We start from the raw sequence: 144179 nt of genomic DNA, 5'->3' as shown, positions 1-144179 counted from the left end.
TGTTACAAGATCTCAGGTGAATAAACGTGCACAACGTTTTTCTTTTCAGTTCACTGGAAAATGTATTGCGCACAGAGTATAAAATTTGGCGTGTAAAAGATAAGGGTAACAAAAAAATATTTTCAAGCGTTTTGCAAATAAATATGATGATGTTTTCTTACTCAAACCTACAATCTGAAGTGATTCATAAAAATGTTGCAGAAAAAGCCATGGACAATGATCAGTGAGCATGTCATCTTTTAAATAGCCAACACAACGGATAGAAAGCTCAGTACATTGTCATTCCTTCTGATCAATCTTTTTTCTTTTCAACATGTTTCAATAGGTGTGAGCTGTAATCATTTCAGAAAGGTACTCGGAGCACATGACTCATTCTTCTTGATTTTTTTTTTTCTTTTTCAACTAGAAGGCCAAACCTCATCTTTGCTATGAGAGAATAGATCACTTGAAAGTCTTCACATGAAGAAAGGATAGTGCTTTGTTTCCCTCTACTGGCACTCAGTGAAACTACCATTTCACGCCACGGTTTGCTGTTTGCATAGTTATACATTTGTGCACACAACTGAAATCACGCACTTGTTTCAATATACCACAGGAGTGACAGCACCGTGTGATCAAATGAAGAAGAACAATCAAAGAGATGCATAGACTGAGTAGAGGGAGTTGAAACAACAAGGAAAATAAAAATGGGGAACTAAATGGTGTGTAAATCCTGTGCGCTGGAAACGCTGCAGGGATCAAAGTACTGTATGGCATTCGCCCTAAATAGAGTAGTTGGCAGCAGAGCATGGGGAGCATTTGTTTTTTCTGTGCCTGTTCTTCAGCAAGGATCCCATTGGGGATGGGCTGTCAAGTGCCAAGGGATCATTTTGATGTTAATTGATAGGTTGATAGAGACAGACCAAGCGATAAAAGACTTCCTGCTGAGTACTCTGCTGTGCAATTCCCCTTCCTATATTGTGTCCCCAGAAATCTCAATTTATCCCAGAAGCAGTGTCTCAGCATGCAATGGGATGGACTTTTTCTTTTTTTCGAGGAACATTTTATTTTCGCAGCTCAGTTGCCAAAGAGAACACATCTGGGGAAAAGCTGGTCCTTTCTGTAGGTGCTGCCCTTGAAGGAAGTGTTTATATGTGAACTATACCCTTGCTTTTTTTCTTCCCCTCACATCTGAAAGGACAAGGCAGTAGTTCGTACATAAACACACATTTGTGTATATTGTGTACACAAATAACGCCATGGACACACTGCTCACAAGGCTACTGGCAACACAACCCCTATGTGATGAGCTGATGCTACGGTGGCAGTGTGAGGCCAAGGTCACACAGTCTTATTCCTTTATTCCCTTAATCCCCTATGTTGGCTGAGTGAGAGGCCTGCTAATGGCCAACACTCTCCAAAAGGGAGTGACGGCGTTGGCATGGACTCTTGAGACTCCCACAAGCTTCTGGTCCATGAAAAGAGCATTACATGTGTTCTCTATAATCAATCAACATGGCTAATTAGGCCCCAACCAAATCCCACAGAGAAGCATTAGGGGTGGAACCAAAGGTGCAACAGTCACAATCATCAGTGTAGAAAACCGTTAAGACTTCTGGGAAGTATTTGGCTTTTTTTCAATTTATTTTAAACAGCACAGGTCATAGCTGATTACTTAAGAAAAATATCAACTAAAAATCAAAAAGAATTCAGAAATAAATCAGTGCTGGGAAACACATTTACTTAAGAAAACAAATATGATCTTAAAAGCGGAATTTTCTCTTTGTTGTAAGAAACCAATAACATTTGAGGAGGAAAAACCTGTTAGACATGGCCGCCTCAAACAAATGCTGTGCTTCCTGAAGTCTAACCCATGTAAGTTTTAATTCTGTCTTTGTGCTGTGTGACAACTGTTTGTGATCTATTGTCTGCAGAGCAGTGACGTGCGGTGAGGTTCATGAATGGGATGAACTGACTACAAGAGTAAGCTTCTTTCTTCTTGAGCAATCTTCTTTGTCCTATGACAACGCAAAACCTAAGGAGATACAGGATTCATTCCTTCCACTTCGCTGTGCTTTGAACATCGCAAGGCTCCAGGGAAGGCAAACCTACCAACAAAGTTCCTACAGTGCAACTCACCTGTATTGCAATACCTGCGGAGGGAATGTGTGCTTTGTTCTCAGGGGGGGCGCATACTTACTTCCTGAGTGCCATTGACCCTCCGTTAACACCGCTAGGTATCCAGGTCAAGCCACTCAGGGCAGAAGAGCTGGGGATCAATCCACACCGATCAGAGCGAGAACCAGCCACGATGTTCCGCTGCCTTTCTCCTCCAATCAGGGTCCAAGGGCACTTGAGCCCCTGAGCACTTACACCCTGAGTCACCTTGACCCTTCGTTAACACCGCTAGGTATCCAGGTCAAGCCACTCAGGGCAGAAGAGCTGGGGATCAATCCACACCGATCAGAAAAAAGGAAACAGCCACGATGTACCGCTGCCTTTTTCCTCCAATCAAGAGCACTTCAGCCCCTGAGCACTTACACCCTGAGTAGCCTTGACCCTTCGTTAACACCGCTAGGTATCCAGGTCAAGCCACTCATAGGCAGAAGAGCTCAGGATCAAGCCACCTTGATCAGAGTGAGAACGAGCCTGCAAAAGTATCCTCCTTTCTTGAGCAATCTTCTTTGTCCCAGGGAAGTCAAACAAAGTACCTAGAGGGAACTCACCTTAATTGCAATACCTGTGGAGGGAATAGCTGAAAAAGAAACCCTACTCTACATCGCCTAGGTCCCGGTGCATCCTCGGCCTAGTCACCTAAGCTGGACTAGGGGACGTGAATATTAGGGCTAAGAATTTGGAACCTGTTCCAGGTCTCCTTTTAGAGTCTAATATTAACGCGTGTGGTGCAATGTGCTGTTGCATGGGCGAGGCTAAACCTCATAGAAGACTGAGCCTCGATTAAGGTCCTTCCGCTCTGGACCACCACACCCTGCTTGCTTTGTTCCCAGGGGGGGCCGCATACTTACTCCCTGAGTGCCATTGACCCTCCGTTAACACCGCTAGGTATCCAGGTCAAGCCACTCAGGCCAGAAGAGCTGGGGATCAATCCACACCGATCAGAGCGAGAACCAGCCACGATGTTCCGCTGCATTTCTCCTCCAATCAGGGTCCAAGGGCACTTGAGCCCCTGAGCACTTACACCCTGAGTTACCTTGACCCTTCGTTAACACCGCTAGGTATCCAGGTCAAGCCACTCAGGGCAGAAGAGCTGGGGATCAATCCACACCGATCAGAGTGAGAAGCAGCCACGATGTACCGCTGCCTTTTTCCTCCAATCAAGAGCACTTGAGCCCCTGAGCACTTACACCCTGAGTAGCCTTGACCCTTCGTTAACACCGCTAGGTATCCAGGTCAAGCCACTCATAGGCAGAAGAGCTCAGGATCAAGCCACCTTGATCAGAGTGAGAACCAGCCTGCAAAAGTATCCTCCTTTCTTGAGCAATCTTCTTTGTCCCAGGGAAGTCAAACAAAGTACCTAGAGGGAACTCACCTTAATTGCAATACCTGTGGAGGGAATAGCTGAAAAAGAAACCCTACTCTACATCGCCTAGGTCCCGGTGCATCCTCGGCCTAGTCACCTAAGCTGGACTAGGGGACGTGAATATTAGGGCTAAGAATTTGGAACCTGTTCCAGGTCTCCTTTTAGAGTCTAATATTAACGCGTGTGGTGCAATGTGCTGTTGCATGGGCGAGGCTAAACCTCATAGAAGACTGAGCCTCGATTAAGGTCCTTCCGCTCTGGACCACCACACCCTGCTTGCTTTGTTCCCAGGGGGGGCCGCATACTTACTCCCTGAGTGCCATTGACCCTCCGTTAACACCGCTAGGTATCCAGGTCAAGCCACTCAGGCCAGAAGAGCTGGGGATCAATCCACACCGATCAGAGCGAGAACCAGCCACGATGTTCCGCTGCCTTTCTCCTCCAATCAGGGTCCAAGGGCACTTGAGCCCCTGAGCACTTACACCCTGAGTTACCTTGACCCTTCGTTAACACCGCTAGGTATCCAGGTCAAGCCACTCAGGGCAGAAGAGCTGGGGATCAATCCACACCGATCAGAGTGAGAAGCAGCCACGATGTACCGCTGCCTTTTTCCTCCAATCAAGAGCACTTGAGCCCCTGAGCACTTACACCCTGAGTAGCCTTGACCCTTCGTTAACACCGCTAGGTATCCAGGTCAAGCCACTCATAGGCAGAAGAGCTCAGGATCAAGCCACCTTGATCAGAGTGAGAACCAGCCTGCAAAAGTATCCTCCTTTCTTGAGCAATCTTCTTTGTCCCAGGGAAGTCAAACAAAGTACCTAGAGGGAACTCACCTTAATTGCAATACCTGTGGAGGGAATAGCTGAAAAAGAAACCCTACTCTACATCGCCTAGGTCCCGGTGCATCCTCGGCCTAGTCACCTAAGCTGGACTAGGGGACGTGAATATTAGGGCTAAGAATTTGGAACCTGTTCCAGGTCTCCTTTTAGAGTCTAATATTAACGCGTGTGGTGCAATGTGCTGTTGCATGGGCGAGGCTAAACCTCATAGAAGACTGAGCCTCGATTAAGGTCCTTCCGCTCTGGACCACCACACCCTGCTTGCTTTGTTCCCAGGGGGGGCCGCATACTTACTCCCTGAGTGCCATTGACCCTCCGTTAACACCGCTAGGTATCCAGGTCAAGCCACTCAGGCCAGAAGAGCTGGGGATCAATCCACACCGATCAGAGCGAGAACCAGCCACGATGTTCCGCTGCCTTTCTCCTCCAATCAGGGTCCAAGGGCACTTGAGCCCCTGAGCACTTACACCCTGAGTCACCTTGACCCTTCGTTAACACCGCTAGGTATCCAGGTCAAGCCACTCAGGGCAGAAGAGCTGGGGATCAATCCACACCGATCAGAGTGAGAAGCAGCCACGATGTACCGCTGCCTTTTTCCTCCAATCAAGAGCACTTGAGCCCCTGAGCACTTACACCCTGAGTAGCCTTGACCCTTCGTTAACACCGCTAGGTATCCAGGTCAAGCCACTCATAGGCAGAAGAGCTCAGGATCAAGCCACCTTGATCAGAGTGAGAACCAGCCTGCAAAAGTATCCTCCTTTCTTGAGCAATCTTCTTTGTCCCAGGGAAGTCAAACAAAGTACCTAGAGGGAACTCACCTTAATTGCAATACCTGTGGAGGGAATAGCTGAAAAAGAAACCCTACTCTACATCGCCTAGGTCCCGGTGCATCCTCGGCCTAGTCACCTAAGCTGGACTAGGGGACGTGAATATTAGGGCTAAGAATTTGGAACCTGTTCCAGGTCTCCTTTTAGAGTCTAATATTAACGCGTGTGGTGCAATGTGCTGTTGCATGGGCGAGGCTAAACCTCATAGAAGACTGAGCCTCGATTAAGGTCCTTCCGCTCTGGACCACCACACCCTGCTTGCTTTGTTCCCAGGGGGGGCCGCATACTTACTCCCTGAGTGCCATTGACCCTCCGTTAACACCGCTAGGTATCCAGGTCAAGACACTCAGGCCAGAAGAGCTGGGGATCAATCCACACCGATCAGAGCGAGAACCAGCCACGATGTTCCGCTGCCTTTCTCCTCCAATCAGGGTCCAAGGGCACTTGAGCCCCTGAGCACTTACACCCTGAGTTACCTTGACCCTTCGTTAACACCGCTAGGTATCCAGGTCAAGCCACTCAGGGCAGAAGAGCTGGGGATCAATCCACACCGATCAGAGTGAGAAGCAGCCACGATGTACCGCTGCCTTTTTCCTCCAATCAAGAGCACTTGAGCCCCTGAGCACTTACACCCTGAGTAGCCTTGACCCTTCGTTAACACCGCTAGGTATCCAGGTCAAGCCACTCATAGGCAGAAGAGCTCAGGATAAAGCCACCTTGATCAGAGTGAGAACCAGCCTGCAAAAGTATCCTCCTTTCTTGAGCAATCTTCTTTGTCCCAGGGAAGTCAAACAAAGTACCTAGAGGGAACTCACCTTAATTGCAATACCTGTGGAGGGAATAGCTGAAAAAGAAACCCTACTCTACATCGCCTAGGTCCCGGTGCATCCTCGGCCTAGTCACCTAAGCTGGACTAGGGGACGTGAATATTAGGGCTAAGAATTTGGAACCTGTTCCAGGTCTCCTTTTAGAGTCTAATATTAACGCGTGTGGTGCAATGTGCTGTTGCATGGGCGAGGCTAAACCTCATAGAAGACTGAGCCTCGATTAAGGTCCTTCCGCTCTGGACCACCACACCCTGCTTGCTTTGTTCCCAGGGGGGGCCGCATACTTACTCCCTGAGTGCCATTGACCCTCCGTTAACACCGCTAGGTATCCAGGTCAAGACACTCAGGCCAGAAGAGCTGGGGATCAATCCACACCGATCAGAGCGAGAACCAGCCACGATATTCCGCTGCCTTTCTCCTCCAATCAGGGTCCAAGGGCACTTGAGCCCCTGAGCACTTACACCCTGAGTTACCTTGACCCTTCGTTAACACCGCTAGGTATCCAGGTCAAGCCACTCAGGGCAGAAGAGCTGGGGATCAATCCACACCGATCAGAGTGAGAAGCAGCCACGATGTACCGCTGCCTTTTTCCTCCAATCAAGAGCACTTCAGCCCCTGAGCACTTACACCCTGAGTAGCCTTGACCCTTCGTTAACACCGCTAGGTATCCAGGTCAAGCCACTCATAGGCAGAAGAGCTCAGGATCAAGCCACCTTGATCAGAGTGAGAACCAGCCTGCAAAAGTATCCTCCTTTCTTGAGCAATCTTCTTTGTCCCAGGGAAGTCAAACAAAGTACCTAGAGGGAACTCACCTTAATTGCAATACCTGTGGAGGGAATAGCTGAAAAAGAAACCCTACTCTACATCGCCTAGGTCCCGGTGCATCCTCGGCCTAGTCACCTAAGCTGGACTAGGGGACGTGAATATTAGGGCTAAGAATTTGGAACCTGTTCCAGGTCTCCTTTTAGAGTCTAATATTAACGCGTGTGGTGCAATGTGCTGTTGCATGGGCGAGGCTAAACCTCATAGAAGACTGAGCCTCGATTAAGGTCCTTCCGCTCTGGACCACCACACCCTGCTTGCTTTGTTCCCAGGGGGGGCCGCATACTTACTCCCTGAGTGCCATTGACCCTCCGTTAACACCGCTAGGTATCCAGGTCAAGACACTCAGGCCAGAAGAGCTGGGGATCAATCCACACCGATCAGAGCGAGAACCAGCCACGATGTTCCGCTGCCTTTCTCCTCCAATCAGGGTCCAAGGGCACTTGAGCCCCTGAGCACTTACACCCTGAGTTACCTTGACCCTTCGTTAACACCGCTAGGTATCCAGGTCAAGCCACTCAGGGCAGAAGAGCTGGGGATCAATCCACACCGATCAGAGTGAGAAGCAGCCACGATGTACCGCTGCCTTTTTCCTCCAATCAAGAGCACTTGAGCCCCTGAGCACTTACACCCTGAGTAGCCTTGACCCTTCGTTAACACCGCTAGGTATCCAGGTCAAGCCACTCATAGGCAGAAGAGCTCAGGATAAAGCCACCTTGATCAGAGTGAGAACCAGCCTGCAAAAGTATCCTCCTTTCTTGAGCAATCTTCTTTGTCCCAGGGAAGTCAAACAAAGTACCTAGAGGGAACTCACCTTAATTGCAATACCTGTGGAGGGAATAGCTGAAAAAGAAACCCTACTCTACATCGCCTAGGTCCCGGTGCATCCTCGGCCTAGTCACCTAAGCTGGACTAGGGGACGTGAATATTAGGGCTAAGAATTTGGAACCTGTTCCAGGTCTCCTTTTAGAGTCTAATATTAACGCGTGTGATGCAATGTGCTGTTGCATGGGCGAGGCTAAACCTCATAGAAGACTGAGCCTCGATTAAGGTCCTTCCGCTCTGGACCACCACACCCTGCTTGCTTTGTTCCCAGGGGGGGCCGCATACTTACTCCCTGAGTGCCATTGACCCTCCGTTAACACCGCTAGGTATCCAGGTCAAGACACTCAGGCCAGAAGAGCTGGGGATCAATCCACACCGATCAGAGCGAGAACCAGCCACGATGTTCCGCTGCCTTTCTCCTCCAATCAGGGTCCAAGGGCACTTGAGCCCCTGAGCACTTACACCCTGAGTTACCTTGACCCTTCGTTAACACCGCTAGGTATCCAGGTCAAGCCACTCAGGGCAGAAGAGCTGGGGATCAATCCACACCGATCAGAGTGAGAAGCAGCCACGATGTACCGCTGCCTTTTTCCTCCAATCAAGAGCACTTCAGCCCCTGAGCACTTACACCCTGAGTAACATTGACCCTTCGTTAACACCGCTAGGTATCCAGGTCAAGCCACTCATAGGCAGAAGAGCTCAGGATCAAGCCACCTTGATCAGAGTGAGAACCAGCCTGCAAAAGTATCCTCCTTTCTTGAGCAATCTTCTTTGTCCCAGGGAAGTCAAACAAAGTACCTAGAGGGAACTCACCTTAATTGCAATACCTGTGGAGGGAATAGCTGAAAAAGAAACCCTACTCTACATCGCCTAGGTCCCGGTGCATCCTCGGCCTAGTCACCTAAGCTGGACTAGGGGACGTGAATATTAGGGCTAAGAATTTGGAACCTGTTCCAGGTCTCCTTTTAGAGTCTAATATTAACGCGTGTGGTGCAATGTGCTGTTGCATGGGCGAGGCTAAACCTCATAGAAGACTGAGCCTCGATTAAGGTCCTTCCGCTCTGGACCACCACACCCTGCTTGCTTTGTTCCCAGGGGGGGCCGCATACTTACTCCCTGAGTGCCATTGACCCTCCGTTAACACCGCTAGGTATCCAGGTCAAGACACTCAGGCCAGAAGAGCTGGGGATCAATCCACACCGATCAGAGCGAGAACCAGCCACGATGTTCCGCTGCCTTTCTCCTCCAATCAGGGTCCAAGGGCACTTGAGCCCCTGAGCACTTACACCCTGAGTTACCTTGACCCTTCGTTAACACCGCTAGGTATCCAGGTCAAGCCACTCAGGGCAGAAGAGCTGGGGATCAATCCACACCGATCAGAGTGAGAAGCAGCCACGATGTACCGCTGCCTTTTTCCTCCAATCAAGAGCACTTGAGCCCCTGAGCACTTACACCCTGAGTAGCCTTGACCCTTCGTTAACACCGCTAGGTATCCAGGTCAAGCCACTCATAGGCAGAAGAGCTCAGGATCAAGCCACCTTGATCAGAGTGAGAACCAGCCTGCAAAAGTATCCTCCTTTCTTGAGCAATCTTCTTTGTCCCAGGGAAGTCAAACAAAGTACCTAGAGGGAACTCACCTTAATTGCAATACCTGTGGAGGGAATAGCTGAAAAAGAAACCCTACTCTACATCGCCTAGGTCCCGGTGCATCCTCGGCCTAGTCACCTAAGCTGGACTAGGGGACGTGAATATTAGGGCTAAGAATTTGGAACCTGTTCCAGGTCTCCTTTTAGAGTCTAATATTAACGCGTGTGGTGCAATGTGCTGTTGCATGGGCGAGGCTAAACCTCATAGAAGACTGAGCCTCGATTAAGGTCCTTCCGCTCTGGACCACCACACCCTGCTTGCTTTGTTCCCAGGGGGGGCCGCATACTTACTCCCTGAGTGCCATTGACCCTCCGTTAACACCGCTAGGTATCCAGGTCAAGACACTCAGGCCAGAAGAGCTGGGGATCAATCCACACCGATCAGAGCGAGAACCAGCCACGATGTTCCGCTGCCTTTCTCCTCCAATCAGGGTCCAAGGGCACTTGAGCCCCTGAGCACTTACACCCTGAGTTACCTTGACCCTTCGTTAACACCGCTAGGTATCCAGGTCAAGCCACTCAGGGCAGAAGAGCTGGGGATCAATCCACACCGATCAGAGTGAGAAGCAGCCACGATGTACCGCTGCCTTTTTCCTCCAATCAAGAGCACTTCAGCCCCTGAGCACTTACACCCTGAGTAGCCTTGACCCTTCGTTAACACCGCTAGGTATCCAGGTCAAGCCACTCATAGGCAGAAGAGCTCAGGATCAAGCCACCTTGATCAGAGTGAGAACCAGCCTGCAAAAGTATCCTCCTTTCTTGAGCAATCTTCTTTGTCCCAGGGAAGTCAAACAAAGTACCTAGAGGGAACTCACCTTAATTGCAATACCTGTGGAGGGAATAGCTGAAAAAGAAACCCTACTCTACATCGCCTAGGTCCCGGTGCATCCTCGGCCTAGTCACCTAAGCTGGACTAGGGGACGTGAATATTAGGGCTAAGAATTTGGAACCTGTTCCAGGTCTCCTTTTAGAGTCTAATATTAACGCGTGTGGTGCAATGTGCTGTTGCATGGGCGAGGCTAAACCTCATAGAAGACTGAGCCTCGATTAAGGTCCTTCCGCTCTGGACCACCACACCCTGCTTGCTTTGTTCCCAGGGGGGGCCGCATACTTACTCCCTGAGTGCCATTGACCCTCCGTTAACACCGCTAGGTATCCAGGTCAAGACACTCAGGCCAGAAGAGCTGGGGATCAATCCACACCGATCAGAGCGAGAACCAGCCACGATGTTCCGCTGCCTTTCTCCTCCAATCAGGGTCCAAGGGCACTTGAGCCCCTGAGCACTTACACCCTGAGTTACCTTGACCCTTCGTTAACACCGCTAGGTATCCAGGTCAAGCCACTCAGGGCAGAAGAGCTGGGGATCAATCCACACCGATCAGAGTGAGAAGCAGCCACGATGTACCGCTGCCTTTTTCCTCCAATCAAGAGCACTTCAGCCCCTGAGCACTTACACCCTGAGTAGCCTTGACCCTTCGTTAACACCGCTAGGTATCCAGGTCAAGCCACTCATAGGCAGAAGAGCTCAGGATCAAGCCACCTTGATCAGAGTGAGAACCAGCCTGCAAAAGTATCCTCCTTTCTTGAGCAATCTTCTTTGTCCCAGGGAAGTCAAACAAAGTACCTAGAGGGAACTCACCTTAATTGCAATACCTGTGGAGGGAATAGCTGAAAAAGAAACCCTACTCTACATCGCCTAGGTCCCGGTGCATCCTCGGCCTAGTCACCTAAGCTGGACTAGGGGACGTGAATATTAGGGCTAAGAATTTGGAACCTGTTCCAGGTCTCCTTTTAGAGTCTAATATTAACGCGTGTGGTGCAATGTGCTGTTGCATGGGCGAGGCTAAACCTCATAGAAGACTGAGCCTCGATTAAGGTCCTTCCGCTCTGGACCACCACACCCTGCTTGCTTTGTTCCCAGGGGGGGCCGCATACTTACTCCCTGAGTGCCATTGACCCTCCGTTAACACCGCTAGGTATCCAGGTCAAGACACTCAGGCCAGAAGAGCTGGGGATCAATCCACACCGATCAGAGCGAGAACCAGCCACGATGTTCCGCTGCCTTTCTCCTCCAATCAGGGTCCAAGGGCACTTGAGCCCCTGAGCACTTACACCCTGAGTTACCTTGACCCTTCGTTAACACCGCTAGGTATCCAGGTCAAGCCACTCAGGGCAGAAGAGCTGGGGATCAATCCACACCGATCAGAGTGAGAAGCAGCCACGATGTACCGCTGCCTTTTTCCTCCAATCAAGAGCACTTCAGCCCCTGAGCACTTACACCCTGAGTAGCCTTGACCCTTCGTTAACACCGCTAGGTATCCAGGTCAAGCCACTCATAGGCAGAAGAGCTCAGGATCAAGCCACCTTGATCAGAGTGAGAACCAGCCTGCAAAAGTATCCTCCTTTCTTGAGCAATCTTCTTTGTCCCAGGGAAGTCAAACAAAGTACCTAGAGGGAACTCACCTTAATTGCAATACCTGTGGAGGGAATAGCTGAAAAAGAAACCCTACTCTACATCGCCTAGGTCCCGGTGCATCCTCGGCCTAGTCACCTAAGCTGGACTAGGGGACGTGAATATTAGGGCTAAGAATTTGGAACCTGTTCCAGGTCTCCTTTTAGAGTCTAATATTAACGCGTGTGGTGCAATGTGCTGTTGCATGGGCGAGGCTAAACCTCATAGAAGACTGAGCCTCGATTAAGGTCCTTCCGCTCTGGACCACCACACCCTGCTTGCTTTGTTCCCAGGGGGGGCCGCATACTTACTCCCTGAGTGCCATTGACCCTCCGTTAACACCGCTAGGTATCCAGGTCAAGCCACTCAGGCCAGAAGAGCTGGGGATCAATCCACACCGATCAGAGCGAGAACCAGCCACGATGTTCCGCTGCCTTTCTCCTCCAATCAGGGTCCAAGGGCACTTGAGCCCCTGAGCACTTACATCCTGAGTTACCTTGACCCTTCGTTAACACCGCTAGGTATCCAGGTCAAGCCACTCAGGGCAGAAGAGCTGGGGATCAATCCACACCGATCAGAGTGAGAAGCAGCCACGATGTACCGCTGCCTTTTTCCTCCAATCAAGAGCACTTGAGCCCCTGAGCACTTACACCCTGAGTAGCCTTGACCCTTCGTTAACACCGCTAGGTATCCAGGTCAAGCCACTCATAGGCAGAAGAGCTCAGGATCAAGCCACCTTGATCAGAGTGAGAACCAGCCTGCAAAAGTATCCTCCTTTCTTGAGCAATCTTCTTTGTCCCAGGGAAGTCAAACAAAGTACCTAGAGGGAACTCACCTTAATTGCAATACCTGTGGAGGGAATAGCTGAAAAAGAAACCCTACTCTACATCGCCTAGGTCCCGGTGCATCCTCGGCCTAGTCACCTAAGCTGGACTAGGGGACGTGAATATTAGGGCTAAGAATTTGGAACCTGTTCCAGGTCTCCTTTTAGAGTCTAATATTAACGCGTGTGGTGCAATGTGCTGTTGCATGAGCGAGGCTAAACCTCATAGAAGACTGAGCCTCGATTAAGGTCCTTCCGCTCTGGACCACCACACCCTGCTTGCTTTGTTCCCAGGGGGGGCCGCATACTTACTCCCTGAGTGCCATTGACCCTCCGTTAACACCGCTAGGTATCGAGGTCAAGCCACTCAGGGCAGAAGAACAGGATCAATCCACACCGATCAGAGTGAGAAGCAGCCACGATGTACCGCTGCCTTTCTCCTCCAATCAAGAGCACCTGAGCACTTACACCCTGAGTCACCTTGACCCTTGGTTAACACCGCTAGGTATCCAGGCCAAGCCACTCATAAGTAGAAGAGCTCACGATCAAGCCACCTTGATCAGAGTGAGAACCAGCCTACAAATGTATGCTCCTTTGTCCCATTACAACGCACGACCTAAGGAGGCTGGATATATTCATTCTCCTTCCCTGTGCTTCATACACCACAAGGCCCCAGGGAAGGCCAACCTGTTGTTGTAGTTGTTGTTGTTGTTGCCAGAGGGTCACTATTTCAGAAACTTCCTACACTCACGGTACCCATTCAGTCAGGTTCCTGGTGGCTCCCTCTTGTGGGTCCCTTTTGTACTACCACTCATTCTCCAGCAGTTACTCCTGGTAATTTGGATAGACTTTCGAGCAGCCCCAGGTAATTTGGATTTACTTTCGAGCGACCCTGAGCGTGGCTTTATTGGATTCCCGATTATTAGTCAAATGTATTTTAATATTCTCTACCCTAAGTAGTGTGTCTTCAAATATGGCTGTGTCCTTTGTCCCTGTTGAGTACAAAAGTTGCTTATCCATACCATCCACTTATTTTACTTGTTTTTTAGCCCCTGCACTTCTGTTCTAATTGATTTTAATGTTTACTGTCAATTTGATTTGTCAATTACTGTTCATTGGTATTGTACTTCTATCTTTATTCAAACGTTTAACTTTCACATTTAATTCTATTCCTGTACCTTAGTTTTGACATTTGGGGATCCCATTTACTGTGCTCACTTAGGATCACTGTATTCTCGAGAGCATCTACCTTTCTTACCAGAAGGTCTATTTTTTGGGTGTCCCTTACACTGACGGTATCAGGATTTTTCCAAAATGGCCGCCACGCCGTCCGGTCACCCTCGGGCACTCCCTGGTGGCTATCCCTAACATTGCGCCCGATTGAATTTAGGTTGGTAGGTTTATTTAGATTTTTTTAGGTAGTTTTTTGGGGGGATTTAATTCTGCTTTTTAAAAAAATAGGATTAGGGTTAACCAAAATTAAATTCAAATTGGTCATCCTTTATTTTTAATATTATTGTAATAATTGCACATTCACAATATAAGAATGCAAGAGACGTGCGGACAAACACGACGTTACAGACAGATGACAAAAAACAGTAGATTTTCAATACATCAGTTTAACTGTGGAAATGTGTTAATATAGCCACAGTGTTTGAACATTTAAACAGCGACATAAAGACAGAGAGCAGTTCTGTCTAACTGCATAGCCTGTCAATATAGGCAGCCGTGTGATTACGCAAACCTCAGAGGAGGTTCGGCAGGAAGTTGGCTCCTCCTCGCAAACCTCAGAGGAGGTTCGGCAGGAAGTTGGCTCCTCCAAACGAATTGTCTTTGGTATTAAAATAACTTTAACTAATTAACTATAGTTGCTTATCCATTGCCTACCATCCATTCTTATAATTTTACTCATTTTTTATCTCTTACACTGTAGGTCTAATTGATTGTAGTGCTCAGCTGTTAATTTTATCAATCACTGCTTATTGGTATTGAATTTCCTTTTTGATTCAAACATCTAACTATGCCATTTCATTCTATTCCCGTACTATAGTTTTGACATCTGGGGATCCCATTGGCAGAGTATCCCATTTGCTGTGAGCTCTTGTGATCACCGCAATCTCCACAGTATGATTCAAGTGCAGCTTTTCTTACCTGAAGGTCCTTATTTTGGCTGTCCCTTGCACTCACGGTACCAGGATTTTTCCAAAATGGCCGCCATGCCGTCCGTTCACACTCGGGCACCCTCTAGCGGCTATCCCTGGCATTACGTCTGATTGAATTTAGGTTGGTAGGTATATTTAGATTTTTTTTAGGTAGTTTTTTTTTTTGGGGGGGGGGTTAATTCTGCTTTTTTTTTTTTTTTAATTAGGATTAGGGTTAACCAAAATTATATTAAAATCGGTCATCCTTTATTTGGAATATTATTGTAATAATTGCATATTGACATTATAAGAATACATGTGACGTGCGACATGCACGTTACAGACAGATGACAAAAAACACTAGATTTTCAATACATCAGCTTAACGGTGGAAATTTGTCAATATAGCCACAGTGTTTGAACACTTAAACAGCGACATAAAGACAGAGAGCAGTTCTGTCTAACTGCATAGCCTGTCAACATAGGCAGCCATGTGATTACGCAAACCTCAGAGGAGGCTAGGCAGGTAGTTGGCTCCTCCGAGCGAATCTTCGGTTTTAAAATAACTATAAAAATTCAGCGATTTTGGTTCAAAATGATACAAAACTATTGAAATTAAACGGAAAATGACTTCATAATAAAAACAATTGAATTTGTTTTTCACCTTTTAATGATGGCAGAGGAGGCGTAGCATCCCTTGCCCCCTCTGCTGCAGAGTTACTTTTTTTTTTTGTTAGAGATAATGTATTAAGCCTTTATTGAGCAAGTTGCCGAATTTGGTCACTTTTTTTCTGAACTGGTTATGCCTGGTTACATTCATATGCAACCATTATGCAAAGATCAATGTGACAACTAAGTATAGTCAAATACTTATAGTCAAGACTTGGAGACAATCAGCCACAAACATATATGATATTCACACATATGGACAATTTAGTTCTTCCATAAAATTTAAAACGAGGATTTGGATTGTGGGAAGAAGCTAGAGTATGCAGAGAAAATGCATGCAATGCTGGGTTTGACATGCATACAAACTACACAAAAGTCAGAGCCAAGATTTAAAACAATAGACATGACAAACACAGCCCAATTACACATAGTCTTTTTTACTTTCATTTCATCATCACTGATTTACAGTTAATTATTATGCGTATACTTAGTTTTCTGGCTAGGGTGTCTAAAAGACATCGTAGCCATCGGGTGGGGGTGGGGAACCACAGTATAATTCAGAACGTGTCCACTATAAATCTATTGTCCGCTGCAGAATAGGCAGTCTTTCAGTCTTTAGCAGTGACACAGATATGATTATAAATGGAGCTGATACACTTCACATCATTTATAAAATGATTAACTTCTGTAGGATAAACCTTGGCATCTGTGATAGAAACGCTCTGGGTTAGTACTGGCATGAGGCCAGCATTCATCACTTTGGTGTACCAATGTCATTCAATCTGGAGACTGCCAGGGTGTTAAGGGAGTAGAAGTCATTTGTGTCTGACTTTGCACTTGCAGTACTGTGGAACCATGCTAAGCACGCCTGCCACACAGTCAAAGGATCTGTGTTCAAAGTTAGAAAATCTTTGTGTGGCGCATGATATCCCTAGTTTTCTCTGGGTACTCCTCTGAAATTCCAAAATTATGCTTCTCAGGGTAATTAAAGACTCTACATGGGTAAGCAGTGACTTAAAGACTCTCAATGGCTGAATTAATGAGTGGGAGTGCTTGTTGGTCAATAGTATCTGTATAATTGGCTGGCGATCAGCTTGGACAGGTTGCATTAACCCAGGGGTGGGCAATTGTGGTCCTCGAGGGCCAGTGTCCATGTTTTATATGTCTCCCTGCTGCAACACACTTGATTCAAATGATCAGGATTGTTATCCAGCTTCTGCAGACATTGCTATTGATTTGACCATTTGAATCAAGATGTGTTGCAACAGGGAGATACGTACATAAAACATGCAGTACAACGGCCCTCGAGGACTACAATTGTTCACCCTGCACTAACCTGTGACCCAAAAGAGGACAAGACATATAGAAAATAGATGGATGGGGTAATTAAAATGGTAATAATTTGATAATTTTGTCAATCACAAAAACAATCACATACAAAAATCACAAGATATTGGCTACCAAGTGTGCATGTAGAGAAGACAACAACACAGTATTTGTTAAATTTGTTCTAGTATCATAACTATTAAAGCTTTCTTTATCATCATATATATGTTGTTTTTTTTTCAATTTAACACTGATGTCAGTCCCTTCATCAGGAGTGGAATTGTAGAATGTGGACAGGTTTTGCATTGTGAATATCCACAGGTCACGTCAGTGAAAGCTCCTTATTGTTTTTTAGGTGAAAGAAATGTTCCTTATTCAACAATTCCAGGGTAATTCAACACACACAAATAGGATTTTCTCAGTATTCCCTATTGCAGTCCTCAGATCAAGCAATCTGTCCTCTTGGTAGCTGAGAGGAGTCAGGCAGCCGAGAAAATGGTTTAGATTAAAATGAGGTAATGGCACATTTGCAAGGTCTTTTGTATCAGCAGTGCTTGCAATTTAAGGAGCTGCCATACCGGCAGCCTCTTAAATTGTCATACACAAGTTAATATTTCATTGCATGCCGTGCAACAGGGATGGAAAGGATACTCATTGTACTGATTCTTCCCAGTTGGTATCGTGGATTCGTTGCACATTGAATATTCCTCCACCATTCCAAGCTTTCAGCTGCCACGCTGCCTCTCAATACATACCAAAAAGGAGTGTATCTTAAGCAGCAGGAAGGCATTGGCGTGCGTGCGTGTGTGTACGTGTATGTGTTCATGTGTTTACAGTCAAAGTCAAAAGTCAAAGTCTCTTGCTTTCACTGGTTCTCAAATGCTATTTGACATTTTCATTAGTGTGGTTTGTTCATTTGTTTCTGTTTGATGCACATACAAAATGTTGATAGAGTAACTTATATTCATCCGTCTGGAAAGAATTACAAAGCTATTCCTAAAGCTTTATTTAAAATAATAGCAATATATTTAATTTAATTTAATGCACATTTCAGGACATTCAAGGTCAGAAAGACCATTAAATACAAACACACAAAAAAAAACATTAAAAACAATAAAAAAAATTAAACAAAGAAAAAAAAGATATCTCTGTCTCTATCTATTTTAGTTTCTTGCAGCCAATCAGATTGTCGATTCGCCTCCTGAACTCCTTCTCACTACACCTTGAATCACTACACTGTCAGTGACTGTACAACATAACAACCATGCAAATGAACAGGTAAAAATTGGAAATAGGCATGAAATTGGAATTAGGCTCTTAGACCTGCAGTGTAAATACAATTAATACAGCCTCTAAGAGCTGTTTTTTTGTGTCTTGAATTTCATTTCCTTTGCTCCCTCTGTCACCACTCAGAAGAAATGTGTTTCTCTCCTTCCACCACACCTTTACCTCCACCTCCACCCCAAGGCTGGGTGACAGAGCTAAGATGAGGGAAGGAATGAAAGGTTCTGATTGACTAAAATGCTGAGATTGAATCCTGTGCTTGCTGAAATGTGAAGTGTGATGTGTGTTTATGTGTGCACAGGCACACTGGGGCAACGTGTGATGTTCGGTTTATTGCATCAAAAGCTCATTTGTTTGTATTTTAAACCTCATTTCAGCTTAGATGAACCAGTTTTCACACAATGGCTGTCAGTGACCCACTTTGACTCCCTCCTTCTAATATTTCCTCACTGCACCCCCCTTTTGATCCATTACTGTTACTCTGCACTGGATGGGTGAGATTTAATGGAATATGCCGACAAAGTAGTTCAGTGAGGAAAACACAAAGTCTGCTATTTGGCTGTGTTACTCTCTCTTCTCTTGCCTCAGGCACTGCTGTGCCGTACGTTTGCATGTTAGTGTTGCTTGACACCACTCTGACAGCACTCAACACATCAGAAGGACTTAAGCTCATCTAGTCCGTCAGGGGCATAAACATTAGTTGTTCTAACTTAGTTGCTTGCTTTGGCTTATGTAAAAAGAGAAGCACCTGAAGAGATAACATACATATGGACAGTGCCCCAAATTTACAACAGGTGTCTTTCTAAACTGTGTGGCGTTAGGAACAAATATGTTCCATCTCAAAACCTTTTTCCACAATAGCCTAAAAGAAGTCGCAGGTTTGAGAGCATTTGCTATTGGGGGTCAGAAGTTTTTCTTCTGCTTCCTCCTCCACGGCTTAGGAAGAAAGGGGGAGTAGATGACGACCAAACTGATTCTCCACCAACTGACCAGGACAAGCTCTGAGGTGGACCACCTTCTCACGGGCGTTGCCATGACGACTGTGACTTCCTGCAGCGCTTCATCTTCTACATTTCTTTCTTTCATAGTGTCACATATTACTTTGTGTTTTTTAAATGTTGCCCACTCGGCATCCATTGCAGCCCAGTTGGATACTCAGATCTGCGGCGGTCCCTTCTCAAGGTTTGTCGTTTTCCCCCAGTTTGGGTTTTTTGAGTTTTTCCTTTTAATTCTGGGGATAATGATCAGGGGATGTCATTAAAATGTGTCCACTGTAGGCATGTGAAGAGAAGTTTCTGTGATTAAGGGCTGTATATGTAAATAAATTTGACTTGACTTGGCTATGTCGACCAGCAGACTTGCAAGCAAAAGGCAGAGGCCAACATATTTTATTAACTAAATGCTAATCCTCACTCCCACGCTGTTGCATCTGAATTTCACTCACTTTGTTCAATTCACTCACTATCCACAGTCCATCCTTGTCCTCTCTCCCACTTACTTCTCCCCCACCCTCACCCCATTCATTCCTCCTCCACTTTTTGCTATTGCGACAGCACAGCACATGGATGGGTAGTAGTTTTCCTGTGTGCCATCCATTATTCCTAGGCAGGAGTGCATTAAAGATTCATCTCTGCAGCTCAACCTCAAAGGAAAGACTGCGACCTCTGGTATAGCTGCTGAATTATGGAGACGGCCAATAAAGATGTTTGTGTTTGATGTCATTGTCAGCTCTCTCCTTCACAGGTGAATGTGGACAGATGACATGGGCACACAGCTGTCACACAAAGTTATCATTACAAGTTATCATATGCTGTATATATTCATTTCTCTTTAACACTCTCCCTTTCTTTCTCTAATCTTTCTCTAATTATACACGCACACACGCATATATATATATATATATATATATATATATATATATATATATATATATATATATATATATATATATATATATATATATATATATATATATATATATATATATATATATACACACACACATATGTACGTATGCTCTGTGCTTTCATTTTCTTTCCTCTGCCACTGGCTCCCTCTTTTTGTTCCTCAAACATGCACAGTAATACATGCAGAAGTGCTTGAATAAAGCAAAATAAACAAAACAAAAAGAGACAAACAAAACCTTATCTCTAAAATGATGATGATGGAGCAAGTGTGCAAAAATAATCTTGGCTGTCTCCACTCTGCATAACAAGTGACTGTCTGGCACTGTAAATTTCACAGCAAGCATCATTCCAATCCTCCCTCAACCAAGCTAAAAGCGGCTTGCACTTGCAGTCCCGGTAGCTCCGGTCGTTTATACTATATATGATCGATGTCAAGGGGAGGGCCCAACTTCATTTGTCTCATGCATTAATAATTCACTCACAGAAGAACAGAAGAAGACTCAATTGTAGGTATATTATGACTTAATTTTCCTCATGGGACTAAAAGTATCCATCCATCCATTCCTAATGCTGATACAGTATGCCTTGTCCATCCATCCACACATCCATACATCCGTCCATCTGTCCAAGATGTGATCGTGCCACTGAGGCACGTAATCATTAAACCGTCTATATTGCTAAATTACTACTATGATCAAAATGTTTATGCTTTATGTTTCAAGCGGGATGAAATTAATTTCAAATATAAAGTTAATACTGTTACTCAAAATTGCTGCAGAATCACGAACAATCAAAAGCCGTCTGCCTGACGTCCTGTGCATGATGACAAGATCAAGGCAGATACATCCCGAAAATATCCGATATGTATCCGATCAAGAACCAAGGAAAGTGGCCCAGGTCAGAAGCCGTTCAGACTGTCTTAAAAAAATCTGAATTGAGCTGCAGTGTGAGCATAGCCTATGTCAAGGAAGTAGTCATCATTCGAACATTTCAATTTGAGGAAGGAACAAAAGTTTGATTGTTTTTGGTAGCTAGAATTATTAATTTGGCTATATTGAGATGAATAAAGAAAGGTTACAGGCGCTTACTGTACATCTTAATAAGCGACAATGATCCTCATTCATCAAGGAACACCCACAAGCGTGCTTCCAAGGGACCTGCCACTTATAAAAATTCGGCAGCTTGTCGCCATTCATCATTGACTTCTGGAGTATAACAAAACCACAACATAACAAAATAAGACCCAACAGGTAAGTAAAACACATATAATTATCATTTCTATGTTGCTGTTTGTAAAGATGGGGTGCTCAAAAATTGCTTGCGTATAGAATGCCACTCTACATACCTTGCTGGAAAGCGTCACCAGCATAAAGTATGTCTTTCTATCGTGTTGATTGGTTTAGTGATATTGTAGTAAAGGATATACTGCATGTGTATGGCAGCAGGAAAAAACAAGGCTTTTCAGGTGATTAATGAGGTGTGACCAGTCCCCACCATGGTGATTGAGTGAACTCATTTTTTCTCATGGGATTTCAAGGGGAGGAACACACATCAAAACATTGACTGCTCATCCCCCAGTGGATTACCTGGCCAGTCCTTCGAAAAGTGCACATGTTGACAGGAGACCGGTAATGGTGCGGATGTGTTGTATTAGTGATTTGGAAAGAGGAACATTTGTGTCATACAATAAAATGAAGTCAGAGTGGAAACTTCACCAGTCAAGGGCACGTGCTTGTTGGAGGACACCAGGTAGAGAATGTTGGTGGGGGGATGACAAGCAGTGCAGTGAAGGGGTACCAAACAAAGTGAGAGTGTGAAGAAAGTGATGGCCATGTTGTGTTGTTTTTGCGCATCGGGAGGAACAAGGTGATAAAAAGCAGCATTCCTAAAAAAAAAAAAAAAAAATCTATCATGGGGGAAACGAAAAAAAAATTCCGCACCAGTGGTGACTTTCTCTTTTTGAAGGTGACAAAGACTGTGAAAGAAATAGCAAGCAAAGTCATCCTTTGTATGATTGATTGCCTGGCCTTAAATATCTTTCACTGGTGGCTCATCGATGTATGTAGTATGTATATACTGCATTCATGAGGGATATTATCTAACAGTTGAATCATACAACTCTTTCACTGAAATGGTTGCCATTTGCACATAAAAATAAAATAATAAAAAAATATTTGCCTTATTCCGAAAGGTTTAGGATCACAAACGCAGCCATAAACCTACAGTATTATGTTGCATGCTAAAATGCCAGCTGCTCAAGTGAATTTTCACAAAGGCTGTTAAAGATTTTTGTATTTCATGCTTAATGCAACATAATGCAAAAAAGGAGTAGCAAAGGAAGATAGGCTTATGGCCGATCTACAGCTCAATAGAGAACTTTTACGCCTATGCACAAGTTAAGTTTTTCATCATATTACTACCATAGCGTAAAATGAAAAGTATATTTCCTCTGTAGCCCGTTTTTCTAAGGTATTAATTCTACCATCTAAAAATGTAGACGCGAAATATATGTGATATCTGAAGCAAAGAACTACTTGACAGTACTTGCCCTGTACCCCAGGACCCTTGCAAAAATGTCTGTAATCGAAGACAGTAGACCTTCAAAAGAAAATTAAATTCATCACATCACAAGCCCTCCAGTGTCTCAATGGAAGGTAATAAATCATTTTAGACTTGTGTGACCCCTTTAAAATAACAAGGTTTGTCATTCTAAGTCCATTACCACCACCATCAATTGTGCATAACGTAGCTTTGATCTACCTTTAGATGATCATAAAAGTTTAATAATTGATTAGAGCACACGTTTAATTCCCGATATGTTGCCTTTTTCACTGGAAGAGCTTCCTCTCAGAAGCTAGTCTTAGTGGAACTTTGAAAGACATTAGAAGCACTGAATGCTCCTACTTGCCCTTCTTGCGCAAGAAGAAACACTGGCTCTGCTTGTGTTCTTGGTCTTCTGTCTTTTACTGTTGTATAGCTAATTGTATAATTGTCTAATTGTAATAACCCTCCACCAACAAATTGTTCTATTGCATCCCTAATACGAAAATACTATATAGTCAATAGTCTCAAACATCAGTTTAACTATTAACGATTAACTAACAGTGAAGCAATGAAATTTAAGGCTGGGTCCGAAAATAGTGTCGATACAGTGCTTTATTAAGGGTTTGTGCCATTCTATAGGGGTGTCTAAATGTCCAAAAGAAAAAATGTCATGCATTCAAGCTCACCCACTATTCTCTTGAAAAATTTGTGAGCATCGATGGTCACTGAGCAAGTTAGTATAGACCACAATGCATTGCGAGCAGAAAAGACTTAATGCAAACCCAAATATAAAAGCAATGAGGACACAGATTTATTGTACCTTTTGCCATCTCATGAAAGAGCATATAATTTTTCTGCCTATCACTACATGCAGCTTGCATGGATATACATTAAAAGATATATTTCTGGAGGACAATTAATTCATTTACTTATTTATTTTGTATTTGATAGTAGTAAAAATTAATGGCTGGAACTGTATTTGACTTTAAGTACACGTAGGTGTCGATTTCCAATAGTTCGCACAGATGCATGTGTATACATGTGCCAGGTGCCTGTTCACGTCAGGTCCTTCGGGAGATGTTCCTCTGGGGGACAATTTTAGCTTACACCTGCTCTGTCTGTTTCATAGTTCTGCCTCTATTCAATGTCCTTATCTGTGGAGATGCAACCAAGCACACAAAGCTTATCTGATTTCTTCAGGGCAATGCCCATATATCGGTGTTTGATAGAACTATCTCAGTAGCAATCATATAAGGCCAGTGCTGCTCTCTGTTGTTGTCTCACCAGCACAGCCAAAGTTCCCCAGCTAAAAAAAAAAAAAACCTGTGAACAATCCACTTATATCAAATAGAGAGAGTCTGTCTGGAATGAAAAATCTGTGAGAGATCCATTTAAAGGAGCTGATCCCATCCCCGGTCCATTTCCCAAGTACCATCATTTAGAAATTTTGGTATTGTGGGATTTTTGCATGATAAATTTCACAGTATGATGCTGGTACCGGAGGCACGGTGGCCAATGGGAAGCACGTCCCCCTCACAGTCCAGAGGGTGCGTGTTTGATTCCACCCTGTGTGGAGTTTGCATGTTCTCCCCATGCCTGTGCAGGTTTTTTCCAGGCACTCCGGTTTCCTCCCACTTCCCAAGAAGAAAAAAGATATATCCCCTACAAAAATCTAAAAAGGACAAGACATATTTTCAAGTCCAAGCATCTATGCCATCTATGACCCTTTTAAACAAGGTAATTGCAGTGTGATGCAAAATAGAGGCTTTAAAGTGTTGATGTAATTATTGATACTTGGGTTGCTTTGACGAAAACATATCACAAACATGTAATTAAGACACCTGGTATGTATGATAAAATGTGGAAATGTATCTCTTTCCAACAATACTCACAAGACAGACATAAACAAAATAAATCACCTCTATTTACCCTCTGTCTCAAGGTCACATAATGAACCGGAATATTGACTCATCTTGTAATTGTTCCTGACAGCGTTTAACAATTGTGCTTCATAATGAAGCAGATACAAATTACCACACAGCAATGAAACTTCTGCAGAGTTTAAAGTCAGCAGACTCACCATGGTAAATCCTGGTTCCTTAGTCAGAGCAATTAAGCCAGCTGTAAAAACAAAACATGAGCATGGCAACACTTCAGAGGAGGACGTGCAAAATTCTCACCAGCCAGAGTAAAGTATAGATGAGTCATACGCAAACATCTACAGCTGTGCTTTTAAGTCTACTGGTCCTTTCATGTCTCAGATGGATTTACAATCATATGCAAATAGCAGAATAAGTTTGATGGGAAACAGAGTGTGTCACGAGACTGACTACATATACGTAACTTACCAGGAGAATGGTCAACGTTGATTGCAGACTTGTCCAGTTATGTTTTTTACAAAAATAGCTGTTGAAAAAATGAGGGGCTTTAATAGTATTGTTAATCTCTCTTGGTTTTAAAATAAATTGATGAACAAATTGTAAACCAAAGTTGTCATGATGTGATGGAATTGTGTGTTTGACAAGACAATTTTGAAGGCTGGGCATGGGTACAACTGTGCTAGATAAAATCTCATATAGATATTTGTTATTGTTTTTTTAATCACTTATTTAGTAAGTCAAGATGAAACCATCCTTCCAGCCCTTAGATTGAAAACTGGTGCAGTCCTGTTCATCATCCCTGTGAGTGAATGACAGATATAAATAGATGCTACATGATTACTTTCTCATTTTCTTTAATTTTATCACCATTACAGCCTTGTTGGTGGTCTTCATACTCGTGGTAAAAAATAGATTTGCAGAAAATTCTCAGATTTCTGTATGTCCTATGCTTATTGTATGCTTTTTATGTTGTCAAATGAATTGTTGAGATTTTTTTTTCTTATTCTTGCTTGTGAATCTCATGTCAATGTGATTATTATTCTCAAAAACGAAACCAAATCTTTTTAAGCACTACAAGGGAAGCATTATTTTCCCATTGATTGATTGATTGATTGATTGATTGATTGATTGATTGATTGATTTTTATCTATTCAAATTATTGACCGATCTAAAATATTGAAAGGAGCGTGTTCACTTTGACAATGCAATGTTAAAGAGACCAGCTGGCCAGGATGGCCCATTTTTCACTTATAAACTCTCTTATGTATTCTTTGATATGGAAAAAGATGTTTGCTTGCATTTTCAATTTTATCAATTTGTTGGGGAGAAATAAGAAAATAACTATTATAGTGATCCCTCGTTTTTCGCAGGAGATATGTTCCAGAACCACCCATGAACAACAAAATTTGACAAAATTGAAACAATATATGTTATTTAGAAATTTAAACACCATTATAGTGAAATTTTCACTACATGGTATTTCTTGTTGACTGTTAGAGGGCATGGATATATTGCAACTCAATTAGTGTTTTTTTCCTTGTCAAGCAATGCAACATGTCCGCCTACAGAATTACCACACTACACTAACCCGGGGGACATCATGCAGAGCGAAACCAAAGTACGTCACGGTTGAATATCCTCTTGCAATGTGGTCCAGTACACCAATATTAAAGCTTATTAAACCCTCCTCAATACATTTATGCAACATAAACCTTTTCCATTTCATTAATAACCATTCCCACACTGTTCTGTGCATGTATTGTACCTTTACAATAAATAAAAGAACAAAAACATGATCGACACGCATCCCGACTCCTTCTGTACCGGTTGGTGCGGGTGGCCGTCTGCCGCCTCCTGCGGTTGAACTCGGTCACGTTCGCAATGACGCACGTTGCTCAGAGGCACGCCCCACGCTATCAACGTGTATTTAAACGGCCGTCACTTATAAACCTGTGAAGTCGTGCATTCGCGAAAGGTGAAGCGCGAAGTGGCGAGGGATCACTGTACTTTGAAAATGCCTCCTTTTCCTCCAATATGGCCATATTGTATCGGATTTGCTCTCAAAGGTACTCTGGTTTCACTGGATGAATTTTTTGGATTTTGTGTCTTGCTTAAGCTCTAAAATGCAACAAATAAAACCACAAGTATGGAGGCAAAACAAAGCCTGTGTACTCAGCCTTTTGGTTTAGTTACGGGTTAAGTCCTTTCTCAATAGAAGCATTATATTTCAGATATCATGGCACATGATCATAGCATTTATTAAGAAGGTCCACTCTATGCCCTGCTGAACTGATGCTCCTTTGTCCTTCTTGGAGCACATCAGAGATTAAATACGTGACTTCTTGAAAAGGTAAACATAATCCTTGACTTTGACGTTGAAAAGTCCTGATTGCTTTCGTTGCTGTGTTGACTGGTTGTGGATGTGGGATTCAAAGTCTTGTCCTGAGGGACGAAAGGGGGACATCAGACAGCACAATGCCTGTCATCCTATATCCATCCTGTCCCATCCCCTTTCCCTGTCATCGAAGACTGGCTCATAGAAAATGACTCTTTTCAGGGACCCTTTATGCAGGATCATTACGGAGATACGACTGGTGGAAAACCCACAAATCCAGTTATTTCTATGAAGAGTTAACGATATGACCACGTGGTAGCTGAGAAAATAGTCCACTCAGTGTAATACATTCCCACCCTTAACCTCTTGCCATTGCAGAAAAAAGAGATTTAAGATGTTCACGGTCTTAAAATAATAGCCTAAATCATATTTTGACCAAAAATACGTTTGTTTTTTTTTGAAGCCCAGGATACTGGCCACCTCTGATATAATTGGCTCCATCCTGAACGAAACAGAAACGATTCTACACATGAAATGAAATTATTTGCAACACAAAGCTTGTTATGTCATCACACAAACGGTTTTGCAATATTTGCTTTAAAAAATCACTCCATGAGTGGGTAGTAACTTGCGCTTTCATTTACCCTCCAAACAGAGTGTTGCCATCTGGATATGAAGGTTAAGACTTGGTCAAAAAAATAAGTCGATATATGCATATATAAGTACGAATGTCTGCGTTGGCATATGCCTCTTACGAGTAATCTTCGTAAATCATTTTGCCAAAACAGGCATCATGACAACACGCAGTTTTGTTGGCTGTGCAAAAATAGAACAAGGGGGCAGTAGATCAGTCTCTATAGCTGAGGCCTATAAGCAGGCTTAAGATGGAGTGTGGATGATTATTTGGTGGGGGGAAAAAGGAAATCGGGACTGGTTGCTGGGGAAAAACCAATCGGTGGACGTGTCTTTGAGCGAACTATCTAAGCCAACGTAAGAGAGATGTGCAGCTTCTTAAGACTGACACAGTGTACCTTGTTCAGCCATCCACTACAGTATTTAAAGGCATTTCAGTCACAGATGACAAAGTCCAGACAGGGGTAGGCTGTCATCTGCAGGCCCTGTTTTTGTTTATGAGCTGTTAGAGTGAACTGCAGGGTCAGTCCAGATGTGGCATCGCCATAACGCTACATGGACAGGTCACAAAGTGAACAAAAATAAATCTTAATGAACCTTTAAAGCCCTCTTGTCTGTCCTAAGGGTGGGAGTGCCATGCCTTAAGAAGTAATGTGAGGGGACAGTGGGAGAAGTGGTCTGCCAGCAGGGACAATGAGAACAAGCTGAATGGCTGTCACTGTAGGGTAAACCCTGGTGATCATGCTCGGACGTGACAGATGCTGTTGAGGTGTTAGTATACTGACACACGTATTATCGGGTGATTGTTGAGTGTTTAGTTGGCTGTTCATAGTCAATAAGAGCAAAAGATTGATTAACATGACATGCAATCTGGGGATGTTTCCTTATTCATCACAACTCTTTAACTGTCAGCACCAAATCATCACTTCTTTCATATATCATCACATCAAGTCTTGCCAGCTGTCCAAAAAGTTGTTAGAAGTCCTTAAGTGATGTTGTCACCTTATTTGCAAAGATCACCAAATGCAACAGTGTTTATGTTGTCAATGGAGGGCGGTGTGGTAAAATACAATGACAAGCCAAGTTTATTTATATAGCCCAGAAACATCTCAAAGGGTTTCACATGACCACACTTCACAAATATTAGCGATATAAACTGATCATAACCCCCAGGAGGCAAGGATGAATAGAAGTGGATGAGAAAAGAGCTGCCTCATTTGTAGTGAGGTGTATTATTATACATACAAATTTTGACATTTCAAAAGTTAGTATACTCTGATTTTAGTTGGGGTCTAATAGATAGAGTGATTTTCACACAGCTTTATGGGCTTCAAAGGAAAGAAAACAACAAGTTTGCAATCCACTGACCATTGTAAAATGTTTATGCTTGGCCTGGTGTTATCAGTGCGTGGAGTCGAAGATAAGTGCAACATGGTTTGACCGTTTGGCCATAAGAAAAACACGGGTGAATGATCCCACAGGCTAGAGTGGTAGAACAAAGACACAGGAGTAGGGAGGATCTCTCTCTCTCTCTCTCTCTCTCTCTCTCTCTCTCTCTCTCTCTCTCTCTCTCTCTCTCTCTCTCTCTCTCTCTCTCTCTCTCTCTCTCTCTCTCTTCCTACCTATCTATGTATTTATCTGTCCGTCCATCCATCCATCCATCCATCCATCCATCCATCCATCCATCCATCAAGTCTCTTCCTACTTACCTATGTATTTATCTATCTGTCCGTCCGTCTGTCCATCCATCCATCCATCCATCCATCCATCCATCCATCTATCCATCCATCCATCCATCCATCCATCCATCCATCCATCCATCCATCCATCCATCCATCCATCCATCCATCCATCCATCCATCCATCCATCCACTCTCGCTCTCGCTCTGTGTGTGTATGTATATATATATATATATATATATATATATATATATATATATATATATATATATATATATATATATATATATGTATATATATATATAAATTTCCCCACAAAATGTCCTAAAAAATAAGCTAGTTTATTCATATTTTGTTAAAATGGCTTGGCCATGAGAATTTCCACCATCAGGGCCACAGCAAAGAAAAATGAAATTATATTAGGCCTTAATCACCCTCTATTGTCACCTTCATTTCTTTTCATTGTCTCTTCACTGGATTAGAGAATCAATTCATCACTTAAGGGTGGAGAGTCGCAGCTTTGTGACTTCACCTCTGTAGTGCTCCCTTCACCATTATTCCTCCTCAATCAGAGAATGTGTGAACAGAGGACCAGCAAAGATGGGCACCGTCTCGGCAGGCTGTGGAGGAAGGTAATTTTTGCTGTCTCACCTCAGCGCTTTCCTCATTCTGGTCTGATTAGCTCCAATAATGTATCCCAGACTTTTCAGCTGTTCAAAAAGGACAAGAGAGTGAAAGGAGGTGAGCGAGAGGTCCATGATGTGGAAGAACACATCCTTTCAGTCACAGTTCTTCCACATCGTTAATCTTTCTTTCCTTGTCAATGTCTTGAGAATTTTATTACTGTGGTGGTGTTTTGGTGATTAGGATGGTCATTGGGTATGGACGTATTTCTCAATACAAGCCTCTTTTATAGCAAGATTCCTTTGAGAAATTTAAAACGGCTGCATTTTCTTTGTGAAGTAGTTATAATAAAATTTAGATGACAAATGCTACAGCCACACGTGTGCCAAAATGGTAACAAAAGATTGCACATAGGTATCTTCCCTAACAGAAAATCTATTGATCTAAATCAATCTAAAAAAATCTAAATCTATCTATTGAACCTGTTTCCATCTTTTTCCCAAGAATTTAATCAAGTATAATTTGTTAGTCAATAACAGATATTAAGTCTTGCACCCAGAAACATAGACATGCAGTTTAAATTTAAAATAGGAAAATAATTTGTATCTGATGTTTTGAATTACCGGAGTATATAATAACAACAATAATAAATTATATTTATATTGCACTTTACATGGTAGTTTTCAAAAAGGGAAAAACAAGGCACTCCGTGTCCTGAGGATCTATTTATGTTTATGGTTCCACAGATTTATGCACAAGGCATGCAAACGCTCCAAAAACATCTAGAGAAATGTTGACCATGCATCAAGAAGAAAAGAAACTGGTGAATTGCCTCTACTACAACGTTTTAAAGTGAATAACAACCTCTAGCACATCTCTAAGGAATATTCATGATAGATATAAGAAAGGTGCATTTTTAGATTCATTTCACCACCTGCTGAATTCAAGGTTAATTTCATAGACAGCCTATTCTATTTTCAGTGGGGACCTGTGTGTGTCTGTCTATTGCCATTATGGAGTTGCACCATAGCCACTGTTCTCTGACACAATTTCAACAGGGTAGTCAGTGGCCATCAACCATTTTCCATTTCCTTCAGGTCATACAAAAGCTTTTGACATGTTCATTAAGTTTGCGTGATCTCGCTACCTTCGACAGCCTTTCTGGCACAATGCTCACACATAATTAGTTACGCGTACAGCCTCCAGAAATGCTAATTGTTGCTCTCCTCCCCTCACTCGGTAATTTCTTTCGATAGTCTTCAACATCCTCCTCCTTTTCCCTCATTTGGTCGCTCTGTGGGTGGTGTGAGCTGCCACATTTAGACTGTCAAAGTTTTTCGGAAAGCTCTCAGTGTCAGTTTAAATGTGCATGCTGTGGACATACACAGAAGGAAAAAAAGAAGTCCTGAGGGCCCTATTTAAATGATGAATAGAAGAACTAGTGCAAAATGGGATTATGGGATGTTATTAATTATTAAAATTAATATAGCCATGTACAAAGTGGAGCTCAAGTAGGTTGTCGTAGTCTAATAAGGTATACCTTCTGTGCACGTGAGCAACGATATTTAAAAGGACCTTTAGAAATACTCAAAATAACCTTTAAATAACAAATCTATGTCGTCTCAAATGTATGTTTTATGCAGTATTTTTCAGCATCCTCATACAATTTCACGAGTTCTTACTTTTTGTTTAAAATGTTATTTTACAGGAGCAGATCAAAAAAAGAGAGCCAAAGACAAAGAAAGCAAAATGCTCAAACCACAATCTAAGTATTTAATCAGATTGCTTTAATGTCTTCCCGACGCTGTTCAAAGCCCTTAGGGAGCATAGCACAGCATATTTGGATGCTGTCTAGGGATTGCATTATGTTGCTTGGAAGTATTAATCAATTATGTAGCCTTAAATTTTTTTTTATTATCATTCAGGATCTTCCTGCCTGCCTGCCTGCCTGCCTGCCTACCTACCTGCGTGTCTGCCTACGTTCCTGCCCTCAGCCCTGTGAATGCCCAGCCGTTTCCAGGCACTCATTCCCGGCTTTTTCTTGGTCACTACCCCCACCCAGACTCTCCTTCCTCCTCGGCCCTGCCTCTCCATTGCTACTGCCCTGTCCGGAACCCCATTCTTCCGCTTCCCTTTTTTTCTTCCCCATTTTTCCCATTAAACAAAGTTTGTGTTGCACCTGGTTATCCTGTCTTGTACTTAACAATAAGGTTGTTGGGTTGATATTATTTTTGCATTTGTTGACTATTGTTTGTTTTGTGTTTTTTTTTTTCATTTGACTATGTCCAGAAATTTTAATATAACTTTGTTGTACTTGTTTGAGTACCCCAGAAAGAATAGAACCTCAGGATGACAAGCGGCTACTTTGTGGAAGCTTATGGGGATCCTGATGAAACATAAAACATGAACGAATAAAGAACATTATATTGACATTGAATTCTGACTTTTTACGTGCTTGAATTTACTTTTCATTTATTTATTTATTATTCATGTGAATAATTTGCTGTGTATGAAAGGGTCATAAAAATTTGATTAACCACTTATGATGATTCATCTACCCTAAGTATATTTTGTTTCTATAGGACATTGTGTAATGTTGCAAGTTCGTAATTATTATTTTACATGTTCCATCATTTCCCAAAGAATTATTTATGAATCTAATGTCGTTTCATCATCATTGTCAAATGCAGCAGATGAGGTTGAGAATCTCTGATCGGGAGAAAATTTGGCATCGATTTAAATCAGGATTATTCGGCAATGTTTCACCTGCAGTTTGTTATGCTCTCCCATTGTAGACAATTAGTCCCATCCTTTCCCTTGACTCCTTCCCAGCTGTCTTTCATTTTAGTATTGTTCTGTTATTATCAAGACCTTTGGTGTGGTCGATGCTTGGTCTGTTCCTTGTCATGTGTTAAATTGATGTTGTAGCCTGCACTTTTCTTTTGGGACTTTTCATTATTTTGCTGTCCAACTGTGACTTTTCAGATTTTCATTTTGCCTCGATAAACTTCGGTACTCTAAAAGTGGGAATATTGTGCAAATTGCCATGAACAGCAAAACATGCCACTTTACGAGTTAGATCAGTCATGTTGAAATGATCAGTGGTTTCAGGTCTCCTTTCTGTTTCTTGTAGTACTAGGAAAGGACAATGGGACTGATGAGCTGCTCCCCGCTGTTTCTACAATAACCAGAGAAAAATTCTGGCATGCCAAACCAATTAAACATGAACCACATTTGTGGTCTGGGTTTAAAACCCTTGTAAACCTTTCTGCACTACCATCTTTTTGCAGTAGCTATCGGTATTTACTTTTTCCCACCAAATGATGAGCGGAGCATTCTGCTTTGTTGTTATTTTCTTTTTTGCAAATTCACCCCAAAAATGATTTTTCAGCATTCAGAAGATATTTTTAGGTGTTGACAGTTGGTGGCAGTTTTATATGTTATCCTACCACCACCTGCAGGACTGAAGTATGACTGCACAGACTTGAACAGAGTGTGAGCTTCTGGTGGGGTTCTAGAATCTACACAAGCTTTACTTTTATGCCCAAAATTCTTGTGTTCCATTTTACATGTCTGTTATTTTAAATCAAATTAAAAAAAAAAATAGAACGTTCATTGCAAAAAACAAAACAAGGACTTCAATTTACCTCTGCAACTCGCTTATCAAGTAATGCAAATAAACCTGTGGAATTTTAACAGCATCCACCCACTACTATGACGGCCTTGGTTGCTTGGTTGGCTTTCTCGTATTATGATTATTTTGTATGGGTGTACCAAAGATTCCGACAGTATATGAGGCAAGAGTGTCACCTATGTGTCGAGGAGGAATCAACACCCTACCTGATCAAAGCGCTTTCCAGTTCTAGTATGTAGTACATGGGAGTTAGTTGCGTGTGAGCGGATGTGTACGTGTGTGTGTGTGTGACAGGGACAGAGACAGGACACGCTAGATAAAATATTCTAATTTGAATAAATAGCACCAGAGCAATGCAAAGCAATAAAAAATCACTTTTGTGAATAATTCATGTTTATCCTGTAACATGTCTCAGCAGTGTAATTACATAGACACTGTTGTTTGACAGGAAAGAAAAAAACACAATTTAGTTGGTAAAAATGATCACATGTAGCGGTAATTGACACTAATGAACATGATTTTTCCTACTTTGCCTGTGGATCAAATGCTAATCAAAATGGGAAGTATGAAAGACAACACCAACAGGCGTGACATAAGCAGTTAATGAAAGACAGTAGGCTAGTGGGACAGGAATAGACATACTGCCGCTAATAAGTTCCTGTTCATTAGAGCGTGCAGATTCCTTGTATCTTGTCTGTTTACGCTTACTGACAGCCTCGACAGCCTATCCCGTCAAATGCATACTTTTAGCTGCATCCTAAAAATGCAAATTCGTCAGTGTCACCAAATATTTTGAAAAGCTTATTTTGGTAACTGGGTTGGTGTACTATTATTGGGTGATGACGTGAGTCTCTACAATGTGTGACTCAGCGTTTAAAAACAAAAGGGATTGGTCTTTCACGCCAGCAATTTGAGGACATTTTCTTGTGTCTGAGTATATCACTGCCTGTGGTAGGATGAGTCACAAGAAGTGGAGTCAATGTAACAGACTTCGATCTCGTTCACGCTGTCTCTCCCTGTCATTATCACCCAGTGGACCTCTGAAAAAGTCGACCAAAGAAGCACAACAATCAATGAAATCAAATGGGGAAAAATGAAGGTCCCATTGTCCTGTGGCAAATAAATTATTTAAAATGTGCAAACAAATAATATCAAAAGAAATGGAGCCCAACTGGAGCTATAATAAGTAGTGCATCATATCAGTTCACTTGTAGAAAGACAGATTTAATTTACTTCAATAAATTGTGGTCCAGCATTCATAGTGGGCAGATGTTTAGTGGGCCAGCGTCTTCAGGGGCCGGTGCGATTAAGCCTTTAAAAGAAATGCAATTACTCAATACTTCATTAATTTCTTTCCTCATTTTAGACAGTGAATTGAAGCAATCAAAAAGACTGTCAGCTATTCGGGAAACTGGAGTAGCACGTCTAAATATCAATTTTCTGACGTTTGTTAATCGGATTCATTGCCTTCACACCACAGCAAGCAAACAACACGGCTGAGAAATCATTGTTTATCATACAATCCGGACCAGAGACATGGTGACATGAAATATCCAGAATTGTGTTCAACAGTTTCACAATACAAGGAAGAACAAACGTCAAAATATTTTGTTCAGTCATCCAAAAGAACTGAGGTCAGAAGTCACAGTTGTTGGATGAGCGGGCTTGGATCACACACAATCTCTGTTGAATGCTTCATCCCAAATATGATGGGTCAGTGCATTGTACAGTAGTTCTTCTTCGTGAAACTTATTTAACTTTATACGGTAAACCGTACTTTATGCACTGGAGCACAATCATGCTTGAAAAGAAAATGGCTTTCTACAGACAAAGCCACATGCATAGAACTGTCAAAAGCATCTAGACAGGAACAAAAGGTTCAAACCACGAACTGGCCACAAATGATTATTACTATATTGTTTATACAACTTAGTTTGTAGACATTGTGGTCATGTTGAGTTGTGGCTGAATGGAGATTGAAAGAAATGCAATCTTTTAAGTTTGTAAATCAAGATTTCAAAATATGCTATTAGTAGTCTAGCATGTTGTGGTTTTCTTTTCTTTTTGCCTATTAATACAAGTGTTTCTATAAGAGCAAGGAAACATGACTGAAAGAAACCTCTATGTTTTCCACACTGCTGAAAAATCCCCCAAAGAAACAAAACCACAAATTCCTGTTGAACAGTTCAAGCCTGCTTGAATTCACTTGAGTTTGTGGTGTACAAAAGTAAAATACCTCCTTTACTCTGATACCTTTACTCTGACACCACTTAATTAAATGCTGTGCAATGAAGGCCTCAGATTTTTGTTGTGGAACATTAGTGAACAAACAATATCAGAAAGCCAAAGGAAGGCACAGGAGGGATAACGTTCAGAAGATTAAAGCATCCAAAGAACTGTTCACTGCATCATCCAAAAATTGAATGACAACACAAGAACTCAAAACTAACCATGTAATGGCTGTCCACAAAAATTAATAGGTCAGGCAAAGAAAGCATTTATGAACGAAGAATCTACATAGGATAATTCTGGAGGAGCTGGGGAGATCCTAATCCTAGTTGTGAGTACTAAAGCCTATACCAGCAGTCATCGGGCAATAGGCGGGGGACACCCTGAGCTGGTTGCCAGCCAATCGCAGGGCACACGGACACGAACAACCATTCGAACCCGTGCTCTCCTAACTGTGAGGCGGACGTGCTAACCAGTGCTCCACCGAGTTGCTGGGCGACAGGCATTGTTTAAAAAAAAAAAAAAAAAAAAAATCTCATTACCATTCGCCAAAATCTTGAGGAAACCACAAACGTGGAAAATTTTGGCCAGATGTTGTACACGAGCAAATGCCGTCAGCCACAAATTACCTTTGCCCAATTTGAATATTTTTGGAAAACCAGAAAAAAACCCACCATTTTTATAATCTACTGTTATTTTTAAATTGGGGCTTTTTTTTACTTTCGCTTGCTTTTTTACCCATGTAGTTGAAGTTTATGTAACAATATAAATAAAAAAATAGCAATACGTTATCTAATAATATTGTTTTTGTTTTACAAACACTGCAGACTTGTTGACGTTGCAGAAAGTACTTTATAGACTGTTGGCTTTGGACTTTATTTTAGCTCACACACTGCAGCAGTGCATCATGAAGCTATTTTAAGATATGATATGTAAGATTGTATTGTGGTGAGCTCATTCATTGCGCTCGAGAAAATTTACTTGCCAGAAAGAGCTACTGTTGTCACATAGCAGGTTTTGAGTAAATTTCCAGAGCACTAATTCACAACCAAAAACTAAACTCAAAGCTGACCTAATATTTTCACCACTTTTAGTGTATCGATGAAGTGACTTTTAAAAAGTAACCGAAAGCACCCCATGTATCAAGATGACAACATAATTGTGACCTTATAAGGCATAACACATATTTCTTTCTTAAAGTTCAAACATTATTTCAAGAACTTACATGAGCAATTTCATTTTACTTCTGTGGAGTTGGATGTGTGTCAGATACAGTAAGTCTCTTCACAAGTGCGTGCTTTTCCACTTGAGATAGCGACTGAAAAGAAAGTGGGATCTGAGCCAACAGGGAATATAAAAGCATGAACGTGTGCCAAGTGTGTGCAGGCGGGTCTCTATGCAAATATCTACCTGCGTAGAGCAAGCAAGATCAACCTATTGGAGTCTAAGGAAGTTTGAGGAAGTTAAATATTCATTGTTGTAGGAAGCACCTACGGTTAGCAATTCAAATCCTTGACTTATTTTACTGGAGACATTTACGATAAGTATATTAGTAATCTGCCAGAACTTTAATGATCATTCAACAAAGGTGGAAGTGAGATCTCTTGCAGGCCTGGTTGGACCAATTTGCTGCACTGGTAGGCTGCCCAAATATGATTGGATTTTATACTGACATCAATTGAAATTGAAATAGTCCAGTCTTATTTATTTTGGAAAAAAATATTACATTTATTTATGTTGTGTGTGTTTGGATGGACGGATGGATGGAAGGACGGACAGGCAGGCGGGCGGATCGGATGAATGGACGGATGGTCGGACGGATGGATGGGTTGGGTGGGTGGATGGGTAGACGGATAGATGGTAAAACTAAAAGGAATTTGTAAACACAATTTCCCAATGTCCGTCAGTGTGCCGTTGAGCAATTCTATCAATGATTAAGTATTATTATTAAGTATTAAGCTACCATGTCAGGGTACATGCACGCAAATATGTTCAAACATTGTTACTTCTGTCACTGAGTACTGAAAAAACTGACAGTTATATTATAGTGTTTTCTGACACCTGTTACTCAACATGAGAGACCATTAAGTGCGATTTACTTCTTCAGTACAAACAAGTCTGCTCTGTTGCATTTGCTGGGGAATTTTGCAAACAGCAAACAAATGAGGATCTTCTTTGGAATAATGGTTTTGTTTTGGTAAAACCGCAATTAGTGTGATTCGTTGTGGAACCAGATTTGCCAGATTTGCCTGTTTATGATGGTGAAGTTGAAGGTGAGGGTGATACGTGAAGGCGTGACCCAGACCTTGAAGGCAGAAGGGAAGAGTAAACAAATGTGTCATAGTTCTCATCAGGTTGTTTAATTGAATGACAGTGTGATAGAATTGCATGCAGGTGGAACACTATTTACGCCATAACTGACTATGATGATGATGAAGATTTTTTACATTTAAACCGTATGTAGATAACAGTGTTTGAAAGACTTTACGCTCCCCATCCACTTCGTCAAGCTCATCCCAGGGAGACAGTCTCTCCAGCGCGTCCTGGGTTGTACCCGGGGTCTCCTGCCGGTGGGACATGCCCGGAAGACCTCCAGAGGGAGTTGTCCAGGAGGCATCCTAATGAGATGCCCGAGCCACCTCATCTGGCTACTTTCAATGTGGAGGAGCAGCAGATCGACTCAGCTTCTCACCGTATCTCTATGGGAGAACTCGGACACCCTGCAGAGGATAGGAGCGTAGATCGACCAGTAAATCGAGAGCTTTGCCTTTCGACTCAGCTCCCTCTTCACCACAAAAGACCGGTACAGAGTCCACATCACAGCAGACGCTGCAACGATCCGCCTGTCGATCTCATGCTTCATCCTGCCTTCATTCATGAACAAGAACCCTACTTGATCTCCTCCACTTGTGGCAGGATCTCATCACTGACCCGGAGAGGGCATTCCACCCTTCTTTGACTGCTTATTGTTGGGCCAGCAATAAGACTTCTCATTTTGTTTTTGTTACCTGTACAAACTTCAAAAAATCCATAAAAGATATTCAAAATTCATGACTATACGGTGTGTTGCTGAGTTATGTCACTGTTTGGACTCTTTGAATGTATCTTCTCCTGCTGCATTTTGACTATGATGAATGTGTGTTGCAGCAATATGAGCATCACTTCAAACACCACTCTCGACAGTCACCTAACAAGTAACCACTGGGCTTCCATCAACTACTATCCTGGTGGTGAGACAGATGACTCACACCAGTGCACACATATTGTATTTGTCTGTAATGAAGTAATCAAAAATATATGCAAATATATTTTTGTCCCTGTCCCCTGTTCCAATAGGGACGTCTGGGTACACCAGTAGTAACTCATGGCTTCGTGATTCCCAGCCACAATTCTGGAGTAAATATCAAGTGTGGGAGTGGCTGCACCATGTCATGGACATAAACCAGATTGATGCCTCCAACATCCCCTTCCAAAACTTTGATATGGATGGCCACCAGCTCTGTAACCTGACCTATCAGGATTTTCTCCACGTTGCAGGAAGTCTTGGGCCCATTCTTTTCCAAAGCATATCAGATCTCAAGTGGGCCGGTGCGTGTCTTCAAAGTGTGATGTGAATTAAAGCCATAGTCAGAAAGGGCTTTCGCTGAACTTCGCTATAAAGAGATAATTGCAATGGCTGTGTAGAGAACACAGGGTTTAATTAATAATCTAGCCAAGTTTACATGAATAGTCTAATGAAATCCCACAGGCTTTTTGTTTAAATTTGAGGGTGCCATCCACGTTTAAAAAAATAATGAATTATAAATGGGGCCGGCCCTAAGTGAGATGTTATACAGTGCCCCCACCCAGCAACGATTTACATAGGTCTACAAAAAAAAAGTCAAATTAAAAAGAAAAAAACAAACCGAAAAACGGCAAATTCTTATCTTTGACCATGACATCCTTACAATCTTATAATCTTGGCACTGATTATATCTGTGCTTAAGGGCATTCTAAAGAGATTCCAATTGTCCTAATTATTCTTATTATTATGTTTTGCAGTTGACAGTTCCTGTCCCTTTTCAGAAGACAGCTATCCACAAACAGGTACACTAAATATATAAGTTATATGTTTGATTTGATTGTATACAAAATACGTACATTTATTTCATCAAAGTAGTTACCAAAGCATTTTTCAATCTGTTACCTTTTGCTGTATTGACAGATGTCTATGACTCATCAATCCAACCTCATGTACCGGCTGTCTCACTTATCCCTTCCAGCCCTGGTAAAGAATTTCAAATATACACCTAAATCTCAATTTTACTCGCTTCGATCTTACATTGCTTTCTAACACGGTTTGGTCATGGACCCGTTTTTTTGTTGTCATAAATATATTTTCAATGGATGATAGAAGGACACTACGTAGCTAAATGACTGACAGATCAACCTTAGCGCTAGTGATTCGATTAATTTAAACAAGTTGTATAACATGTTCACATATATTACAAAATTGCATGGAAGAAAGATTCACCTAAACTCTGTTTTACAGAAATGAAAATGCCCTACAGTCATCAACATCAGGCCAAAAAACACAGTAAGAAGAATATAAACCCTCATTCACAAATAGACAAAAGTATTGGGACAACTCTAACTGTTCATCTTTGGTCAGATCCTAAGATCATATATTTATGGCTCACTGGTCCTTAACATATCTGGGTTGTTAAAGGTTTATTGTATAGACTTATTAATATATACGTACTGGTATGATATACATACCAGCATTTTGGTCTCTCCAATTTGCACGCCATTTGAAGTTTTTATATTTCTAGTACCAAGTACCATAGAAATTTAACATCTGTCACTATGTTCCCTTTCCTTCTGATTTAAAATTATAAATGTAATCATAAAGGTTGATAATAATTGAATGCGGAGCCCTTTGTCTAATGATGTATGTATGACAAAGACTTTGTACTGAATATTTAATCCAAGTTGGGGATGAGATCCTACTCCAAATAGAGGACTTCAATTAACTTCAGAATATGTTCATGAGGGAGGGTGGCATAGAGCTGGAGATGGACACAGACAGCTTGGTGCAGTGTCTGCACAGATGCAGGCTCTGTGGCAGTCTGTCATGGTGAAGAGGGAGCCAAGCTTAAAGGGGAAGGTCTCAATGTACCAGAGGGTCTTTGTTCCCACCCTTATTAATGGTCACCAGCTCTGGGTTGTAACCAAAACAACAAGATCACAGATACAAGCAGGTTAGGATGCATCCTGGATACCTCCCCTGGTGACGTGTTATAGGCATGTCCAAGCAGGACGAAAACCCGTGGGTAACCCAGGATATGCTGGAGAGACATGGGCTGTGTGCAAATTCACAAGCTGGGTCCTCTGAAGGCCACATTAAGCCTGTCCCAATTTGCCACGGTTTATGTGGTCCACAGACGCTGAAAGAAAACGAGGAGCCTTTGCAGGCGTCGAAGGAACCAGCCTGTCAATAATTGCATGGATGGGTTTGGTGTGGATAAACTTGAGAACCCAGTTTATCCCTCTCAACTCCGACCCAGATAAACTAGAAAACAGAGCTTTCCTAAGCCAGCCGTATCTCATTGAGTTGCTAATCTTAACAATTGGTGACCCCGACAACCATGTTCACGTGTTCTGCCGCATTGGCAAGTCAAAAGAACTTTGGTGACATGTTTTACAACCGTTTGAAAATGCTTACGACTGTATTGCAAACATTTGCCACTGTTAGCAAGACTGTTGATTCGCAAGGAACGTTTGAGCATGTTTAAAATTATTTCCTTACAAGAAAAACTGTTTGTGACCTGTAAAAGCATTGTCGATCATGTTTGCAACCTTTTACAAAGCCTCACAAAACCAAAAACTTGCTATAAACAGTGACATACGGGCTTCAGAATCCCCATGATGACGACGCCCACCATCTGCATCTGCCCCGACTGAGTGCCCAGGACGCTGCACGCACGTTTGCCTGTTTTGATGACATTCACAGTCTATTGGCTCGCACCGTTGTCTGCGAATTGCCTGCTGAAATGCCTTTACGCCAGTTTGTGACCCTGTGGAGGCCTTTTGTGTGTTTTGGAGTGTTCTGCGTATTTGAGGGGTGTCTGTGTGGCGGACCTCTGAGGCTCTGTGTCTAAGTTTATATTATTTAGGCCTCTGACCAGCAGGCCTGCAGTTAGTTTTTTTCCCCTTTGTTACTGCGCACAGTCTTTGTTGCGTTGCCTTTGATGACTTGTATCTTGTCGTACTCATTGCTTTCCTTTGTTGGCACAATTGTGAGTGGCAGCCTTTTCTCTGAGCCTATTACATTTTCACTCATGCCATTTGTATGGCTTTTATATACTCACTCTGCGGTATGAATGCTGCTGGAACATTGAATTTTCCCTCTTGGGATCAATCAATCATCATCATCATCATCATCATCCGTTTAAAGTCCGTTTTCCAATCAATCAATCGATCAATCGATCAATCAATCAATCAATCAACCTATCTATCTATCTATCTATCTATCTATCTATCTATCTATCTATCTATCTATCTATCTATCTATCTATCTATCTATCTATCTATCTAAGTGCCTTCACAAACATTTCTGCGTTGACTATAAGCATTGTGAGAATTTGTTAAATGTCACTGATGACAGAGGTGACCGATTGATTTACGCAAACATTCAACAGAAATGTTGACAAATGCAACATTCATTAGCTTCGTAAGCATTTGTTGCTCGATGAGACATCACCTTTCAATCCAACATTAATGACCTCTGACTGCAAATTCTGCAAATTCTAGACAGAAATGACACTTTTTACAGCAAATTTAAATTGTCTTCTGTTTAAACGTATTTCATTTTGTTTTATGGTGCAGTGTCCCAATGCTATTGTCTATGTAATTATTTCATTTGGTTATTCATTTCAACCTTTTACATAGCAAGTTCACCAAACTCTTCAATATTGATTTTTCCCAAACAGATCCAAGGGGGTCCCATTTGTGGGAATTTATCAGAGACATTCTACTGCATCCTGACCGCAATCCAGGACTGATCAAATGGGAGGATCGGGCAGAAGGGGTTTTTCGTTTTCTTAAATCAGAGGAAGTGGCACAGTTGTGGGGCAAGAAGAAAAACAACAGCAGCATGACCTATGAGAAACTGAGTCGGGCAATGAGGTACATCAACACAGTCAACATACTGACCAATAATATTGCTATTGATTTTAATGAGTTGGCAATACTTGGCTGACGAAATTATTATATTTGTAGTAAAAATGAATAACTGTGCAAGGTTAATCCGAAACACACAACAAATAGCACTGCTCAAGATGTTCTTTAAATGAGAAGAGAATAAATTAATAGTCGTCCTATTTGATGTTTATTGCCATTAATACTCACTCAAATACATAATTATTCTCTTTAGTTCTGTAGTAATTTTATTCTCCCTGTTAATTTGGTTGTTTCAGCAATAGTATAGTTATATATTTACATTCAAACGATCTAAAGGCGTGACCATAGTTTCATCACAGCTCAAACTTTCTTTGTAGTTGTGTTACTTGAAAACACACAAAATCGAGTCTGGTTCCCCTAAGGGCCAATTTTAGGTACAATTCTTTTTTCCCCATGGTATCAGCTTCCACAATTACAGAAAAATTACACAGCTTTACATTGCTGTGTCTACTGATGACAAGGTCAATTAATACCCTTCTTAACTGCATCTCAGAAATAAAATCACAGATGGTAATAAATTTTCTCAGGGCGAGTGAGAGAGTAACTGCTACCTAAACAAAAGAACTGAAAGAACTAAACTGTCACAATATGTAAAAAAAATTAAATTAAAACATGAGGATAATATTTTGCACTCATCCTAATTTTAGTTCACACATCGAGAATATGACTAAAATAGGTTTTTACCATCTTGAAAGCATAACCTGCAAATTATCCTCGTTTCTTTCAAGATAACACGGAAGTGCTGATGCATGCTTGTATTTCCTGCCGTTTAGAATATTGCAATTCCCTGCTGTCTGGTCTTCCAAAAAAGATTATCTCCAACCTACAATTTTGTTAAAACTCAGCAGCTTGTGTGTAGGAGAGCACACTGGCTTATGGTCACTGCATTGGTTCCCTTTATAAGCTGAGAATCAATTTCAAGATTCTTTTACAATTTTTCTAACCAATAAATACTTTTTGGGCCATCATAGCTATCTGATATTAATTTTATATCATCATCCCTCTGGCACCACAATAATATTTTATTGACCCATTCATTCATTCATTCATTCATTCATTCATTCATTCATTCATTCATTCATTCATTCATTCATTCTCAAATGCGGTTGTTCATTTAGTAATTTGTCTTTTCTTTGTCACAGATATTACTACAAAAGGGAAATCCTAGAACGAGTAGACGGGCGCAGACTGGTGTACAAATTTGGTAGGAACGCAAGAGGATGGAAGGAGTCTGAGAAATAATGGAATTATTTTATAGACTTGAATGTTGTATGATTTTAGTCAATTTTATGTTTTTTTATTGGATAAATGTGAGATTCTGACTTCGTACTTTTGCGGAAAGTGAGAAACTTTTTTATATATATACTATAACACATTGTAGACCAGATAGTCCAAAATGAAGACATGTGGCTAATGATGACTAATATTGTAAATGAGGCTACTTGTGCGAAGGATGAAAATTTCTGCATGAAACATGTTGTAATTTAAATGATTTTTCTTTTTGCCATAATGCATTTCTTTTAGTGCGTGTATGTGAATGTATTTTTATGTTTGATATAAATAAAACTGGTCATTACGATTTATCCTTCTCAGTGATGTGGTACAATGTTTCATGGCGGGACATATGGGAAAGAAACTTGTAATATCATGGCTCGAACGACACCCATGTGCAACTGAATGACTGCACCTTGTAGAAATTCTGCCAACCTGGTTGCAGGCCATCTCTACCATGGTGACAAGATAACCGTAGAATGAACAGAAGCCACTTGTGCTACTGTTGTCACATGCAAATTTGGTTTCTAATCTCAAATTTGATTTATCTGGTTTCTATAACCCTTCATTTGTATAGTGGGTTTATGATTGGCACCTCATTTTATTAACTGACTGCTTCAAATCTAGCTCACATCAGTGTTGCACCTGTGACATTTGCCACTTAGTCTTCATTGTCATCTCAGACAAATAAAACAGTGTGAATACCCACATGCATCTGTTTTCTATAGGACTATCACTTATGTTTATTATGGTCGCTTCACCCGCAAATAACTCATTGCAGAACTAATCTAATTTAACAGTAAACCTACTAGACTGCTAAACATACATACCTACATCTATCGATTAACCTTATTAGGATGTATTAGAGCCTATCCCAATGGACTTGTGATGAAAGGCAGGCTATACCACCAGCCAATTACTGGACTGATAAACCTTTTGTTCAATGAAGTTAATAGAAAGTAGATGAATGTAAAACCACGTGATTGAGAACGGAATGACAGTCAAGTGTCTTTGTTTCCGAATGGGCTGAGATAGTATTAGAGATATATGATATATATTATTGTCCAACTCAAAAAATAATAATAATTCTCATCGCGTACATTACTGTACTTTTGCTGACTCGCTGTGATACTTCTTGGTTGTCACTTTTGATAAAACCAATTATATTTTTAGTGAACACACACAAAACCATAGCTGTTATTGCAAGTTATGTAAATTTGTTACACAACAAGTTATACAACTGCAAGCAAGCACTCTACATTAGGCTGTATCTTTACACACACACACACACACACACACACACACACACACGCACACGCACACGCACACGCACACACACACACACACACACACACACACACACACACACACACACAAAAAACAGGGACAGCAGTAACAAGGACCATCACGAACTGCCCCATGAATGACAACAGAAACAGATTTGGAGAAGCAAGATCATGCTTTTGTACTTAGGAACATTTAAGAGTTCATTTTACAAAAGTTTATTTTTACAAAAGTACTTTTGCCACCTTGCTCCCCCCATGAGAATGTGTTTAAGGGAGTGAAACATATACTGTAAGATGGTGTTGGCCCTCTTGTACTTAGGGATGTGCGAACTACAATAGCAGTGCTGCAAACCTGTGCACAAAGTCACTGACTGAGGTGCGTCAGGAAGAACTACGCAGCAAGAAGACCACCTAACCTGTATTTCAAGTATGTACAGTACATGAAACAAAACAAAACAATGTGGTGTTATTGCTCTGCTGCTCTTATTGTCAAATCTGAGTCCACCACTATTAACCAAACTGGCAGAGCCAGATTGTAGGTTAAGCAAATAACACAATTCTAACGTGTTAATTGTTAAACCTGTTAAGTTTGTCCATGGACATCAATGACCAGTAATGCATGCTAGGCCCAGGTGAAAAAAATGTACTCAAACCGGTCATGAGCTTCCATGAATCATTGAAGAAGGAACAAAAAAACATTTTAATGTCAGAATTTCATTGAAAATGAATTGCATTTTGTACAAATAAGTCCTATTTAAAGGAACAGTTCCAGCAAGGTGGCGGCATGGTAACGCACTGTTTTGTATGTTTGCCTCACAGTGCGGAGGTTGTGAGTTCAACATCTGGCTCCGGCCTTCTTGTGTGGCGTTTGCATGTTCTCCTCATGCCTACGTGGATTTACGTAGTGTACTCCAGTTTCCTCCCATGTTCCAAAAACATGCACGATAGGCTGACTGAAAACTCCACATTGCCCATAGGTGTGAGTGTGAATGTTTATGTATTCCCTGCAATTGGCTTGCAACCAGTTCAGGGTATTCCCGGCCGAATCAGGTGGGATAGGCTCCAGCACGCCCACGGCCCCCGTGGGGTCAAGCGGTATAGTAAATGGGTGGATGGATGGAAGATTTAGTATTACTATGTATGCATTATTTTTTTAAATGTGATTTTCATTGTCGGACAGCAATCTGTCTCTGTTTAGATACATATTTTCAAGATCTGGGCAATAGGAATATAGAATAATTAAATTCATCAAGATGTTGAATGCATATGTTGGTTTGATGCTTAGATTTAAAGGTTTCCCAAATATATGTAATATCAATCTATGGGAGGAGGGGTGTGAATGGAGCAGGGGGGGGGGGGGCTGATGTAGAGTAGTTAATGCAATTTAGCCTTGGTTTATCACTTTAGTATATGCATTAATTTATATTAGTTTCTTTGCAAACCTGCCACATCCAATATGGCAGTCGCGCTAACCCGTCGAACAAGACACCTCGAGGTTTTCATGCCTTTACGTTTATGGCCCGAGGCCGGAAATGCCACTTGTAAACCACGCCTGTCCATTTGTCTTCAAAGTAATCAATGTCAAACCAAACACATACTACAACTTAAAATTATTTCCCTTTGTAATTTACTATGCTTATAACCATATCATAATACAGCATTATTCAATTTTCTGAAAATATAAAGATTTTGATCAGGCACAGGCAAGTCTCTCCCAATGAGGGCATCAACATGGCGGCCTCCTTGCGTCTGGGTCGTCAAGGAATCTTACTTGGCCTTAAAGTATCTAATCTTAACAATTTTTTGTGGAGCACGCAGTCAGCACAGGAGCATGCCAGACATTTCTTTCAGTCTCCATGGGTCTTTGGTGAGTGATGTATTATGCCGTTTTGTGAAAGACGACAGCTTGGCAAGTGGTGACCGGGCGCAATAAGGTTATCTGACAGTTGTATTAATAGTAACTACAGTTCTGTAAACCACTTAATATAAATAATCGATTTACTATCTCACTTCTGTGATAAAAACTGACAGTTCAACAAATCCACGCAGGACAACGTTATACAGCAAAAATGTCAACAAGGTGTACACTTTTTTTAATGATAGTACTGTAGAATCAAGTCGAATTGCTGATAAATATATATGAAATTGTATATCAAAGCAGAACACGTCTCCATTGCTAAGGCTGAGCAGTTTGAAATTCTCCAGCCACTGGGTCTGTGTCTTTGGGATAAAAGGGAAACCATTTTTATGCAGGAAAAAGCCTGCATGTTAAAGAGAAAAAATATCAAAAGTAGAATCAAAGACAGTTATTGACTTCTCAGGTTTGTGTTGAAATTTTCTCTGTGGTGAAGTAACATGTCTAACTACCTATCCTTATACAAAACTGTCACTCAACTCGCATCATCCATTTACATATTACATTGTTAAGGTTCATGGGGAGCTGACACCTTTCCCCTCTGACTTGAGGCCAAAGGCACATAAGACAACTCTGTACATCAGGGGAGTCAAACTCATTTTTTTTCGCGGGCCGCATTGTAGTCATAGTTTCTTTTGGAGGGTCATTGTGACTGTCAACCCAAATAAATGTATCAGCACCTCATATTATGTACAGTATAAGGTACAAAACAAACTGACAAATAACTCGTTTTCAAATCAGACTAGTAAAAACTGGTCAAATGTTAAAAAAAAAAGATATTTTTAAAACTGAAGACAATTTGCAATTCTAGTAAAGACGCACGATTTTGATGCACAATTTGTCTTCGCAGGCCACATAAAAAAAATGTGGTGGGCTGTATCTGGTCCCCGGGCCTTGAGTTTGACACGTGCTGTACATGAACTGCTCCCCACATTCCCAACATCTGAGATCAGTCACTCCCACACACATTCGTTCAACTTTTGAACATAACCTCTGTGATGAAGATTTGATGCGAGTACAAAAGAGAGGTTTATAACCCAGTTGGAGCTAGAAATGTAATAATAATGGCTGTGTTTCAAAATGACTTCAAGCGAAGATTAAAGTGATGCTTTTTCTCCCTCCATCGAGCTTCACATTTCTAACTTTGCATTGTATCAGAATGTCCTACAGATGGCAGCAGAATAACACATTAAATGTAATGCTCTGCCTCCCACAATGGAAAATGATTGTCCTAAACAAACTTTAACTCCATGTTTTAAAATATTTAATGGTGCTAATAATAATAATACAATTCGTTTTATTGAATAGAATATATGTACAACAAAGAAAATAAAATAAGGTTTAAAATAAATATTTTCTTATTCACAAAAAATAGTTGGATATCTTAATGGACTTTAATGCACTCGTGCCCCATTTTCATATGCCAGTAACGATTTTGGTCTGTTCTGGAACATTTTGCATCGCATAATGTCTGCACATCTTTCAGCTGCATATCCATGTGACATTTTTATTTATTTTTTTACTACAACTGAGAGCTCTTTTATCCAATTAAGATCCGGTCACAGCGGTAACCGCTGAAAAACATTGGGCTCATTGTGATGTTGAGATGGGTTTCGAAACAAACAATTTCCTAGGCAAGCACATGAAAGAGTCACTAAAGGATGGATCATTGGTGGCAATGCTGGGCAGTGCAGGCTCACTGACGTCACTCAAACCCCATGTGACACTCGTACTGGTTAACGGTTACAAGATTTAGATGCCTCTGTTTTGCCTTTTGTAGACAATGAGATGAATCACATTTGAGGTTTTTCTGCCTATTGTTCGGTTTAGGCTTGCCGTTGCCAGAGCTTTTTGTTTTTTGGTTACAAGAAGGACAACAAACAATTACTATGTAACACATAACTTGGAATGACACTTTTCTACCAGTGGTGCTTCGAACTACAGACCACTGATTATTGGCAAATGTTGATCACTGCCTTTCAGCCACGGCTTGTACTTCGCAGCCTGCAGCCATAGAGACCAGCCTGCAGTGTAGCGTGCCCTCCCCCTTCACGCTGCATGTTACAGACCAAACCAAACAAACCATACAAACCAATAATTAAATCGTAATATGTTTGTACATTTTCTGCTTTGGAAAAATGAATTAATGTCTTGTTTTATGTTATAGTGTTAAAAGTATGGCTATAATGATTTTTAAATCTGATTCATTACTTTATTTGGAAAATAATAAATTATTAGAATAATGGTAGTAAAGAAGAAGTTATTCTTCAAGTTTCCAATCTAAAATACATTGTTCCAGCACAATTTTCAATGTATGTTAGCACATAATGTTGTGTTCAATTCCCAATCATATTATCTTTGGGGCAGTTGAATGTAGAAATTCCAGTGTGCATCAAATTTTCTTTTTAGGATTGTGCCATTCACAAGCACCGAGAGCGCACAAAAACAGAAGGGGTGTTCCATTACAAACAAGGAATTCTGCTACTGCTCAGTTGGTTGGTCTTTCTGTGGGCAAACCTTATGCCTGGCACAGTACTGTGAGCTGGTTGAGCTATAGTATAGTTGTGTCATGAATGTTACTGTCGTACCGCATTCTTACTATGTTTTGATGCAGTCTTTACCAATTCTCAAAAATCTTGAAGCTTCCCTGTAGCATCTACTCATTTGTGTTTTTCTTTTTTTTATACATATATAGTGGACTACTGCTATTCACAAATGATAGGGACTGGGCCAGTCTGTATAATTGACACCCGTTGTGAAAGCATTGGAATTTTTTTTTTCAACACAAAAATGTCTTGGAAAAAACTGGGATTAACCATCAGTAAATGCGAACTACCCATATTTAGAAAATTAATGAAAAAAAATCTATCCACGTGCCAAACTGCGCTTATGCAGGGGTCCACTGTATCATGTTCTAGACAACTTTTTTTTTGCATTTATCTTGGTTCAAAGTTTTAAAACCTATTCCATAGTTTTAAAGTCTATTTCTGCATTATCTTCAATAACCTGTTCAAATTCTGTCTAAATAATGCTGTGACTGTGATCATCTTTCTGTTTGGTAGGTGTTGCTCCTCTCAATGTACAAATGCCAGCTCTCTCACCAACCATGGAAGAGGGAAACATTGTCAAATGGCTAAAGAAAGAAGGTAAAAAGGAGTTACAACAAGTGCCAAATAGATGTCTTTGATCACAAACTTCCCTTCTAAGGCAATTATATTACCACAATCCCAAATTTTAATATTGCTTTTCAGTCAGTTGTCAGTGCCACAGGAGGGCCAAACCCCCAAACTGTGGTAATATTTACAGTTGCAACCACTGGTCAGCAGCAGCATGACACTAATCATCATTCTCTATGACAACACATCACTTTGTGTGAATCATGAGCTCATGCGTTGTTGCATTTATCAGCCTTGGTGATAAATTGGCTTATGGAAACCCAGAAGTCACTATTCATTATTGCTTAGCGACTCATCCAGGCACGACAGAAGGATCCTCATTTATCATGAGGCAACTGATTTCTAATTGACTCCTTAGCTCCATTGCCATTTGCTTCTGTAATGTGCGTAAAGATGTACATATGCATGTCATAGGGAAGAGAAATTGTGATTGACAACACTTCTGGCCCTTCGTGTATTAAGTATTGGTAACGACAGAGAAAGCCGGGGATTTTCAACAAGTGTCTTATATAAATAAATGTATAAATCTCAGCGACGACCATAATAAAAGTAATGTGCAGTGAGCATTAGCAACACACAAGTAATAATAAATAAAATGGGACCACTTACCACTTAAAGTTGGCAATGCGATGAGTTACACGTAAAGCTTCGGAGAAGACATGACCCGCAAAAAAAAATACTGAAAAGGGTGACGCAACAAGATGTCATCAACAATAGCCCAGTAGCCTCTAGTGGCCAGAGGAAACCTCGACAGCAGCTTTATTTCCTTTAAGAGCCAAATCCACTGCCTTTAACTTAAAAGTGGCATTATGTGCATTTCTTCTGTCCACCATAATGAGGGTTTGTGTATAAAAGCTTCCTTTCTCCAGTAATGACCGTCTTGATCTCGTTCTGTCTCTTGTTTGTGTCAATTGTGTGGCGGTCACATATCCCTCCTCCCAGCAAAGCGGTGCCACACATCAGCGGTCCACAAACGTTTTACTAACGAGTGTATATGTGTATTAGACATCACAAAAATCCATAGATACGCCGCACTGAACAACAAGGCGCAGGGTTCAAAGCTTGGCTCCTATCTTTTTTTCCTCTACCATAGCTTGTCAGTGCTAATGGAATCCAGTGTGCAACATGTGCATGTTTTATCATTGCAGGTGAGGCGGTGGCAGCAGGCGATGCCCTTTGTGAAATTGAGACTGATAAAGCTGTCGTTACTATGGAATCTAATGATGACGGTGTCTTGGCAAAGATCCTGGTGAGAAATAAATGCCCAAATCAAACATACCATCTTGTTTACCACAAAGCTGTAGATATTTTCTCTTTGCTGAGACAAGATAATTTGTTGTTTATAATCCTGTCCAAAAAGTGTGTTCTTTTGTGGCATTTTCATTAAGCTTTCCGTGCACAGTGACAGTACATACGTAAAACTATTTTCTTTTGTGGCAGACGTTTCTACTCAACCCATCCATTCCTCGTTGTCTTGTGTTTGAATTTCAGTAGCTTTCCAGAGATGGAGCAATTAGTAGTCTTATTGACCTTTGTAATTTGACCACCTTTTTTCCCTATTTTAATCTTAGCGTGTATGTTAAAGGATGGATTATTGCTTATCACACACTGAAGACAGATATTTTTCTTAAGTGACAGAACGTGTCTGAGCTGATGAGAATATAAATGTTTTCGGCTTATGTCATTATGACGCTGTAAACTGCTACCGTGTGTTGATTAAAAAAGGTTCACAACAGGCTAATTGAAACCATTGGTTTCATGCTATTCTTTCCCCTTTCCACATTCCCTTACGCCCATCTTTCTTTGCTACAGTGGGGATGGTAGTTTCCATAGCAACCACTGAAAAATTGGGGGTAGGGTCTAGAGAGCTGAGGCAGGCAGAGAAAGGTGGCCTGTATAAACCCCCTTAGCTAAAAATGTGATGTGAATAGTTGAGAAGAAATCCATCAACTCGAAGCACTCATTCGTTCATTAATTAATTTATTCATTCATTTAGCTTTAATTAGCTCTATTTTTTGCTGAACCATATAATGTGTTAACTATATTTCTGTTGCTGTGGTTTTGTGAAATTGTTGGGTTTTGTTTTTTCTTTGCTTGTTTTGTGTTTTTCATTATATTGACAACCATACCATAGTTACCTACATTTGACCAAATGCTAATGAAAATTATCATGGGCATGCTCCAAAAATGGTTATGGGTAACCAATACCTGACTGTGGCTCTTGAGATCCTGGGTTGGCCTAGGTGGATCATTTGTGCTGTGGCAGCATATTACTAAATCCTATCATACTGTTACTGCATTGCTCTGCCATGACCCAAGGTTTTTAATCTTGAATCTGTTGTGGGTACAATAAATCACAGGGGTTTGTAATGACATCAAAATACAAAGCTTCACTTGAACTGTACATGGCAGTGTGTCACTGCTATGACCATACTTGTCAACTGTTGATGAGATTAGCTTGACTGATGAGGACCTTTGTCAAGATGGCAGCCTTGCTGCATGATCAAGCATTTCCTGATTAGTTTGCGTGCATTTCTCTTCAAGACAAAATTGTTTTATAGACTTCAGATTTCATTCTGGTTCTACCACCATTAGTTACCTCCTCAATTAAGAATAGTGAGCCCGTTCCTGATGCAGCCATGCAAGTCCAAGCCATGACATTCCCTCCACCATGCTTCACAGATGAGCTTGTCTGTTTTGGATCCTTCACATACTTTTTGCCTTTCCAGCAATATGGTAGAAGTTAATCTTGGTGTCATCAGTTCATCAAACTTTACTTTTGTGGCTCATCTCTGAATGGCAAGTAGCAAAGTAACGATCTGCCTAAAGTTTGTCATTTTTTTATTGTTTTGTGAAGCGGATGCTTCAAGAGTGGGTTGTGTCTGCATTGACTGCAATCTTTTTCATTCATTGTCCGCTGTAATTACTCAGTCAGCAGAGGGTGTTTATCATAGCAAACAACAAATAGACATTTTCAACATGCATGACTAATTTAACACCACTCTTAAGTCTTTAGAAAGCAGACCTTACTTGGACTCATTTGTTCCACACTCTTTGCAAATTTACTTCATGCTGTAATGACTCACTCCAAGAGACGGCTCACGAAATGGATACCTTTTGAAAACTGATCAAGTGTAGCCAGAGCATGGCCTTTCATTTACAGACTGAACCAGTAATGATTGATTGGCAATGTCCAGTAGACTGTGGCGAAAGTAGTAAAAGGCACACAGTGTATCTAGATTAGCTCTTAACAGGAATCTTGAATCAGTGGTGACAGCAATCATAAAAAGTAGCTCATTACACTACACAACAACCTAGTAATAGTATTCCATCTCAGCATGGTTTAATTACATTGTGCCACAACACAGCACATCATTTTGTTACTGTGCTACCACTCAATTGAAACAGACATTTCTCCCGCATTTCAGATCGAGGAAGGAAGTCGCAATGTGCGCCTGGGAACTCCTATTGCTCTTATGGTGGAGGAGGGACAGGACTGGATGCAGGTTGAGATTCCCCCTCCATCTGCACCTCCACCTGCTATACATGAAGCTGTGTCCACCATTGCTCCCCCTTTGCCATCTTCTCCACCAAAAGCAGTCCCAGCAGGATCGTAAGTGTGTTGTCATAATACCAAATTTTGACTTTGATACGATACACAACGTAAAAAAATATGGATTAAAAGCAACCCAATATGGGTTAAAAATTGGACTGTTTTTGCACAACCTATTTATTTTTTACATAACAATCAAAAACTTTTTTTTTTTTTTTTTTGCAAAACACTCACAGTTAGGTCAAATTAACTCCCTGGGTTGGTCCAATTTTCAACCCAGCTGCTTTAAGCGTGTACCTTCATAAAGTAAGTACCCCAATGCAGATACTGAAATGGCATTTTGGCAATCAAACAATCAATCAATCAATACAATCTCTAGATTATGTGTAGCCAACACTTTCCAACATAATGTTTATTGTTTTCAAGTAAATGCAAATACTACAGTATAGTAATCGTGGTGAGAGGTAATGTGTCTTGTGGTTTTATCACATCACCGAAATAATTATCTGCCTTATTAGTTATTACAGCTGGCAATTACCTTTTCCCCGTCATAATACAGTATACCTTTTCTACAGATATACTTAGACATCCTGAATTTCAGAAATCCCATACGCCCTTGTTTATACAGTAGAGACAGTAGGTGCAGGACCTGCTACAGGGCAAACAGTATGTGTTTGTTATGCAAACATTTTACAAGGGCTAGTCGACTTATTGAGATTTGAAAAGTCTGCATAAACTTGGTTCAAAGTGGATTGTATACAAACAAAACTTAGATGATTTACATTTAGATTTGCATGAGTGCAATTAGCTTATCTGGTAGCAATTGTCCATAAGAGAATTATTGGTCAAATTTGACATGATGGAAGGCCATGAAGAAGAAAAAAAAATATTCTTATCTTCTTGGTTCATTTTCCTTCAGGTTACGACTAAGCCCAGCAGCAAGACACATCCTGGACACTCATGGTGTTGATCCAAAACTGGTCACACCTACTGGACCAAGAGGATTAATCACTAAGGAGTAAGTATGAGTAGAAAAATTGTCTTTACTTTGTCAAAAAATTGTCTTTATTCACACCATTCCATCCAAGTATATGAGTGAAGGGAGGAACACTCCGAGACAAAAAATAATTGAAAGATCTTGGACTAAAACAGTCTAGTGAAGTCAATGGGTCGCAGGCTGAATGCAGTTGTAGTTGTTTAATACATCGAAATGAAACCCAAATGTCTTCAGTGTTCAGCGGGATTAAAGAAATTGACCTAGCTGTTCCGATACTTTTGGTGCGGACTATAACTGAATGAAACCACCACGTCTACCTGAAGCACAGAATTTCATGTATTCCCTAATAAACCGTAATTATATTAATAAAGGAGTGTTCACAAACAATGCTGCACTTCTGAACTGGCGGCAGTGGGGTCAGTGCCTTGCTAAAGGGTCCATCAGGTTGGCAGGATGTAGACTGGCATTTCTCAAACAGCGAATTGTGTGCAGTGGAGCTTGAATGGTGAATCTGCAGTTTCCATGCCTAATCTTTTTGGTCTATTTTGGCTCCAACAGAGATGCATTAAACATTTTGAAGACGTCTCCCGAGCCAAAAACAACACCCGTGACTGCTCCACCTTCTCTGAGTTCTGCCAAAATCGCATCAGCTATTCCACCACCATCAGGCAGCAGACCCAACATACCTCCTCTTTCTGTACCAGGAAAGCCAGGCGCACCGGTGGGTTTTAAACATGTGTTTAAGACATACATCTCCCACTGAAGGTCAACAGTACATCTATGTTGATCATAGTACGTCACGCTTCTTTCTGGTTGTACGTATGTGGGTCATTCAGTTTATGGATTGATTTGGGGTTCACAAGTTTGGGATACAGATGCTGGCTTATGCACAAATTACATTTCAGAAGGCTGTTTGACTCAAGAAGTGTTTCGCAGCAAGTCGTTAGTTTCTGTTGAACAAAAATGGCAATGTAATGAACAGTTAGTGGACACATGAACATCTGTTACCAAAATAAGTGACACTGTGAGGATATGCGTATGATTTGGTTTCAAAACCCATTTAGCTATTTTATTTCACCATGTAATTCTCTTTAACATGATCTTTATATTAAATGTAATGGGCCTGCAAGTCAATATCAATGACTGTTCAGACCTAGCATCAATTTACTGTAACAGAGTTGTCTATTACTTTGCTAACCTGGTCCATTTTCTGATTGATGTCAATTGGATTATGTCAGCATTAGACTGCTCAGCGTTCTGGTTCTTGTCGCCTGATTTCCCTGTTGACGCTCTCTCAAAGTGCTATTTTCCCCGCAGTAATTGACTGGATCTTGATGTCTACAATCTTATTCCTCAGGGCACTTTCACAGAGGTTCCAGCCTCAAACGTCCGCCGTGTGATTGCTCAAAGGCTAACACAGTCCAAAACCACCATCCCCCATTCTTACGCCTCTGTTGACTGTGACATGGCTGCAGTAATGAAGCTTCGTAAAGACTTAGCCAAAGGTAAAGAAAAAAAAAAAAAAGTGTACTTGTCATTACACTTATCGCCTCATGTGACTCATTTGACAAAGAAGCAGTCTGTAGCACTAGCTCGAAAACATTGACACATACTAAGTGCTTCGCCACACTGGTTTGAACTCTCATTCCACACGCCACACAAATGTATTCTGCCAAAGACAAAAATGAAAGGTTCCTGTCAGACTGATTGAAATTGATTTGGCTGTTTTGGAAACCCTTTTTTAAAAATCATAACATGAAAAAGAGCTATTAATCAACATCAACAGAAAACCTGATGACTTTTTTTTAATAAAAACAAAGAATCCCAAGTGCCAAAGAATGTTAAATAATCACATGTTCTGACATACATCTCCCAAAGACAAGTGTCACTAGTAGAAGTAGAGACGAAACACAACTTTATCAGGATTATTGGATTAGATTGATTGTTTTTATATGTAATAAAAAGGGTTTCAATATTTTGGCACGCAGTACACTACTGCAAATTAATATGAAGTATATGCATACTCAAGAAAACATGGGGAGTGCCAGAAACTTCATAAAAATATATGAATAAGGTTAAACAACATATTTTTCTGAACGGCTGGTGAATGAATGAAGTCCTTTCTTTCCAAGCATGTGACGATTTTCAAACAGAAAACATTTGTCTGTTCCAGTTACAATATCCTCTTAAAATAAAATCTCTAGTGATTTACACATTTGGGCAGTTGTCAGTTTCCTTTTACATAACCTGCTCTTGAAAAAATAATCTATCTTTGATTTTCTATCAATGGGCAGATGGAATGGCCATTCTGAACCCGTAACAAGTGTTCTGTGTTTACTGAGGGATTCTCTCTCTCCGGTTGTTATCGCGGACTGTCTTTGTTCAGGATCGTGCAATTTCACGCTTAGTTCAGTAATCATGCTGCACACAGCATTCATAATCGGTGACTCTACTCATGGACTCCAGTGGGTGCAAATGCGGGGCGAATCCTTGCCTACCAGCGTCGGACATGGGCAAGAGTTTTGATTGGTTAGGATCTTAGTTTAATGCAAGAGTTGTGTTGTATTTGTGTTTACTTTGCGTGTTTTTGACAATCGCGCCTTTTTTCAGTTTCTTGAACACATCAGCCAACCAGAATCGTACCCTGAAGCTTACTTGGGCAGCCCCTCACCAGCTGTCTGGCTGTTATTGTGTCACATTAAAATGACTGTGTTTTCTTTGTCTTTGCAGATCAGATCAAAGTTTCTGTTAATGATTTCATCATTAAGGCAGCTGCTGTTACACTTAAAGTAAGTATTGCTCATTGAATTGACTTCTTAACATTGTTGTAGGGTGTTGAGCCTGCTTACACATGTATAGTGTGGCTCAAACAAACGCTATATTTGGTGACGATTAACTGAATTGTTTGAGGCTGATGCTGATATTTATTTGAAAGAACAAAAACCATTACCAACTAATCGGCCGATTGATTCTAAGAATAAAGACATACATGGTAGGACGATTGAGCACTCCAACTTGCCCATCGGTGCAGTACGAATGGTTGTTCGTCTAGTATGTGTGCTCTCCAATTGGCTGGCAACCAGTTCAGGGCCCCCCGGCTACTGCCCGAAAGTCAGCTGGTTTAGGCTCCAGCATGCCAGTCACCCTCGTGAGGATGAGCAGTTCAGAAGATGGATGGATCATATGAACTTATTTTTTGTCACTTCCAACAATTATATGAATTACCCTGAGTATGTGTGGGTCATCCATACTCTATAGGTCTTTCCATGTTCAATTGCAGCCAAATTTGGATGAAGTGACACATTTAATTGTCATTGTTGTGACACTGCCCCGTTCCTTTGTGACGATAGGAGCTACCAGATGTGAACGTGACATGGTCAGATAACGGACCACGGCCTCTTGACTCTATTCACATTTCAATTGCTGTTGCCACTGACAAAGGACTCATTACCCCTATCATCAGAGATGCTGCAAACAAAGGAGTTCAGGAGATTTCTACTAATGCAAAGGTACATTTCTGAATCTCAATCACTGCTCTGTTACCGACCATCATTGTAGCGTTATTGTGTGGCGGACTTTCGGACAAGGCCTCTCACCAGCAGGCCTGCATTAAGGGACAGGTCTATGTTTGTTTTTTTGTCTTTGTTGCTTTGTTGTCTCACTTGTTGGCAGTCAGTAAGAGCGTAAAGACGGTGTTTTTTTACATCAGCCACAATATACATAATTATTTGTGATTTCATAGGATTGAGTGTGTCTTGCCAGTGGGACATTAACCCATGTGAAAATGCCATTCCAACTGTCCATTTTTATTTGTTTAGAATGTTTTGTTGATTTTTTTTTTTTTTTTTTTTGCCTGTCTAGTCTTCTTTGCGCACAGCTGCAAACCAAATAAACAATAGAAAAGTACTTTATCTTAGTCATAAGCAACCACCTCGTCCGAAATTTATGAACACAAACAACACTCAGCTGTTAAACATTCATGCATCCATATTAATTCTGTGTATCCATTTCAAGGCCATGGGGTGGTTGAGCCAAAGACAGACTACACCTTGAACTGGCCACCAGTTGTAGAGCACATAAAGACAAGCATTCACACTCACAATCAGACCTACAGACAATTTGGAGCAGTCATTTGGCCTACCGTGCTGGTTTTTAGAATGTAGGAGGAAACCACAGCAATAAGAACATTGATCTATTAACATTTTAAATTTTGAATACGGTAATTTCTTGACTATAAGTCGCTACTTTTCTTCCATGTTTTAAACTCTGTAAATGTAACATTGTTATTTAATGGATTTTTGCGAAATGGCTTTATGTCACCTATAGGTTAACAGATACTCTTTTCAAATGTGACCAATGAAATTACCAAACAACATCACAGTTGACCAATAAAACTGTCCGGGTCCATGCTCATACTGAATATAGTTTCAGTGCCGGCTATAATATTTGTCCATACCAATGTCAAGTCTTGAAATTTTCTCCAAAAAGAAAACAAAGAATATTTTTTGCACATATTCTTGGGTAGAGATAATCACATTCTTTCGTGTATTGTGCTTTCTCCAAGGTTACTCCACTCCACTCTGTCACGCTTTGGTATAAAACTCTGGCCACAATAATGTTTGTTTTGTTTGCCAGATGTCTCATCTTCCTCTCTGGCTCATGTCAGTTCCATTTCCTCATTTTAGCAAGACACAAGCTGATGGTTTTCATTTGTCTCTAAGCCTGCTATTTGACAGATTGTTGTTGTCGATTTTGAACACCACAAATTTGTTTCCGTTTTAAAACATGTTTTGTATTATGGTTCATTAGGTAGTCATTCAATAACATTCGGTTATTCTGAAGCATTATTCTATCTTTAGTTATTTAGTCTTCACCTATATTGTTTATATGATTTTGATTATGTTTTTACATGTTTATTATTTAATTTGTTGTTTTAATTAGGTGACTACTGTGTACTTTGTGACACACCTCCAATACCACTGTCTGATAAATTGATTTCTCGTATAAAATTCAATGGTCTAAAAACGGCTGATGTATGCTTCGTAGGCACTGGCCCAGAAGGCTCGAGACGGAAAATTGTTACCTGAAGAGTACCAGGGAGGCTCATTCAGGTAAAACAAAGACATACGTGTTCCAATGTTTTTCTTCTACTTGTCATCATATGAGAAATTCTCGACTTTGAACCAAATATTGCATTGGAAGACATGGGCCATCATCTCATCATTTGCAGAAAATTTGGAGAGGACTGCCCCACATGGTGTCCGAATTCATGGTGTCATTTGCTCATAAAAGGGTTTTCTATGTCAGCCGGGAGCAATGAATACCTATGGAGATGCATCCTGAGATTTGCATGCTCTCATTAAGGCCCGTGGAGTTGTGAACGTCATAGTGCTTTTGGGGAAGCCAATTCGTGAAGAAAACAAGTCAATAAAAAAAAAATTGCTGTTCTAAACGTGCATTAAAACTCAATTGATGTTATATTATTTTAAGCTTTGTTGTTTTCCAGTGTTTTTTTTTTTTTAATTTAGTTTGTATATGGGTTTTTTTTGTTGTTGAGTTATACACCGTTTCTGCTTTTCCTTCATGTGTATTAACTGTGTTTCATATTTCTCCCTATCCTACACCTCCCTCAGTATTTCCAACCTGGGGATGTTTGGCATTACTGGCTTCAGCGCTGTGATCAACCCTCCACAGGCTTGCATCCTGGCCATCGGAACCTCCAGGGCTGAATTAAGATTGTGTGAGGACAACCATACTGTGCGTACCCAACAACTGATGAGCGTCACGTTGTCAAGTGACGGGCGGCTTGTTGATGACGAACTTGCATCCCGATTTCTTGAAAGATTCCGTGCCAACCTAGAGGAACCGCAGCGCATGGCTTTAGCCTGATGAAATATGCAGAAGGATAATTAAAGATAAAACATAGACACACTTGCGTGACAAAGTCTGCCCTCTGCCTCATTAATCTGTACCAAGTGTTAGTATAATAGGTGCAAGGTCTCCTTTGTTGTCATTGGCAGTCACCGGGCTTTGCGATAAAAGAGTCAAATTGAGCTTCTGTTGGTGATTGAGGGATATTTCAAACTGTTAATTTGCATACACACACACACATATATGTCAGTTCTAATTGTCTGTACACTGTCCCAATCTGTAAATGTACCATAACTGTAAACATGTTTGTAATATTTATTTCATCTACTTGCGACGTTTTCCTGTAATGTTCAGATTTTGATAATTTATTGTTAAGAAAACAAATAAAAAAACATTATAATTTATCAGGTTAACTAATTCCAAAGTCCCTCATGCCAACACATAGAAATCAGTTTTAAGTGAGATGCTATAACGTGCAAATAAAAACTCTGTTACTTAACTGCTATTGCATTTTGGGGACTCCTGTCTTTTCAGTCCACCATGTCAAGTTTAGTACACACTAACAACAAAATCACTGATATCTGTGTTTTAATTAGAATACAAAGAGAATGGGTCAAGGAGAATAATTTCATAGAAGCCAATTAGGATAATTTTCCATGCAAGCATACTGGTCACTCAACACCAGCAGATGTTTATAGTTGCCCCAAGTGCACCAAACAGCTGTTAGGTAGAGATCTGCATCCGGGTTATGCTTATTTGATGACATATCAAATCAGGCAACGCTGTAATATCACATTGAGCGTTATTCTGGTTGCCAGTTTGATAAGAAAAAAGACTGAATGATATTTAGATCACTGCTCTTGATAAAATCACACTTTGATGGCTACCATTGTGCCCTGGATGCCCAACACTTCATCCCCCTGCATGAACATGTTGTGTTTGTTTATTGTGGTCGTCAGAATACACAAATAGAAAACAAGGTAAGTACTAGGAATTGAGTCACAGACACGGAATAGCATAATTAGTGATACACGATTTGATTAAATCTGACCAAACCAAATTAGTTTTCATCCAATGCAGCAAAGGTATTGTCTGTTCCCAAGGCAACAAATTACCTGCCCCAAGCCAACAATGAACGGCATTTCTCTTCTGCTTAAATGGTGTATTTTTCATCAGTTTCACTTCCTTCTTTAAAACGAGTTATTCCTTGGTGAGTGAATATTAATGAACTCGATAATCCAGCACTCTCGTGCTCCACATGTGGCCAGCTCCTAGGGAAAGATGACAATTGCCATGATTCCAGAGATCAAGTCAAATGCTGAGACTAACACAAATGTGGGCAATGGCAAAAAATAAATTTCTGTAAAAAGTGAAGAACTCACACTTAGATGAAGTTCTTAATGTATGTTATTATTTTTGTTGCGTATCACATTGCATTATAGTGAGAGATTTTGCAAATGTATTTGGCTAAATTAAGTCCAAGATAGACAATGCACTTCTAGACAGCTGCAAGAATTATTTCTTTATTTGTTCATTATGACACAATACTATAAACTAATTTAGAAAATCATCCAAAAACATGAAGCCATAGCCAGTAGCTACTACCAGCAACTAACAACAGTCTCATACACAATGAATAATGAGACATTTGCATTGAGACAAGGTCTCTTTGTGTGTAAACTTTCCATATTTTTCCTTTTTAAAATGAATATCACTGAATTTGAGAATTCTGACTTTTTGTGTTGCAGAAGATCAGGATTAAAACATATCAAAAAGAAATACCACCAGATTTGTTCTGGATGATATTTTTTGATGAAGGTTACAAAGATCTCGTCGGGCTCAGTGAGCAGTCGAGGTCACACTCATGGTCACACAGCAGGGATCAGTGTGGAAGCAGTTGCTTTGGCAGCAATAATACCAAATGCGTGTGTCTGTTTTGACAATATTGGAGATGTTTCAACTCAATTACCAAATGCAGGGTGATCTCAATGACATATCTTGACTGCCCATTAACTGACTGGCAGGAAAGATCCAATTTAAGGGCTGTTTGAAAGATATTTTTAAATGATAAGGCGTAAATGTGTTTACATTTGTGTATGTTGCACTGCATTATACAGTGATCTTTGTTCGAAAGATATTTTTAAATGATAAGGCTCAAAATGATAGAAGTAAATGTGTTTACATTAGTGTACGTTGCACTGCATTATACTGAGACCTTAGTATAAATGTTTCACCCAGTGTATTCCCACTCTGACGCAGCCTTGTGACTGCTCACACTGCCCCAGGATTGGTGGGAAAGTATTCTTCATCTGCGTGATCCCACGAGCAATGTTTGCTCAACCATTGTTGACAGGATTTCCTCCGCTTAGTCCCCTCACAAACAGCACACCTTTTTTTTGTCATGACAATGCATCAGTTTCATTGCATATTGTAATGTTGTTTCACGTATGAATGAACAAATTAATTTCAAATGATCAATGTTTATATGGCCTGCGCTGATTCAGAGTGACTGAAATTGGGGGCAGGGGGGTCTATGACGCAGGGCATTCCTGTTGACTGTACAGTGTTCAAACATGGTGGCTCTCCGGTCCTAGCAGCCAAACCCGGGCAAGGCTCTTGGTTTGTTGTCATTGCTTAAAGCCTAGTCTCAGTCTACCCAGTCATGCTCAGCCTTAAACTTTAAGGACACTCTTAAACCAAGCTAAATTTTAACCATGAAGTAATAATGGGTTTCATGTTTTGCTCAACACTGAAAACTGTTGCTCACTAAAAACTTTGCTGACCATGGTATTGTGATGACTGAAATGTAGATCATATTCCAGAGGACTCTGGAACTCTGTGCAATGAAGCAATTTGAAAAAAAAAAAAAGCTCTACTTTTCACAATTTAGGTCACTGTAGGCTACTTCTGGTAGGCAAAGCCAAGTGAGGCAAGTTGACCAGCACAATCCCATCATTGTTTTGTCGCATGACACGACTGCCCGTCGTAAATGTGCACAGTACATGCCTTGAAAATATTTTCAATTTTTGCCACCTCCCAACCTCTCTGTTTTATTTATTACTTTTTAAATTGAGAATTTACAATGTATGTTCCACCAACTAAAAGTAACTTGTAATTGTGCAGTGGAATGGAAATGATACATAATTTTCAAAAAATATTAGGCAATTGAAAATCTGAAAACTGAGGCGTATGTGCATTTGTATTCTGCCCCCTGCATCAAAATTTTACAGAGCGGCCTTTCGCTGCAATATATGCAAATCCACAAGTGACAAACTACAAATAATTTTCAGGGTGGTTTTGTAATGATATGCAGGGCAAACATACTGGACAATACACCATTATTGGAAACGCACACTGCAATAGCTTAAATGAAATTTAATACAGGTTTAATTTGGTTCTCCCTTGTGTTTTACAATATGTTGTACCTATTATTACTGTTTCGTGGTCCTACATCAGGGGTGTCAAACTCATTTTTTTCGCGGGCCGCATTGTAGTCATAGCTTCTTTCGGAGGGCCATTATGACTGTCAACCCAAATCAATGTATGAGCACCTCATATTACATACAGTAAAAGCTACAAAACACTGACAAATAACTCATTTTCAAATCAGACAAGTAAAAACTGGTCAAATATTTAAAAAAAAAGATGTTAAAAGTGAAGACAATTTGCAATTCTAGTAATGACACACGAATGCATGATGCACAGTTTGTCTTCGCGGGCTACATAAAATGATGTGGCGGGTCGTAACTTGCCCCCGGGCCTTGAGTTTGACACCTGTGTCATACATGATGGATTTGTTGGTGTTTCGCTTGTACATTGGCATACATGTCCTTGTTTGCTGACAAATGTATGTTTTCTGCTGTTGGTTTATCGCAATGGTATATCATGAAATTCCCCTCAACTTCGGATTGAACATGGGAGCAACCAAACCTTTATCATATCCTTTTCTCATAGCTAATATTGTTGACAAACATTCAGCTTTGATTATCTCATTTCACTGCTTCACATCATATTCATTAGTTGTTTAAACAGTTGAATTTTATATTGCATATAATCCAATATGTGCTTGTCACTTTGTGGTGGTTTGGCTCACAGAAAGGGAAAAAAAAAACATGCTCCATAAAAGGAATCGCTGAAAAGGTTCTATTTTTTGGCTATCACAAATTTCTAACCGCAGCGACATCTGATGAGAGAGTATGTGTGGGTTCTCACTGACTCGCCGTCATGGAAATGTTTTTCTTTGCTCTATTGGCTGAGTCAGCAGTCTGATGTTTAATTTAGGGCTCAGTCATTGCCCGTATACAGACAGTCACCTCAGCTACTGTGCTTTATTTTTCTGCTGCTATGACATCATGTAGTAAAAAAAGTGATTCGATTACTAAATGAACTGGAACACTTCAGCATTTACATTCTTCATTGTCATTCCACACCACATAGACCTGGTTTTTCTGAGTCATCATTTACGTGAAGAGAGACCATTGAATGTTAGTGTGAGAGTTGCACTCAGTTTGAAATGATTTGCCTTGCCTGGATAGTGATTGAGCATTCTACGGTCTACAGTAGAGGTCACCGGTATGTGCTTTTAAAAGGTGACCTTGTGTATTCTCAGCTGTTTTAAAGCCAGTGTCACTCACTGATCTTCTAGTCATCATCTCTTATTTATGTCATTGATTTTCCAGTGAGAGAAACTAGGACAGACGTTGTTCTGGCAGAGAAACCAACTTTGCCTGGACAATCATTAGCTTAAAAATCCCTCTTCATATTTCTTTCACAGAGACAAGCGTATATGTACAGTTGGTTAACTGAAGAAAGAGGAAACTCCGACGTTAGTGTTGCAATCACGCTTTGGTTGTTTGTATCTCACCATAGTAACTGCTTTTTACGAAATGGCTGTGACTGTATGATGATTCGTTGACCGTTATCTCCCCAGAATTGTGAAGTCAATTTAAATGAAGTCAGCAACTACGTTCTCTGACTCTTTTTTTTCTCCGTTGGTCTTCTTTTGTGTTATCAAGTAAAATAATTTAGCCCAAAATGGATGTTGGGAAATGTTGGAGTAAATTTATATGGATGCATATTGTTCTCGGGTTAATTTTTTGCCAAGTGGGCCTAACCCTGTGGTTCTTTCTGGGACTTTTCAGTTATTTGACACTTCCTGTGCTTTTTTAACTTTGAGATTTGTCTCAAACTTTCATTCATAATTGTTCTTCCTGAATAATAAGTTACAGGTTGATCTTGAATACATGTCAGCATTTCACATTTTAATTAAAGGTAATTCATTGGTAACGTTTGTCTCTATTTTTGAGGCAATATGTTTCTACTTCACTGAAAGCACAGTTGTGTGTGGATCCATCCCATGGTGAGTCACTGACAAGTCATCGTTCATGCTGAGGCATTAGACATCCTTTTGTGCTAGTTGATATGGAAGTCAGCGAATTACAAGCTCAAAGCAGTCATGCTTTGTCACCACGTGTGTAAAATATTCCACAATGGGTGTGTTGTTCAGAACCGCTGAATCCATTGGTTGTTTTGGACAGTACTGCGGTTACAGTAATACATTTGTGAATTGCATTTCTCATAATGTCTCACATTAAGATCAAGCTAGTTAAAAATACATCTAGGGAAAAGTTGGAACAGCAACTGGAACTGAAAAATGAGATGTTGTCTTCACTTAGTGATAAGATTATTCTCTTCCTTTTCGTTATCGTATGGTAGCCATGAGATTTAAGCTATCCGGCAGTCATGACGGAACACACAGAGGTTGTCCTCACAAATTTAGAGGTACCAAATTGATTGATTAAATACATAATGTTTTGTGCATGTCCTTAGGTTGTATTCCAATTTTCTTCCATTTGTGTTTCTAACCTTAGTCTTTTTAAAATGATAAGTGTGTCTGTGAAATGGATGTGACCGGCTCCCATTTCTGTTACCAGATCACACTGAGATGCAGTGAAAGGGAGCAGAGACGAGAAAATTGGCTGAATTGAAAATGAAGTGAGGAGTGAACAAAAGACCAGATGGGCACACTGAAACTACGGGTGTCTAAAATGAGGAAAGAGAAACACAGGGGAGGAGCGAGGAGGTAGACACGGAGCCAGATGAGAGGGAGAGATCACCTTCGCCTTTATCCATTTTCAAACTGTGGAGGAAGGCAAAGGAAGAGCGGTGGAAGGAGAGAGGTGGGGCAAGTGGGTGTGTGTTCACATGAGGCACTCTTCCTCTTCTTGTGTGGGTGCATACAGCTGCTGTGGTTCGCAGACACAGAAGAGAAAAGTTGGGCAAAGTCTAAGTGCTTTCCATCTGCCAACACACACACAGCAACTCCCTTTCACACAGGAAGATCCCATTTTGATTCCATCGCTTTCATACTCATTCACTCTCTTTTACGCACACACACACACTGGTCGTCCTGGTTGAGGGGGAACTGGACCGCTGGAGGCTTCGTACTCACCTTTACCTTCAGTCACTCTGCCAGCCATCCGGACAAGGCTTTCCCAGGATGTGGACTCTTCTCTTGGGGGTTACCTTAGGACATCTGGCCTCCTGTAGGTCAGAGCAACTTCAAGGTAAGGTGACCATGCCTTCTTTCACAGCTCTTTGTTTGAAATGAGCTTTTTTTTCTTTCTTTGTGCCAGACGTACATGCTTTTTTTGAACACAGGAATAATAAATGTATGGATCATTATGAGAATATGAGAGTAAAATGAATATAAAGGCCTTTTTTCCTGTGTTGTTCGTAAAAAAAAAGTGGATGCCGGCATAGACTGTGCATGCTAGACAGCAGCGCAGACAGCCTCATGTCTGGCAGTCTGAGACTGCTGACAGACACAAAGAAAATGCTTTTATGCTGTGCCTGTGTCTAACACACATTCATGTGCCAGACAGCAGAACCTATTTAATGAAACCGAACATCAAGCCAGCCACCAAAGGCAACAGGCTTTTAATTTTTTTTTACCAAAATCTAGACAGCTAGAATCACACATTTTAATGCTTTACGCTCTTCCACAAAGGATGTTCAGCACCACTCCTCCATGCATATGTCATCCTTTTTTCATCTCATACATTGTCTGATTTTTGGTTTTGATTGGATTTGTTGCCCCGAGCAATACATCTCTCGAGGAGCTGAAACAAACAGGTCTGGGTGCATCCAGCATGGTCCCATGAGAGACGGTTGCCAGGTTGTTAACAAAGATTTCCTCCGGCACCACGGTACTGAGCTTTGCACTCCCTAAATGGATTCTCATTTGAAGTCGTAGAAGAGTTTACTTCTAGACAGCGTTTATGGCTGTGGGAGGATTCTATCATAGTTACTCCTCTCAGGGCTTCTTGTGAGCAGTGGAGGCAAGCTTTTGTGTTTGTGCTTTTTTTCTAATGTCAAGCGTGCCCTGGACACAGTCTTTGAACATTAACTCTGTGGGCGCAAGTATATCATTAAGGTCAGTGGGTTCCTGTTTCCAGGCTAACCCTTCATGTAATCTCAAATTAGATTCATGGAAAGATTTTGTTTTACAATGACATCAGTTAATCAGTGACATTCAACAGAAGTTTATGTTCTTGGATCTATATACATATACCATGATTGTAATTTTATTGCTGACTATATGATTTACAGCTAAGAAGACATGCAAAGCCTTATAATCACAAAATTTTAGGCTGTCGTGGGGAACAGAGGAAATGACGACTTAGTAGACCTCAGTTTTTAATGCCTTCATCTATTTTACAAACTAAAAACCCAACTAAAATATATAGTCTCTTTATCACATTTTGAGGTGTGGTGAGGTGTCTGTTCTTTAGTCAGAAACAGAATCATCTTTATTGCGGAACTATGTAAAAACACACATATCTGGGGTAGTTTGAGTCACACTGCTATTAGAGAAACAAGGAACCGTAACAAAAAGAACATTTAGGATGGTTCACATAAGTACAGAGAGTCTTTACATAGTGCTGTAGTAGTGAACAATGACTGTTGTACAAGTGATGAGGAGGGACATTAAACAAAAATACAGTACTGCAGTGCATTAATTATGTTACAAGACAGATGTGCACATGATGCAGAGAATGTCACACAAAATAAAATGACCACTAGTGCAGGATTTCTTAATATAACGCCAGAAATGCACTAGAGTTCATTGCGTCTGCCTTTTGCCTCTACTGGCTTTCTCTGCTACTTCACCACGTGTTAACTTCCTTCACCAGATGACGTTAAAGAAGAGAGTAGCAGTCTATGAAAATTATTTTTTGTGGCAATGAAAAATTGTTCACCACCTCCTGGAAACGTGCACCACCCTTTTCTTTACGGCAAGATTACCCATCAACCACAAAATTACCAACTGCAAAGTTGGGTGGTTTCCAAGTAAAGGAAGTTTGTGGTTTGTCAACTTTTGGTATGACTCCAATGCATTTATCTACATTTCAGTTGCACTCCCTTGTATGCCATCACCCACAGTATTCTGAGACGTTGAAGGGTGTACAATAGGTTGGTACTTCTTGTGACCTTCTATTATTATTGCAACAATGTGTGCATACACCAAACCTATTTTCAGTAAGATGTCACATTTAATCTGCCACATCTTGTTAGTATGATATGACTGCTGAAAGAGCAATTCAATAACGTGTGATGATGCAAGGTAGTGGAGCCCTGCTGAAGTAATAAGGGCACAAGACCTGCTTCTAAACCAGCTGACAAAAGCTGATGACAAAGTGTTTTTTAAGACATCTTGTTGATCTAGCCGTGAAGGTACGACTTTGTATAATAGTTGTCTCTATGCTTACCTGATATAGGATGAGGACGTAAGTAGTGAGCTGGATGTCCAAATCGCCAAACACAATAAGGGAACAACTTTCTCGTGCCATGTAGTCAATCGGTTGGCCGCGGTCCATGGCATTGCATGTGGTCCATGAAATTGGAAATGGAAAATAATTGTAACATTTTTAAAAATAAAATTCATTTATTATTTAGACTTGATTTATTTTTCAGCTAATTTTGTGAATCATTTACCCATCCAAATTATGTCAAATGCTGCTGAAATTCCCAAAATAGACAAACAGATGCAAATAAACAGCCTGTATTGGTATGTCCTTCTTCTGAATAAAATAATATTCCGCCAAAGCAGTGGTCCCTGAGTTACTTCTTGGTCATAATGGCCGTCCCTTGGGCAAAACCATTTGAAAACCCCTGCCATATATAGTACGGCGACTATATAGTGAAGGCAGAGGAGAAAAATAATCAAGCAAATAGAACAGGAAAATGGATCGGAATTAGATGGAAGAGAAAATGAAGTCTACAGAGTTCATTCAGCTTGTATACATGACACATATACATGAATTTATCGTGAATTGCTTTTGCTTCGGCTCAAGACACCAGGAATGATCAGTCTCCTTGGTTTCAACTTCATTATGGGACAAAGGAAGCTTTTGGGCGGTCACTGTCTCAGGATGGCAGGCTTTGGGGCTGCACAAAGACCCCCGTGACTGCTTCCTCTGCATACTAATGAAACCCTTTTGGGGGAATTTTTTTATCTTGTTGGCTAGTTTTGCAAGAGCCCAACTATTGTTGGTTTGCAGCCTACACTTTCAGGGACACGGGGCCATGTGGCTGTTGTGTTTCGGTTCTGTGTGTGTGTACAAGTGTATGGATGTGTGTGCGTGCGTGCGTGTGTGTGCACGTGTGTGTGTGTGTGTGTGTGTGTGTGTGTGTGTGTGTGTGTGTGTGTGTGTGTGTGTGTGTGTGTGTGTGTGTGTGTGTGTTTGTGTGCGTGCAATATTTGCACAGACTCTTATTGCGCAACAGCAGAGAAGTTCAACTGTAATAGTAAATGATTAACCAATAACATCTTATCAAATTATAACAAGCTGAATTTAAATGATATTTTATGCAATAGCTGTATCGCCAAAATGTAAATAATAATAGTAATAATAATAATAATCTCGTAGTAGTAAAAAAATCAACAAATTTGCTTTCACTTGTTTTCCTTGCATACATGTTGCAATGCAAGACTCAAATTTATGAAACAGTTATTTCCTCTATTTCCTTCCTTTATTTATACTCGACCCATTGAACGGTTTAGCTTGTGGTGCTGTAGCTTGTGGTTATAAGTGAAAACACGAGATAGTACAAAGATGTGCGATGTGCATGTTGCAGTCTAATACATCACAGACTCCTTCTACAAGTATCAAATTGATCAATTTATTGCAGGATATATTGAGGGACAGATTTTCTCTTTAGTTTTGACACTATCTTAGATAGATTTGTTAAAGTACTACTTATAAGTCTGCCCCGTTATTAATTTTATTGTTTTTAATTTTTGAAAAAAAAAATTTTTTAGCTAAGCATTAATGAGCTGTACTCTACACAAAACGCATCACTCCATCAACTTAATTTCATTTTGTTCATATTTTTAATGAACGGTCCTTTTTTTGTTTTACAAAATATTTGTTACAACCATGACCGTTTACTGCTTTCTAAATTCTAATTATTTGATTTACAAGCCTTCAGTGTTCAGCCATAAAAAATGGTCAGTGGGGCGACAAGTCGCTTCTCTCACTTTTATTGTAAATGCAAATGTTCACCTGCTCATACCAGGGAACCCCCCTCCTTGTTTAATACTATCCAGGCCACCATTTGCTGCTGCTTGTTCATTTCGATTCGCAACTTGCTTTGATTGACCTTAAACGTTTTTGCTAGAAATGAGTTTCCATTGTAGCTTAGCTCACTCATGTCTGGTGAAACATGGTTTAAACTTTTATCAAAGAAATTAAGCTGGCAGTACTAAGATTTGCTGGACATAAGATTACTATTTTAGTGTTACTTTGATGTGATTGTGTGTGAGGTTGTTTGTGTGTGTCTTGCCTCAGGCTCTACACTGCAGACACGATGCTTCTGATTTTTGCCTCTTTCTAAACATTGTACATTGTTGAAATCACACTTATATCCATGGAGCACACCATTCCCGTGTCTAATTAATTATTTGCTTATTAGCCACTGAATGGTTATGAAAGGGGTCTCGTGATCCATACAGAGTCTTAATCAAAGACTCTGGAAACAACTAACACAGCAGTACTATTATTATGCTCCCATGCATGTGATGTTATAGTGGGTCAGTTGCTTCATTTTCCCTTTGTTGGAGTACAATGTTAATAAAACATTTTCACTTTTTATTTTCAAAATCTGTTCTGTTTTATTCTCCCCATAGTCAATTCTCGCAGCTGCAGCTATGCCGGAGTGTTCCTTGTTGAGGGTGAAGCTCGGCACTCTCTGAACTTTGATCAGGCTCAAAAGGTGTGCGAGCAGCTCCAGACTACAATGGCAAGTCCAGAAGAAGTCCAACAGGCCTTTGAAAAAAACATGGAAACCTGCAGGTGAAAACACAAACCTATCATTTGCTCAACTCTCTTAACCAATCATCTCCTTTCTTCACTTGCCAAGCTACTATGCCTTGTTTGTCATTCGTTTGCCCATATTGTATTTAAGTCCTTTGTTTCTGTTCACTCCCCTTTGGGCCCTTGTTAGTAGATGTATTTGTGCATGCTTTTTGTTTACTCTTCTTGTATTGTTTTGCTTTTCTAAGCGTTTCCTCTGTGTTCAGTTCTGTTTTGTTGCAGTTGAGTCTTGGACAAAACAAAATGTGTCACTGTGTCGAAATGTAATCCTTGTGGTACTCATGAGAGCAGCTCAATTTGTCACATCCACCACAACTAAGCATAATTCTCTTTCAACTGTTTTTCATTCTGGCACATTTTTTTTAAAACGTTAACATTTCAGGAATCCTACAGTGTACTTTAATTTCCATTCAAACAACAATGTACTACACTGTGCGCCTTTTACTACGTTTTGTCATTTGCTTTACAAACGTTGGCATCATTTTCACCTTCCTATAGACACTGAAACCGTTTTTCCTTGTTGTGTTACTGCAATAGTAGAGCATCATGACCAGCAGGGCCCAATTCCGTGAAAGTATATTATTTATGACCAACAGTTCTTTTCATCTTATAGCATTGGAGGGTGGAGAGTTTCTTGTAGTTCCTTATAAACGTACATTGCACAAGCATGGACTCCAACAAGTCTATTTCTGCTTCCATAATTTCAAAGACTGTGTTGAGTTTACAGAGAATGAGTGGGGCAGCTTTCGTTGGCCAGGAATTATGTAAATTTCCTGTGTTCACTCCCACAATCGCGCAAACGCCCCTTTCTATTTGTGCTGTTAAAGTACCAAAAGAAAGAAAACTACACTCAACAGTTAGACTGTGCTACACTTGCGCTGGCCACAAAAACAGGAGCCAAGATGTTGTTATTCTACTAAGACAACCGATTAACACTTACACTCTGAGGTTCATTGAAACAAATCAAGACGTAGGGATAAAAATGGCCATTCAATGCTGAGTACTAATTTCCCCTGAATTCATCAACACATATAATATTAATATTTCCAACATTACATCACATGACACACATTATGTGAAATAATTCAAGAGATCATTCAGTGTAACTAGCCAACAAAGGAGTACTGATCAACGTGACAAGGTTGTATTGGAGTGCATTTGTCTTGATGTAATACACTGCAATTCATTCTTACAATGTAACTCAGATAGTCCTTAATGTTATATGATATGTATTTAATTCATTTTTACTGTCCCCTTTGTCAAACTCAGTCTTTCTGCCTCTGGAATCATAATTATGTCAATGTCAAATGTTGTCTTGTCAGGAACGGCTGGATCAGCAACATGAGCTTCGCCATCCTCAGACACACACCCCATGAGAACTGTGCTGTGAATATGACTGGTTTGATCATTCATCCTCGCGACGACCTAAATGAAACTCTTGATGCTTACTGCTATGATGAAACAGGTTAGTTTTTAGGCAGCAAGAAGATTTTGCTTCCAATCACTTGGAATGTTATGCATATTCCCAGTTTGTAGCTCACTGATAACCTTTTTTATGTCTCAATTTCTTATCTCTTCATATCTGACCATGTACTAGCTGGGCCAGAGAAAAACTGCACTATGGCATTTGACAGAAGTGAACAAGGTAAGAACAACCATCCATGTGTGCGTTTTGAAATGATACTATGGCACATAATTTCAAGAATGTGAAATGATTAAAATATTTAATAATCCAAAATAAAATTGTAAAATGAACATTTGGTAATAGGCATGGAGAATAAACACACGCAGTACCAGTACGAAACATGAAAGAAAGAAAAAAAAAAAACATTTGGAGAAATAAATCACGTTCTCATAATTTTACTCAAGTTAACCCAGTGACTAATATAAGCTCTGACATTGTTGGATGCTGTTGTTGCTTCTGAATGTTATCGACCATGACACTTTGCCAAGGCAATGGAGGCAGCAACCCAATTACACTCCAAATGATTTTGGATTGAACCACCTTTTCCCTAAAAATCAAAGGTGTCATTGCATTTCATGGGAACGTTTCAATGAAACGTAGTAGACAAATTTGATATCAATGTTATCAGTCATATCAATGTTTGGTTTTAGCATGTCTGGCCCAGTTGGGCAATTATGACCTTATCTCAACTCGCTGCATTGTTTGGCATTGTTTCCGGGGATGCAGGTATCTCTTCACCGAGCAATTTTTACTTGCACACTCCGCACTGCAGTGATACAATTGGATACTGTAATAACTCCTTAAAATGCAATTGCGCCTGATAACCACTGATGCGAATGAATTTGCTCAAGTTCTGATGTGGTAGAAGAGGGAGGACTCAAGTATGTCACTGGGTGCCGTTTTAGCCATGCCCAAAACAACTGGAAAATTGATTAGCTCCCCAATTCAGTCCTACATGGTCTTTGCACACATTTTCAGCAATTATCTTTAAACAAGTATAATGTATAATTATACATTGAATTTACCCTTTCAATATTTACGTATAACATAGGATGGACCAATGTGGTTGCATAAACTCTTCTTCTCCTTTGTCAGCAATTAGTTCTACAGAAACTGGGCTGCAGGTGTCCACCGCAGCAGAATCAGGACATTCTGTTGGGGTAACTGTTAAGACACCACATCCTGTGTCAGAGGAAGCCACAGAACAGTCCACAGTGGAAAATAATTCACTTGGATGGGGTGAAATTGACAGTGTTACTGCTGGAGACTTTGATCAGCCCACTGGATCTGGGATGCAGACTCCCTTCTCTGTAGAGGAAACACTGTCGACTTTCAGCCCTGTCGGTGGGACCTTTGTCCCTTACCCCCTTCCAGATGACAAGCAGGAAGATGTGAAATTGCAGCCAGAAAATGAGGATCCTACTGAAGCATGTAAGTGATATGACAGCAAGCAGAGTTCATTAGTTTATCAGACACTTTGAGAACGCAACGATTATGTACAACTAGCTGGCTGTGTTTTGAAAGGAATTGTTTATAGATTTGTGAAGAAAAGACATTGGTGCAGCAACTTCATGACAGGGCTGAACTTTTTGTAAGACACGGTGCCCTCTGGTGTTTGACTCCTACACTATTCCTTACTCAACTTAGAGTCATGCGATATACCAGCTGTCCTATTTCTTTTGTGGGCCTATTAGAACTTTATTTCAAATCATACTTCAGAACTTTAATGACGATTGTTTAAATTGAATGAAACACACAAATGTCTGGAGCCCATAAAAGTCAAGATTAACATTTTAATATTAACCATATGACTAACATTAATATTGGTATCTTATGAAGGGTTTCTAATTTGGTTTTTAATCAGTTTAACTCTGTTTAAAGATGCAAGCAAACCTTTATAGGCCATTGATTAAGTATGGAAAGACTGATATCGATAGATAGATGGACAGATAATATACTGTACTCGTTTCCAAATATTTGAAAGTATCTTATTATGCATATTTCTATTATAAAGTAGCTTATTATAAATGTCTGGTAACTGATTGACTAATATTTGTGTTCCATGTTGAATACAGTACAATAATAAGGTATTGTTTTGCCACCAGATCTGCATTGTAACAGCGTAGACAGGTAGACTTGTGTTTGTTTATTACGTATGTCAAATGAGTAAAACGCCGACGATCATTTGATTATAAATAATTCACATTTTCAAACATGTAAACAAATATTTATGAGATGAACACTGTGGAATGAGTGATGAATTTCTTTTTGTTGAGTAATTACTAATTGATTCCTAATTTTGAGTAGGAAAGTATTAAAATGTGTGTTTTTTGTTTTGTTTATTGACCTGAAGCAACACAACAACCCCCACATGGCAAGAAAAGGATGAATAATGTGCCACGTCCGGATCAAGAGGGCAGTGATACAACAAGTGAGCAGCCGAGAAGTGTTATTGTCAAGGCATTTCTAATTGAAGTCAATGAACGCTATGATTCGCGCCTAAAATCTATGACAGCAATTCTTCCTGATACATCTCCCTGCAGACTGGATTGTCATCATTGGGGTGCTTATAGCGGTCGCCGCAATCCTCTCTGTGTGTGTGGCTATTGCTAAAAGAAAGAGGTAAGCACATAGAATTCCAATGACTTTGAGACATGGCCGAGAAGGCAGTATTGAAAAATGGTGTTCTTGCAGCTGGTGCGGCAGGAAACAAACCCTGATGATCACCTCCAAAGAGAATGAGGGGAACGGGGCAGTGGGAGCTGTCGCCTCCAGCTCACAGGCCCAGGAGAGGGAGCAGGAAATGGTAACCCTCATGAACAAGGAGAAGATCCAGGAGAACGGCAACACGGAGGAGTTCACCGTCATCAAGCTAGAGGAGACGCCTGATAAAGAGGCTTGAGGGAGTGGGCGGAGTCGATGAAAGGGAGGAGGTGGGCTGGTTGGGACGAAGGCGTTCGAAACTGCTTTGGTGGTCAGCACTGGATGGACAATGACTGGGTGTTAGTGCATAGAGGTGTGTGTGTGAGTGTGTGTACGTTATAGGTGGAAGTGTACTGCAGCAAGGCTGCTGTTTTGTTTCCAACCCTCACGTGCAGCATATTGTTTGTCCAGTGTACCATATTAGTGAGGAGGGGGATGCCAAGCATGCATAAATGGGTGTGAGTGTAGTGTGCCAGTTTATGTGCATATGTTGTGTGTTCATAACAAAGAGGATGGGCAGGGGAAAAAGCTAGGGAGGTGGGTTGGAATGATTTGATCAATGAAGACATTTATTAAAAAAAAAATTAGAAACAAGCATAAAAACGCACATCAGCCGAAACGGAGAATTGCCCAAACAATGATGACGAATTTAAAAAATCCGGTGTCATATAAAATATGAGCAAACAATCGGCGACATCGTTGCATTGTTGTGGTTTATTTGTTCATTTAGTTTTCCTCTGACCTAGTTAGTTTTTCAGTTTTTCAAGACAGATGGAGACACCAGTTTTTGGATTTGTACCACTTTTGTTGGTCTGTATATATAACTTTTGAAAATGTTTTTTTAACAATTTAGCTTGAAATGTCCTTGCTAAAGTAGCTTTGCATTCCTGTTGAATAAAAACAATGTGTCAATTTCATTTTTGGGATTTCTCTGATTGAGATTACAAGTTGATATCAAGATTAAAAAGACCATAAAAAGTATAATAGTAAAAAAAGTGATAGACTCGCTGTACTTTAAAAGAAAGGAAGCCAGGTTTCCATGGCAACAGGGCAGTAATGCCCTAACATGCTTGCACAGGAAATGAAAGAAAGCTTGATAGTGTCATCGAAAGAGACATACGTACAATTATTCCATCGCGGGTCAACATGCAGGGCAACTTATTATTAAGGATTGACATCCATTTTTCCATATTCAATGGCGCTTGTCCTCATTTGGCTCATGGCTGAGCTGTGCTGGATTGGTATATAGTGTTTAATTGTTTACCCCGGCACACTGTATTTAATATTTACTTTTGTTTGTATAATGTATTTGAAGTGAAAGTAATGCACAATTGATTAGTCAATTGAATAAAAGGAATTGTCCTGTATAATTGATGATGAAGCAATAGTATAAAATAAACAGTCAGTGTTAGTTATGAATCAACATTTATTAGTTATATTTGTATATGTACACCAAAGGTACAACACATTTAGATATGTAGAAACAGATATTTTTTTTTTATGTATACCACCATAAGGAAATGATTCATATACTTTTTTTTCCCTTTTTCTCAATGTCACCCTCACATGTACGTTCTGCCTTTACATCAAAATAAAAGCAAACACTTGACAAAGCAGGGAATGCCCAGAAAAGTAAAATCAGGAAGGTGACTTCCTAGTTATTATAATTCCATGAATGTTACTTTCGAAAAAGACATGTTTCAGTAGAAAAGAGTGGAGATATATTTACTAGCAATATTGTTTCCTTTTTAGGTTTCAGCAAGTTCCAGGTGGGTTTTTGTGCATATTGTGCATTTGCGTAGAAAGTGAAAAAAGGCAAGCGGGTAAAGGCAGGTTTACTATGGGATTTGTAGGCGGTGGCGTGACAGTCTCACTATACGAGGTGTGGCACTTTAACAAAGAACCTGAAAGCAATCTATAGATACATGATATGTTACTATCAAAGCATCCGGTTTTACATGATGCCATACTGTATATGAGAAAAGGCCAGTCCTCGCCAGTAAACAGACACAATGATTCACCTGAGGATCGTTGGTCAAAATTGTGGAGTGATGTTTGCAAATGTGTTCAAATTATTCACTTAACAACTTGGCGCCATTTAATTCTTCACCCTAGCCTACGTACGGACAACATTTTCTTTTCTGCCTCTTTTCTCATAGTTTCCACCATATAAAGTTATGTTGGCCCCTTTTTAAAAACATCTCCTTCTCTTGCTTTCTCGTGTTCATGGCTTTCTTTTTTTTTCCTCCCTCTCCCCTCATGAAAATGTCGCTTGAGGATATTTACCATTGTCATGGGTCAGAACATTTATATATCTATTTATGTACAATGACAATGAATGAACACTGCTTATATTGTCATGGAACAAACATTCAAAAGGCTTACATTAGATACAAAAAAAGATATTTATACTGTATATTGTTGAGTGACAGATAAGTAAAGCACCTAATTATTAGAGAATAAAAAATAAGAATAAACAAGCAATTTAATACACAATTTCCTGCATTTTGTCTAATCTAGCTCTACTCAGGACATAGATGATATATCTTCTAGAGGATTACATTTAGAATGTAACAGCAATAAAACCATATTCCTACAAACCATTTCATCATTCCCCAAAGGGGGGGAAAAAGGATGAAAACAAATTACGACACCAACAACAAAACACTGTTGACTATAATATATACACAAAAGTGCAAGGAGGCACTTCAAATATCATGCTTTTAAGATAGTGGTGCAAAAAAGAAATCTTTTTCATTTCATTTTATTCATGCTTCTAAAATAATTTGAACATAAATGTGGTCCGACTCTCATCATGATCGTGATCATGGCCTCCTTAGCGGAGAAACTTTGTTCCTGAAAGTAACAAGACCAAAAGGTCAAACCGGAAGGACCTGTTAGGGCATCAGCATTGTGCTGTTCAGTATTTTGCCACCTTGACGGTGTGTATGGACATCATTATACGCAAATGTGTGCCACAAATATGCATTGTGGCGTATGGAAGCCCACCACGATGGATTAATTGTGAGCGTGTAATTCAGGAACCCGACCGACTTAACCCAGTGGTTCAATATATACTATGTCGTTAGCTTTTCTATTTTTACTTCAACATGCATTGTGCTGCCTTTTTGATCAGTGCCACGCAGACTTCTTCAAGAGCGGGTTGTCATTAAGCATAAATGAAGTGAAACAAGACAGGAGAGAACAACACAATCCCAGAATTCTCACTCATACGGAATAAAGACACACACTCATCCATTTGTTTTGCTGCTTGTTTGAGAGATCTAAATTACCTGATTTGGGTAAAAAGTGAATGAATGTGTGGCCAATGTTCTGTTGAGTGAAATCATGGATAAGGGCACATAGCTGCAGCATTGAGGGTTTGTTGAAACAGTCTTGGGCTCTGGTGGCTAAAAATAAGGAATTGTTTGCCTTTGTACATCTGGCAAAACAAGAATCTTCTGCGGCTCCTCAAGGATGAGTATAAATATCTATGCTTTGTCTCTGTTTGTGGATGTCAACAGTCCCATCTGACATCCATTGGCTGCACTTTCTCTCATCTGTCTGTGTTTCATCAAAACTAATCGGGCCCTTAGCACAGGTAGCTTATCTGCCAACTAACTGGAATGTACTTAAAAAACATTTGTGCCAAAAGTCTTTGCACATTGTCGTAGTCAAGGTTTGGATGTGCAATTAAGACGGCATTTCTCGAAGGATATAGCTCAGGTGAAGAAGTAAACATTAGGATTCCTGCAAATGTCTTCTTTTGACATTAAGGCCTGAGAATCTCCAGTTTTCTTTTGGACTTGGGGTAATGTATTTGCATAATTATCAACGCGCCGTTTAGTGGCAATTGAAGTCGATGGTTCATTAGCTTTTTTGTGCAATGCGCTTTGTGCTCATTAAGTGTTTGTGCCATAATAGCTTTAGATGAGTCAATTCTTCATCGTCAATCCAAATTTCACTTTAATGTCATTGGTGTAATTTTATCATTTAGGGCAGTGCTATGCTCTCTGTGACATTTCATTGGAATTTGAGATTATGTCTATGAATACTGCTCTCTGTTTGATTGTGGCAGTTCCAATACTTTTCTAATATAATTTGTCCTGCCTGTTTGGTCCCAGTAACTGACTTTGTCATATGCTATTCTTTTGAATGCTTACATACATACGCACACACGCACAAACACAAGCACGGGATATATTTATTTTTAATCATAAACAAGAAAAAAAATTCCCTTTCCTAAATTATAGTGAATTAAAAAGAAAACACATACATAGTGGCTTAAAGTTTTGTCTTCAGGGTTTGATTTGTGCTTTAATGCTCCATAGTGAATATTGTGCTATAAGGCTCAGCATAACCTGCTCCAAAACCCTTTCATCACTTCTGGCAAAAATAATAGGTATATATGTAGCCAAGTGCATTCTGAGACTAAAAATATATGTGATCTTAGCAGGTGTGCTTATGATGCCACTGAAACGGAAGGAAAGTGAGGAAGCTGTCGCTACTCTAATAACAATAATCATCTGAGATGCTTCAAGTGGAAGCAGAATGTATTGCTGGCAATAGTGTGTCGTATTGAATGTTCCTTCCCTCTTTCAGCGTCGAATTATGTTGTGCAAGAGTCTGATATTAAAGACATAATTGTGCTCTAACAGGAAGCATGTAGCGCTGTTGCCTTTTCACAGTTAAGTGAATTAGTAGTATTTATCAGTCAGAGACAGTTACAAAGAGAACCTTAAAGGGACTAATACTAAAGAAAACTAGTCAACATAATAAACATTAGTAGTTCTGTTCATATGAGATTTTTTTTTCATTCACACTTTTGTTTTCCATCACCAGAAAGGAAAGCTTGTGGAGCCCAGAAGCAGGGGATCTCTGTCTGCACTGCCATTAGTCATGTTTCCATGGTTCCTCCTCAACAAGCGTGCACTCCGCAGCAGAGCCGTTTGTGGCTGAGGTTACCTGCAAGCAGTTAGCATGGTAATCTAAACAGCACATCTGAGAAAAAGACACAACACTCATATCCAAGCAGGAATTTCATTTATCAACTAGGCGCCACAGATTTGCATTGCTCAAAGGCAGGTAACATTAATGGAAATGTACTTCTGTGGAACATCTAAAGTTGAATTATGCAGAAATTGTAAAAAGTTTGAATTGATGATATGTGACATTATACTTTTGTGATCTCGGAATATTTTCAAAGGGTTAATCCTGACTGCATACGTTATCTTTGGCTTTTTGATTTGTTATTGATGTTGATTCAGCACCTTTTTTGGGGGGGTTACAGTGGCTAACATTCTTACAGTTATGTGATAATGTCAACAAATTAGATGATTGAGCCACTATACACTATACGCCATTCTTTAGTTTTTACTTGTATTTACATTTTTACATGAACAATTATGTTTTTTTTTTCCTTTGAAAGGATGTTAAAATACACGAATTCAAATGAACACTTTATAATATCGGAAGATTGACCCTTTGTCAAATCTAAACAAATCAGAAAATGACGAGCATCCAAGAGAGTGTTCAACTTTAGCTGTTCTGCAGGAATTAGGATAATATGACAATATACACACGTACTATCCAGGTAAAGTCATTAATTTCCTGCAAATATGGTCTTCTGATGAAGCCAGAATAGTGTTTAAATATAGTATTCTTTTTGGTTTAGTGTTCCACAGTAATGTATGTCGTACATTGGAATATTTTAGCAACAACAATACGTATATATAAATGCTAAGACTGGAACTCCCAGAGGGCCGCTGATGAACATGCATATAGTGGTCTTACGAGTGGAGTGACCTGGGGACAGACCAAACATTTAGATGACCAAAACTAAAAATACATAAAAATAATAATCACAACTAAAAATACATAAAATAAAATTTTTAAATGCATGCAAAACAGTAGCACAGAAGTGACACAAACACTACAGAATGCATTTTGGCTATTTTGCAGGCCTGCCATATCATGTTCACACTCGGAAGGTGAGTCATGCTATTAGCTGATAACAAAATAACCAAACGAAACAGAGAAGAAACTGGAAATAGCAAGCTTCTGGTCTGTTGGGGAGGTGATGTAAATTATCACTCTGAACAGATTGCTTGTGCCAGCGTTGCCAGGCAACACCTTCCCTTCTTTAATAAATGAATAGGACGTATGCATGTTAGTGTTCATCCATGTAATACGTGTCCCGCTATAGTTTGGAAACACATTTGAATAGAGGGCTCAATATGCACTGTTTTTACACAACACCACCCTCACAATGGGCCAAAATAGCTTTTGTCTAAAATACTAATCCCTGTCTGTGGTAGGTGTGTCTCGGGAATTTATGAGCTGCTAATTACGTGCAACATTTTCCTTGTTTGGATTTCAAATGCCTGCAAAAGGTGACCCATTGGAAATCTGTTAATAATTAAAAGAAGCTATAATTAGATTAATGGAAGGGTCCGTGTGGGATACTGTGCACATAAGCCCAAAAAAGTGTTTGCAGCAACTGAGACAAATCAGTAGAATAATATCTTATTAAAATGGATGGAGTTGGAATTTTGATAAATTCTGAATAATGATCCTAGATCACCTACCCCTTTTGATCCAATCCTCAAGTTAAAGACATCAGAAAAGAATCAAAGGTGCTGAGACAATTTGTCTTAGAACTTATTTCGGGGGAGTTGTTGTATTTCCATACATTTACAACACAAAAGCTGCTCTTCCAAAAGAAGTACAAACATGCATTTGTCCTCATGCATCATTTAAGTTATCAAGTTAGTGTGTTAAAATGCATTATACAAAAGTGCAGTGAATTGAAAGCGAGCCAAGCAACAACTCAGTGGCATGCGACAAGGGTTATATACAAGTCTCTAGATCAGTAAGCATTAATTGTACCTTGCACTCATCTACCACGACAGAATTGTTAACATTTGCGGTAGGCGTTAAGACGCACTGGTTGGAATTGTTTTCGTGGTGGTTCTTCATGTCGTCGTAATACGACTGGGTCTTTGTCATTTCAATGTCGTCTGATTTAGCCGTGTGCGCATCCAGCTCGTCAAGTTCCGCCTTGGACATGTGGTACACGATGCCTGCACCGTACGAGTCCCCGACCACATTCACAGAGGTCCTGAACCGATCCCTGAGGAGACATTTTGCATTAGAAGAAGCAGCAAGCTTTGACTTACTGTTACTGGATTGCTGTTGAGCAAACATATTGTTTCAACGTGCGCGATTAATACAAAACTCAAACGAAACGCACAGAAGCCAGTCAACAGCAACTAGCAGACTGATGTCCTGTGTTGGCAGACCCACAGCAGTCAAGATCAAGAGCATGGTCACCAGTCCAGCACTGGGAATACTGGCCGCCCCAACACTGGCCAGAGTGGCTGTGAGACTGGATGACAGTGAAAGAAAAAAAAAAGTCAGATGCAATATAATCATTGCTTCACAAGCCCTATATAAAAATGACTCTCACATAAGGACTTGGAGTGGCACTACTATGAATAGCAGCCACAGCAAAGTGGCTGCTTCAGGTCAGGAAGTACACATAAGAAAGATGAAAGGTTTCAATTACAAGTGGCTCAAGTGATGTGATAATGAAATCTTAAGCTGAAGGTCACTTCGCCTTTCCTCTCACAAAAAAATCACTATCAATAATAGAGGAAGAATAGCTACCGTTAATTTTCATACTGTATGTGTTGTACCATCTGTTTGTCAATAGTTCCAATTTGACTCGATCTCTCGTGCAGAACAATGACCTTTTCTCCTTCCCTTGACCTTTCAATTGCCCTCCATCTTGCACTTATAGTAGTTTTTTGTGGTTTTGTTTGGTTCGTCTCATTCAACATTGTCTCATTTATTGCTTATATTGCTTGAACTTCAGATGTCAGATTTTTGTGATGCTGTTTTTCTTTCTTTTTTTACATTTTCTTGCTTGAAATTAGTCTCTGTCTGCTTATGTGTTCACCTTCCGCAAATATTCCGTCTTCAATTGCAATTGCAATAGTAGTTGTGTAGCAACTTCAAATATTTGATGTCATTTGAATCAAAGAACCCTTTTTAGTTCATGTTAAACATGTTTGCTTAAAGCCAGCAATGGCTGATCAGAGCCATTGTTTGATTAGAATGTAACATTTAGCTGCCAACCAGTCAAGGCTATATTCTGCTCACTATTGACTGTGAAAAAAAGGTTTGGGAGATTGAGCGGGCCAAATGACGCAGCTACGTATTGAGGGATGGGATACTTTTGGTTATGACATGTCATGAGGACACAGCCAGTTGTGTGACATTATCATGTCGGCGATCATTTAGATGTTACTCAGAGTGTGCTGGATCACATCTTACCCAAACACTTTTGCCTGTTTGAATAGTACTCCATAAATTGTGCAAGCTGCTGAATTGCCATTTTGACTATCGGTTTTGTTTGTTTGGTTTGTTTTGTGATTTTTGTATGAATATATTGAGCTATTTCTGAGGATGTTTTTGTAATAATGCAGAAAATTCAATAAAACTTTTAACTATTAAAAAAGTTGTACTCAGTAGGTTTCAGCTTACCAGTGACCTTAGGGAAGATTTATGATATAGAAAATTGCTAGCTTGATGTTTATTCACTAAAAACTGCTTCTTGTGTCAAATAATCACATTTAATTAAAATATGAAATGTTCTAATATAGTGTAGTATCACCAATGCCTCTGTAATTTTAAGTTAATGTTGTGGGTTCTTTCATGGTTATGTCCAAACTCATTTTGGCTTTTCTTGTTTATACTTTGTAATGTCAAATAGTACATATGATTGCTGAGGCTATATTTAGTATTTACTATGAAATCGTTTTGGTGTATGTTTCTGTGATTTTTTTTTTTTTTTTTATGTTACAATTTTTCCCCCCTTCTAATCATATTCTTCATCTGTAGTACCTACCTGATGAGATGGATGTATTTATTTTTACCTTCATTTATTGAATAGCAGAGTTAGGCAGATTGTATCACTGTGTGGTTTCTGACCTAACAGTCACAATCTGACCAGGGTCCAGGTGGACACCGTTCATCTGGGCAATGAAGATGGCAGCCACAGCCTCATACAGAGCAGTTCCATCCATGTTGATGGTGGCACCGACTGGGAGCACGAAACGAGTGACTCTTTTGTCAATTCCTAAATTCTCCTCCAGACAGCGGAAAGTAACAGGCAGTGTGCCGGCACTTAGAGTAGAAAAAAAAATACATGATACATTTAAGTTATTAGTTTGGATATTGAAAACAAAGAAGGACGCATAAAACCTTAGTCTTTATACCACTAACCTTGATGCAGTGCCCAGGGCAGTGATCCAGGCCTGGAAGATACCCAAGAAGAATTTGAAAGGGTTTTTCCTGACGATTATAAAATAGATACTTGGCAGGAAGATTGCCCCATGAATGATGAGGCCAACAATCACAGTGACCATATACATTCCCAGTTGCCTGGCCACCACTTCCAAGTCCTTTATGGAGATGATCTTACCACAGATCAGGCAGGCAATACCAAAGGGAGAATACCTGGCAAAAGTAAACAAAGCTTAGATGCACGCATAATATAACCTGGCTTTGTTTATAAGACAACCAAAATTGTTTCAACACTGTTTGAAGAAGACAGTGGAAGCAAGCACCATAATAGTTCAAATAAAAGTTAATAGGATTGGTTTTCTAATACTAACCACATGATCATGATGACAAGTTTCATTACAATCTCATTGAGAATGTTGAAAAACTCAAGCATCAATCTGGCCCTCTCTCCCATCTTGCCCATGCAGATGCCAAATGCAATAAAGAAACCAATCAGACCTGTGAGGGGAAAGTCACACAAGCGTCAAGCCTTGACAATGAAAGTGGACAGGTGATGGAATTGAACTCAGACAAAACCATTTTATCTCTGTCAAACTTTGTAACTTGATACGGACCCAGGACATTCATTCCACTCTTGAACTGAAGGGACTTTTTAGTGACAAACTGAGGTTCCTTGGTAATATTTGCCAACAGGCCCTCCATAGTGGTGGCATTGACATCTTCCTCGATAACCACTTCCACCTTCTTTGTCACCGTCTGGATCTGAGGTGGAAATTTTACGTTTAGCGATAAATCTGGATGATACTCTATGAAAAATTTACATACAGTACATACATTTTCTCACTCTCTCATTTGTCTCTTTTTTATGTTTCATTTTGAAAATGTATTACACATTTAATACATACTATATGTTCAAATGGTTCTTTTAAGGACTAATTCCTTTAATGTGTGTTCATCTAACTTCCTGTGACTGTCACTTGTCTATGCAGGTGCACAAAGCTGTCATCAAGACTGTAAGGCATGAATTCTCCCTGGCAGAGTGGCAGGAAAAATAGCATTCTCTAAATTACTTGCATACAGAATAGCTATAATTTCATTTGAGAAGAATTACAAGTGATTATTGTTGGCCCTTTATGAGCTTTCTGAAATTGGAAGAAAAAAAACAGTAAAAGAGGGTTCTGTATTGTTCCCATTTTGCAGCCTACCTAATATGTGGTTGGTCTTTTTTTTCATAGTAAAAATGTAACTGTTATTTTCCACTACTTTACTTCAAAGTGGCTTCCATACGGCTGTTCCAATTGATATCTTTGATATACTGTCGGGGTTTTTTGCTGAGGGAACTAATTGAAATCAATCTAATATCAGCACTGATGTTTGTGTTTCTCTATTGCCTCTCACCCAAAGTCAGCTGAGATACGCTCCAGCTCACCCAAAATGCTGGAAAGGATTTGGAGAAAAACTCGGTGGTTGGATGTTTGTGTTTCTCGACATTGTTTCCTTACCTGTTGGAAACAAGCCTGCACCAGGTTCTCTGGGAACAGGTTCCGGATCAGATCAAAGAAGGCATCCAAACTGGACACGTCATCATTCTTCTCTCCCTCTCCAAGATTCTCCTTCAGTTTGGGGTTTCCAGGGTGGATGACCAACACCAGGATGACTCCCAAGATGGCAGCGATAATAGTGGTGGTCATGTAGTAGACCATTGCTCTGGTACCCAGACGACCACTAGATTTGGCATCCAAACCAGCCAATCCTGCAACCAGAGAAAGACATTATGTGTGCTCACCTTTTCATGCCTAAAACATGAAAGTTGAATCCCTTTTGGATTGTCATGCACATAAAGATGCTATATTTTCTTATTTTTGATCCATCTAATAGCATCAGCGTATACTTAGCAGCCACAACAGTAGTTTGATGTGCACAATCTAATTTCAACTTGAACTGTATCTTTAAATTTACATTTTGAACACACGTCTTAGTGTACACTATTTAGCTACCCTATTTAGCTAGTATATGAGAGTAGGAATATATATTTAAAAGCATTTACATGATGTTATAGTGCACTGGTGGACTGTAACCATAAAAAATTATAAATAACACATCTCCTGACAAATCATGACACTACCTAGAACCAGTTCTGAAACAGATCATGTACAGTGTGTAATCAAATTTCAACAGAGTGTATATTTGACATACCTGTGATTAAACTGGAGATGATAAGAGGCAGGATCAACATCTTCAGCATTCTCATGAGGATATCTCCGGGAAAGGCAATGACCATGATTATGTCTGGGTGAATTGGGGAGGCAACACGAAGCAACATCCCTGACACTGCTCCTAAGATCACACCTGAAGTTGACAGACAAGGAGGGATGATGTCGAAACAGACAGCAATCGAAATATTGTCGAGAGCCATATTAAAGTTCTCATTCAGTTAAGCTATCGCAGACTATAAACAAAAAAAATGAACGATATTTCCCTCCAGAAAGAACCATTTGTACAAGTCATTGTCAAGCGGCAATCACAAGATGTGACAAGCTACGATGAGCACACAATGGGGGCAAAAGAAAGCCACTGACAGGCAAGAGTTAAACTAATGACATTGTTGGCACTTCTTCTAAAGGGAGAATGATGTTGGCTGACTGGCGAGTATAATGGGACATACGCAACACTGTTACCTCGGTAACCACAGCCTGGGGTGTCAAGAGGCATAGCAATAAAAAGCAAGTCAATTTCTGGTGGTTGGTTGAGATCGTCTTGAAGGCAAGTGGCTTTCGGATGACATACAACAACAGAATAATTTTATTCCATTCCAAGCAATTGTTTCCTTTTTTTATGACCCACATCACATAACTACCAGTTTCAAAACAGGGGAATTTGTATGTGCCCAGTCTGCTACCGCTGGTGTTTGGCTGTTGGGTCTTCCTTGCTCACCAAGACACAAACGACCCAGCCCAGTGCCGTACTTCCTCCTTTTCAACTTCTACTGCCAAAGATCACACTGCCCAAGTGGATGTTTTATAACATACTGGAAGGAAAAGCCTCCCATCTTTTGTAAACTGTCCTCAATCCATCTTCCAGTGTAGCGACGTCCCGTGGACTCCTGACGTGCAAATGTTTTTGGATGGCATTTGATTTCCTGTGCCTTCTGTTTGGCACATTTACAAGATCCCCATTCAGGCTTTCATGAGCCTTGCGACACATTACACTGGGGGAGCTTTTTTTTTTTTTTTTTAATGTGGTGAGTTTGATTTTTATGCTGATTAAAACTAAAACTATACGCTGATGCCAAAATTGCAGTCGATTATTTTTCTTACATGTAAACTTTTTTTCTCAATGTTTTTATTTTTTATAAAATTGGCATGGTTAAAATGAACAAATTGAGATCAGTTTTAGATTCTGCACCCTAAAATTAGTCCAAAACAGCTAGCAGATCTAACTCTAACTAAATTGTGTTCCCTAATGTTATCAACGATACTACGATCTGATTCAGGTAGCGAGCGTACTGCCAAGCAGAGGTGAAGGACTTGATACAAAAACTGATAACAGACTCGACTCGACTTAGACTTGGAGACAGTAATTGACAAGAACTGAGCACACAATGTCGACATGGCTGTGTTCATAGTTTATAGTGCTTCTTATCCAAATGCGGGCTTGACTTTTACACAACCACAGCTTTATTAACCAATGGCATATAGAACTCTTCACTATTATCACATAACATATGTAAACTGGAGGACTGTCACAGTAAAATTAATTAGCTTACATTATTTTTCGTCAAGTAATATCTTATGACTTAAGAATTTTAACCTTGGACTTATGACTGCCACCTCCGCATCCAAGTGGGATACATGCGCAAATAATCACATTATGCACTTAGACATTTTATACCTCCATTATGCTTGCATATATTCGTTCGTAAAGGTGGCATGAGACTGGCTACATAGTTGTCAAGGACTATCATGCCATGTGTGGCTGCGGGCCCGACATTCTTGAATCAGGGCATGCTTTTTTCTTCGTGTCAAGACAAATCCCTGTTGCAGTGAGTCTGTACTACTCACAACAACTTGTGTGCACCACCAGAGACTGTTTGGATGCTTATAATTTCAACAGGTACCAAGGATGGGAGGAAGGGAAGGACATCTCACTGTCTGGTACATCTAACCAGAGCAATGGTTGCTCTGATTTCATGAAACTAATGGAATGGAAAGCTCTTAAGCACAATACAAGACAAGGAAAAAACATCCTCAATACTGACCAAGGACGGTGAGAGTGAGCAGAAGGTTCTTGAACAACTTGGAGCAGACATTGGCACATTTGGACTGAGGCCGGGCCTCTATTGGCTCCAGGTGACTCTCGTGCATCCTCACCTCCACTTGTTTAGGCATACTGTTGGCACTGTGAAACACAGATACGACAAAAGGTTAAGCAATGCATTGGACTAAAAACTCACACTAAAGCTTGTTCTGGATATCTCTAAAAATCTCAATATATCTAGGAAGAAAACAGCAACTGTTGAGTTGTCATCTCCCTATTACCCTTTATGGTTGCTATGGCAGTCAGCAGATGGAAGATGACAACAATCTGGTATGAAGTTGCAGCCTCTTGAGATGATGCTTAAAACACTTGAGTCAGTTTATTAAAAGCAGTTTGTTAATGCTCTCTAGTGTGGCATTTCGTAATAGAGTAATGTGATCCATTGCAGCAGTTCGGCCATCGGTGACGATGTTATTTAAACTGTATTCAGAGGAGACGTGATTCTGGAAAAAAGAAAAACCCTCATCCAAAATGTTTGTTTTGCAGTATCACTGTATTACAAAATACATTCTCTGTATTTGAATCAATAACGTACTTGACAATGTGTATTTTTTTGGTCAATGTTTAATAGTGAATGTGCGTTTACAGTGTCCTTTGAGGAAATGACACCAAATTTTGTATGTCACTTGATTTTAGTCATGGAAGAAGAGAGTTAAAGTACTTTCTTTTCCATTCAATTTCCACAGATGATTTCATGACAGTATAGTTTGAACCACCGAGCTAAACCTCAAATACGATTGATTGTACGATGAAGGACATTAGTCATACAGGGTTATTAATGAAATGATGAATAATTAGTGGAGGAAGAACAATGCGTTTTCCCGCACTTTCATTTTATACAGCTACTTTTTTCAAAGAAAGAAAGACTGTGGAAAATAGAAAAAAAAAATTGAGTTTGACAGAAAATAGAAAAAACTTTGGACAGTATTTTCACATCTAGTGCAAAGTGCAGTCTAATTGTACGCACGGGTGGAAGTATCTTTCTTTTGATGCTTTCTTAGACTTTGCAATACTCATCGTAGCATTTCTCCGCTAACATTTTCCAGTGTGGGAGTGATTCTCTGACAGGATTCTTCAATGCTAGCAGGAAAAGATAAGGTACATAGAACAGAAGATCTGTTCCTATATATTCGGTAAAATTTGGTGGTTATCACAAAAGAATGTCAACATTTCAGGGACTATATTATTATTCAGGGTATATTGAAGATGATGATAATAAAAAATATAATCCATCCATCCAACCAACCGCTTATCCTCACAAGGGTCCCAGGGCAATAGGCAAGGGACACCCTGAACTGGTTGCCAGGAAATTGCAGGGCACACATGGGCAAACAGTGTGTTATTGAAAACGCCATTGGTCTGCCAGTATGCCCAGTGAGGGACAGATGGCGAATTTGCAAACACACTTAAGTAGACTTTCCCTGGCACATGAATGAAGATTTGCCAATTTTTCTGCTGAGCGCAAGTGCATTTGTATCCAGAAATAAGGCTACAGATGTTGCCACTCATCTGCAACAATCCCATGGCAATGTCAGCAGGGACAAACAGCAGAGAAGAAATGATGTGACTGACATTTGATCTCACTGCTAGGGTCAGGGCCGAAATAAAAGTCTCAGCGAATAACATTATTATTTCGTTGTCCTTGTACTCACCCCCACTGTGCAGTAAATGTCATACACCTATATCTCAATTTTATACAGACTTTGGGGACCAGAATTTGGGAATCGCGTTAACCCTGACTATATAGAAATATATAGAAAAAAATATAGCATTAAATACAGTCTTATTTGTTTAGAAAGGCATGCTTTTAGGCAGCCAAAGGGGACCTTTGTTACGTTAATTAAGGTCAGGCATGTTGTCAGGCAGTCGAAGAGGTCCGTTTGCTCCACACCTATCAAAGTCTGACATTTTATGAAAAGAGAACTCATGACTCATGAGTGGCTGGGTGGAGAGAATACCTGGCCAAAGCAAACAAAGCTCATGAAAATGTATTTATGACCAAAACAACTGGGGTCCATGACCAAACCGCATTAGACAGAGGGTCGCGTAGGATTGAAGCGAGTAACATTGAGATTTAGGTGTATTTTTATCTATGAAATGAAGTACTTATAAATTATGTTCCCGTCAACTGTGCATTTTAATGGTGGTGAAATACTCTGTAATGGTACATTTCCAGATACCCCCTCACAATCTAAAAGATTTTGGGGAGGTCTGCCAAGGTACCGTGAACTCCCAAATACTTGTTCCAAACGATCATCAAAATGATTGTAGCTGGTGCGCCTTGTATCCAGGTACGGCTTATGTGATATTCAAGCTAATTAAGGTGAGCGCCAATTCACAGAAATTTGCTATTCGCGGTTGGACTTGGTCGTTCTTGGCTACTGTGCTGTAGTTACTAATTATTATACGAGTACACAAACACGGACGAGCTCACACACACACACACACACACACAGTCAAACACACAAGCGAACCCATCTCCTCAAGCTTTGTGTATTGCTGTGAGATCAACTATAGGAAGACCACCTGGGCAGCTTCCAGGCACACAGATGGAGCGTTGCGATCTTCTCTTATTAACTTCAAAATGACGTGTGAAATACAGAATGAACATGCAAACAGACGGCGAAACATTCCCATTATACTCCACCTCGGCTTGTGTTTCATACATCTGGCAAAAAAAGCTAAATTATAGTGAAAGCACAAAAAAACATAGGTGAGAAAAAGGTGAAAAAATGAGCAATACTGCAGAATCCCAGCCCATAAGAGTGATGAGGAGTTAATTAGTCTATTTCGCACTTCCCTTCTGATGAAATTATTTTTAGCAGTGAGGCGAGAGGAAGCACATGTTAAATGTCATGAAGGTCGGATATTATTCTGTCATGAGACTCATTAGGACCCTTCTCACCATGACACATGACAGCATGAACTTGCAAAAAAAGAATAATTTTGAAATGCTTTTAATAAGATTTGTTGGATACGTTTCACATCTGAAATGGGTGGTGTTGTCATGGAAAGTATCATAATTTTTTTATCATTTGAATGTGGTGGGTCTAATAGTTTTGTTAAATTCAAACCTAAATTCTAAAAACTCCTAGCATCTTGACCAGGGCTGCCGAATTCATTTTTGTCACAAGCCACACTCATCTTCTTACATATACCCTACAAATTGATGGGTAATTAGTTTTGAAATGTAATCTTGTTCAGCTATTGTTCAAGTTACTCGACTAACCTTTATTGTTACATTACATTTAAAAAGGGTTTTGTAAAAAGAAAATGCTTGCAATATCTCAAAGATATTAATGATTACATACAACAATTGTTGTAAATATTTTAACAAGATTCATGGATTTTGACACATTTGATTTAGTTTCGCAGGCTACATAAAATACGTGATAGGCTGGATCTGATCTGCAAGCTTTAAGGTTTGACATATGTGTTCCAGAGCCTTCTAACTCACTCTGTATTTAGTACACTTGAAATGGACTGTGAGGATAAAATAATTTTGGTCAAAATGTCAAAGAGAATTGATATTGCAGAGGTTTCTGCTGCATTCAGTATTGTTTAGCACATCTTAAATTATTGACACATTACTTTCCATGTATTCCCAGATATATAATAATAGTAATAATATTAATAATGATAATAATAATAATGCTGGTATAATCTTTCTCCCCTTTCTGTATATATATGCTATTATAATTAAGATAACATACATACGGATTACGTTATTAATATTATTATGTGTATTATTATTCAAACATTATGATTGATATGAAGTTTGTCAGAAAGAAAATTTGGAAAACTTAAATAAATCTTAACATGATATAGTCTAGGTCAGTACAGTTCTAAAACAATCATTTAATGATGTCGTAAATTAATATGTCTTGGGTATTATTAGCCATTCACAGAAGCTCATAAATCAGTTAGGTTATGCACAGGTGCACAGGTGCAGATTTGCGCGTGCGCACACACACAGCCTTGCGCGCTCACATACACCATTACACAGGAGGGAAGGTCTCAGATGGATGAATCAATTAATCTCATCTGAGATCTTGGTCAGATTAATTGTACATGGCAATGAAGCCAAGAATAAATTAATGATGATCTGAATAAATCAGTTGGCTGTGCGGTGAAAGCTCCTCAACATTAAAGCTCAAAAGGACACCACTCATTCTTGACCTTTCTGAATGTGTAAATGCTACTAAATAGACTTACTTCATTTCAGGTGGAGTTGCACTCAAAGCTATATACATTAACCGGCGTCACTTCTCCAGCTTTGGTATTCAAATAGCAATTAAGTCTCTGTAAAATCACGCCCGCTCCATGCAACGGAAAAAAGAAGAGCAGCCGATGATGGGGTCCCAAGTATGGCTGTTGGCTGTGACCAGCATCGATGTACTGGTAGCTCTTAGCTGTCCAATGGCTCTTCCTGATCATCCACAGAGCAGAAGACCACTCAGATCAGGCCACAGAACAAGTCACTGCAAGAGACCACCTGAATTGTCTCATCCTGACGTCTGCCGGCACAGACCCACCCCGAAACTAAGCCCCCACCTACTAACTCTGCTAATGAAAATCCTGGCCAAAAAGACCCACACACATGTATAAAATAGACAAATATATAAAATGTGGAGGGGAGGGGAGAGGAGAATTAATCTCTGATTTTATGAGCACAATCCCTGGGACCTTTGCATTCCCTGGACACGGTAATCCCCACTCCCAGACTGATCCACCTCTGTGGAATATGGTGATGCCCACTAATGGCGCAATATGCAGAGCTTTACAAATAGACTTTTTGCGCGAAAGTATGATTTAACATTAGCAACGTTGGCCATCCTGATGGAGAGCAGAGGAGATTTCATGCATACAGTTCTCAGTTGTTATGCAACAATATGCAATATTTTTTCTGTGTGAAAATGTCATGCCAACCCGGTGATATGCAATTTGAGGGTAAATCATCAATTCATGTTTTTGTATATCCCAGCCAAAAAAAAAAAAATTTAGCCCCAGAGCCCAAACGACCATCGTGATTCATGCGAGGATGAAGTCAAGCTGATTTCGCTCTCGTCTCCCAGCAGCATGGGACTTCGCATAGCATACAGCAGTATCACAAGATTATTCTAATTAGGGAAATGTGTTGGAAAGCTATTTCCTCTTCAAACAAATGGCCCGCTGCACAACAAAAGCTGGTGGAATGCCATCCTTGTCGGCAAAGGTTGTGTCATGAGAAATCACTCATCCTTAATCTCTTCACATGTCATACCTATTCAAGAGGATCTCTCAGGGAAAATGTAGCATTTTTATATGAGGTTTGTGGGTACAGAGAGGAAGGGGTTACAGGGAGACACTCTAGAGGAAACGGGTTGCTGCGATCCCACCGCCTCCTCTCGGCCAAAAGAGGGGCCTGAGAGGGGCAGGCGGAGGCAGCCATCCCTGCTCTTGGCTGGTACCATGTGAAGCGCTCTGTTTCCTCTCTCTTCCTTTTCAAGGGCTTTGTTTCACAAGCAAATAGTGGAAGTGGCCCCAAGTTGCCCGGCCAAGCACTGCATCCAAATTGGCAAGGGTGAGGAAAAAACACGAGGGAGGGGGGGCGGGGTTCAAATTGGAATATAAGAATATAGCGAGAGGGGAGGGCAACGGGCGCGTTGGGTCTTTCAGGCCGCTGATGTCATGCCTGTGCCGACCGTGGGAGAGCAACGGCGGGACCAAGACGGCCCTTTCTCTTACTCCACAACCTCCTTTTTTTTTTTCTTTTTTGTTTTTTGCCAAGATGAATGAATCTTTCAGAAGCTAGGGCTCATTGTGAGCCGTAATCGACGGCGATTATCCCGATTTTATGCTGCCTTCCCAGTGCGTGGAGGCTCCCTGAGTGCTGGCTTTGAGGGCTGCTGCGATGCAAGCAGGACCGCAAGGGGTTGTCCTGGCAACACTTTGCAGCTTACAGAGAAGGGGATGAAGGGGAAGGAGGACGCTCCCAGCCACACAAATATACACAGCTCACTAACAGGGGCTTAGTAACTCAGAATGGGGTCCATCTTAACTCAAAGGCAAATGAGAAAATTGCATTCATATCAAAAGATTAAATGTAATTAGATTGTAAATGTGCATGTCCGTGATCTGTGCTTTTTCACACAAAAGAAATCCACAATAGAATACACACAGCACAGCTTTCATTACGTAACAAACTAACATTAAAGTTAGGTTGTGTGATTGCTTCTTGTTAAATTTGCTTTTGACACTGAGGAAAATGTAAATGAGAATACACATTTCCCACTGGTGTCTCTGAGGCCCATTGCCCGTTCTCATGACTGGAGCATCACAATATAATGTGAGGTAAAGACCACTGGAGCTGGGCCAGGCTCCGGATATATCTGGCCCCAATGGGCCTCACAGCTACTTTGTTATGTAGTGGGAAGAAACGGGCTCATGCATTCTGGCTGCCTAGGAGTTGCGAAAAAGAAAAATGAAGCCCTCAGCAAACACTTTGGGTTGTGCAGTGCATAGGAAGTGGCAGATCAATTCGAACATCTGAAGAAAGGGAGGCTTTGTCATCGTCTTTTGATTACACTTTCAACAAGATGAGTTTCCAGTAAATATTGTGCTGTTAGTTGTATCTGTAGGTCTGAGCGCTTTCATTATACATACATGGGACCGATAATAGACAATTTAGCCTGTACAAATACAACAATAATCCTGTGGATCATCATAGGGAGATCAATTTCAAAATATGCTTATTATTTGGGTTGTTTAACGTGCTTTAAAATTGCACAGAAGCACACTGATAATGTGTTGCAAAAAATATAAATTACAACTACAATTGTAAATATAGTAAATATTTTTGGGAGAAACTAATACACTACGTATATATACGCACATATAGTTGACTATGACTCTATAAGCAGTATTGCCATGATGCATTTCTCAGTCTATTCAACCGCAGAGAATGGCAAGAACTAAAAAAAAATGTTTTCCTCTAGCAATGCTCGTTTGACCAGAAAGAACATACAGTGATGAATGTCCTCCAAAAATCTATGAATGACACTGTGTTGCTCTACTACGAACTACCATCTTTTTCTGGGATTGTCAGCAGGGCAAGAATTCAGTACCATGGTCAGTGACCACCTAGTGCTGAAGGAGCTGGCCATCTTTCTCGAGGAAAACAAAGGAATCCAAACATTTAGAGCACATACAAATTCAAAGGCCCATACAAATCCACGCAGACTAGTACAGACTCAGTACATGCATAGTTTTCCTGTTCTACCCACAAGCCCAGCTGAAATACCCCAACTTTCAATTTGTCATCATCATACGTTACGCAACCTTTGGTTTATATTTTCATTACTTTCATTCCATTTTTTAACAGTCCTATCCCCCAGTCAGGGTGCCTCTCATCTTGACGATGTCCTGTATGACTGATCAGTATTCCTCTGCCTGTCAGCATCCTCTAAATTTGCGCTTTGTTTTCCCTTTGTGTTCATAATGAGGCAGGCAGTCATTAGAGACAGAGCCTCTGGGAATCCTGAAGCTCGTGTTGTAGTCTGTATAGGTCTCTCAGATGTGACCAGTTCAGCTCTAATTACGTGCTAACTGCCTATTATGCTGGAGAGGGTTTGGGATAGACTGAATTGGATAATTCCCATTCATCTCCATGAAGTACCAGAGATAGAGTTTGAAATATAATCTGACTGTGGCTCTCTTCATGGCTGCATCTATAGTTAAGTGATTTCCAATTATTGTCCGTGCATCCCTCGACTGCACTAAGCATTTGTTACTTTCTCTTTTATTGAGGCTGTTTTTGATTTAGACTCCTTCTTGTAGTCTTGATATGAGGTCTTTTTTCCTGAATCCTCCTCGAAAGCACTCTTTTTTTTTTTTAACAAGATCAGAACTACCATCAATCTCCAACTGCAGCACAGATGAAAGGCTACTGGAGAAAAGAAGATCATCCATATTCATGGATACTCTCACTCTGTACTGTGCAGGGCTTCCACACCTATTGCTGGCCGCCTCATCTCTCATCTCTTTCTTATGGCCGTGTGGATGATCATGCAAATACAAAGCAGTGCTGCAATCATTAGCAAAAGGCACATCTGTTGAACAGATCCGCATATACAGTATGTCAGCTTCTGATGGCTTCGGCCGATTCCCCACAGGATCTCATTAAATCAGCTAGTAAGGCAGGACCACCCCACCCCCTACCACAGCACCAATAATATCCACTGCATCGTTGGGAGGGGAATGACAGAGGATGAGGGAGAGGTGTATAGTAGAGAGCGGGAAGAGCAGAATGGGGCAGGCAGGAATGCCATATAAAGATAGATGTGCAGCCATGCATGGAGGAAGGGGACTAATAAATGGGAGGGGGGTGGGGGGCAGAAGGTGTGGCTGCTCGTAAAAGTAGGGATGCAGAGTTCAGAATGGAAGGGACGTTTGATATCAAATAAAAGCAATCACTAGAAGCGTTCATCGAGGGAGTCTTTGTTATCAGGTAATCTGTTGGCTACATAAAGAGCTGACAGCTGTGTTGGCTAGCTCCGCCTATGAAAAGGCATTACTGCACAAATCACATTTCATACACCAATTGACTCACCTGCCACTAGCAAAAATAGACGCACAAAAACATCACATGCCTTTACACGGACTGTCTCACACGTGAACAAGATGGTCACAAACAAGGCCAATATAATATTTTTCACAGGTGCCCTTTGTTATAAATCACTCTCGGTCCAAGTTCTGAGACCCGGTTGCAGGTTTTCAGCTTTATTTGGGATTTGCCAATAAGAGGACTAAAGAGGATGGATGTTCTCTCACTAATTAAACACTGCAGTCTGTTGGGACTGAGCACCGCCAGCAGCAGTAGCGATGCCAGCTCTCCTTCCACTGTCCACTGCCCCACAGTGTTGACAGAAAGGGCATTTCTACACACACATGCACAACTCATCACATCAGTCACTTAAGACAGACAATTAGACTCATGCACGCGCGTGCACACACACACACACACACACACACACACACACACACACACACACACACACACACACACACACACACACACACACACACAATTACAGTGATGAACCCCCAAGGAGCTCACGTACACCTTGTTTGAACCTACTAAATTCTCACTTAAAACACAATGACTATTTTATACACTACCATTGCAACCACCTTACAAATAATATTTAATCATCTGCTGTTTCTGTTTCCTTTGAGACTTCATTCCACAAGTCCATAATAATCCACAGCCAAGGCTATCTGAGCACACGCCATAATTTGATTCGACTTTTTTTTTTTAATCATTGCCTGTGGCAAAATGGGATGTAGGATTCTTGAAATCAAATGGGAAAGAATGCAGTTGTTGGTGTAACATAATTGGCTAGCATACTAAATGCTTCCATTTTACCTTGTTTTTCACTATTCAATATTTATATAAACATTTATCTAGGGAAAAGGTAAAGCTATGCAATGAAAATACTAATAATGACATTCTTTTGACAGTACAACAAGATTGTATTCAAACAAATTCCTCAATGTAACTGCATTTAAAGATCATAACATGGAGTCAGTGTTTATTTTATTTTGTTATTGTCACTATTCATTACAAAGATGAGATCCAGAGAAAAGAGTCAGGGCTCTATATTCGTACCCAGCAAAGTCTTGATATGCAGGTTTGTGTTGTTGCAAACAGGCGGTTTGAGCCATTGTGGGCTTGAACACAGCGTTCTTTCTTCACACCCAATCAATACGACTCCTCTCATTCCCTTCGAAATTGGCATGGGAGACATGGGTGAAGCAGAAACGAAATTGCTGGACCAGAAGGTCAAAGTGCATAAAGTATGTGATTCATGAGGAACTGCAAGTACTTCTTCCACCCATGGAGGATGTTTACTTAGTACACATCCGTTTGTGACCCCACTACCCCCAAGCTCTGCCATGGACACGGGTGTTATTCTATAAAAATAAGATGATAATAATGATAATTCAGTCAACCAATTTCTACAATGATTCCGAGGGTTCGATGCGTGCTCTTTTTATGTTTACGAATGAAATACAATGACATCCACTACAACGTCTATATCATGCGTGCTGCACCTCGACCACATTCACCAAAATTCCGTGACAGGTTCCAGCAAGAACGTAAAGTCTCATCTACCTTCTGCCGCCAAATTGTCAGGTGCACTGAGCGCAAGTTCCTGGCACACTGAAATGCCAAGCATGATGTAGAGCTGTCTGCCAAATTCCCTAATACACTAAATGAGGTTTGCACTTGTGCTGTCTATAAATATAGAGTTCTCAAACTCAAGATATTGCCAATAATTAGTAAGATGCATACGATAGCTTTTTTCTTTTCATTTTCCCCTATTTCACTCATCTCCATCTTGGCTAAATCCCTCGAACTCACTCGTTTTAACCGACTCCCTGGATGGTAAAGCCCCTTCACTGGAGGAGCAAGCTTACAACATAAATTCCATAAAATCCCGGCTGACCGTTATCCCACTACTACTAAGTGGCAAACGAGGATTTTCTGTGACGTCACAATGGATTAGATCATTTACAGTGCAAGACCTGCTGTATTAATTAATTTTAAAAAAGTGATTAGATCTTTGTAGAAGATATCCAACTGCATCCGAATTAGTCAAATCAAGGACAAGGGTATATTTCTTGGATGAATGGATGGATGGATGGATGGATGGATGGATGGATGGATGGATGGATGGATGGATGGATGGATGGACGGACGGACGGACGGACGGACGGACGGACGGACGGACGGACGGACGGACGGACGGACGGGCGGACGGACGGACGGACGGACGGACGGATCGGGTGGTTAGATAGATAGATAGATAGATAGATAGATAGATAGATAGATAGATAGATAGATAGATAGATAGATAGATAGATAGATAGATAGATAGATAGATAGATAGATAGATAGATAGATAGATAGATAGATAGATAGATAGATAGATAGATAGATAGATAGATAGATAGATGCTAGTCCTAATTAAGCAGTGTATAATGCAGTCAGCCAAAAGCTACAAACAAAAACCCCTCTGTGTTAATCAGCCATTGAGGCAGAGCGCTCTTGGAACACGCCATCCCAACTCGAATAATGGGCCACTTTACAGGCCTCCAAGTTAGTTCACAGAATATCGAGCTGGGAAACCGCTAGCACGGGGGTTCATGGGGAGGAGGGGTGATTTAATTGTTTCCTTCATTTTTGTTTTTGCAGGCCCCTCCTCCCCCTTTACCTCTCACCCTTTTCGGTTCTGAAAGGGAGTTCTGACAAAAAGGCAATGAAGGGGATTGTTGTGTGTTCCGTTGCACAAGTGGGTGAGGTAAACAAACTAGACAGTACGCTTTATCAACTGGACTTGTGCGGATGGTGATAGGCTGAACGTTGGGGAGCTGCACACTAGGCGAAGGATGATTGGTTAAGCGTCATGGGGTAAGGGGGGTGCATAGTGATGGGGAAGAGGAAAGGAAGATTGGTGGGATGACGGTAAAGGCTCCTGAGGGAGAGCGTAAAAAAACGGTTATTCCGGAAGAAGTTGGGGGGGGGGGGGGGGCGGCATGGACGTAGGGGTCTCTCCTCCGAGTGTGGTCATTGTGCTCAATGCTGCAGTTCACATGCATGAGACCCCTTTGGCTTCCAAAAACATCCACAAGTGATGAAGCGCTCCCACATCTGAGCAGACAAGTGGCAGCTCGGCTCTTTGCTCCCACAGCTCAAGGACATTTAAATACTCAAGAGGAACATTAATGCCTGCCGGTGCACCCGGAGTGAACAAAGAGGCACACAAACCTTGCTCAGAGTCCCATTGCACACTTAATTGAGGATTTGTGAATGACGAAGGAAAGGTGGGTGAGGCAAGGAGAGCGAATGAGAAGTATTTAAAGTAATTGTAAAGTAAATTATCAAAAGCATTCCGGTAGCAGTGATGATTCATACATTCATTTACATTCAGCTCACCCTAAATTCTCTTTACAAGTCTTACTTTTGATTAACATGTACGTAGAAAAAAAAAAATCTTCACAGGGTACAATTTATATGCCAAACCAACAGAATTGTGACACTTCTTGGTGGAAAAAAAACTCATGCGCTTTGATTACAGTCTCCGCACTATAAGTATTCTTATTTCTGGTGTTTATTGGAGTGTCTGTGGTATCAGTTTTGTGTTTTGCCACATTTCAACAGATGCAGTCTTCTATTTTTTTAAATATAATTTGCCCGTTATAAAGACAAACCATGTGGATGGCACACGCAGAATTCTTACCATTGTTCATGAGGTCTTGTGTGTATTTGTTTTAAACAAATCAATGACTGACCATCAATTATAATTCTTGGTTTTAACACAAAGGGTAGATTGTTCTCAGCAGCTTGGTCTTTGGTGTCAGGAGAAAAAAAAAAACGAGACCCCCCCTCCGTTTAGCCCCAACCCCTTTACCATTCATTCCGAGAGCAATTCCGTGACTCCCGCTGCTGACCTGAATTCTGATGGAGCAGGTGCCAAAGAGATGTGGGTGTGGGCAGTGGCGAAAGGTTACGTCTGCTTTATCAACATAAACACATCCTCAATCGCACTTAAAGTCTAAATTCATGAGCGACTCCATCTTAGTGTGTAGTAGTTTAGCATTTAGTAATTTCCTTTTTGGAAATTTGCCACATTACTAGTAAACGTGAATTTGATGGGGAATGGATTATCTTTTGGTTTGTAATGAGGTGACACTGGAAAGAGAGATGAAAATCTCTGAGCTATTTTCATTATTTCTACAATTACATAATTCTTGTGTTACCTCAATTTTCAAACTCTGTAATGATGTCCAGTCCATTAATAATTCTTACACGGCTAAATTTAGTCCCTTGCCACTTTCATTTCCAATGTTGCTAGATTGTGAATACTTTCAGGCTCTCGTGTACGTATACGAATATTCTACAGGGCCACTGGTCAGACTGTGAAATGTCCCCATGCAACTCTGTTGTCATGGCTATAGCGAGATACTGATCTTGTGTTCTTTTCGATGCGCTGAACAATCGTTTGGAATTGTCACTGTTCTTATGTACAGTATCTTTTGACTTTTTATCAGGGCTTTTGGTAACAGTTAACATAGTTGGTTTGTCAAGACATCGATACCCACTTTATGCCCCATGCACTATTGCACTGATTGATTGGCAACCAGGGTTTGATCTGCCTTTCGTCCTATACAGTATCTGTTATGTTCCATTCTGAAGTCTGACCCTAAACAGGATAAACGGTATAGAAAAATAATGTACATTATCGTCAACATTCTGAATTAACATATTCACGGGCTGGTTTGTTAAATAGCAGTTGTCATAGCAAAATTAAAGTAATGCCTCAACAATGACCATCAAGCGGTCTATCGTTTTGCCACCCAGCAGAAGCCTCTTGTGTTGTCCTGTTCCTGTGCAGTCAAACAGAAGTGAAGGGAGCCAGGCTCTTTGTTTGGTCAACCCATGGGAAAGACCCCACTCTGTGCAGACCTCTGAGAACTAAGACACTGATTCTATAGGCGGGACTGCATTAGCGAAATAAAACAAAGAAAATTACAGAATATCTATTGGAAGATCCATACCAGGAATCCAATTAATTTAAAGAGCCTAATCAAATGAATACAATTAAAAATTGGATGATAATAATTCAACATTCAAATGAAAGAGAAACAAAATCAAAGAGAAAAACAACAGATTTTTTTTTTTTATTAGTACAAACATAAGAATCAGTTTAGACAAACACAAAGTTGTTAGCAAATGAAACAAGGAGTTGGATGGTACTTTGGCATCCTCCGTGTGTTCCCAGGAGGATTACACAAGCAGTGAGAGCCACACAATAACAGTAGGAACTCCATGAATGGAAAGCCTGAACGTTGATGTGGATGGTGAATTCTTGTGAGCAGTTCACATCTCGTATCATTATTTTTACCACCATTATTAGTATTTTTTCCAGTTTGGTTTAAGCGGCCTAACAGCAGAAGCGAGATATAATTAAGTGCTAGTTCCTTAATGTACTGTGAGTGTGTTGCACCTTCATGGTGCTTGTGCTGCCCTTTTACTTCATCATGGGCACCTATAAGGAGCCGCTCAACAACAAATCTCTAAATAAAATAAATATATACACTTAGAGAAAAATATCACCATATTTCAATCCTGCACTCTTTTTCTGTCACTCCCACTTTGTCACCCACTCTTTGTCACACGCTTGGCAGTGTTAGATCTCAGTTTATCTGGCAGAAGCAAGTCTTTGCAACTTCTTTTGCCTTATTTTTATTTTTAATTATTATTTTAAGGAAAGTTTTAGCTCAAGTCAAGACAGAAGAAACAGCTATTTCAGCTACTGGCTCTCATCCAGAATAAACATCATATCACTCATATAATTGTCGTTAATTCCTGTTTGAGCTAGATTTACTGCAATCCATACAACGTGTCATGGATACTAATAATTCGCAAAGTTATTGAGCTTCATTTGCATCCTGACATTTCTATCTTACAAATTGATTTTCTTTCCCCACAAAGCTGTTGTGTCCTATTTTTGTCTTGATATTATTTGCCCTTGGATTGGCTTGCGTGTTTCAATCTTAGCTCCCCCATGTAGTATGTCATACTACAGCCTTGACATAAGCACAAACGTGTATGTATGCGTACGCATAAACACACACACACACACTGACACACAGGCACACACACACGCGCACGTATACACACATTCATGTAAACCTACAAGGTACCTTGAGCAATGTCTACCCTAATTAAGGCATTGTTTGCCCAGATGGCTGGTCTTAATATGCTCCGTCGTGTCAACATGTTCATACGTACTGATTATTATTATTTTTATTCATTATGCTTGCAACCATCAGCACACACAAATGCTGCATTTTTCGTTATCTCCCTGCAACTATTGAGATGGTAAAACATTCATATACTTCATTTGCTTTTATTTGTGTTAGTTGATGCAATTCTTATTATCATTCTGTGATATGAGCAAAGCTTTAACAAGAACCAATGGATGAATCTCAATTTCCCTTTGGAGTGATTTTTGATCAGGCATTATGACACTAACATGAGCACAAACACACGCACACACTTAGATATAGGACATTTATACATCAAAATGACTCATCCCGCCTTTCAGCATGTGCCTTGGACGTCTGTGCTCATTCATGTAAAGCACAAAATGCCACAGTACAGTAGTTCAGAGAACAGCCTCTGGGAAAAGGACAAAACGCATTAGCTGCATGGACACTTTTCAATACAGATTCTCCCGGCAATTACACTGAACGCCAGCTCTCTACAGACTCCGCCCCTGTGACAAAATGGCCATGGTCCAGCCAGTGTGTCTCACCGGGCAGAAGGACTTGTGAGTAATCCAACGTCCACACTGATCTCCACCATAGGCGCATCCGTCAATGTGCTGCTGACAGAAGCGTTCGCCTACACACCTTGTGCACGTTTTCTAAATTGATGAGCTGGAGGTGATCAACTGATGGTGCCAAGAGTGTTGGTTTCCATGGTGACACTGGTGCTGCTGTTGGGAAACTGTTATGTGCATGTGTGTTTGCGTACATGCCTATTGTGGGCTATGTGTTTTCAAATGAAAGGCTGCTTAAGTGGATGGTTATACACCAGCAATGTTATGATGAATTTGTTGGCTTTGAGGAGAGAGATTCCTTCATCCGTCCATTCATAAAAGGCTTGTTCAAATGTTGCATTTTTTTACTCATGGTATATATATTTCTTATTGATTGTTTTCTTGAGGAAAACAAAACCTTTTACCACAAAACCTACATTGATCCAACTTGTTGATTATCAGAATGCTCTTTTGCAGTGATCGAAGTTCGAAGCAGCTAAACAGCCACATTTAATAGTATCCCGTTGCCACAAAATCATGGTAGGCTACATTAAAACAGACTATTCATTGTTAAAGGATGAATTCAACCTCTTTCTAGTTTCTTATCTATTAAAATTCATCACATTAAGGTTTAATGTCTAAAATGAAGCAAGCTCGTGCATTGTTTATATGCAAACAATAAACACCTGGTTCAACGCCAAATTCTTGCAAGAAGTGGCAACCAATGCACACACGGTTCCATTTCAATCTTTAAACCATGTGGTGTTATTCTCAGTGACAGAACATAAAGGTTAACGCGCGTCAATCATCTGCAACAAATTGCTTGCAATTCTACATGCATGTCTGATCATTTTAAATGAATGAACCCAGATGGATGAAAGCGTCAACGCCGCTCTGATGGAATGTGTCGCGCATCTCTCCATCCTAATTTGTGCGCTGCACACACGGGAAAAGCGCAAGAAAATCACTTGCAATCTCGCTTGCTTCCACGTCCCAATCTGATTAAAATAAACAATTTGCTGTGAGTATTGGTGAGGTTGTTTGTACAGCATGGCCAGGTGTTTCAAAAGCAGCATCTTACCTTTATTCCAAACCTCAAGAAAGAAAGTTTTCGGTGCAGCTCCTTTGCAGGGTCTTGTTGCATCCGCGTCACGGAGGCTGAGGCAGCACAGCAAGCCACTGCGATCCACCACAGGAGCGCTTGACGGAGAGAGCACGGTGACGGTTTTGGTCTCAGTAGTATCCGAGAAGCTGTGCTGCTCAACGAGTCCACAAAATGAGCTATGCCTCACCTCACCCTTCGGCGCTTGGCTCCCCCACTCGCGTGCGCCCGCCCCCTCCTCTTTGTGTCGTCTCAATGGGGATGCCATATCTCTCCAGTTGGTGAAAGATGCAGCCTATACCTGATCTTCCTCCCTCTACCTCAGATGCGCGCGCTCATTTGCATCACATTGAAAGTTGACACAAACCCAGCCAAAAATAGTGACTGGTCGGGGTCGTTAAATAAAAGTTCCACACATCCATTTTAGGAGGTGTCATCAAATAGGCCAGTGAAGAAAAATTGCTGATTCTTACACAAACCTAAAGGGTTGCTCAGTGTTACACCTCTTTGTATGAGGTATCAAAAATGCTTGCGAATAGAAAAAAAAATCACAAAATAGAAGATCTAGTAAAATAGATGGTTCTATTGTTAGCATTGGCAAAATAAATTCTTTATTGATAGATTAGTTCCTTTTACTGTCATATAAAAATCTTCAACACAATTTCATTCTCTAATCTCTTTCATGTTCTGTTAACCCTTATGTCCATTTTCAACGGAGTGTAATATGTCCCAGGTCACTTTTAACCTCTAAATTTCTTAATCTTTAGCACGATTTCATTCTCTAATCTCTTTCATGTTGTCCTAACCCTTTTTTTTTTCCATTTTCAACGGAGTGTAATATGTCCCAGGTCACTTTTAATCTCGGCCAAGAATATCTCATAATAATTGTCTAGATCAATTTATGAACCACAGATCTTTTCAAAAATGAAAAACAGCCTATGTGACATGAATTGAATTGAACGATTATTTGTAAAACTTGAACAACCGATGAAAATATCTTTTCATGCAAAGTTTTTATGAAGAGGAAAGCCCATCCGTCCGTCCGTCCGTCCGTCCGTCCGTCCGTCCATCCATCCATCCATCCATCCATCCATCCATCCATCCTTCTACCAGGCTTGGGTCGCAGGGGCAGCAGCTTCAGCAGGGAAGCCCAGACTTCCCTCTGCCAGCTAAGAGACATAGTCTTTCCAGCATGTCCTGGGTCATCCCCAGGGTCTCTTGCCGATGGGACATGCCCAGCATACCTCCCCAGGGAGACGTCCAGGGGCCATCCTAATGAGATGCCTAGGCCATTGATATGGCTCCTCTCAATGTGGAGGAGCAGCGGATGACCACCGAGGATGAGCCACTGAGGAGCTTTTTAACCTTTCCAGTGACTTCAAAGTATTCTCCCCACTGATTCCCAACATCCCGAGTCGAGGTCAAAAGCACCCCAACTCCACTATACATGGTGACATCGGACGGTGGACCAGAATATTTTTACTTTTGACTTTCAGGTCTCACTGTCATTGCCTACGTGAACATTGAAGTCACCCAGCAGAACAATGTCCCCAAAAGGAGAGCTCTGCAGAACTTCTTCCAAGGACTCCAAAAAGGGTGGGTACTCTCAACTGCTGTTTGGTGCATAGAAACAAACAAGAGTCAAGACCCGTTCCCCCACCCAGAGGCGGAGGGAGGCTACCCTCTCATTCACCGGGGTGAACCTGAATGTGCAGGCACCTAGCCAGGGAGCAATAAGTATGTCCACACTTGCTCTGCGCTTCTCACCATGGGCAGCTCCACATTGGAAGAGAGTCCAACGTCTTCCGAGAGATTTGTCAACTGCCTTCATTAAGTTTTGATAACTCTCATCTGGACAACCTTAGTTTATGAAAGAAAATATTTAAACAGATGAGTGACAAAAGACAAAAACTCAGTGTGTAGTGGCCACTAATCTTTCAATTATGATTTTGAAAAAGCCATCAAGCCTTACAGTGTGTCTTAGTGTGTGGTCAGTCCTAATACACATTTTTGTTTCTATGATAGTGCTCTACAAGAGAACAATCTACGTTTTGGAAGTACGGGCAGAAGCTGGACCTCTTGGAGAAAAACAACACAAGCACAGAGATAAAATGCAAACTCAACAAAGAGATTGTGAAGCAAATACCAATGTAAAGCAAATGTGCTAACCACAGATACCAAGATTACTGCCCAGTGTGCCACAAAACGGTAATATTTCTAAATAATGAAGGTTGGATATTTGTCCTTAAGGAAACATGCAGGTACCATGATGTGAAAGATATTGCATCCTTTTGCAATACACAAACTGTATAATAGAAGTGTGTCAGGTTGGAAGTAGTTGCTTTAATTTGAGCACAGAGCAGTGAAATGATATGTGAATAATATGCTCCGTTTATGATTGTGGAAATGGTGCTGCTCTGACCTGGATTCATTTGCTTCATAACACAGACGGTCTGCTTCACGGAGCATTTTTTTTTTTTTTGCCCCCCGACTCATAACTTCCATTTAATTCACTCATTTTATGAAGTGTGGATAGTTCTATAAATACAATACTCGTATGGCAGGTAACACAGAGAATCACTTTGAAAAGATTTTCCTTCTTTAATTAAAATATCCAGTTTTCTGTCTTTCAATGCAATATGTACATCACTTTCAGTCATATAAGTCAATAGAAAAGTTAGTACATTACAATATACAGTACATACTAACGTGTGCATATAATACACTGTCATTTTAAGGATGAAATTTTAGTCATTTTCAAGTCTATAAATACAGGCCAACGAATGAGATATCTTCTAATCAAAGACTGATCAAACATTTAATGTGCGAGCATCCCTTCATTTAGAGCACCGTGTTGTCCAGTGTAATAGACTACACAACATTTCTATTTCATACTTGTCTCTATCCAGACTTTGAAGTTTGCTACATGAGTGTAGACTGTATAGAGTTCAGGATCACACTCTCCTTGGTCATAGCCAAAACTTACGAGTCCCAGAAGTCTCCAAAGTCTTTTTCTTCCTTTTTGAGTAGGGCCGACAGAAGGATTCCCCTTGTTGTCGGTAAGTGCAGGGAGGATAAGGATTCCCCCGGTGTCAGAGGGACATATGTTAGAGGGTCCATAGTTGGGCTTCTGGCTAGCACACAGCATGTTGTCGGTAACACTGACCGGCACCCCATTACGAGCGTATTGCTGCTCGCATGGAACGATGTCAGCGAGGTGAACAAGGCCAACTCTCGCTTTTTCGTCAGCACCCAAACCTGAGTCAGCAAGGGGAGACCAGCCAGTCACGAGGCCTTGTCCAGACATCTCGTCCTCGCCCTGAATGTCTGACAGGCACAGGGGTTGCACTTTCTCTCCAATCTTTGCTTTGTCCAGTAACTTGATAACAGCTATGTCTGAGTCAAGAATATGGGGGTCGTAATTTGGGTGAATAACGACGGTGGCCACCTATGGGAGCAAGAGTAAATGCAATTGTTATTGAAGAGCTTAATCTCAAAGCTACAAATAATGATGATCTTACCCTCAAGTGTTGGAGGCCTTTATTTTCCCTGTGATCGTCACGATAGTGTTTCCCTACCACCACCTTGATTTTAGCTGCATCCAGAGGATAAACCTTCCCCAGCTGTGTCACGCAATGAGCTGCAACCACAACACTCCGTTGGTTCACCAGAGCTCCACTGCACACCAGCTGCCAGTCGGAAGCCCGGACATGGTTACTAGCTCTTGCGCTCCCATCCTTTTTCACAGATCCACTGTGGCTCTTTGCCTTGGTCAACTTGGTTTCTGGACCATTGTTGGCGCGACGGTAGATGGCCACTAGCCAAGGCCAATGAGCCTCTCCAGGCCTCTCAAAGTCAAAGGTTGGATGCTTCCCACACACTGCCAAAGAGGAGGTGACAGGATGAGAGAGGATAGAAAAAGAAGACCATGATGAAGAGGGAGGATAGGGGAAATGTGGTCATATTGAGGCAGGGTCCACACATTTTTATGTTGAACCTTCTATCTGCTTCTTGAATACTTTTTACTAATCAAAGAACAGAGCATTGTTATTTTGAGACATGTTTACCTAAATGCAAAATATCTCCGATAAAGACATTTTACGCATCACAATAACTCCGTGCATATCTTGGACTCAGGAAAGGAACCATGTACAAGACACAACACACATTTTACGTATGAATCGCCATAATTTCCTTGCATATCTTGGACTCAGGAAAGGAACCATATACAAGACACAACGCGCTTTCATTCATCTGTGAAAAATGTTAGATGTTACTTGATAGTGCAATTGTTTGATTAATATTTATAATAGAAAAAAGTTTGGGGGACATTAGATTCACTGTATTTAGGGATGTATTTCAGCTTTGTTTCCGAATGAAAATATACAACAGAAAATATGAAACTATAGTGACCTTCTAATTTATTTGAGGGGGATAAAACAGCAAATTTAACATCCACAATAAATTACATATGTCTTACATGTTAAAAATTTAATTTAAAAAACACGTCCTACCAAACAACTGAGCTGGCATCTAGCGTCTTTTTAACGAATTGTTTGTTAATGTTAATGTAGTTAACCGGAGAAATTAAAGGATCAAACAATGATTGGTTAAAATATGTCTTATAATGTATAGCATGTACTTAATAGTGTCAATGTCTTTTGTTTCAGTTGGCTTTGTATATTTATGGTCTTCTTTGTGTATAAATCAGCCATGTCCAGCTCTGATCCTTAAGGGTCACTATTCTGCTTGTTTTCCATGTCTCCACATCTGTTTCAATTGCTGAGTTCATCAGTAAGCTCTGAAGAAGCTTGATCATGATCCTGGTCATTTCAATCAGATGTGTTGCAGCAGGGGGACATGAAAAACAGGCAGGTCAGAGGCCCTTGAGGAGAGTTTGGACATCCCTAGTCTAAATGTAGAAATGTTCTGTCTAACTTAACCCTATGATATTAAGTAATTGAGAGCCGTTTAATGACAATGTTCAATATTCTACAAATACCAGTAATTATGTTTTAAGTGTTCCATGATGACCTAATAGTATTCCCATAACATTATGGACCTTTGCTGCCCTCACCTGGTGAACAAGATACATGGCGCCCGCTCCATTTGCCTGTCTTGAGGCAAGTACGGCGAGGGCTGCCACTATGGTGGTAGAACGGAGACACACAGTCATACTCGATGTGTGTGTAAAGGTGATGGAAACCAGGAGCCAACTGTGAATGTACTGGTGGCCCTTTGGTGGGGCCGTCAGACTGAATTTGTCGACCCACTGCAGTGGAGTACAGTTTGTGCACCGGTGTCTTTCTGAGGGCCAAAAAATAAGAGACACAACCAAAACGTTTTAGTGCATGTATTTTTCTTTTGATTGAAAACAATGAAACCAATATCAAAAACACAAACCTGAATGGTGTTTGAGGGGGTAGGATTCTTTGTCTGACCAGTTCTGAAACTTTGGGCTCCCGACATGCTGCAACAAGCATGTACATGTCGGCACATAATGAATAAATAACTTGGACTTAATAAATTAGATTTCAAACAGTGATATTCAATACATTACAGGCTTATAGATTAATTAATCAAGAAGCTTAACAAATAGACCTTTCCTAGATTTGCTGAATTATAGAACACACCACATCAAGTATAGAACACATCTTTTTTCCCCTCCAGAACATCATCCGATTCTTGACTTCCTCTTCAAATGTGCTAAAATACGACTTAGGTTTAGGATATGAGAAATAATATTTGGACTTTTGAGTTCAAACTCAAAGTAGAAGAAAGTTCCAGATGTAGAGCCATTCATTTTACATTAACTAAAAATCCTCAGTGCAACCATAACAAAAAATCTACATTACCACAGACATGTTGGGTTGTGCACAGTAATGATGATAAAGTATAGTCCTTACCCCTAACACACAGGGGTTGTTTGCCACTCCATGTTCCATCTGGTTGACAGCGTCGCAGGGCGTCTCCACTCAGAGCGTAGGAGTGGTTACAGAAGAACTCCACTGTCTCAGGCTTGGCCCCTGGCATCATCACGTGATAACCATGATAGAGGCGAGGGGGGGGTGGGCAGCTCCACTCTGGAGAAGAGCACTTCAGGTTCAAGGGGAGTATGAGGGCAAAGGGGAAACTTTTTCATAGACATTGTGTCTTACCATTGAAGCTCTGGTTTATGTCCTTCTCTTTTTCCTTCTCTTTTTGATGCATATCAAGTTCCTTTGGTTTCTCAGTAGGAATCGTTTCCACTTTGTCCTCTTTATTTGTTGGGCTTTCCTTTAGTTTCTCACTTTCATCATCTCCTGCCCTATACAGCGTATGCTGTGTAATATTGACTCTTGAGGGAATTATTTTCCTCTCTGGTAAAGCTATTGTGTTGTTTTTCCTTAAGTCATTCGTATCGTCCGTGACTGTGTTGTTCTTTGCTATTTCCTGCTTGGAGATCTCCAGTGTGTTTATTTCCTCTGAGACGACCGTCCGCAGCTTAGTGTCGTTGGGTCCAACTTTTCCAGTGTCTTTTTTTCCATTCACTTGCTCCTCTTTTTTTCCCTTCTCATCTTGTCCTTTGTCTTTTCTTGCCACGCCGTCAATGATATCCAGCTCTGACTTTGGGGAATTACCGACTTCTTTCTTCCCAGGTTTTACTATTTCAGGTTCTTTATTCTCGTCTGTGTCCCGGCCATTGTCTGGGCCGACACTACCCACTTTATCTTCACTACTGCTCGTGGTTTTCTCCCGGCCATTATTTTTTTCCTCTTCACCAGTTTTCTCTGGAATAGTACCAGTGTTTTTGTCTTCTGTTGCACTCCAGCGATCGCTTTCTTTTTTCATACCCGTGTTCTCCTGGCTTTTTTCTTTATCTTTGCTAATGATATCTTCCTCACTGTGTATTTCTTCTTTATCTTTTTCTGTACCTTTTACTGTCTCTTTTTCAGTTTCCTTGTTCTTTTCTGCTTCTGTGAGTGTGTTATTCACTGCAGACAAAGAATGTAATAAGATTCGTTAATGAATTTTAGTTGGTCACCAACTGGTATGCATATACGTATATCAATGCATATGTACTATATATAGGCGGCACGGTGGAACACTGGAATCGAACCCGCACCCTCCTAACTGTGAGGCGGACGTGCTAGCCAGTGTTCCACCGAGCTGCAAAAAAAAAAGCATGATTTTAAAAATAAATAAAATGTTTGTTTTTACCTTCAACATTTTACAGTATTGCTATATACAGTATATAGACTAGCAGGCAGTTCTCCAACATTATGCAGCACTGTTAAGTTCACTATTACAGTCTGTGATAATTGTGATTTTGACAAATGATGAAATTTGGCAGTGTGAGCAATACAAAACTGTTCTGAACAGATCTTGGAAGCTGGGTGAATAAACGTTTTGTTTGTCACAATTAATCTTACAAAGTGTTCACTCCATAATTTATGCTTAGCAGTCATCCGGTACCTTATGAGAGGTGATAATTTATGCTTAGCAGTCATCCAGTATCATATGAGAGGTGATCTTTTTCTTTTCATAAAGAAAAGGACTGCTTTTGATACCTTCTGAACCATTTTGGGGTTATCAGGCCAAACTTTTTACAGTATGTATTGATTTGTAGAGGTCAACTTTTATTTCAGCCAGAATACTAAAAATACATTGTGCAAAGACTAGAGAACCCAGAAATTGTTGAAAGAAGTTGCATTGTTTGTTAAATTGCCAAAACTCTAGAAAATACGTGATCATTTTCTTCCTTTTATGTTTCACAAAAAAAAACTCAGAGGGGGGTCTTAGATTTGACTCGCTCTGCAGAACAAAATGCTTGCACATGAGGAGTTTCTGAAATTGACATGTGCCTGCAGCACCTATCACTCAGTAATCAGCATTTGACGTCATTCGTTTACAGCCACGCCCTTCCAATCAAGCTAACCACCCATACCTGTCACCCGCTCATCAGCCTTCCTACTTAAACCCCGCGATTCCGTCACTTCCTTCTTTGTCTGTCTCGTGATGCCATTCGTTGTCTGACTCATGTTGCCGACCTTGTCCGTTCACTGACCTGTCTTGCCTTGCTTACCGCCCGTCCTGACCGATTGCCCGTTTACGATCTAGTTCTGATTGCGCGCTTGCTCTGTTATATAATATAATAACTCAAGGATGGATGGATTGATGGATGGATTTAGAAAAGAACATTAAATATTCTAGTCACTTGGTCTGACCTTTGGTACAAATAGGATGAGTTCCACTCCAGGTGTTGTTCTGAAGGCAAGTTCTTTGCGAGACTCCACTGAGTTCATAGGGGTGATGGCAAAGGTATTGGAGAGCAATTAAAACATCATTGGGACCGAAAACCAAGAAGTGGTCCCCGTGGGTTGGCTTTGGTGGCAGAGCGCATACTCGTTCCACTGGAACTTGCAGACACAGAAAAGGTAAACATTAGATGAGTGTGTTCATTGATTTGATATCATTATTTGTCCATAATGAAGAAATACAGCTAAATTACCACACTGTGGAGCAGGTGCACTCCAGGTGCCATCACTGAGGCAGATGGCTGCACGTAATCCCTGCAACTCAAACCCTGCATCACAGTGGAAAGTGATTTGTGCCCCTATGTGATGAAACACTCCCTGTGTGGATCCATGGGTGGGAACAGGCGGCCTGTGACATCCGACTACTGAACAGAAATACAAAGTGCATGCTGAGTTCATTTCTAAACATGTTGTGCCTGTAAAGAAAATACTAGAGTGTACAGAGACTTATTTAAAAAGGAGTCCTTAAGAATTGATTAAGTGTATCTCCCTGTTATAAAAGACTACATAAATACACCAATGTGTAACTGCTTCTGCTGCTTATTGGCCACAGTTTACATATGGAACTAATTAACACTGTGAGACTTAACTCAAGAATGGCGACACTTTGCAAGCAGCAAACCTAACAGTTGCTTATTGGCCACAGTTTACATATGAAACTAATTAACACTCTGAGACTTAACTCAAGAATGGCGGCACTTTGCAAGCAGCAAACCTCACAGACACGTTATTGAATTGTGCAAACAATTCACAGCGCAAATTGGAGCACCTGGCTTGTAAACACAGAAATAAATAGTTGCAATAAAAACGATTTTAGCCAAAGAGTTTCATTAGCAGAGTTGTAAAAGTTTATTTAATAAAGTGCTCTATTGATTAGGGAATATTTTAATGGAATATTATCTTTACAGCTCGGGTTTATCGAGCTTTTTATTTACTTTATCCAAACATTGTAGTTGTTCATGAGTGAAGAATTATTCTATAATTATATATATATATATATATATATATATATATATATATATATATATATATATATATATATATATATATATATATATTTATTTTATGTTAAGTTTGATGTGCCATTATCTTTTTGTTGGACCTGGTCAATGCCATTAGCTGTCGTTTTATAAACCAAAACCAAGGATGCATCCATATAATTATATATTCTATAGTATAGTATGGTATTCTCTAACAGATCCAATTTCCAATCTTTCATTCACTGATGGAATGAAATGTTTTTGGCTAACCAGTGGTGTAGGAAAAATGTGCTAAATCTGCAGTTGACTGCTTTTTAGAGTCACGGGTGGCTTTTAGATCTGAGGTTTGTCCACCCCGGTTCAAGGGTGGAAAGCTTTCATTTTAAGTATGAAAGAATAAAACAGCTACTTACAGTATGTTTTCCCTGGCAGCATGTCAGATTAGCACATGCACGCTTCTAGCAGATCAGATTCACTATTAGTGCGATGAATTATCCTTAACTCTTCTAAAAAAGTTCTATCTGATGACCTTGTGACAGAAATGTAATCTTTTTTTTACGGGCAATAGTAATATTACTTGTTTCTGAAATAAAACGGACTGGCTGGAATTCCCAATGGAATACAGAAGATGAACCATTTAGTCCTTTTATGGGAAAACTGCTTCAAGAATTGATGCAGACTTTTATTATCATTTATTTTATAGCAATAAATATGACCCTGAAAATGACACCACAACAGAACAGTTTTTAAAGGTTCTTCTGGGAGATGTGTAAAGTATAAAAACACAAGTTCCAGAGACCCATTAATGCAAGACCATGAAGGGCCGAAATGATTCTCGCCTCTCTGAGGGAACACAACTCACTTCTTCCACTGTGTTGGGGAAAAACTTTGTGCTATTAACAGTACAGACATATTATTGCATATTATTTTTAAATCTTAATTCCAGGACAGCTCATCTCCACCCAGCCCAAATTACAGTAAAAGTTGCCTCCTCCTTTAAAAGGATCACTTATTCCAATTCATACAGTCTTTTCATCGTCATGCTTAAGTGTCAAGAATTAATTTATAATTAATTACTTCCATTTATAATTGTCATACACAACAAACAAAGCAATGTAGAACAAGATGTGAACTAAAATATCAAAGGGAGATACTTTGCATGATACTCATGATAGATCACAGATTAGCAACTCCAACTGAGTCATTGCGGTTTATTTTTGTATAAAAAAAGAGCCATTCTTAGACCAGAAAACACATTTGAGACATTCTTTTAGGGAGTGAAACATCAACATGTGCTGTAGGCATGGGTGAGGACCTCCTTGGCAACAGCATTGGTGGACAACAGTGATTGGAAACAATGTAGGAGTGGCATCTCTAGACAACATTTCATAACATCACACTTGAGCGGGGGGGGGGGGGGGGGGGGGGAGATACCTATATCAATTGACTAATGATGACTCATTTGACTAATGCAGGAATGAATGTCAACAGTAACAATACCCACCCAGCAACAGCTGAAAACAGATGTTTGTGGTTTTGGTTCACTTTTGTGACATGTTTAAAGACTTACCATTTTCACATCTCTTGCCTGTATAGCCAGCCAGACAGACACAATGATATGTGTAAGAGCTGTCGAGGATACAAGTCCCGTCATGTAGGCAAGGAGAGGAGCTGCAAGCTGCCACGAAATAAATAGATCAGGGCATACAAGTATTGTATTTATTTCAAGGAGAAACATGAAACTGCGATCACATTGGAAAGTCTGAAGTGGAAGGAAGGCGGGTATACTCGAAGCTGCCATCATTTCAGTGTCATTTTCACTTTCCATTTCTACATATGTGTGGGCATGTCGAGAATTACAAAGATATTTTCATGACATGTGGCTTTACAGCTAGTACAGTGAATGTGTCTGATTGTGAGTAGAGTACATTAGGCCACAAAAAATAAATGCTCTGACTTAAAGCTCCTGTCAACCCAACTGTGTCAGTCATTTTATTGCTGCCATGTAAATTTAGATTAACCCTACCGTGCATTCTGTATGTCTCGTTATTTACAGGGTCTTTAACACCCTGGGAGACGTTGCCGCAAACCAAAAACCTTTACGTGACTCTCTTCAAACAGGGAGACTGAGACAGAGCTTCCAGATGTCATAAATCAATGAAACATGTAGTATGGACGAGTTGTTACCAGGTGAAGCTTTAAGGGTTTGTACATTGTAAAACTGGGTGTGGGGCAATTATTTGGTAAATATGTTTTAAGCTTTTCGCTAAAGAGGTATTATGTCATCAATGGCTGGCAGACCTTAGCATAGTCAATACCACCTCGCTGATTCTGATAACCACTGTAGTTTTGTGACTGTATGAGTATAAACATGGAGCCACCACAAAGCCATTAAGGTGAGTCGCAAAGTTGATGTTGCAAATACGATGATGTAAGAATGTTTTATTTTTCTGGGAGAAGTGAATAGTTGTTAGGCGTTTCTTTTTCGTATGGCTTTGTCCCATTATACTGGCTCACTGTATCAAAAGAAACTTGGGTGTGCAACAGTGAGCAGTATCTGGACTCAAAAAGCTTGAGTTACATCATGTGACGCTGAATTCTTCACATTGTCAACAAAACAATGAAACTGCCCAAACGTGGAAAACTTTCAGGATCCGTCTGGGCTATATATAATTAGTTGACAATTGTCACAGATGAGATATAATTTCATCAAACGACACATCAATCACATTCGACAACCCGAACTAGTTGCAGTGAAAAACTAGCTTGCTTATTTTGGCTCAATTCTGAACATTGAGCATGCCATTTAAAATGTGCTCCTCACAGCATTCTTCTTTAAATACGTCAACTATCAAGTAATTGCATGCTTGTTGCACTGTTGCTTTAGTGGTAGGTAGATACAAATGACGACATACCTGAACTCTCTTGGAATGTAGCAAAGAAGCCATCAAAATTCTTGTAACCATCAGACTCAAAATGAATGTGTAGACTGTTGCCAGAGCTGCGAATGGGAGCAGGTCTGTTGTTTCCACAGAACCGACCTATAACACGAGAGTTGATGCTGTCACCATCTCTGACCTCCACGAAGTCATAGCGACAAGATTGATGTACCTCCAAACTCAGCATCATAAACCTGTTGGCATGAAGACGGACATGAATAAAATAAGAAAACAAAATACCCAACACCTTAGCAACTGCTGTGATTACACTCTCCCGCTTTATGCAAGCACCTGTGCTATCTGGCAGAGCTCTACCAGCTGCCACCGCAGTTGTGACGCTTCACAGCGCTTAGAGGGAAAACAGGCAATGAATGACAATAATTGCTCTAACAGCTGCAGGAAGTGACTGGAACTGCTAATACATGCTTTGCTGACATGAAAGGTGAGTCAGACCTGTGTTCCGCTGTACTTGGCACAAAGCAGTTTAGGACATCATTTACAAGAATCTACCGTATTTTCCACACTATAAGCCACACCGGATTATAAGGCGCACCTTCAATGAATGGCCCATTTTAAAACTTTGTCCATATATAAGATATATACATTTGGCCCGCGGGCCGGACTTTCGACACGCCTGCTGTAGTGGCTCAATATTGGTCCATATATAAGGCGCGCCTGATTATAAGGCGCACTGTCAGCTTTTGAGAAAATTGGAAGTTTTTAGGTGCGCCTTATAGTGCAGAAAATACGTTACTTATTTTTGTTCTATTCTTGCAGCCATGTGCTGTCATCACATTTCTTTATTGTGAAAAGAATTGAAGAGCCTTGCATTGGACTGTGGCTTTGGAAAGCTCAATAAACTTGATCGCACGACGAGGATATGCATCACTGACACTCCTTTTGTGACTATTTCATAAAAATAATGCACAAATAATGCCTTTGCGTGACTGACAATAATTATTGCTGATAAACCGCATGATGACTCGAGCCTGGATAAACTTCTTAATTATGTCTGAACAGTGGCTGTAAAATGTCTATAAAACTTCAACCATGAAATGGTCGGCCGTTTACAAACGCAAGTAGAATTTTAGTGCCATTTTGGAGACCAAAAACAACAGATGTGAGCATGGTTTGCTCTCGTATGATATTTGAAGCAATCACCACTAGTGCTTATAATCCATTCATCCATTTTCTATATCGCTTCTTAGGGTCAAGGGTCAGCTGGAGCCTATTGTCACTGATTTTGGGCGGGAGATAGGATTGGTCTAGTCGAAAAAAGAAAACAATTCTTATTTATATCTTCCAAAATGAAGCCACATTGTATTTCCATTAATATAGTTTGATTAAGATAAAGTCTTTTGAAATCCTTGCACATCTCATTTAACGCAAAATTAGAAATGTTGAATCAATTATGAACTTTTAGCATCCAACAAACTACTTTTTTCAGACGCAAAACTGTGCTTAACTGTTAAAGCCGGCACAAACACGTGATTATGGAAGGGAACAAGGTTTATGTAATGGAGAAAATGACACAACGGGAAGGGTATCACTCAGCCGGAAAGTTATTAAAGAAAAAAAAGGCCTGTTGCATTTTCCAAAGCAGTTGGCTTGCCTTTATTAATGATGCATATTGTCCAAATATCTGAGCTGAACAGACATTTGATCTACTGCCAGCGCTTAATCATTATTACAAATGGCCAATTCGGATTCTAAGGACGGCTATAATACCAGTGTAGGAGAAGTTTGGACTTGTACAGTCATTGTATTTCTTTTGATTTCACAAAGCCAATGTGTTAATAATGAATGCACAATCAATGTAACCTTGCACAGGAAGCAGAAGTTCAGATTGCGACATTATTGCAAGAAAATAGTACCGCCTTACCTGAGTTCTATTGTAAAGGGTTGGTCCACTTGTATGGTCCACTCACACCGAGCATTGTTGGGGTAGCTTTCCACAACTATGTGACCTTGACGTTTACGTATCACCCCACCACACTCTGTTGAATACAACAGAAAGAACTCATTGTATCAGAGTGTGCTTTGCCTATAACTTTTTACAAGCTTATAATGACATGTTGGTCTATAGGCTGCACGTTCGTGTTATTTAGCTCGCAGTTCTATAAAGTGGAGTTACAAGATTCCAAAGTTTTCTAAAGAAAGACTAAGTCATACAACAAACATCAGGACAGTTTTTACCTTTTAATGAAGAAAAAAATGGGCTATTGAGTAGGGCAACATTTTATACTAGTAAAGTTGCGGAGTCAAAATTTTACATATGAAATAGTTTAAAATCTATCCTGAATATCTGACTGTCTAGAAGCCCTCCTGGGTGTGGGCATTCATCCAAAAAGGGCATAGTCATCCCAGATGTACATAGATATGTTTAGAGGAAAGGAAAAAGCATTTACTTCATCCCACAGAAATGTATATGTGTACATACAGTACAGTAATGTGTTCCTTAAGTAAATGATCTCACTCACTCATGCAGTCTCCACCAGACCATCCGGGACGACACTCGGCACAGTATTGGCCACGGATGAAAAAGTCATCTTTGGGACCCCAGGTCCCATTGTTGCACCGCTTACAGTTCTCAAAAATACTGCAACCTGGAAGAAACATAGTATGACTTTGACACTACTATGCTATGCTGAACTGACTTCATTTGGGTATATGTAACTGTTTCAAATATGGTGGGCGACCATGCATGTTTTTGGAAAATGGGAGGAAACCGGAGTACCCGGCGGAAACCCATGCAACCACGGGAGAACATGCAAACTTCACACAGGAAGCCTAGAGCCGGAATCAAACCCGGTATTTCTGAATTGAGAGGGGGATGTACTAACTGGTATTAGATACATCTGAAATTTTACTCACATGCTAAACATTTGCCTAACAATGGTATCTCGAAGTCGGGTCACTCATCTCTGCTTGTTCTGCCTGGCCCCCATTCTCGTAATTCAGAGTCACCCTATATACCCTCGATATATTTCCAATGAATGAACTCTGCTAAACCCATTACACTCATCTTTCACTTCAAATTAAAGCTGAAACATTTTTACCCCTTTTATTAGAAATGTGGTAAAACCCCACAATACTGTTTCCTGAAAAGACGGATTTTCACTTAAGTGGCTGCTGGGTCAATTGTGGGGGAGGATGGCAAAGTATGTCAGGTATGAATTTGAACAGCATATGCGGACTTATACACGGTAAATTATGACTTCACTGTACACAGTCCCTATGAGTACATTTAGTGAACACAAGGTACTTGTATCCATCTTAATTATCACCATCTGTTTTTCCTCTACAAAACACTTCCATTCCATGTACAAACATGACATTCATCTGGAGGAAAACAACTTAAAAAAAATGATTTAGCAGTAAACTCAGCATGTGTGCAGAAACGGCCAGTCATTGTAATGACAAATTATTTATCCTTCCTGTAAGAACCAACATAAAGACATTGAGTCTCATTAAACACTCTCAAGATGCATAAGAAATGTGATGTGAGGTTGGCCTGCAAACAAATTAGATCCGACATAATTAAGTTGTTTTCCAGGTTTTCCATCACACTTATTTGTCTCCCTGCAGTATAATGGCCAAAAGAGGCAGACAGCTCTTGGTGTCATGCCAAGAACGCAGCAGACACTATTGAAAGACTGAAAGCTGACTAAAATCAACATACCCTTGCACTCTCTTATTTTCATGTCTAAAAACATGCCACTCATGTGTCAAACAGCACATAGATGGATGATGTATTAACTTGTCTGACTTTTTTTTTTGTCTGTAGTATAAAATGTGGAGTAATCCACATTCTTCCAAAGAGTCAAATAGAAGTGTTGTGAAATTCTAAAACGTTGTTGCTGACTGTAGTTGTTTAAACTGTCCACCATATTACTATGTATATTATTATGCAGTTGTGGCCAGAGTTGATCATATGCCTTGCAAATATAGAGCAAATGAAATAGGACATTTATTATGCACTCATCAAACTCCACTGACAATATCATGATATATTAAAATTCTTCAATGAGAGACTTGGCATGGCTGCTTCTTGACTTTGATTGTGGCCCAGGTACTCTCTCCAATCATACATACGTAAGTGACGTCTGAACTTTTTGTTCTTTGGGATGAATGGACACTAAATCTCACAAACACCTTCACAAAATTGTGTTGTAAGTCTATCCATAAGAATGGCAGCTTCCATTTTGAGTTCCTGTGGGAGTAGCAACCAGCTGTCTCAATTTGTTTTAATACTGTAGACTGGCTGTATGGCTCCTGACTAGACCACAGATGGGAAGGAGAGCTTTGTCTATTTGTTCAACGAGCCACAAGTCAGGAAAAAGCATTTCTTTTTTATATCAACAGGCAGGACAAATGAACGTTGTGCGCTAAAATTGTGATGGCTGTGGTTGCCAGACGAATAGACTCGGAAAATTAAAAGCATTTATACAAACGTATAGTACATGTTTTTGGAATGAGAGAGGAAGCCGCAGAATTCTCCGAAAACACAAGCAATCATGGGGAAAACAAGCAGTCTAAACAATGACGTGTTTCTTTGAGTAAATATACTTAAATTTAAATTTGCTAACCTGATACTGGGGTTGGCACTGAGTTAACCAATAAATTCAATGTTTTGTTCCAATTCAATTCAACAAAATGCCCAAATACAACATTACAAATGTGTGCCAATTGCCTGGCAGCCACTGATCAAGTTGTACCTGGATGGAAGATGCAGGGGTCACACTCATTGATGGCGTTGCGGCAGCAGGGCACAGCGTAGCCCACCGATGTCCCCTGCAAGGGGCATTTGCAGCGGATCACGTCATACTCGCAGCAGCTCCTGCACATGACGTTCCACTCTGGGCCGGGGCAGTGGTCGGACAAATATCTGTAATCTAAATAAGAAAATAAAGTACTTTGTTTTAAACCACAAGAAAAATATCAACAAAAGGAGTGCGTCATGAGTACCAAAATAGACAGGATAATAAATGACAACTGCGACATTTGCATGAGCAGACTTGACTTTAATGTCCATAGAGGGCTGCTGTGTTTACAACTTTTGTGTTTATGTGAGCTGCTGCCTACTGGCGCTCTGGTTATTTCCTCAGCTTTGTGAGCTCAAGCTTCTCTTTGGAGTTCCCATGTTGTGTGTTTGCATGCTGTGTACGAAATCAAACATCAAGCAAAAGCTGCTGCAATATGAAAATCACCATGACTGATAATTAAGACTGTTCTGGCGAGGTACTTTGAGCATTTTTGTGTGGTTGTGTCAAGGTTTTTGTTGAATTTGGGAAACAGATAGGATAATGTCCTTGTAGCCGAAGGAGAATTAACAGATGCAGCACTTTACACTTGGCAAAGGTGTTCTTCCAACAGTTAGCTCATCATTATATTCCACGTCATTTGTACATTAAAAGCAGACAAAGTCCCTTCAAGTGCTATTAATGCTTCCTAATTTAATCAAACTGTTGAAACACAAAAGGGCATGTTTTTATTTTAATAACTTGAAGCATATCAACTGGAAAGACAAGACTTTATACAGTGCTTAGACTAGGTTCTTTTAAAATTCACACTATTACAACAAATATTACAAAGTGTAAAATGTTCCACTATTTTTCTTCCACAACTGATGGTACAATAAATTTGATATCAATCAACTGCAATTGGGGCAATGTATTTCCAGTAGGTTAATATCACTGCAGGTTTTCAAATGGCAGATTTCATGCCTCATAAAACTGCTTGCAGGCTTTACGCTTTTATGTTATCTTGCCCGTTGTTGAAGTCATTTCTTTATTTGACGACGTGGGTTGGGTTGAATTTGTGCATTAACCTTGAAAGCTCCACCAGTCTTTTACTACATCTGTCTGCGGTCTCAAGAATAGAAGATTAATGTCTCCTGTCTTCACACACACATGCACACTATTCAAGCTGTCATACCAACCACTAGTTGCACGTTGTTGTTGCCGCAACAAATATAAACTCACAGCCTCATCAATTTTGTTTTTGTATACTGCTGTACTTGTGTTGTCTCATCAGATCCTCTGTCTCCCTCTGACCAAAAATCTACTCTTACACTTTATGTCTAGATGGTCATCTTTTGGGGATTTCCATCTTGGAACCACAAGCATGCACAGTGAGGACGAACAAGTCGTGTTTATAGAAAATTTGGCGAGAAAAACAAAATAGCATTCAACACAACTAAATGCTTTTTTTTTTTTTCGGACCCTTTAAAACAGCACATTTGCACACTTCCCTTGAGTCATGATTTAAACCAAACGTGACCATATAAGTGATGTATCGAGGCATTATTTGACTACAATAGTCATTAACGCTCATCTGCTTGCACTCAAAACAGAAAAAATGGTCACGACCAAGTGCACTTCAGATCACTGTTGTTTTATCAGTAATGTGGACCAGAATACATCATTTGTGCACCTTGCATAAAAAGCATCGCCAAGCAAGTTACTGGCTAACGTCACCATTGTACACTGTTCACTTTGACATTTAACTAGTGGCAGTGGCTCCCAACACAGGATGAAAATCGTGTTTAAAAGGTGCGATGGCTGCCATATGGGGATTGAGAGGTTACAGACACCATCTCTTCTCATGAGACCAATTTGCGTCCTTCATACGTAAAGGTCACTTAGGTCCATGAGAGTCGAAAACTTGAGTTATTGGACAGAAACATGAAAAGGAGCGAGCCTGGTAATGTCATTAGACGGGATGGTGCAATGTCCCGAGGGAGCTGACCCCACTCTGGCCTTCAACCCACTCAGGTATTCCTGTCAGGTTGAGAATGTGAATCATTGTTATCCTTTATGATATTTTTAGGGGATGAGGTTGTTAGCAGGTTTACACAGAAAGAAAATATTTACATTTCTATTCAAGATTGTTGAGAAGGGCAGAATTATATTTTATTTTTCATATATTTTTTAAATGTGTATGAAAAAGCAAATCAAGGAATTGATTTCATTTAAGCATTGCATCTTGCCCAGAATACAAATGGGAGATTTGTCATAAATCAAAATGTAGTCTGCTACTGACTGGCACAAACTAATACAATTCAATTTTAGTCGTGTTTGTATTTCTTTCTTTTTAACATTTGGTTTGCAACTGAAACATTCTCCCCACCCCCCAAGACAAATGACTTTTCCTTTCCATGTAATCCTAACGTCTTACGTCATTGTACACGAACCAGAAAGTATTCTGCTAACTGAAATGGGAAAAGACAAACAAACTAAAACTCATTTTAATATTGATGGGTGTGCCTGTGTTCAACTGACTCTGATTCTAGTTGTGCAATGGAATGATCAGAATTAATCAAATGACCACAAAAAGGGGAAAGATGTCTTCTGTGTTCCATCCTACAAGTTGTTTTCTGGCTCCATCTAATTTCTGCACTGATCAAGCAATCAGAATAATTTCTCTCACAAGCACTTGGGTATCTCCCCCCCCCCCCCAAAAAAAATAATGTTTTATCTGTGTGGCACAAGGGAACAATCTTGTTTCATGAGAAATAGTGTCTCAGGCCTCATAAGGTTTCCTTCATGAGGTTAACAAAAACACAGGCAGCGGCGTTTGGGTGTTTGCACTACTTGGTGGCCAGATTCAAACTGCTAACCTTTACTTCTCAATATATTATTTTTAAAATGTCATTTGAGCATTACAAATTTTGTTAGAAATGAGGGGTGGGGCAAGCGAGAGGAAAGGCCCACTTCAGTTGCATTTCCGGATGAAAAACATTATGAGATATTTTCAATGTTTCTCTTAATGAACAGTTGTATATAATATGTGCGTGCTTATGATGATAGTGTTCTCTAGTCAAAGGTACTTCTTTCACTGCCTTGTAAAAACACACGTGTGGTGTGGTGTGAGATATCCAGGTCGGCAACAAAACCTGCCTAGAAACAATTGCACGAGGACTTTTTACTCAGTTATGGTTGTGCAAGGATTTTCCTGTGTGCACATAATTGGAATGTTGATTGAGCACTTCTTTAAAAATAAGTATTATTTTTGGTTATTTGAAAGAAAACACCATAAAAAATTATATTACCATCTGAATTTTCCTAACAGCTATTTGCAATGTATTAAGAGGCAGCAACTGAGTTGCATGCCTGAGGCTATTGTACTGCAATTAATGTCAGACAACTCGACATGCTGTCATTTGTGTGTGTGCGGAGGGGGGGTGGAGGATTCTACTAACTGGAGAGAGATTCCACCCTGGTATTTGGCAAACATTGAAACTGTCACTTCTTTTGTTGTTTCATGTTTTTAGGGATAGATTAATTCGTTATAACCACTGTGCCTCGTGTATCCCAAATTCAGAGTTAGTTGTGAGACAATGGGAACCAAGCTCCAGGAAAGTATACCTCAGCTCCCATAAATACATTCAAATCATTGGCCTGTGTGTTTTATTCATGGTCAAATGCATTATTTGATTTTTGTCTTCATTTAAAATGTATTATTAGACCATCTGCACTTGAGAGTGACAACAGTGGTGGTACATGATTACAAAACCAAAGCAGTTTGAGTCTAAAACTCCAAAGTTTCATGGTACTGAAAAGTAAAGAACGTGGTTAGCAAAGTCGCCCTTTATACTCACCTCGTAATGAGAACATGAGGTATAGAAGAAACTCGATGGATTTATGACAGAAGAACCAGTTGTAGAGGAAAGCAGAAATGAGATCATGAAGTCTAGGGACCAATGTTTTAGGGGGTTCAGTATCTCTTGTCTCCTCCGAGACAAATGGAAAGTAATATTTACCCACAGTAAAATTGTGTTATTTTGGGATACGCATTATATTATTTTACTTAATGACCCATCACTATTCCTTTTCACGGCAGAGATTTTTATTACTGGTCAGTCACTTTTCACTGAATTTATTTGTTAAATTGCACAATTTCTGAGGGCACAATTGATTTGTGGTTGTAGCATTCCTGTGCTGAGTTTGCAGGTTCTCCTTGTGCTTGCATTGGTTTGCTCCCGTTAGTCTGGCCTTTGTTTTCTTAACTTTTGATGTCAAACATAAATATTTACAGCAAAAATAAAGCAATCTGCCTCACCATTCCAATACTTTTTGAGGGGAGTGTAGTTCAAGCGCTACTGGAATCACAGTAGTTATTGTGGTAGTTTCCACTTTGACTTGAATACTAAGTGCGTGTTGCTGCGGCTTTTGGAAATGGGAAGTGGTGTTTGCTTTTTTTTCCTCCAGATGTGGAAGACTCTTTACAAGCATGTGAAAAAAAGGCATACGGTAGAAATAACACTCATTGTCACACTCTCCATCGCCTGGTGGAGACCTCCATGTGCCCCAAAAAAAAGCAGTTAGCATCTGTAACTCAGCTGCGCACTTTTGATGTCAATGCAGACGATGACATCATTGCTGACACAGCCATGGAAGCGGTCATGGAAATTACAATCTTGGATGGATCTATGGATCATTAGTTTGACCCCCATTGCAGTCAGTGTAGATATAGTGTCAAAAACATTATGAACCCTGACCTTTGTTGTCAACAAAAATACTGTTTGATTGTTTTTGTTATTTAAAAATACAGTCTCATCAAGCTCAAAATCAAATTATGTAAATGACTTGATCTTGAGGCTACAGTATTTTTATCTTATTGTATTAAGTAAAGCAACTACATACTTGATCATACTGCCGTGATTTTCTACTTTAAAAGACTAATGTGGCTTGAGAACATGGTGCGGATTTTGAATTTAATCCTACCAAAGAGTCAATCCCATTGCAAGGGAGGAGTTTGTCTGTACTCTTTGGCTTTCACGTCACATGACATTCAGGGAAAGATAGGTGCATCACGAGTTACAGCTATTTGCATATTTCAAAGCTGATACCTAAATGTTATCAGAAATGCATATCCGTGGCATTTGCAACTGACATTTTCTTGCTCACCGCTTGAATCAATTTGAATACCACCGCGTCCTCCTAGTTTCCATGGAAACATGGAAAATGATACTTATGTAATACTCGATATAATAAAAGTTAAGTGTCAACTAGCTCGGCCAAAATATTGACATCATATACAGTACTACTTCAGAAAATTTAATCACTCACATAAAACATCATTAGATATTGATGTATTATTCAAGTAAGTGTTTTCACATAAGATTTTAATCTGTTGGGAATCTTATCAATGTATCATCACTACCTGGCTAAACATCAATCCATCCATTTTCTACACAACACCTCCTGCTCAGGATCACAGGGAGTGGAAGCCACCTGCCATTGGGTGAAGGCAGATGACATCCTTGACTGATTGACAGTCAATCACAGGGCAGAGTGGAGACTAGCAATCATTCACACTCGCAATCACATCATCAGGGGACAGAACGAATGCTGCGGCTGCCGTACATGGATGCCAGGTGAGTGAAACATAATTACATCATCAGTGGCACTTATGCTATTGCCTAGCAAAAAGACTGATGAAAACATATTTTATAGAAAAAAAAAAGGTTGGACTAATGCACACTGATCTATTTTGTTCGCCATTATAAGGAGAGAAACTTATATAGGAGACTTTTGGCTTCTAGTTAGTACCCAGGTGGATATCTGCTTACACATTCAAATTCTGATGCTAAGCACTAATTACGCTTGTGTTTTGTTTCATAATAAATCAAACGGAAACCGCTTTTAATTGGACTACCTCTTATTATATGGCAGAATTATGAAAGCAACGAGTATTTTTTTATTCACTTAATTTCATAATTGGTTTCTTAATTTGCAATAAAAATGTTTGTACACGTTTTATTTTCTTCAGTTACATATATATATTGTCATGCATCATAATGTCGTCATCACAACAAACTAAGAATTATTTGTGATTTGCATCCTTGTAGACTCTACAAGGATGCAAATCACAAATAATTCTTAGTTAGTCTACAATGTAGAGGATAGAGAATTTATTCCAAGCATATTGCAAAACTGTCATGTCAATTAAATGACATTGGAGTTATTTTACACAGAGTAAAAATACACACAATTAAACTATTTCCTCAAGGCAAAAACTTAACCATGACGTACTGTGGAAAGTTTTGAGTGTGCGTATGTACAAGTGTACAGTTGCCTTTGCATAGTCTCTCCACAGCAGCTGCCTAGTATTTTGAGGTCATTGTGATTTAGCTATCACGGAACAAGAAAACTCTCCGGGGAACATTGTGGGTAGTGCAGATCTGAGTGTGGGTTTATCCTGCCGCTCATCCTGTACATTGCTTCAATGAACTTCCTCGACTCAAAAACCCACTAATGAAATGTATTATCCAATTTGATGCGCATAAATTACAATTTACAGCAGTAATGCGGCCTGGGATTGACTTCTCTGTTATACAACACAATATTGACCCTAAACGCATGTCATTGTCAATGTTAATTTATCTATTTTAGCTCTGTTAATCCTGACAAACGACAATTTCAGATAAAGGACACATTGCTATGCAGAGACATGAGCAATCATCAGATAGTTACACAAGATTATGCAACAGTCTTCAAGAGTGACTCAGCTGACAATGAGGGAATTCATCAAATCACTGCCAGTCAACACAGACGAGTTCACTGGCCAACATGACTTTATCGTGTTTTGACTACTTGGAAATTTGTAAAGTGGAGTCGGAGGGCAGCGGAGACATTGACGCACGCATCACTGCAGTCAGCACGATCGATTCAAACTTGCTGTATCCTGTTGAAGTCATCAAGGGTGAATACGCAGAGACTATTTTAAGTGCTACATCTCCAGTGACCACTTTGACATTAAAAGAGAAATTGTTGCACAAACAAGGCAGTGTACCAAGTCTGAACAGTGCTATTAGGATGGAAGCTACCTAAAGGAATGTGCCGTAACAGCACTTTTTTGTTTTATTATGTAACACCAGATAAACAACCTCACACAATCAAAAATGCACTTTTTTCTATACTGTACATAAAGATATCAAGGATCATACCTCACTCTGTATGTCATCTTTGCAAAGACAATAGATAAAAAACTATTCACCTCTATTAACAAACATGCCATGCATCTTTCAGAAGACTTTGATTTTTTGCTTATTTGTGATTAAAGGATTTAAAGAAAGATTGGATCAAGACAAAGATGTTGACTTATTGAGAATAAAATATCCACAACAGAGAGAAAGGGGAGAATTATACAAGTAAACTTACTGTTGGGCCAGGAGCCCCCCTGAGGTACGAAGATAAAGATGAGGAGGTAAATGAGAAGGAACCAGCCTGCCCTCCCACTGATAATTGCGCTGGTCCCGGGGATTGCGTGGAAGCCCCCATCGGCTTGCCCCAGCTGCGGTCCGGGTTCCACAGACAGCATGCTGCAGTCTGGAACTCTGTTTACTTTCTGAACTCAGCTGACATCACCATCTCAAACTCTTTCAATGCTTCCTGCCCCCACCTTCTAATTCTCCCTCTCTCTCTCTCTCGCTCTCTCTCTCTGTCTGTCTCGCTCTCTCATTATCTTTGGCTTCAAGTTACAGTCCACTCTCCTAAAGTTCTGCCTTAAACTCTACTCCTTCCACATGGAGGACCACAAGCATTACTTTTAAATGAAGGCAGGCTTTTCTGCTTAACCCATTGTGTCTGTCCTTCTCTTGCACACACACATACAATGAGGCTCGGCACATACATGGTTGTACAATGTGAAACAAATGATGTGATGGAATTCCCGTCTGGTGGACTACTCAAGTATTCTGAAAAAAAGTCTGTGTTAAGTTTCACATTGATCTGATCCTTAAAGCGGGTGTGAGGGTGCAGCATGTTTCACAAAATAATATTTAGGTAGCAATTTTCACGATATACAAGCACCTACACATTGAAACGTACTGACTCTGCTGAGGTTAATATTATCTAATGAAAAAGTGTAAAGGATTGAACTGGCATCATGACTGACATCATTCAAGACAACAGTAAAGATATAGGTACTATGATGGTATTGCATCCTCCTAGCAAAAACTCCACCCGCCACCACTGATTCATAAATTACTTATCCTCACTAGGGTCATGTGGGTGCTGGAGCCTATCCAAGCGGGCTTAAGGTGAAATGAGAGCGTACACCCTGGAATGCTGATATTTTTTCAGGAAAATTCAATTTATTAGCTCCTTTAAGGTCTTGGAAGATTATGCTTTGTTTATCATTGTCTTTCTCTGAGGTCATCATTTGAGTCAGCGATGTCATGAAAGCACGCCCATGATTGCTACTGACAAGGCCCTGGTGGGTTTAATCAACCTTTTTGGCGGCAGGCCCAATTATCTGAGGGGAAAGCGGTTGGAAATGAATTGTACTGACTGATTACACTGTATGTGTGTTTTGGCCAGTAGCTGTAAATTGAGTGTAATGAAACGACACTAATGTGAGACAATTATTTATGTGATGCTATAGGAATATCTTAGGGACATTTTGTCTAATTGATGGCTTGGTCTTCTACACCGCTTTTGTTTGTTTGTGCTAGTGTTTTCATACAAGGAGCATTTGTTTGGTCGGAGTTTAGATTTGGTTGTATGACAATTAGGGCAATCCTTTGATGTCTTTCGACGATGATTCAGCAGAGGGTGTGTGAATATATCATTTCACAGCCATTATTGAATCTTCTGTTTTAGAAGCAGATATTTTACCATAACAACGACAATAACAACCAGGTAATTATTTAGACGTTTATGTTGCTCTCAGTTTGGAGTAATGGCCAAGGTAAAACTTTTTTTTTTCCGCAAAGCTCACAAATGTCATCAAAGCACTCTATTTATATTTGACTTTGTAAAAAGCCTGATTCACAGTTAACTTAGCCACTAAAACTTTTTTTATGTTATTGCAGTTATCATCAGACACACTTTTTAATAATACACTATATATATATATATATATATATATATATATATATATATATATATATATATATATATATATATACATATATATAATAAAACATTTTAAAAATAACGTCATCTGCTTTTCTTAAACCACTTGTTCCCGGCGACCCACCTGAGATCATGCTCGGGTGGTTGTCATCTGCTCCAAACAAGAAATTCATATTTCAAGTTGGTACTTTGTTCAAATCAATCGTGATCTCTCAGGTGACACTGCACTAAAACCTAGCATTATTGTGTAAAACATGGGTCTTCAACCCTGGTCCTCAGGGTCCGGTTACCTGAATATTTTCGATGTCCCCCTGCTGCATTAAAGGTCGATCTTTCAGCAGTGTGAGAGCCTCCATATTTTTCCAGACAAAAAGTGTACAATTATTGATTCATTTTTGTGTCACTGAAAATAAAAACTGTTCCTATCTGACTTCTATGTAAACATTTGGTGTAATATTTGGTGGAACGAATACAACTTGCATTTGCACGAAATAATCAACAGCATTTTCAGAGTGATTATAAAGTAAATATTTTAACTGTTTATTTAGAGAGTAATTGTTTGCCTTCTGCACTTTGATTGCAGTGGAGAGAATCTCCAGGAGGTACATGACATCTGCCAAAGGCTGTCAGATCTTTCCTTCATTGTGTCATGAAGGTCTGTTGTTCCAACTTGACCACGCTGTTAGCTTGGTCACCTTGCCAGACAAATATATGCCTGCTGATACAATCATCCATCACGTTGATGTAGAAAAGGGATGGGAAGGAATTTCCCATGACCCACAGATCATTTTCATCCTGGCCGGCTTGCTGGACTCTATTCTCATTAGAAACATGTTAGCTATCTCCAAGGTGGCTACAGATAGTCAGAAAAGATATCCTCATCATTTTAATAATTATATTTTTTCATCCAGCAAGCTACAGTGTCCACAATTCTCACACTTTTAGATAGCATTGTTTGATCAAATGAAAATTCAAAGCAGAAATCCTACAGATATTAAAGAATAACTGTACAGTACACCTAAGATTTTCTAACCAGTACGTGTTTTTGTCAAAGCAATTATCCCCTGATAATTTTCCAAATTTAAAATGGATTTTGTGCTCAGTGGCTTCCAACAAAAACAGACGAAATGACAGAGTGGTTTTCATGTCTAAGACAAACAAAAATCGCACCCTCACATCTCACCTGTCTCTATGGCAATATAATGGACAAAGAACAAACAGTAGACATTCCTCATGCATTCGTTCACCTCAACCTGCTAACACCATTAAATTGGTGGAAACTGTAGCAGGCGACATGAATGACTGCTTTTACCCAAACCAGTGATATCGTTTTCCAATAGTAACCATGACTACTAAGAGCAAAAAATGTAGAATTAGATGCAGTATGTGCTGCAAAAACTAAGAGTAATTGTGTTTTCTTTTTTCTTTTTTACTAACACTCAAGACGTCACAGGTTCTTTTCAAATACAAGTATGTGTTGAATAGTTGTCACTGTAAAGCACCAGATGCCATTTTGTTTTTCTCGCAGGCAACAGGAGAGTGAATATGAGAATCAAGAGATATTGGTTGAGTCGTTGCTCTTTTTAAATCTTGTATAATTTATCACACACAATGTATTAAAACATCAAGCAGACTCCACCGGAGGAAAGATAAACATATTCTGCTTAAAAAAGATATATATTATGATTAACATTTATGGTCAGTTTTCTTTCATAAGGTTTTTCTATTTTATAAAGAAAGGGTCTATTTTCATTTTGTACATTACTGTCCATTACAATTCTTCGAATAATTTTCCTTTCTTAAAGAACACATTACATTAAGGTTAGTCACATTTAGGCAGAAACATAATACTCATTATGGCTTAAATGTAGTATATAGGAAGGACCGTGTCTGGCTTTGATTTGTTCCGACTTATGAATAAGGTCAAATATGTGTCCAACACATTAGCCTGTGTGACCACCCAGTGAAGCAAGCATCGTGTGCCTTGACTATTTAGGAGAAAGGTATGGATTGCTCATCCCACAGCAAGAAACTCTATCTGGCTACCATGTTTAAAATAAAAAAATCAAGGTAGCATCTCAAGCCTCTTTTTGGTCTTGCATGTATGACCTGACGCAATTCCCCTGTGGTCCCATATAGTGGCCAAAATGTTCCATATGTTATGGCAATAATGATTATGCTGCGCTTTGAATAAATGGTAAATCACTATCCAAAAATACATGATGTGAAAAATTATCTCCAAGCTTAAATTTGTTACACATCCAAATGCCAAGTTAACTTCAATGTTAACTGTTTCAATGCTGATGACTGAAACTGAAATGGAAACTTGAGAAAAGACATGGACCGCATGCCTTGAAAGCGCGCGAAGATTCAGTAAATAACTCTACTTGGACACCACTGACCTTTGTAGCAGGATCTCATCAATGTATTATTTAACTCAATCAAATGCAGGAATAGTACTGTATATAATATTGGTAAAGTAATTTCCCCTAGGAAACTTTAAAAAAAAAATCAGCAAGGTTACATTCTCATCTCCTTTTACCAAATTAAAGATTGTAAATCTTGAAGACGCCATGTTTATGAGATGACTTTAGATTCTGCTGTGCTCTGTGCTTCTGTGTTTTATGAGTATAACTGCAAACCCTTAGATTGCTGACTAAGCTCCCTCCATGAATGATGTCAACACACTGAGAGAATAAGAAAGATGTCATTCTTATAATGGCTATTTCAGACTGAAGCTGAAGAGATGGTCACCGAGGAGGAACATTTCCAACAGGTCCGCCCACAGTTTGCAACATAGTCACTGATATGAGACATATCCAGTCCTTGGCCTCTTGTTTATCACCCACTTCCTTCCCTTTATCCTTGTTTATCATAAAATGAATGTTGCTTGGTGATTGAGGCAAATAACAGCACATGGCCAAGGCACCAGACAGCTACTGTATCCTACAATAACAATGTGTTGTTTGTGAACCATGACAACTGGTGGTTTGAAGTGGGTGTCTATTTTTTATCCTCTTCCTGCCAATATCACCAGGTTGTCAATCCTTTATCATTATTTTGGAAAGTGTTACGTGTGGAGAAAGTCAAATGAGAGAGAATGAGCTACATATAGAAATGGGACAGTTGATATCAATTACCCATTAAGCAACTGTAATTGTTAATGGAGTATGCAGACAAGAGTCAATGATCTCAGTTACTTCTCTGTAATTTAGTAAGTGTTGTCTGAGCTATGCTGGATAGAAAATAAAAAGTAAGCTTTAATCGACAAGAAGCCACTCATTAAGACCTTGCATGGAAAACAAAACAGGAGTGGAATCACGCTCTGTAGTCATGTCATCCAACAGGGTGTGCCCCATAGCTTTTTATAGTGTTTCATGGGAGGGTTTTGCTGCTCCCTAGCCACGTAACATCTTTCTCTGTGCCTCGTTGACTAAACAAACAAACAAACAAACAAACAAAAACGATACAGTACACACAGGGAAAACATGAATCTAAAGGGACTATGTTTAAATAGTAAGCCGAATGTAGTCATGCCTAGAATATCCAACACTGACCCTGATTATCCAAAAAATATCTAATATATATATATATATATATATATAAAATACTGTTACACAGGAGATTTCAGCTTGCAACCCCAATAATTAAAGTATGCACAGAGTCTCTTAAATCGCTTTTTAGTGCCTGACAAAATGTTTTACAACTCACTGTGCATTCTTCATCAATATGGTAAATACCCAGCAGATATGCGTGACATGTTTTTAGGATGAACATGATTGTTGTTAACAATGCTATCACAGCTACAATATCTGTGTGAGGAAGTAATCATGGATGAATCTAATGTTCAATTTCCTCCATCAGAAGGGTTTTCAGCTCAGTGTTAGCTCATCAATAAAGGACGCGAGGTTGTATTCATTGATTAATATGTATTCATTGAGTAGTTTCTCTTGAAAATTACAGCAAGCCCACAGACCGGACTACACTTGTAACTCGTTGGCTGCCTAAAGAAAGACATTGGCTGGTTATAGTGTACTGTGATTATGGTGCAGTGACTAGTTTCGATGGCGCTATTAGTGAATATTAATGATTTTCTGGCATGAGTGCCAACAAATGCCTTTCTTGATTTGAATGGTATGTAATAGGTAACCAATAATACAATAATGAATGAATACATAGTTTTCTAATTGAAATGTACATTATGAACAAATGAAGCTTCATGAAGCACTTGTGATATTTTGACTCTATTAGATGGCACTCCTGGTTCAAAGATGCAGTGGAAATGTAATAATGTAATTCTACTCGTCTTTATAAAAAAAAAAAAAAAAAAAAAAAAAAACATGAGCACCATCTAGAGGATCACTGTAACCCTCTTGTTAAGCAATTTCTTCGCCATTGCAAATTATAATTATTTTGGTATTAATACTTCTCAAATCAATAGTGTAACCGATGTCAATGTTAACATAAGAACATAGACATGGATATACCTGTTTTTGGAGTTATGTGGGATTTTTAATACATAGTTTATGTATTATGTATTTTAAGTATCAAGGTCTCAAGATTCATGTAACTTTCTGAAGTAGAGAAATGGCTTGCGGCAAAAAATGGGAGAATGCATGTTTTGGAAAATGAGCTTAAGTCTTGATCATACAAAAAACAACAACAATACACGAACTAGAGCAGTGTTGTTCACGAGTGCTAAATATTTTAAAATGGGTTGGATTGGTACAAAGAAAATAATGTACTACAATTGCATAAGTCATTATCGGATCAAACTGAGATATTTGAAAGAACTGAAAATAGTTGCCAGAAATAGATGCACTCCATGCTCTCGAAGAACAAAACTAAATTCCACCTGACAACTGCTGGTGTATTTCTCTGTCTAATTTGCATAAACTATCAGCAGTGTACTGCACAGTAGTTATGGTTCCTACATGCACTTTTTTTTTTTTAAATACATTTTACAGGACTATTGGTGCACACTATTGGTGCATTCATCACATAAGCTTTCCAAGTACAACTACAGAAGCAGTAGTTTGAACAAGTATTCCTGATCATTGAAAATTAGACAAATTTAACAATTGACCCTTGGAAACGTATTGACATTTTTAGTAAAGCGACCACAGAGACTATTTTCAAATAGCCGCAGGTGAAGACTGCGTTTTCAGCTAATGTTAATTAAAGGTCACTTTTAATCAGCAACATGCAGCGATGAAAACGTTCTCGTGAGCACCGTTTAAGATTTTTATGTTGTTTGACTCTCACTCTCTCCCTCTAGAGGGAGTCAGAGACTATAAATCTATACAATGGCCTTCATGGAAACATGAACGGAATCCTAAATAGTCTTGGATAGTAAAGAATGTAGAATCAATGCCTTCACTTTTATCCAACCATAAAATATTTACAAGAACAAATCCATGCAGATACTGTACAATGTGTCCAATGGCATGTTGCTGTTGGTATGTTTATTTTTTCCCCTCATCAACTTGCCAATAAGAGTAGGAAAGCAGAAACAAGGGATTAGAATCTCAGCTAGTAAGAAATATGTAAGGCATTTCTCACTGGACAACAAAGTAGCATATCTAATAGCTTTGATTTCATTTGTTTTCTACTTATATTCCCTGATCTCTGTGAAGGCTGATCAATTCTCTCCACCCTCCCTTTATCGGTAAAGAGCCATGTACTGCCTCTACCCACAACGTTCATTTATTAAATTGGACTTGCTTTGCTGTTAATAGGAGTGATCACTCTTCCTTAAACAGCGTAATCTATGTTCTGACAGCCAACAGTGACACAAGTCCCGAGGGGCACAAATCTATCAAAGTGATGTTCCATGCACGAGCAAAGCTTGCAAGTAGAATAACTGCAACACCTACACCAACAGCTAAGGCTTGTTCCACAAGGCCAACACCATAAATGACATATAGCTACCACCCACGAGCCACCTTGAGGGAAATAAAGCGGATTCCAATTGTTCAGCAACCTCGTGTGACAATGTGAAAATACGTCTCGCATGGTGTTTGGAGAACTTGTCGGATTTACTGATATAGCAAGGGAAGTGGAATGTCGATTATGCAACGTACTTCAGAGGGATAAATAGTAATCAAGAATGTGGATTCCTGCTTGAGAGAATTTGTTTTACTAAAACAGCTTATACAGGCTGTACTAGTACATTTATATTTGTCAAGACTGAACAGATTAATTTGGTTACGCAAAAGACTTTTACATGAGGTGTGTTTGTTTGCATAGCTGTCATCCCAGCAGGGTGCTGTCAATACCGTCCACCTTTTTGGGTCACAACGGTCATGCTTGTTTTCCTTAAACATGGCCAATTACTTTCCTCCATCTGTCATCGGGACAGCCATGAAAAATAACAAAAACACACTTGTTTTGCATCTGTATTGGTTTTCATTACAATTTTGCATTTAATGTATTTGATTTATGCATTGTAAATTCTATCCAAGGTGTTTTCTTCTGTCAATATTTTTGTACATGTGGTATGCAGTGGAATGTATTGCTCATTTGTTTGCATATTCAATGATTTTACTTCAATTTATACTCGCTGATTTGTTTGATTTACTTTTTCAAAGCAGCTATTTTGACATGTGTTATAGTTGGCAGATGCCCGTATTTTAATTTTCATTGTACTTATCGATGGCCCTCACTGAACAAATCTAAGATATCTGCATATACTACTGAATCCAGGAAATCATACTGCCTGCCTCTCCTGAGCACCTTCTTCTCTCAGTGTAATCTATGGTTGTGGCGGATTGGTTTGAAAGCTACAGAAGACAACAGTAACAAAAGAATAGGCACATAGCAGCGATTCATTCCGGTTTGATCTAATGAGAGCAAGCAGTTCACGCTGTTCACACAATAGGTTCCAACTGCGACATTATTGCCGAAATGTTAGAAGGAAGGCAGCCCAATGACTGCTGGGATAGGCTCCAGTGCACTCGCGACCCCCGTGGGGACAAGCGGTACAGAAAATGGATGGATGGATGGATGGATGGATGGATGGATGGATGGATGGATGGATGGATGGATGGATGGATGGATGGATGGATGGATGGATGGATGGATGGATGGATGGATGGATGGATGGATGGATGGATGGATGGATGGATGGATGGATGGATGGATGGATGGATGGATGGATGGATGTTAGAAGGACATCAAAGAACCATCTCAAATTCTTACTGACCACCTGGCCCTTGGAGAGCCAATACATACAGCAGTAGCCATAACTACGAAAAGATGCATTTGATCTGTAAAAATCATCAATGCCTTCATTCTTTAACATCTATTAACAAACACATGCTTAACACCCTCTAGCTTGGGTGTCAAACTCATTTTTGCCGCGAGCCGCGTCGTAGTCATAGTTTCCCTCAAAGGGCCATTATGATTGTCAACATCTTCTATATATAGTATAGGCTACAAAACAAACTGATGAATAACTAGTTTTGAACTTAGAGAACTGTTCAAATATTTTAGAAAGCCGAATGGTAATAAAAATTGCAAACAATATCTCTATTTTGTGAGGCAATTTGTAATTTTAGTACACAAAGTTGATGCAAAACTTTGCAGGCCACATAAAATGACGTGATAGGCCGTATCTGGCCCCCGGGCCTTGAGTTTGACACCCTGCTCTAGAGTCGTTTAAATACGAGTGTTGGCACAACACACAGGAGTCTGGAGTCAATAAGTTATTTAACAGGAAGGTAAAGTAGAATAATTCACTGATTTATTTAATAGAGGTTCTGGCATGCAGGTCAGGGGGTGAAATCCAGGAGATTGGACACTGATTCTTTAATCAAGTGGATGGAAGCGACACGCTCTCCTGATTTCTCAAACATGATAGAACCCTCATGTGCATCAGAATGACAATCATCCTCTCTTCAGCAGGTTGTTAACATCACTCGTCAAGTGTTCTTAGTGCCAGATCAAAGCAACAATGTGCATCTTGGTTGGGGGGAGTAATGCAGCATTCGGTGACACCTCTATTTTCATTAGCAATCATTGATTGATTGGTCATTAAGCTTGAGTTGGAAGAAATTGGCAAAGACGGGAACCAGAAATTGCACTGAATGGAGAAAAAATGTCCATCTTTTTGATGGCTGTATGCCAAGCGCAGGTCCCTGCAGAGAAAAATCGCTAGATTTTTCTCCGTATTGGGCTGCCTGCTTCATTTTCCTCAGTCGCTCAGAGACTTCAACATCTATTGAGATAGCAGCAGACTGCAGGCTAGTTTTAAGATGACATCAAACACTGCACTGAGAAATAAACAAATATACAACCGACTAGGTAAATTGTGAATTGTTTTTCTCAGTCAATTCAGAACAGTCTAGGCACTGTTCTGCAGTATTAGCTGACATAAAAACAGTTAAGCGATTCAAGGGTGCAGTGTCATGCAATCTGCAGCCATCTGACATTGACAAAGAGTTAAGGGGTGAGTCTTGACTATTCTTAAACATTGGTGTTTATCGCACCCTAATTAACGACCTGTGGGGAGAGACACTCGATCCGCCTTCAAGGTTGTCCTTATCTCATATCAGTTGGACCTCATCGTCAAGGAATTCTGGACCTCCCTTGTTACGTACATGAAAATGGAACAGAAGCATACAGGCTGCAGACTTACAGGAAACCACATTGCAGGGTTAAAAAAAGGAAATGAATACAAAGGTTTAAAAACTACTATATCTCCACATCTAAAAACCAAATAATAATTTTGCAAACCGATATGATACATTTTCCATTGTAGGGTTGAGTTAGACCATACTATGTGTCAAATTCAATTGAACGGGGAGGGGGGAACATAAAGCACACTTAAAGTCACAGGTTGAACAGACTAACAAAGAAATGTGAAAAGAAACAGACAAGGATACAATGTGATTCCCAGATAAGTTCACTTAAACTCAAAATATATTGGTGCCCCAAAACACATGTGACCTGACTTGTTTTTCCAGTTACAAGTCGTTGCCTAGCTGATTTATTTTGCTTTGACTTGTGAAAAATAAATGTCATGCAAGTGCTGTGTGGCAGCAGTGAACACACCTCAACTCCCTTCAAAACATGTTGCAATTTGACAGATAGAGCACTTCTTTAAAAGAGAGGCCTAAAGCTGTTTACTGCCACCTCCAGTCGAAGTTTATTTTCAAACTAAACATAAAACAGAAGAAAATACAACATTGTTCCACACAACTTTGGCTATGTTTGTGGTAAGACTCTGTGTTATTTACGGTAAAGTTCTGTGGTGCTCAAGCATACTTCAAAGTAGTGAACTACAACTACATTTTGTTAGCCATCCTGTCTTCATTTTAGAATCTGCATTTAAACCTGCAAAAGAGATGTACAAAAAGATATTTTTTTTTTCAAAAACCTTAAAAACTTCTCGACAAGGAATTCATCATATTATTCAAATTGATTCAGATTAAGGCCCCTCTCACACACGGACGGACACATAGACAACCTGTCCTCAATCCCAGAATATAAGTAATTGCCGGCCGAGCCCTGTGAAATAATTGTAGCTTTCAACACTAATGGAAAACGTGCACATTCATTATTCAGTCCAGAAGATAAAGCGCTGCAAAGTGTCAGGAGACCGATGACTTATTGCTATGTGTGAAGTAACCTTAGACTATAAAAGAAGCAACACAGTGCGCTCTCTCTTCCTCTGTCCTGATCCCCCAATATGTCTCATGTGCCCTTTTCTGACCATCTGCACAGAGCGGCACCACGCAGAGAACCCGAGCCCGCATCGCAGCTGTGGCGTGCTCAGACGGCCGCTGATGGGCTCATTGCGTCTTTGCAGACAGAATGACAGATGTCTTGGGTTCTCGTGTGTCACCGTAGCGCTTGACCACAGGCGAACACCGCTATGGAGACGAGCTAGCCCAGCGCTACGGCTCTCTGGGGAGCTCTGTGGGTTTTTTTATGAGGAAACATGGGGGAAGAATGTGGCAGGAGGGGCCGTTTGCTGACCTGCAAGATAACACCTGGCAAGAAAGAGATCGCTTTGATATGTGAACATGCCCACACTTGTGCTGAGGGAAAGAGACACCTGAACCTGAGCAGGCTGCAGCTGCACACTGATCCAGTGCATAGATGTATACTATGAAAAGGCAACACACATTGGACGGAATTCCAGCAATGCACCTTGGTCTTATTCATTTCCCGTCTGCAGACCTCATGAGGCTTATGCTGATATTTTGCTACTTATTAGGTTCCAAAGTGAAAGCATAACAAATTGTGAAGCATGATTTTGGAGGGCAGACAAAAAAATGCAATGTGCTTAGTTCCAATATGCATAGATTCAAATACTTTACTGACCTTGTCTGTGCCACTTTTTAAGAATGTCTTTTAAAGGAGTCTTGCTATCTAGTTATCTGGGATGCAGACACATTGAAGACTAATTTAGATGAAACAGCTTTCAACAATAGATTGAGCCGTGAGGGAGAATCTACTAAAGGACTTTGTTTTTGGGAGCCGTGTTAAAAAAAGCACAATTAGCTGAATACTCGAGATTTCATCACTGAGATTTGAGGACTATTAATGCCACTGTTTTTGCATCTATCCATCCATTTTCTGAAACAATTATCCCACATATCCTTTGGACAATTAGAATATTCATTTAAACTGATATGTATGTTTTTTTTAATTGCAAAATGAAGCCAAAGTACCAGTAACCGTAGTACTCTGAGGCAGACATGCTTAGCATGCAACTCGATTGAAACAGGTAGGTTTTCCTGCTTAATTCACATTCCTCAACCACAATATAAATAAAAATGCCATGTTCAGACAATTGGGGACTTGACTTCCCTTTTTTTTTTCAAAATGCAACATATGGAAATTGTTTGAATTATGAATTAGACACAATACATGTGTTGGGCACCGGATGACTGATCTGTGGAGTATGGCTGGAAACACATACATATGGTCTCTCCATGGAAACTTAAACCAGCCTGAGACACAGCAACAAAAACAAACAAAAGCTTAGTGCTATTTCACGCACCAAGACTTTCACCTTTGGAACTTTTCCTGCTCGACGACCAGTTCCTCCCCTTCTGTTCCAACACCAACATAGAGGCAAGAATTATCTCAAAACTGTGAGGTGGTGCTGTGTTAAGGACTTTAGAAGCCAACTGTTTTAAATAATCAACAAGTGCATATTATTATTCTACTCAACTGAAGTGCTCTGTTTTAAAATTTGTTGTGATCATAATCTTTAAGGAATTAGGAATGTACACAAACACAAGCATTATCTTTATCGCAATACTTGCAAAGGTATTAGTACTGTCTGCAACTGTATAGTAGGGCTGGGTGATATGGTCAAAATTTCATATCTCAATATTCCATCAAAGTATGTCAATAACAACATCATAACTATAACCTTGCATGCAAGCAGAATTCTCACTTGTATTTGTTAGTTAACAAAAACATGACAATCCATCTTGCTACTTTTCTCAGGGCCATACCACTGGATGATCGAACCAATTACAAAGTAACAATGTGTTTTGGTTGGCAGGAAAGTAAGCAGACCTCCACAGGTGGATGATGTCATGTTGGCCAGAGAGATCAAATATCTGTAATGTAAGCACTCGAAAACCGCCTTCGCTAAGAGAATTGTTTGTCTTGGCATGAAGAATATATATAATACAGGTAAGGTGTATTATATTTTTTGGTCAGTATCTAAAGCT

At 40.2% G+C, this 144179-nt stretch overlaps 5 protein-coding genes and 1 long non-coding RNA gene across 9 annotated transcripts; 3 read left to right on the top strand and 3 right to left on the bottom strand.

Moving 5' to 3' along the window:
- Positions 1–33688: 33688 nt before the first annotated feature.
- Positions 33689–36800, bottom strand: LOC125970362 (uncharacterized). The gene is made up of 3 exons (XR_007482078.2): positions 36692–36800; positions 34471–34549; positions 33689–34277 (listed from the first exon to the last, which is right to left on the bottom strand). It is a non-coding gene; the product is annotated as an uncharacterized lncRNA (long non-coding RNA).
- Positions 36801–36929: 129 nt separating this feature from the next.
- Positions 36930–44270, top strand: ehf (ets homologous factor). 2 transcript variants are annotated; one of them, XM_049722549.1, is made up of 8 exons: positions 36932–37103; positions 38614–38696; positions 38803–39054; positions 39508–39552; positions 39671–39733; positions 39998–40042; positions 42438–42633; positions 43830–44270. In XM_049722549.1, the coding sequence occupies exons 2-8, from the start codon at positions 38618–38620 to the stop codon at positions 43927–43929; spliced, it is 780 nt and encodes a 259-aa protein (XP_049578506.1). In that variant the 5' UTR covers positions 36932–37103; positions 38614–38617; the 3' UTR covers positions 43930–44270. The 2 variants fall into 2 exon arrangements, with proteins under 2 accessions (XP_049578508.1, XP_049578506.1); XM_049722551.2 differs by lacking the exon at positions 39998–40042 and having other exon boundaries at positions 36930–37103.
- A 2557-nt stretch (positions 44271–46827) lies between these two features.
- On the top strand, positions 46828–61262 carry pdhx (pyruvate dehydrogenase complex component X). Its single transcript, XM_049722264.2, has 11 exons — positions 46828–47112; positions 50223–50306; positions 51485–51585; positions 53765–53949; positions 54809–54907; positions 55445–55607; positions 56244–56391; positions 57617–57675; positions 58237–58395; positions 59933–59997; positions 60520–61262. The coding sequence occupies exons 1-11, from the start codon at positions 46977–46979 to the stop codon at positions 60773–60775; spliced, it is 1455 nt and encodes a 484-aa protein (XP_049578221.1). The 5' UTR covers positions 46828–46976; the 3' UTR covers positions 60776–61262.
- Positions 61263–66856: 5594 nt separating this feature from the next.
- On the top strand, positions 66857–77220 carry LOC125970207 (CD44 molecule (IN blood group) b). The gene is made up of 8 exons (XM_049722265.2): positions 66857–67323; positions 71949–72114; positions 73458–73600; positions 73733–73780; positions 74696–75031; positions 75954–76031; positions 76144–76222; positions 76295–77220. Exons 1-8 carry the CDS (start codon positions 67257–67259, stop codon positions 76500–76502), a joined length of 1125 nt encoding a protein of 374 aa, XP_049578222.1. The 5' UTR covers positions 66857–67256; the 3' UTR covers positions 76503–77220.
- A 491-nt stretch (positions 77221–77711) lies between these two features.
- On the bottom strand, positions 77712–106592 carry LOC125970205 (excitatory amino acid transporter 2). 3 transcript variants are annotated; one of them, XM_049722259.1, is made up of 11 exons: positions 106382–106592; positions 89871–90010; positions 87809–87961; positions 87115–87365; positions 86227–86374; positions 85984–86110; positions 85592–85825; positions 85298–85492; positions 83556–83690; positions 83192–83435; positions 77712–81268 (listed from the first exon to the last, which is right to left on the bottom strand). In XM_049722259.1, exons 2-11 carry the CDS (start codon positions 89998–90000, stop codon positions 81197–81199), a joined length of 1689 nt encoding a protein of 562 aa, XP_049578216.1. In that variant the 5' UTR covers positions 90001–90010; positions 106382–106592; the 3' UTR covers positions 77712–81196. The 3 variants fall into 3 exon arrangements, with proteins under 3 accessions (XP_049578216.1, XP_049578215.1, XP_049578217.1); XM_049722258.1 differs by lacking the exon at positions 106382–106592 and adding an exon at positions 94145–94430; XM_049722260.1 differs by lacking the exon at positions 106382–106592 and adding an exon at positions 94145–94425 and having other exon boundaries at positions 83250–83435.
- Positions 106593–108979: 2387 nt separating this feature from the next.
- On the bottom strand, positions 108980–131065 carry LOC125970719 (inactive serine protease PAMR1). Its single transcript, XM_049723292.2, has 14 exons — positions 130786–131065; positions 123337–123513; positions 121099–121224; positions 120501–120615; positions 118595–118812; positions 117250–117357; positions 114894–115064; positions 114610–114801; positions 112561–113376; positions 112309–112485; positions 111806–111872; positions 111480–111709; positions 109924–110282; positions 108980–109850 (listed from the first exon to the last, which is right to left on the bottom strand). Exons 1-14 carry the CDS (start codon positions 130943–130945, stop codon positions 109287–109289), a joined length of 3480 nt encoding a protein of 1159 aa, XP_049579249.1. The 5' UTR covers positions 130946–131065; the 3' UTR covers positions 108980–109286.
- Positions 131066–144179: the final 13114 nt, after the last annotated feature.

The sequence above is a fragment of the Syngnathus scovelli genome, chromosome 6 (assembly GCF_024217435.2).
Source record: "Syngnathus scovelli strain Florida chromosome 6, RoL_Ssco_1.2, whole genome shotgun sequence".
Taxonomy (NCBI): domain Eukaryota; kingdom Metazoa; phylum Chordata; class Actinopteri; order Syngnathiformes; family Syngnathidae; genus Syngnathus; species Syngnathus scovelli.
Note: the sequence above shows the minus strand (reverse complement) of the source record. Positions and strands in the feature narration are given on the sequence as shown.

Excerpts from the sequence above, each read along its gene's own strand:
- LOC125970207 (XM_049722265.2), top strand. The coding sequence starts at position 67,257 with ATGTGGACTCTTCTCTTGGGGGTTACCTTAGGACATCTGGCCTCCTGT. Across the intron at positions 67,324-71,948 it reads TAGGTCAGAGCAACTTCAAG|TCAATTCTCGCAGCTGCAGC; the intron begins GTAAGGTGACCA and ends TTCTCCCCATAG. Across the intron at positions 73,781-74,695 it reads ATTTGACAGAAGTGAACAAG|CAATTAGTTCTACAGAAACT; the intron begins GTAAGAACAACC and ends CTCCTTTGTCAG.
- ehf (XM_049722549.1), top strand. The coding sequence starts at position 38,618 with ATGAGCATCACTTCAAACACCACTCTCGACAGTCACCTAACAAGTAAC. Across the intron at positions 39,734-39,997 it reads ACTTATCCCTTCCAGCCCTG|AAATGAAAATGCCCTACAGT; the intron begins GTAAAGAATTTC and ends TCTGTTTTACAG. Across the intron at positions 40,043-42,437 it reads ACATCAGGCCAAAAAACACA|ATCCAAGGGGGTCCCATTTG; the intron begins GTAAGAAGAATA and ends TTTCCCAAACAG.
- pdhx (XM_049722264.2), top strand. The coding sequence starts at position 46,977 with ATGGCGGCCTCCTTGCGTCTGGGTCGTCAAGGAATCTTACTTGGCCTT. Across the intron at positions 50,307-51,484 it reads CAAATGGCTAAAGAAAGAAG|GTGAGGCGGTGGCAGCAGGC; the intron begins GTAAAAAGGAGT and ends TTATCATTGCAG. Across the intron at positions 59,998-60,519 it reads TACCAGGGAGGCTCATTCAG|TATTTCCAACCTGGGGATGT; the intron begins GTAAAACAAAGA and ends CACCTCCCTCAG.
- LOC125970205 (XM_049722258.1), bottom strand. The coding sequence starts at position 94,182 with ATGTATATAGCTTTGAGTGCAACTCCACCTGAAATGAA. Across the intron at positions 87,962-89,870 it reads GCTCACTCTCACCGTCCTTG|GTGTGATCTTAGGAGCAGTG; the intron begins GTCAGTATTGAG and ends TGTCAACTTCAG. Across the intron at positions 86,111-86,226 it reads GAGTGGAATGAATGTCCTGG|GTCTGATTGGTTTCTTTATT; the intron begins GTCCGTATCAAG and ends TTCCCCTCACAG.
- LOC125970719 (XM_049723292.2), bottom strand. The coding sequence starts at position 130,945 with ATGCTGTCTGTGGAACCCGGACCGCAGCTGGGGCAAGCCGATGGGGGC. Across the intron at positions 123,514-130,785 it reads GGGGGGCTCCTGGCCCAACA|ATTACAGATATTTGTCCGAC; the intron begins GTAAGTTTACTT and ends TTTCTTATTTAG. Across the intron at positions 121,225-123,336 it reads CCCCTGCATCTTCCATCCAG|GTTGCAGTATTTTTGAGAAC; the intron begins GTACAACTTGAT and ends TGTTTCTTCCAG.